This window comes from Eupeodes corollae, chromosome 1, assembly GCF_945859685.1.
Source record: "Eupeodes corollae chromosome 1, idEupCoro1.1, whole genome shotgun sequence".
In the NCBI taxonomy this organism is placed as follows: Eukaryota; Metazoa; Arthropoda; class Insecta; order Diptera; family Syrphidae; genus Eupeodes; species Eupeodes corollae.
In genome coordinates this window covers 130,278,719-130,422,897 of record NC_079147.1, presented here as the reverse complement: position 1 = coordinate 130,422,897, position 144,179 = coordinate 130,278,719, and the positions used below count along the sequence as shown (strand labels likewise).

The following is a 144,179-nucleotide window of genomic DNA, read 5'->3' as shown; positions in this document are numbered from 1 at the left end:
CACCCACCTCAGTGCGCCACCTGAGTCGCGGTCTTCCTCTACTGCGCCGTCCCTCGGGATTGGATTAGAAGACCTTCCGGACTGGAGCGTTGATGTCCATTCGCTCTACATAACCTAGTCATCTAAGCCGTGGGACTTTAATTCTGCTAACAAGTTCAGTGTCGCTGTACAGCCCGTACAGTACGTCGTTATATCTTCTTCTTCACTCTCAATCTATGCGTACGGGATCAAAAATCACCCAAAGAATTTTTCTCTCGAAGCATCCTAAGACGCTCTCATCTTTCTTTGAAAGGGTCTAGGCCTCAGCTCCATAAATGAGAACCGGGATGATGTCTTATAGATGGTGATTTTTGATGCTCGAGAGAGGACTTTACTTCTCAATTGCCTTCTAAGTCCAAAGAAGCAGCGATTTGCAAGAGTTATTCTTCGTTTGATTTCAGCGCTGGTGTCGTTGTTTGTGTTAATAGCGGTGCCTAGGTAGACAAAGTCCTTAACTATCTCAAAGTTATAGCTGCCCATGGTGACGTTTTGTTCAAGACGTCGTTGTTCAGTGTCCGTTTTTGATGACAGCATATACTTGGTCTTGCCCTCATTGACCACTAAACCCATCTTCTTCGCTTCCGTCGCAATGCTCAAAAAACGCTCCACTGACATCACGCTTTGATCTTCCAATTATGTCAATATCATCTGCGTATCCGAGTAATTGGATGGCCCTTTGGAAGATGGTGCCTCTAGTGTTCACGGTTGAGTTTAGCAAAATTCTTTCCAGAACGATGTTGAAGAAGTCGCATGACAGTGCATCGCCTTGTCTAAACCCTTTTTTGACATCAAATGCATCGGTAAGATCTTTTCCGACCTTGATAATCAGCGTGCATTCTCCATCGTCATTCTGCACAAACGGATAAGTTTGACAGGGATGGCAAACTTTCTTATGTATGTATCGAGCACACTATGCTGAGATTCCACTCATCGGCATGATTTCTTCCGACCATATTTTGCAGATGAGTTGGTGCATGCTCCGTACCAAGTCATCGCCTGCTGCTTTGAATAGTTCGGCAGCGATGCCGTCAGCTCCAGCAGCTTTGTTTGACTTAAGTTTAGATATAGCTATCTTCACTTCGTCAAGGTTGGGTAGGCGCAATTGTTGATTTCCGTCGCCGAGGTTGAGTGGTTCTATCTCCCTTACAGCGGAATTCGGTTCGTCATCGCCGTTATATAATTTGGAGAAGTGATCTTTCCATATTCTCAGCATCGACTGCGGTTCTACTATGATGTTCCCCTGATTGTCTTTACAGGCACCGGTTCGTGGCTGGTACCCTTGGGAAGTTTTTTTACCTTTTGGTAAAATTTACGAACTTCATTCCTGTTGTGACATCCCTCTATCTCCTCGATCGCGCGATGTTCCTCTCTCCTCTTCTGCTCGTAGAGCTCGCGAGCAGCTCTAGTCGTTTGGTGCAGCGCCGTTTTGTCTCTTGTTTCGCTGCGTGCGCTTGCCGGCATTAGTCGTCAAACCAGGGGTTTCGCTGTGGTGGCCGTGTGAAACCTAGCACTTCAGAGACGGCATCTCTGATGACTGCAAGGCACTGGTTTTCAATGCTTAATGCAGGCAGCATAGGACTCCTTAAGAGGTTATTAGGGACTCGATCGGAAAAGGACATGGCAGTCTCTTGCGATTGTAGCCGTCTAACGTCGAATCTTCTCACAGTATTTTCTTGTTTTGGCTTGGATAGGGATATCCGTAGCCGTACCTTGGCTACAACGAGGTAGTGGTCCAAATCAATGTTGGCCTCTCGGAATGTTCAGATATCCTGTATACTGGAGAAGTGTCGTGCGTCGATCGCAATGTGGTCAAACTGGTTGACGGTTGATTAATCAGGAGATTTCCATGTCCCCTTGTGGATATTAAGATGCGTCAACTGCGTACTAGCTACCAGAACGTCTCGCCCCGCATTGAAATCGACCACCCTGAATCCGTTGTCGGAGGTGGTGTCGTGCAGGCTGTATCTCCCGATTATGCCACCAAAGATGTCTTCTCTTCCTAGCTTGGAATTAAAATCTCCTAAGACAATTTTAATGTCATAGCCAGGGCACTGCTCATATGTCTTGTCCAAGAGCTCGAAGAATATATCTTTGTTGTCTTCATTTTCCTCCTCCGTTGGGGCATGTGCGCATATTAGGCTTATGTTGGCGAATTTAGCCTTGATGCGGATTGTCGTGATGCGCTCGCTCACACTGTTGAAACTCAAGACTTTTTGCCTGAATCTAGTTCCAACAACAAATCCACGCCCAAATAGACGCTGTCTTTGATCTCGGTTGCAGTCGCCGTAGTATATATCGCAGTCTTTTAGTTTGCGTTTGCCCGGTCCATCCCATCGCACTTCTTGGATGGCGGTAATATCTGCCTTGCAGCAGTTTAGGGCTTCCGCTAATTGTTCGGCTGTACGTGGTTTGTTAAGGGACCTAACATTCCACATACATATCCGAAGTTCGTTTGCGTGGGTTGTCAACAGTGAATCCGTCCGTATCCGAGGCTTGTTGGTGCTTCGCAACTAAAGGTATTTTTTACGTGGCCAGGAAGTCACCCCGACAGCACAACCCCCAACCTGAAGGGCCAGATCCTTAGTATAACTCCAAGGAAGGGGAGCCGGATAAACCGCTCCTTACAGGCCTGGGCTTCGAATATGTCGAAGAAGCCCTATAAGGTGTTCACTAAGTAGTTCAACCTTACTGGAACTGTAGGCGCCATTCCATCGTTGATTCCATCTCGAGAATTCGTCCGCTGCCGCCTGGATAAGGAGAGCTGCCTTAGTGGAAACACCTCTCCCCCCTCTCTCGTTTGCTGCCCCTAACAACTTTCCACTGGGGTTGGAACCCAATCTCCAGTTGAGGTACTAGGCACCCGATGTTCACCACGGGCAGGTGAGAGCAGGAGTTGATAGACAGAGGTGGGTTTTGAGAAAAACCTGTGGACGCTTGTGGCCTCTTGAATGCACATGTCTACGATTTGAACAACAATATATACAAATTAAAAAAAAACGGAAACAATTGCATAGAAAAATGTCTGTATAAGATTATTTAAAAAGTCTTTACAATGGAACATCATACTAGTGTTATGTTTTAGTAGTGATGTTAAATTGAACAGGACCCTAACAATAAAAATAGTAATTTAAAATTAATATGCGAAGCATTGAGCGGACTTGTAAAAGGCTCAGCGGACCTGCTAAGCTACTCAACTGTACAAAGAAGAATGAAAGAGATTGAAAAAGGAAAATTTCACTTACTGTGCTTTGACATCGTTACTCTTTTGCATCTTTTTTTTTCCTATTTTCGCTGGACGCGTTTAAAAAACAAGGCATTAATAATATGGGAACAAAAATGAATGGAAACTGCACACGATGGGTTTAAATTCGTCCTCCATCATTCTCCTAACCAAGCTCACTGGTGCTTTTTTCGTTTACCGATGGGAACCAATGCCTTACAAGTGATTACAACGTTGCTTAAATAATATAAATACATTTTAAGTTTTCGTAATTACCTTGTTGTTATTGAAAAAAGCTCTTCTTTATTTTTTCCTCTCCTAAGTCCCATATAATACTCTTTTATTTTACTTGTAGCTTCCTCCGTTAGTAATGGATTGATATTATTACGAGCATACCCTTAAAAAATTAGCTAAGTTTAAAATTATGTCTTTATAAAACATTTATATTACAAAATCTAAATAGACATATAAATTATCATACAATATATGTATATTTCTTTTTGCAATGTTTTCTTAATCCAATCCAGTCAGAATGTCATCATTTGCATCAATTTTAATTAATTGTTAAGGTTTACAACATTTGTATGTTTAAATGTCTTTTGAATTTATTCACACCATATAAGTAATTTAATATGGAGTTAGCAGCAGTGCACTCTAGGCCGACTTTATTGCAATTGATTTCTGATAGACACTAATTATGTATTTTTAAAATAATATTAAAAGCAAAACATTCCAATCTACAATATAAATTTCGTAAATAATTATCATACTTTACCGATATATTTGTTTAATAAAACTCCGGGTAATAAATCTAGATGTTCGTTAGAATTATTTTTTTGCTGGTTATCAAAACACGATTTTTCACTATGTACATTACAATTGTTGGGTTTGAGCTCCAAGTTATATTTGGTGGGTATAGATAAAACATGTTTCATGCCTGAATGCAAAGCTTTAACATGCTCTGTCAGGGTATTATCTTGATCTTTGTCGGCTTCATCACATATTAGAAAAACCAAATGAAAAAGCGATAGAAATGATGGACTTAATTGAACATTTTCACGAAGCAGTTTTGAAGGGTCGTAGTGAACGCCAGCTGGGTTAACTGCTGCAATTATTGAAGGCTTTGCCAATATTTTAAAAGTCTTATTGTGTACTCGTGAAGATGACGATTTTGTTTGCATTGTATGTATAAGAAGTTCTTGATTACGCGATAGTTTTTCCAAATCATCAATACAACAGTGACCGGTCTGAGAAATCATTAAGGATCCAGTATCGATTGAGTTCCTTGTACTTTGACAAGTCGGCATGAAATTTGTTTTTTCGTTTACTGAAACGAACCTTCCTAAAAAAAAGATTTTTTAAATCATTTTCAAATATTTTGAAGGATACAATGAAGTATTACAAAGAGATTTAAAAAAAAGTGATTTGAATCGTTTAAACATATGTTGGAGCATACAATTAAGTTTTACAAAAATATCAATAAATAATAAAAAAGGTTTTAGCTCAGTAAGAATTCAGATTGTTGTATAATTAAAATTAATAACTCTCATAACAATGTCAAAAAGCCAAAAATAACGTAGCAAAACCAGAGCATTCAAAATCATCTCGTGGAAAAAAGAAAAATTGATTGCATCAAGCTGCGCTTTATTATCTCAAAATAGCGTGGTACGCATGTTTTAAGCTTAGGGTACTCTGCTATCTATCCAACATTATATGGCGATCCTGCAAACCTGTTAGGATTCTATATACATACTATCATGACGCGGAATGAATATATTAAGATAAGTTTGCTTGAATGTCAAACAACAGTTAAAATTTAAATGAATTGTTCGTCAGGCTAAATGAGTAATACGTCCCACACGTAGTAGACTTAGAAGCTTCAATCCATGTACCAACACTAAAGACTGCAGGACCTAAACCAATAATGATTGAGATAAAGCCAGGCAAAGGTTGAATACCCCACAGGAGAAAAAAAGAAAACATGGTGGAAAAGTTGGGAGCTCAGAGCAAGGAAGAACCGAGCTTCATAGGATAACATGAATAACCTTCGATTATGTTAATATCATTAGCATATTTTTTTTAATAGTTGACAGAAACTCAAGGGGTTTTTAATACCCTTAACATTTTTAAAGATTTAACACAATGCCAGCTTCAGGCAAATAGGGAAGGATGAAAGAGGAGATACCGATGCACATTAGTCTTAAAGTTTTTAATGTTAAAATGATATGGAAAAACAGAGTTGGATAAAGCATTCCACATTCTCGATGTGCGGTTAAAAAAAGAATCTCTATACTTGACAACCGAAACTGAGCTCAAGGGTAAGCTGAGGAGCATTCCTAGAAATACGAGTATTACGGGTAAATTGTTTGAGAGGGGGAATGCAAGTGGCTAATTCGACAGAACACTGTTTATAAAAATATCTGTAGAACAACGAAAGGCATGAAACATTGCGGCGGTGTTCGAGTGACGTAATTGATTCGGTTATAGTTCTATCGCCAGTGATCTGTGATACGCATACCGAGTGCTGAAAGATGATTAGTTTTCTGGATGTTTTAACGACAGGCTACAGCATTGAGTTTTTGAAACATTGAATTCTACACGGTTTATAATTCCCCATTGGACAATTCTGTCGAGATAAGAATTGAATGAGCTTATCATACGCTGCCGTTGAAGTTCTACATCCGAAGGACAAGGCAGTGAATCTAGAAACGAATATGAAAAGCTGAGAGTACTGTCGTCAGCAAAACAGTTTAATGGATTAGAATTGACAGACAAAAGTTCGTTTATAAAGATAAGGAAAAGAGTCGGAGAAAAAACGGAGCCCTGGGGAACACTAGCATTATTTTATGAATTTCAGACTTGAAACCATCCAATTTTACTTGTATTGAACCGTTAGAAAGGTAATTTTTAATCCAACGAAAAAGAGATCCATCCATATACCAAAAGGACGAATTTTAGATAAGAGAGCTTGGTGCCAATCTCTATCAAATGCCTCTGCACTTTCTCCTAAACGATGTAAAGATTTGTTCCACTTTATGGTGAGATAAACCATGAGATCATACAGCCAATCACTGAGAAGCTTCTGTTCTTCGAGATATTTCTTAAGCTGATAATTAATCAGCGTTTCCATGACCTTGAAAAGAAGGGATATGAGTGCTACTGGACAATTGTTAGAGGGGGAGGAGGATTCGCTTTATTTAGCGACAGGGTGTACCAATGCAATTTTCTATCCGCTCGGAAAGAGACCTGTAGAGTAGGAAAGATGGAAAAGCTAGTGGTTTTGCAACCGTTGAGGAACACCTCTTCAGAAATATAGGGGGAATACTATTAGGTACAGCGGATCTGTGTACGTCAAGGTCTTTCAGTACTCTTTAATTTGTACGAATTAACAGCGAATTATGTTGCAAGCGAATTGGCTTTATCAATCGAGCTTACATAGGGAGTGTCTTGTGGACGAGCGTTGGAACCGAGGATTACGTGGTGTTTAGTACGTTTTTTACACATGACCAGAAATTTTTACTTCCTTTAGGACATTTTATTATTTTAGCCTTAATTTCTGGTCATTTCATTTGTTTAGTCAAATATCAGCGTTACAGGGGTTTCTAGCTTGTTTCAACTTATTCCGGATTCCTCAGTGGGGTTGGCTTTATAAATCCGGAAACTTACATCTCTGAACCTAATAACTTCTTTACAGCTTGAATAAAACCATGAGTTCTCTTAAAAAATAAATAAATTGGGTGAAGCTAAAGTCCGTTGAGAACTAGGGCCTAGTAACTTACAACTCTTAACCATTTCTTTGTACGAGTACTGTTGTCAGGGATGGAGGGGACCTACAGTTTTAAGCCGATTCCGAACGGCAAATTCAAGAAAGCACTTTTCATGGCAAGAATTACTCTTGAAGGATTTGTCAATTCCTCGCAAGAGGCAGTACCCGTGAAAAAAAACTTTAGATGACATAGTCAGGGATCGAACCCAAGACCTCTGGCATGACAGTCCAACGCACTAACTATCACGCGGGTACTCTTTAGGTTTGATAAATTTTACCCTATTCGGGATACAATTTTTCATTCCACAAAGAATTAAGTTTGTAACCATATCTACGCTGGAATCCACGTCACTATAAAGGAAGCATAATAACCAGTTAAAGTTCCTGAAAAAATCATTGAGGCCGTCCCAATTGGCTTTCTCATATTGCCAAACGGTTCTCATAGGAGTTTTTTCTTTTACTGGGTTTTTTAGACATGTGAATTTTGCAGATATGATACAATGGCCTGGTGTGTCTAGGGGCGGCAATGCACTGATTGTATATTTATTAGGGTGAGAGGAAAGAAATCTAAGTCTAATATGTTGGCGGATTGACCTGCAATGCCAGGGATTCGAGTTCGCTCATCAACAAGCTGAGTTCATTGATTTAACTAAGCAACATACCTTCCATCGGGTGTTAACTGGCCAGATTAGCGAAGAAGAATTGTGTATATTGAAATGGCCCGCAATGACGATTTCGGTGTGAGGATAATGGGCAAAAATTCTTTGGATGGAGTCGGACAGAGCATCAAATTCGGTGAAAGTTGAATGTCTCTCCAGGTTTAGATTTTGATATAGATATTAAATATATATATATAATATATTTATTATTTACCGTAAATTTTAATCACATGAAGTTAAAGTTTGTGTTAGAAAACAAACCATATTCTGCCTGAAGGTTGTATGCAACATCATTTCTTATGTATACGGCTAATCCATGGTGGAAAAAGAATAATGGCACTAAGCTATACCCATTTAGATTGAATTCCAGATGGTCGAAATCTTCAACTTTCTGTTAACCGAATGTTACTAAAGTCAACTATGAATTCACTCAGCATTATAACATTCAAAGAATAATAAAACAACAAAAACACGTTCATCGGGCATGCTTTCTTTCGACCATATTTTACATATAAGTTAATGCATGCTGCTATTAAAACCTCGGTATTCAAGCCATCTGCTCCAGCTTTGTCACATCGTCTTCTATATTAAATGGATCATCTTGCCTGACAGCGGAATACGGTTCGTCGTCGCCGTTATACAGTCGGCAGAAGTGGACCTTCCATATCCTCAGCAGTCTTCGGTTCAAGATTCAATCACTTATGAATTTCGTTTCACCTGCTCTTATAACTTTCGAACTTCATTTCTGCTCAACATCTTCAACCGTAAGCTTTTAATGCTCTCTCTCTCCTTTATAACTTTTAATGAAAATCGCGTACCGGTTACTATGGCGTTTTGCCCCTCAGCAAAATCAATGAAAAAAGGCTGTTTTTTTAGATTATTCAACCGAAGATGTCTTCCCTTCCTAGTTTGGCATGCATTTTTCTCGTTTATTTCTCGTTCGTCCCAGTTGGCTTTTGTATCGGTATTTACTTTAACTGGGGTTTGTTGGCATAAGAAATTTGCAGATACGATACAATATTAGTTGGTATCACGGTAAGAAACAAGTCTAAAGTGTTTGCAGACTGATCTGCACCTTCAGGAATCGGAGTTATTTCGTCAACTAAGGCTGGTGGTTAAGCTCAGCAAAACTTTCGACATACCTTACTTCGTAAGACGTTGTATAAGAATGCTTGTTTGGCTTGTGCACTTTTTAATAGTTTATTTTAAGCATAGAATACTATTTGTGTGGTTCTTTGCTTTCGCGTGAAGTACATTTTTAGTTCTGATTTCATTTTTGCTTGCCTTACAAAATGATCTCTGTCGTAATATGTGAATATGAAAGGTCCTTACCAGTGTGGTTTTAGACTAGGAAACTTTTCATCCTGGAAAAACCCCAAGAACATCAATCGATACATACTATTTTTTCATGCGATTTCTTTGATATTCCATCTGGAAGAATTGAGCAGAGCTTCCACTTAACACTAGTAACACCTACAACACCGACCGACACGACGTCTCGGTCAAAACGTCAGCATCTACAGACGTAACTTTAAGGTACTCAAGAACTTTGCCTACCTAGACTCCGCTATGAACACAGACAAAAACACCGGCGCGGAGGTCCAATGAAGAATTACTCTTGCTAACCGCTGTTTCTTTGAGCTAAGAAAGCAATTGAGTAGCAAAGCTTTCCCTCGAGCAACCAAAGTGTCACTCTATAAGATATACATAGAAGGGGAGTGGAACGACGAGCTGTACAGGCTGTACAGCGCCGTAGACTTTTCTAGAAAGGTAAAAGTCCAACGACTAAGATGGCTGGGTCACGTAAAGCGCATGGAAAGCAATGCTCCGGAACGGAAACTCCACCAGCCATAAAAAGAGGAAATCGGTTCCAAAAGTTGTGTCCCGATCCCAGTGTTTGGTAAAGTACAAGAACTATATGGTAAATATTGGTTAGTAAACAAATTCTAACTCGAGATATTAATAAGACATTGCATTACAATAGTAAAGAAGTCGAAAAAAGTGGCTCCTACGATTCCGTCAGTTTCGCATTTTTTTTGTTTGTATTATTTGTTTTGTTTTTAAACTATATCGAGATAATTTAGTTGAAATAGATTTTTTAATTAAGTTTATATGTTGTCTAAGTAATAAATGATGGTCAAAAGTTAAAATTGTTGTATGGATAAAAAAAATCATTGAATATTTGTTTCAATTCGATATCTTCAAAATGAGTCAACATTTTTGAACGAAAATCAAATGTAAAACTTATTAAACTATTACCAAGCACTAAATAACTGAATACATAAAAACTTAACTAAAAAAATTTCTTTACGAAAGAAAATTAATGAATCAAGACAAACTTATTTAGCAGGTAAATTTTTAAATCCATAGTTAGTTTTTTTTTTAACAAATTTTTTGGTAACGGGACCACATTCGAGCGCCCCAGTCATTCATTTTGCAGCTATAATTAACTTTATTTAAGAAATATGTGATATTCCAAATCCAAAAAATTTAAAATATCTCACCAACTGAATTATCAAGTAATATCCTTCCTTCACTCATCATCTAAAATATTAGCAAAAGTAAGTAATAGAATTGCACAGTGTATAAAAAGCCAACAATTAATTAATAAGATCCAAACTAGATTTTTTATTATGTATTCTGTTGATAACATATTTGTGCTGCGATACATCGCTAGAAGTTTTATTGAATGAAAAAAGTAGTACCTGTGGCGTGATAGTTAGTGCGTACGACTATCATGGCAGCGGTCTTGGGTGCAATCCCTGCCTATGCCAGCTAATGTTATATTCACGGGTACTGCCTAGAGGAGCAACAGCAGCAAAGGTACTATATTAAACACGTTTAAGGACAAAGTCAAATTATTTAATAAATATTGAAATAATGCTGGCGCAACATTTTAAACAATTCAGTAAAATGTTAATGTTAGCCTATTTCTTAAAGCTTAAAAGATAATTTAGCTAATGTTAACTTTTAACATCCAAACAAAAAATTTGTTTCCAATTTTAGTTGGAAGAGTTGATTTGTGTTTTTTTTGTTGGTTGTGGGCTTCAATTGTTTGAAACAAAAAAAAGTTTCTCAGAAGACGAATATTTTGAACTTTTTGAAGATTCGGCTTTAAGCAAAATAGTGCGATATTTTATGTACCAAGCAAGTCCCTTCAAATTGCTGGATGAAGGAGAATTTACTCTAGGCATAGGTTTGACCAGGTTGAATACCTAAACACGTAAGACCGAATTAAAAATCTTTTTCACTGGAATTACAATTATTTTGTTTGTGGAGAAATATGATTAAGACTAATTTTTTTTAATCACACGAGATCGTACCTTTAGACAATATAATATCTTATGCAGAAGGTAAAATGATCCAGTTTACAGTTGAGAATTTAAGCTAATAGGAAGTCATCTGAATGAGGCTATTTTTAAAATCCACAAGCTTTACAAATGATAATATGTATATCAAACAAATTTGACTTCTTTTCAATTTTCACTACCGAAAAATTACTTCAATTATAAATTGAGCTGATGATCTTTTAAAATCGTTTTCATTTCTCTGACGCATCCGGTAGAAGGGATTGTATAGCAACACTGCTATACTGGAACTATCTTCTAAATAAGTATTTCAGTTTCAATGTAGACCTTATAATACATAGTTCCAAATTATTTGTTTTCAATTTTTGTTAGTTTTTCTAAATTTTGTGATTTTGTTTTCATCACCGGAAGGGAAAAAGAGTTCAGAAACATAACTGCTTGTTCCCTAATAAGAGATTTCCCCACATCTCACAAACCTATCATCGTCTTCGGCGACATCGAGTGATGGAGAGGAAGGTCGTACAATTCTTAATACTTGGCACCTTGGATCCTCGTTAGGAATATATAAACAAAAACAAAACAAAAAGTTTAGAGACATAACTAAAAAGGCTGAACAACAATGTGATTTTAGAACGTTAGTTTTAAGATTAAGTAAATGATAGCTGAAATTCTATTCTATGAACTGTGAACTACTTCTCACCGTAAAAACCACCAGAGTTTGCAATATGTAATCTCAAACTTAGAAAAAAACATATTCCAATGTGCCTAAGGAGTATAGAAAAGTCAAAGTCGTCTTTACCATGAAACAAAAGACTCAACCTTACATCATTTCTATATGAAAAAAAAAAATTGAAGGGCTAACAGATATTTTTAAAAGCAAAAAATTGAGCCGGACAATCACACCTCAAAACCAGCATGCTTATAAAAAAGCAAAAATCGTATAGACGGCATGCACTACATGGTGTCATCAGCACTATTGAGACGCTAAAAGACAAAGAGTACACTTGGCTGCCTTGCGATCCTTTAATAATATTGGAAATGAGACGATGGAAGTTGTACTTTTTAATCTTAACACAAACGACGCCATCATTAAGTGGATAATGTATATGTTAAAAAATAGACAGATCAACAAACACTGAGTTATTAGAAGTAACTGCTTTCAGAGGTACTAGAAAATGTGCGGACCTTAGTTTAGTGCAGTTTAAGTTTAGTTTCTTCGCTTCTGTGAGTGAAGAATACAGTACTCATGAGACTTAAATACAATGGTGTTGAAGTAATGCCTTCAACATTATTTTTGGTAAAACCTGGGGAACAAACCCCAAAATTATCAAATGGATATGTACAGCCATAGTTAGACCATTACTAACATATGGAAACACCAAACCACCTTGGAGTGGTTAATTAGGGGAACATGCCTAAGAAACTGGTGCGTTAACTTATCCTCACCCAATTGAATCGGACTAATCTAATGCTTGCGGAAACAACACCCAGGCGGGCTCTGTGATTTGACTCTTAAGATAGGTTTTTCATCTAGGGCATCACAATGGATCTAAATTTATCCAAGTGTGATGGTAAAAAGATCAAACGTCACCCTCCTAACCTAATATAACCTTATCCAAGGTCATTTGGAAAATTTTGTAATTACATACATATTATGTTCCTACAATTTTGAAAAAGAAATTAGTTCGAAATTTAAAAAAATAAAATAATTTTTCAAAAGTTATTCACTCAAACAATTTTTCCTTAAAATAAAATAAAAGATTTATGGCTCTTAAAAAGCTTTTCAATCTTTATTACTTGTTTTTGTAAAACTATTTAAAATAAATTTCATATATCTACATATGTTGGTATCTTAAAGAATTTATACTTTACCTCTTTCGGAAACTGAGGCAGCATTTTTAAGCAATTTGGATTTTCCCAAGCCTGGATCAGCTATAAGTAACACATTAAGCTCACCTTTATCACCAAGATGCGATCTAGATCCACCAAACAGTGATAGCAACACTGCAAGTTTAACCATTTCATAACCACATATCTCAGGAGCTAGCGATTGTACCAATAAACCTATGTAGTTATGTTCCATAGTTATTGTTTGAATAATACTGTTATCTTTCTGATTTGAACGAAGAGGCTCATTATTTACTAAACAAACAGCTTGTAAATAATAATTTTTCAATTTTGGTTTCTCTAGAGTTATAGGTTTCATCTTCAAAACTCCTACTACTGTTATTTCAAGGCCTGGAAAAAAAGTATCAACCAAATCTCTGCGGACTTCTATATCTATATAAATAGACTTGTCAAAGTTGTGCATCCCTACTTCATGGAGTCTTATCATTTCAATGTATTCAATTTTTGAGTATGAGGAAGAACGTAGCTCTTTAAAGCTTCTTTTACAATTACACTGAATACGGCAATGCAAAGGCTTAGTTGGGTATTCCTTTTGTCGAATAGCTTGCTCATGTGCACACAGTTTGCATTTATAGGCAACCCAAGTGCATTTTGTTTTCTGAACTGTAATACAACTAACCAAGCCATGGACAACATACATTTTGTCATAACATTCTGGTGTTATATTTAAAATGCTTGACAAGGCAAAAAAATCTACTGGTCTAGCGTTAATTTTTGGAATTACAATACCTTTTCCAAATTTATACTCGCCTTCGCTACAATTAATATCTCCTGCCGTTGATCTTCCAACAGTCATAGATGTTACAACACGGTGCATTCCTACTCCAAGGCAAGATAAGACATTGTAAGTATTTACATAAAGATCCTCAGTGAAATTGCACCATAATGAACAAAACTCATCGTCACGTAAAAGAATACTAGCGGAAACGTTGAACCATTTCTTTTCAAGTATTTTTGACAAATCATATACAGAAGGATATTTTTCAATGTGTTTTTCAAAAGCTTTTATTCGGGTAGCATATTGAGAATTTTCTGTGGCAAAATATAGCCTCCACCCGGGATATTGTGTGGGGTTCGTTATGGATTTAAGTTGATGTTTTCCGTCACACTTATATGCTGGGATTGTAAAAAATTCATTAGGTTGTAAGCGATCCGTTAGTCCTCCCCCATCTTCTTGAGGGAAAACAATAGGAGTTTTTGATTTGAATCGTTTTCCCGCGTTAGAACCTGTACGAAAATAATAAGGTCGCCTAGTATTAAACGATCCTCTTCCTCGACCACAAACAAAACGCGAATTTGATTTTTTTCCTTGTCCAAAAGTATTAGTATCACTCATTTTTAATAAATACGAAAATATAATTTCAATAAATATTCTCAACGGATAAAATGTTGTTTACACTTTCACTTTCCTTTACTACTTCATCCTTGGTTGAATCAATCACACTCCATATAAAGAACGAAATCATTCGTACGTATCACCCTCCATCACCCTTTTGTTAACATTGCTGATAATTCAATTTTGAAATTATGTCGATGAATAGATGTGAAGTTCAACAATTTGTTGGAGGTGTGTTAACATGTTTGGACAGATGTTGATTTATTTTTTCCTGATTTGCTGTGGTGAGAATTTTAGATTTCATTTTTGCTGCCACCGTCGGGTGGTTTTGTTTGTGTATTTACCGAATCAAATTACATTTATTATTATTAGATTATGAGTCTTTCGACCAAAATAGAGAATGTGGTGAGAATTTTAGATTTCATTTTTGCTGCCACCGTCGGGTGGTTTTGTTTGTGTATTTACCGAATCAAATTACATTTATTATTATTAGATTATGAGTCTTTCGACCAAAATAGAGAATGAGAGAAATATGTACATCATTGGCGAGCTTAGTTTAAAATCGTTGTTTTGGAATAAAAACAAACTGAGCCACGTTTAACCAAATGCACTGAATATAAAGACCAGAAACCAATCTGTCATTCTAGTTTGCAGTCAATGTTAATTTTCACGCACCTACCGCATATGAACAATTCACCACGAATAGATGAAAAAAGTATGCAAGTGTTCAAAAAGTGTTAAACTATGAAGAACGAATTGTATGTTTCCATTGAATATATATATGAATAATATTGCCATGAAGAGAAACGAACGGCATGAAGCATGCTGGTAAAAGGCTGAACGAATTTGGAAACAATGTGGAATCTATTGTGGTGGGGTATGTATGAGTGAGAATTTGAAAAATAGAAGAAAATAATTAAGAAGAGAAAAGATAGGAGAATGTGTACAAATTTAGTGATAGTTTAAGGGAGACAATGCTTTGTAGGACATGAAGATAATTAAAAAAAATCTATTACATAGACAAAATGTCATTGTTTGGTGAGCTCTTTGTATCGGAGAAGCGTTTGCACCTAACTTCTTCGAAAACAACTCTCGAATGACAGTCACTGTCAATTCGAAGCGATATGATAATATGATAACCGACTTTTTTTGCCTGCTATTAAGGAATGCGACTTGGAGTACAAAGTTGAACTTCAGTAATCAAATTGAGAGATAATTGTATTCAACATTGTTTTTATATTTTATACACTACAGGAACTTGATGATATAACCTTAAGGCCACGAATTGGTAATAAGAACAAAATTGATTTAAAATCCTTTTGCGTTTTAGGTTAAACATTTTGGCATAAAAGCATCAGTGTTTTTTTTATGGTTTATGAATGGTTTATTTGTTATAACTTTTTAAATTAATCCTTAAAAAGAACTCCAGATGTCAAAAAACCATAAAAGTAGCAAAATAAGTTTTTGCGTACTTTCGTTTTGGGACATCAACCAATCTTCCTCCTGAAATGATAGAAAAAAAAAAAACAGTTTAAAATAAATGTGAAATAAATAAAGATTTTTTCATCAATTAAAATTATTTAAAATTGAATGAAATATTACAAAACAACTATTATACAACTAAAATTTACCAACTTTGGGATTCTTCATATCTATGCGTTTTATTTACATTTCTTTCGAAACCAAAAAATTAATATCCCTGGCTTTTGAACTATTGTTTGTCTCCGAAAATATCCAGATAGTAAAAATAAAAATATATGTCATTTTTTGGTATGCATTTTGTTTTATAGGACAAAGAGGAAGTTACTTGATCTACAGGATTGTCATATTATATCTTCAATTAAAAATATCAATTCGTCTTCATATTCCTTGATGTATCTTAAAGTCTTCATATATTTTTAATTTCTTTAAAACTCTATTTACGAAAAGGATTTTTTCAAAGCAACTATTAAAATAAAGCTACTTCATTAATTGACATAGCCACGAGAAGAATTATATACCTATGTGTTTTTTTTAATAAAAACAAAATAATAACTTAAAAAAATGACATCATAGAGTAGTTTTGAAGTTGGGTCAATCCAGAAACAAACCCTTATTGACCAGTGTAATTTAAACTAAAAAGCAAAACAATATTCATTTATTTTACGTTTTAACTAAATATGACGAACAAACTTACATTGAACTTGTACAAGGGCTTCAAGGGGCAAGCTGTTTTAAGCGGTGCGAAACATAATCTCCTTGCATTTCTCTAATTATGCTAGGGAATGAAGTAAGTCATCTTCGTTCCTGGAAATCTGGACGAATTGTTTACGATGTAAGGTATCATCATAAAATTAATTTTCCACTTGGCGGATGGCTTTTCCTCCAGAAAAGTATGTTGCCGTTGACGGCTTCCTTTTCGGTAGATTCCACTCATTCTTTAAGATTTCCCTTGATTTTTTTTGTTAATATATGTTTTTATACCTTAATAGCTAATTTTTTTGCCATTACCAATTTCGTTGAGTTGTCACAACACTCACCTTATTGTTAATCTGTCAAAACTGGGTCCAATTTAAATAGGGCTACAAATGAATTGCAGTTTTAATAGTGCGCCCACATTTTCTGCATGATTTAGTCGAAAAATTTCAAAAAATCATTGAATTTATATACGAAAATCAGCAAAATATTATTTGTAGCACAGTTTTCCCTGAAAAGCTCTTTCACAACTTTTATTTTAATTCTTTGTCTATGGTTCCAATGGAGAACATCAAAGTTGGTTTTATTTTTTGGTGCAGTAGTTTATTTAAAATCTAATCAAAGATGCTAAAATATTAAGGTTCGTACTTGACTACATCCATTCAAAAACACTAATATATCAGCGCTTACTGTTGTTCTGTAATTCCAGCGGTATTATTGGGGTCTTTAAGTTGCTGGAACTTCCATATGAATGCAAATTTTCATCAGGCTAATTAACTGGCAGTTCTTTAAGAAACTTAGTTGTTAATTTGAAGCACTGCATGAACGTAGTACCAGGAAAAACAAATTTTTCACTTATTTTCAGCATTTTTTAAATTTCGTGAGTAATGTAAGGAAAATAAACAACGAGTACACGCAAATAAAATAGGAATGGACAAAAAAATGGATAAATAAAAATGTTTCCAATATTCATGCGTTGTTTTATTTTCATGATCTATGTTTACATTCTGTAACTCCCGTTTTCAATGTTCCTGCAACTTTTGCGTCGACAAAATTAAGTCGATAAACTCTGAAAATTGAAACAAGTTTTAGGTTTTTTTTTCATTTTTCAACGGTCTGAGCATAAACGCAGCTAATAATACAAAATAATAGTTGTAGTGTTTTCAGAGTTTAATGTTTCTAGGTAATAATTCTCATTGGACTGTTGCACCACCTAATTTATTTTACTTACTTAATGATTAAAATTGGCTTCAAATAACTAATTAATATTTCTCCTAATGCGTAATTTATAATTCGTTCTAAATCTTCATTGTTCTGGCACCTAACAGGAATTATTAATTTCACTGCATATTCGAATGATATTACTCCCAAACGAACACAATGAGATTACCAAAAAGTTGTTCATCCCCAATTTTGAATTTTCTTTGAACGCCTCTGAACAGCTGACTACATCCACTATTTTGGAGGGTGATACTAACGAAGGATTTATATCTTCATATATAGTGTTTTTGGCGAAAACACTTCAGAGTTATTTTGGTCAAATCAATAGTCAGTGTTGCCGATTACAAAAAAAATATATCATGAAATCCTCAAAAAAAATCATGAGATTGCTTATTCTTCATTGGGCCCTTGATAATCAATATATAATTCAATGAGATTTCATTTCATTTTTTTAAGTTTTAAAATATCATTTAGTGATATTTGAGGGTAAAAAATAAATAAATTATTTAATAATATTATTATACATGTATATTACATACTATGTGCATTATTATTGGTAAAAACTTTACTAAAATATTTGATTTTTGGTAATGTCATTGGAAAATCAAATTATTGCATTCTCTTCAAAGCCTGTTTCTGATTTTTGTTTTGAATAATGTTACTTTTGAAAATATTCTTTCAAAGTTGGCTGAAGAACGTGGCAGTGAGAATACCTCAAAAACAAATTAAGGCAGGAGTGGATATGTCAAGCTATCAGTTTGATATGTGCAACATACTTCCAAAATTCTTAAATGTCATTTTCGTTTGATTGGTCATTTGTTTTAATGTTTGAATTCACTAGATGCAATATCTATCTCTTGATAACAACCTTCGCCCACTAGATTTGGAGAATGTTTAAAAAGAGGAAAAATTGACATTTTTGTTTAGAATATTTGTTATTGTTGAAGTTGAATCTGAAATATTTTTGCTTATTACCTTCACTTAAGAAGGACAAACAATGGCATTGAAAGTGTTGAACAATTTGTTTGTCAACTTTTTCTTTTACGCCTTAATACATGTACCCATATGAAAGTTGATTTCTGGAGCTTATTTAATCTATATCTATTAAAATTTAGTTTTCAACAAATTATTGGTTTTCTTTTTCTTTTTTGAATTAAGAATTGAAAAATCATGAGATTTTCAATAAATTCATGACATGGGGATGTGAAATCATGAGATTCGGTAACACTGCTGGTATTTGCCTCGAGTAAATGAAGTTCAAAAGAGAAAGAAGAACGAAAAGATTAAACAGACATCAATCTATCTGAACAACAAAAATTTTTGACAAAAACACTCTATATGAAGATATAAATCCTCGGTAGACATCTTGGTTTGCCAAGAAGCCAAACCGTAAAGTACTATTCACATGAGCACGACCAACGACCAACGAATGAACGAATATTCGTCGATTTTGACGTTTCTTTCACATGAGAGTTTTTAATTCGTCGCGAATGAAGCCACAGCCGAACACCATTCACCACCGAAACCAAAATAAGAATGATTTTTTAGGTTAAATACGCGCGATTATTTTATTCGTTGCGAGTGTGGATTATGTGGAACGCGAATAAAGTTTGAAAGTTCGTATCAACTATAATTTTTTTCGCGACGAATAAATTTGTTTTCTTAAATTTAATCATATATTATATTGAAAAGTAAAAGTATGTATCATAAATCAAATATAAACTATATTGCTATCGTTTTGTTAAGAATTTGTGTGGAAATATGTCTTCAAACGTATATAAACTCACATTTTGTAATTCATTCGTCGTTCGTTGGTCGCGCTCATGTGAATACTACTTAAATCAGCCATATAAACTTTTTCATATTAGCGTCTCCTCTAATTTATTAAATTTCCCGAAAAAAAACTTAGTAAGTGTTTCTATGTATGCGTGCAAACACACCAATATTTCTCGTTGAATTCTTTCACATTACAAATACATAATGTAAACAAATGGGTTTTGGAGGGTGTTACGTACGAAGGATTTATATCTTTATGAGTGGGTTTTTGGGTTTTTGCTTAAATGAGTTTATGAGTCCGATTTCCGGTTGGTAAACCAATATGGCTACCGAGGATTTATATCTTTACAAGAGTGTTTTTGGGTAGAAATTTGCTTGCGTGTTTTTGAGTTTTGTCTTTATACTCTTTCTTTGTTTCTTAGATTTGCTTCATTTTATTTCGATGTTGATAAATGAATGATGAATTAAAATATTTAAATGGAGCAAGAATTTAACGACTGAGCTCATTTTGAAATGCACCCTATTCTTTATAATCCATGCCATCCGGAGTATATCAACAGGGTCAAAAAACAGGCCTTCTGATGCACTGAAGCCTTTTGATCCAAATATAGCAAAGTATTTAAAAAAAGGAAAAATTCATACATTTCGCATTCAATTCTTCAATTCTGTAGAGTTCCGTGAAACGGAAGAGTTGAAGAAGAGTGGAGCTGGTGCAGATGACTTGCATGAGTCTAAGAAGATAAAATGAAAAATTAAATTCATATTAACGCGCAATACTGAAATGCGAAAAAGGATTCGTATAATAACGAGCGCGCCACGGAATGAATTTTCAAAAGAAAATATCCAAGAGTTGTTAAACTCACGCGCCGTGTAAGTACGGTATTACACAGCGTATATGTTTAAGGCGCATTAATCTGTTATTTTGTTTTGAAAAGTCATCCGGTGATCCATAGAGGAAATATATTATAATATAATAATATATAATATATAATATATTTCCTCTATGCGGTGATGCGCGCATTATTACATGAAGACTTTTCGAATTTTTAAATCAAAGCATTATTTTCATAGACACACCATATAAAGACCGGAATCTTTCGTACGTTTTACCCTACAACACCCATTTGTTTACATTGTTGTATTAGTTATTTTGACATAACGTCCATTTTGAAATGTGAAATCCAACAACAATTCGTAGCGGTGCATTAACTTGTCTTGACAAGTTTTTTTTATTAAATTGCTGTGGTGAGAATTTTAGATTTGATTTTAGCTGTCAAATGACGCATTTGTTGTTTTGTTAATTTATTTAAAAATGCAGGATCCAAAAGAATATTCCGAATGGAAAGATGTCTTCCGTGCAAAAGGTATCCTTCCACTCATGCTCGATTATGCCATTGAGAAGCGAACTGGTGTTGAGAAGCAGAAAGATATCGAAGACATGAACATGGACGAATGTGAAGACTCTCAAGACGAAAGTGTTCGCGAGGAATATCGTCACAAACGAATGGCATAGATGCGAGCATTCGCAGACAAGGCCCTTTTCGGTTCAGTGTGGGAAATTTTTGGACAAGATTACGTCAACGAAGTGACCAAAGCTGGAGAAGGTATCTGAGTTGTGTTGCATTTGTACACAAATGGTGTGCCGCTCTGTTCGCTCATACACTACCATATGCAACAGTTCCTGCGGTCGATAGCCACCACCTGTATCCCAAATTTAATAGAGAAGCAACAGTGACAACAGTGTTTATCTATTTTGAAGGCCAAATGAGAAAGCAATTCATTGGTGCCTTGGAGCTTCATTGTTAAAAATTGACCACCGATGAACTGGAATTCATGTTCGGTCAGTGTGGTTCAATTCCAACGGAAATCAAGGAAGATTCCAAGAAAGAAACTCGTGATAAATGCTCAGCGACCTGGAATCCGTTGATTTCTATTGACTTCGCAATTAAGAAGAGATAATGTTAGATTTTTAATATTTATTTTTGTGTTCGAATGGATTTTTATATATTCAAATAGTAATAAAAAAGAAAATTGAAGCATAGGTTCTACGAACAATTAAAAGCCGAATGCAAATTTTAATAGTGTTTTATTAACTCCGAGTCAAGCGAAAAAAAAATTAATGAAAAATGCCTAAACATTTTTAATAGGAAAAAAAACATTAGAACTCCCTTGGACTTCAAGGATTCCCAGGAAGGTATAAACCATTCCTGTAGGTACACTATTGTTCCAAGGCTACGACCAAATGAATTCCAATGTTTGCATTTTTAAACATTTTCGGTAGGAAAATACGAACATTGGAATTCATTTGGACGTGTCCTTACAATTTTTTTTGACTTTTACTAAAAAAAGTGAATACAAAGTGTTGTGATTTATTGAACACTCTTTTAGCCGATTTTAATAACAATATAATATTAATATTGCTTTGGGCAATAATCAACAAAGAAAGGGAAATAAACTGTTAGTAAATTATATGAATTATGTTTTCAAAAAAACAATTTAAGCTAAATGATAAAATTTTTTAAATAAAGAAATACAAAAACGAATCTTGCTAATCGAAATATTTAAAAAATCAGAATTTTTGTTGACGTTTTCAAACTCACGTCGCCGAAATAAATAGTAATTTTATGTGTGATGTTGAGGTGTTGTCACACTTTTATCATTTTTTTCAATTGAAAAACTTAACTTATAGTGAAATTGTTAGAACTAAGTCACTGTTTTGTAGTTATAAAAATAGTTTTAGGAAATAGTCATCGTTTTTAAATTCGGGAAAAAAAGAATTATTATAAAATTCAAAAAAAGAACATTTTTGGAATGTATAATTTTACATTTAAATCTAAAAAACAACAATGTTTTACATTTTTGCTATTATATTTCAAGTTTTCTTTTCATAATACAACAAATGTCTTGTTCAGACAATTTTAGTGTTTTATTAAATTAAAAAGTCTATTATACGTACTGCACACTTTTGAATATATGTAGTAAAGTTAAAAATTAACAATTTCTGACCACTTTCAATCACAGAGTCATCTAGCCAATGTTTCTTTTGTATTCAAATAAGCAAGATTTAAGAAAAAAATAATATATGCCCGGTATATCTTTATCCATATTGGATTATTACAATCAAAAAAAGACTACGTAAATACTCAAGCAAGGAAAAAATAATTTAAATAAAATATTTTTTTGGTAATTTTCTCAAGAACTAGAAGACATAAAATCATGTTCTTTTCAGTTTTTGATAAAAAAAAATATTAGCCATGCATTCTAAAAACAATAGTAAATAAAAAAAATTTTAAAATCACACTTTAAACCTTTTTGTACCCTTTTTTGCCAAAATTTTGAGTTTATAGCAATTTTTTTTCAAAAACTATGCAATCAACACACGTCATTAGTAATTAGAAAATGTGAACAAAAATATAATAATGTCGCATTTCAATAAATTCAGATATGAACATGTTGTTTTCCTTATAAGTGATTAATGTCTAAGAAACTATAAGTTCTTTGTTTAACCATATTTGATGACAGTTTACAGCAAAAGTGTTTTTCAATGTTAGTTAGTTGGCATCTGAGATGATCTTATAAATAAATATTTTTTAAAAATATGATATCTCAACAGACTATTTTAATTTGCATAGTTTTGACTTGATTTAAAAACAAGCTAATAGACAAAAGTGTCGGCTTTAACGAAATTTATAAAACTTAGTTGAAAGTATTACAATTATTTTTTTCCATTTAGAGTTCACATATATCCTATAGTAAAAAATGCTTTGTTTTTAACTGTTCTATACAATTCCGTCATCAAACTTTGTTGCCTGAGTTATCGTACTCTTCCCAAAAAATGCAATACCTAATGTCGCCGTAGCCACTAGGTGCCGCCCCTAAAGAATTCATTATAACTATTCCTCATTTTCGTGGTGAACTTTAGAGGGTGGTGAATTGATCTTAGCAGTGGTGAATTGATGTTAGACTTAAGGGTGCGTGTAAGTAGACGTTTCAGCTTGTAGGCAAACCAGAATGACAGATTTGTTTCCGGTCCTTATATGGTGTGTCTATGGTTTTGGTCAAAAACACTCTATTAAAGATATAAATCCTTCGTACGTATCACCCTCCAAAACCCATTTGTTTACATTGTTGTATTTGTAATGTGGACGAATTCAACGAGAAAAATTGACGTGTTTTCACGCATCCATAGACACACTTACTGAGGTTTTTGGGGAAATTTTAATAAATTAGAGGAGAAATTACACGCATACTATGAAAAAGTTTATGAGGCTGATTTCCGGTTTAGCTTGTAGGCAAACCAAGATTTCTACCGGGGATTTATATCTTTATATAGAGTGTTTTTGGTTTTGGTTTTGAATTGATATTTTGCTTTGAATTCGGAAGTGTTCCGCAACATGTAAAATGTAAGGACGCGTGTTGTGAATCGCGTTGATCGCGCTAAGGGTAGTTCGCAACGCGATTGATTTTGGAAACGAACTTCGATTGTTGGTTTGTTCACAAATGCATCTCCAACACACGAACACATGGCCATATTGAATAAAAAGCCAAAAAACAAACCCACTTAATTCAATTGGCCGGATCATTTGAACGTTGCATTTAAACATGATAAACATACGCTCTCCAATGCAACTCTATTAGTACATCCAAAACCGGATGGTGAATACAGAATGAATAGCTACAGATGCTTCAAACATATAGCTGTAGGAGCGATTTTACATTAAAAAATCCATGAGATATGGGAACCACTTTAGTTTTTCTCTAAAAAATTACCTAAGGCGGAAACGAAGTACTCTGTTTCTGACCAAGAACTTTTCGCAATTAATCATTTTAGATATTTCGTGGAAGGTCGGAATTTACCTATTTCCATTAACCACAAACCGCCCACGCACGCGAAGACGGAGAGAAGTCCTCGACAAGCTAGACACCTCAACTTCATATCTCAATTCACCACAGATATTCAATACATTAAAGGAACGGAAAACATAGTGGCAGACACAGTTTCACGCTTTCACTAATCCGGTCAAAATGCAAAGCTTAGATCGTGAGCTGGCTACACTTTTAAAAGAGAAAAGGAAAAACCTTTCTAAAGTCATTCTCAATAATTTCGTTTTCTCTGATTACAAAATTATGTGGGAAACGTCAACAAAAAAGATCCGACCTTATGTACCTCAGCCACAGCCACAGCAAATTTAAGCTACACAATCTTTCACACCCCAGTTTACGGGCAAGTAGAAAGTCTCCGAACGATATTTCTGGCCTGAAATGAATAAAAATATAACACTGTGGGTTAAATCATGTGTGCTGTCAGAAGTCTAAGGTTCATAGACACATAAAGTCAGGTTTCAGAAGATTTAACACACCATCAGGCCGCTTTAAACACATCCACCTCGATTTAGTTGGTCCACTCGCTGAATCCAACGGCTATTCCTACATTTTAACATCACAAGATGGCCAGAAGCATATCTTCTAAAAGACATAACCGCAACCACAGTTGCAAAAACATTCGTTGAAAATTTTGTTTCCAGATTTGGGACTCCACTACGGATCACAACAGACCAAGGCATCCAGTTCGAATTAAAATTATTTAATGAACTTACCAGATTGTTAGGCTCGTTAAGGTTTCGCACCACACTATACCATCCACAAGCGAACGGAATGGTCGAACGAGATCATCGCCAATTAAAAGCATTCCTTAAAGCCAGAGGCAAATCTGTCAATTGGAGTACAGAGCTCCAAATAGTGCTTCTTGGGATTAGTCAGGCAATCAAAAAAGACCTGCAATGCTCACCTGCGGAGATGGTATATGGTCAAAAACTTCGTTTGCCAGGCGAGATTTTCAGAAAAAACAATTTGCAGCAGGTCAGTTCGGATACACTTATGTATATATCGACTTCGCGAAACAATGAGAAATCTGATACCAACTGACACACGTCATAATCAATGAGAAATCTCCTACCAACTGACACGCGTCATAAAAGTGAAAATATTTGTATACCAAAAAGCTTAGATAGTTGTAACGCAGTTTTCGTAAGAATCGACAAACTAAAAACTGGTTTCAGCCTTCCTTATGAAGGGCCTTTTAAGGTAATACGACGTATGAGGAAATGTTTTCTTATAGATAAAAACGGAAAAAATGTAACCATTTCGATCGATGTACCCAGTGAATCGAAAACTTGAGACCTTGAAAAAGGTTTATAAACCAATGATCATTAGGAACGCATCGTTTTACTTTGGAGTACCTTGTAAGCTTAACATATTCAATAGTTCAGTTCTAGTTAAAGCACACAAGGCATCACTCTACCATATTTCTTCATTGTACAAAACTTTATAAAATTAAATTAGATTAAGTTATTGAATTTTAATAATTGATAAAGTTAAATAATCAAAACGTCTTTTAAAGTTATTGAGAGAAAATATAATGAGAATAACAAAGGTATTAAAGGTATACCTCTCGTCCACTTGAATTCACTTCCATGTCCAATATTAAGGTATAAACTCTACTAAACACGAACACAAAGTGAAGCAAATGCGAAAAAATACGAAGAAAACGAAATACAAACGTCAAAAATATGCAAGGAAATGCTTGTACGTGCATGGTTAGACAGATTTATTTCTATTTCATTTTTTATTTATTTCTTTCTCTTTCGCACTTCATTGATGCAAGGAAAAACATGCGCTGTGTAATACCAGACTAATATAATATCGGATATATAGAGAGGCAAGAAAGTAATAAATCCTTTTTGGTAAGGACTGCACAAAATGGGAGAATGATGAACAAGATCAACTTCACTACATATAAAAACCGAAATATTTTGTACGTTTCATCCTCCAACACCTATTTGCTTACATTGTTGTATTTGTAATTTTGACATTAGGTCCATGAAAAATGAAAGTGCAACAACAATGCGATGCGGTGTATTTTTTTTTTTGTGTTAAGTTGTGTGGTGAGGATTTTAGATTTTCCTAGTTAACACACTTTTATGTGTTTGTTTTTAGTTTGGAAAACTTAAATTATAGTAAAATTGTTAAAACTTTTATACTTATGGAATTTTATAGTTTTTAAATTCAAATTTAAAAAAAGAATTATTAGAACATTCACAAAATATAATTTTTGGAACGTATAATTTTACCTGGATCACAACACAACTCTTTATATTACATTTAAAAATAAAAAAAATGTATTTTACATTTTTGCTTACATTTTTTTTAAGTTTTCTTTATATAATACAACAAATGTCTTGTTCAAACAATTATAACGCTTTATTGAATTGGAAAGTGTATTCTACTCAGTACACACTTTTAAATGTAGTGAAATTAAAAATTAACAGTTTCTTGACACTTTCAATCAAAAAAAAACTCTAGGCCACTAGTTAGAATCTCCTTAAGAATCACGGAAATAGTGCAATAAGTTTTAAATGCAAAGTTTGCACTTACTAAAGTATGGATGTTTGGTGGAACAAAGTGTTTTAGTCCCAGCAACCATTTTTGTTTCAGAAAGAAGTTTACTTGTAAGGTTATTTTACGCTTAAAAAGTATTTTTTTAAAATATACTTTTAAAAGTTAATATTATATAATTATACACTTGGAAACAGCTTAACATGATATTTTACTGACCAATTTGTTCTTATTATCATTACATTAGTTTTATTTTCAAGTTTATTACCTACAAAAAACATACATATACAAAACAATATCACAAAATAGAACACAGTTTTCAGCCCACAAAACAATTTAAAAAAAAGCTGGGATGCGAGACATTTTTATTTTTAAAGACTTTTATTAATTTTTGTTTATGTTTTTATTTTTATAAAAAACTGTCGATTTGATTTTTCTCAAATTTTTTCCAGGTGTTAAAAACGGTTTTTTTTTCGTCGCACAACATCGTTTTGAAGATGAAATTATTTTTTATTCGTAGAATTTTCGAGGTGTCAATTTTTTGTTCAGTTTTTTCGATTTATAAAAAAACCGTTAATTAGATTTTTTTCCAAAAATAAACTATAATATCACGTTACAATTTGATTTTTCTCAAAATTTTACCGGATGTAAAAACGGTTTTTTTCGTTGCACACAATCGTTTTGGAGATGAAATTATTTTTTATTCGTAGAATTTTCGAGTTGTCAATTTTTTGTTCAGTTTTTTTGATTTATAAAAAAACAGTTAATTGGATTTTTTTTTCAAAAATAAACTGGTTTGTATTACGTTACAATATATAATACTAAATTTAATTCAAGTCTCTAGCGTCATTGGTTCGTGAGATATTTAGGTTCAACCAAAATGTTCACCTTTTTTTTAAACTACTATGGTAAAAAAACAACCCACACAATTTTCTTCAGAGCCCTTTCTACATCTTTCTGCTTTATTATCTGTATAACAAAATGTATTTGAAGTCGATATCGCTTCTGGTTCTTGAGCTATTGACGACGAAAAAACGTCGTGTACGTATGGACGTGCGTACACATGCATGCACAGACATCTTTCTACAAATCTTTTATTTTGACTCTAGGGACCTTGAAACGTCGAGAAATGTCAAAATTTTTAATTTGACAAATCGGACCCATTACAATAACTTCCTATGAAAGTAAATAAAAAACGTCCTTGAAACGTCGAGAAATGTGAACATTTTCAATTTGACAAATCGGACCCATTACAATAACTTCCTATGGGAAGTTAATAAAAAAATAGTAATTTATTGAAATAAAAATGCATATATAATTTGCACTTAATTTAATCCTCAGATAAGGAAAAAACCAAGGAGAATGTTGCAACAGGAAAAGTGGACTCTCCCGAGATGGAAGCCAGCAACGAAGATGGGATCGATACTGCACAAGACTGAAAAGCTTTGCGTTGAAAACGGTCTGACATGCTTTACTTGTCAAGAGGGATATGAAGTTGAAAATGTGGCTATGAAGTTTAAGGATCGCTTTATTTTCAATAGCCATTCAAAGCCAAGTCAATTGGATCGAATAAATCTGTGCAATGCAAAGCACTTCTTTCAGCCACCGACCGACAGGATTGTAATGTATACAAGCCATTCCTCACAATTTAATCTACATCTACAATCCACCGAGAGGTGGATGTTTTACAGAATTCTGTGATGTAGATGGGAAGGATATTTGTTTAAATAATAAAATAAGAACCATCCTAAATTTGTCTCTTTTTAATTGTAGGTCTCTTGAATTTTATTTAAATGCCTTCCAATTGATGATATATTGCTGTCAGAGCCGTCAACATCTTCAATTTAAACCCGATTCGAAAATTACTATATCAATTTAGGTTCCTGGGATTATTAACTTACCATAGGAAGTTATTGTAATGGGTCCGATTTGTCAAATTGAAAATTTTGACATTTCTCGACGTTTCAAGGTCCCTAGAGTCGAAATAAAAGATTTTTCGAAAGATGTCTGTGCGTGCGTGTGTACGTACGTTCGTACGTCCGTACGTCCGTACGTTCGCGACGTTTTTTTCGTTGTCCATAGCTCAAGAACCAGAAGAGATATCGATTTCAAATAAATTTTGTTATACTAAGGCAGACAGATGCAGAAAGGGCTCTCAAGAAAATTGTGTGGGTGGTTTTTTTAATATAGCAGTTTGAAAAAAAGGTGAAAATTTTGGTTAACCCTAAATATCTTACGAACCAAAAACGCTAGAGACTTGAATTAAATTTTATATAATATATTGTAACGTGATACCAAACAAGTATATTTTTTGAAAAAAATCAATATAACGGTTTTTTTTTTATAAATCAATAAAACTGAACAAAAAAATTTGTCACCTCCAAAATTTTACGACTGAAATATGATTTCATCTCCAAAACAATTTTGTGCAACGAATAATAATGTTTTTGATATCTGATAAAATTTTGAGAAAAATCTAATTGACATTTTTTTTAATAAAAAATAAAAATCTAAAAAAAAACATTACTCAAAGTTGGTAAAAATTGAATATCGATTCAAATATCTTTTCAAAAACTTAAAATTTAGGATTCAAATTTATTTTATCTTATAAGGAATATTGTTTTCAACATTTTGAAAAATTTTGAGAAAAATCGAATTGACAGTTTTTTTACAAAAAATAAAAACCTAAAAAAAATTAATAAAAGTTGGTAAAAATTGATTTTCGACTCAAATATCTTTTCTTTATCAGTGTGGGTCGCATCCCAGCCTCTTTTTTATTTTTAATTCGAAAGCACAAATAAACATATAAGGCTTTTCGAGGCTATCTAAATTCATAAAGTAGTTTTCTTATCAAAAAAATATGTGATGATTATCCAAATCTACTATATATTTCTTCAATTTTCCGTTTGGAAATGTTTACTATATCCTATTACGAAATTGTAATTTTAAGATTATAACATCAAGTTCTTGTAATATATGTATTGAAAAAAATACTAAAATAATGTTGAAAGCGAGTATTTCTTAGTTTGACTGCATGTACCTCGCTAAAATTGGAGTTCGGATTCGTAATCAGCATCAAAAATTAAAAAAAATTGTAGAAAATCGTTTTTTACGAGGCAAATTCCAAAATCCCAATCGGACATTTTCACTACGAGAGGGTTGTTGGCTCACGACTCTTTGCGCAGCAACTCTTGGAAAATCATTAGGGCAGTTTGTAAAGGTATTCTTGTGGCGATTCCAGTTAGTTCTAAACAGAATGCACTTAGCTTTGGTGAGTTAATAGCCATTATGAGTTCATGCAATTCAGCTTCTATTTTGTCAGTCTTTAAAATTGCAGGAAATTCTATAATAGTGCATACAAAACTGATAAGAGATTATTTTGTATTCAATTTATTTATAATTTATTTTTTAAGAAGGCTTAACAATGATATCCATCTCCCGTCATTTAGGAGGTTCTATATTGTCCCAAAAAGATGCTTCCAAACTGGCATTTGATTCAGCTACCTCTTCTTTGTCGTCTGTGTCAGACTCAGCGGCAGCAGTAGCTGCTGCTTCAGCCATCCAAGTGTCCCTATAGTCCTTTAGTGGAGGCGAGAGATGGATTTAGACCTAAAAGACGAAAGTAAAGTGAGTTGATCACGATATAAATTTTTCGATTTGCACTTAGACAAGCGATCACCGCTCGCTGTTGTGTTTTGTGGAAGCAGAAGTTGTTGTTTTTGTTGCCACTGCAAGAGTTATTTTTTTCAGCGTTTTGCATTGTATTTCTTGGCCGAGCGTCTACTTGCATTATTGACTTGGTGGTGTTGCTGCAGTTTGTTGCATTAAAAGCATTTGGCATTTGGTAGAGATGGTGACTACTCCACATTCAACACCTGCGGCAGATGAGTGTGAGGTGAATTAGGGTAAGAACTTGTCCTGTACTTTCTACTCTTTTTTTTATTTCATAAGAACTTAGTTTCTGTTTGTATTTACAGCTGTGGCCAACTAATTAGAAACACAAATTGAATCTACTTTAAAAGCAGTATCTATATCTGTATCTGTATTTTCTTTTTGTGCAAAAATATTTTTTTGTCAAAATATATTTTTTAAACTTAAACAAATGTTTGCGAAACATAACATTTGTTTCATATGGCAGTTTTTGCGAAAAACACAGCGTTTATTAGTGGACAACTAATTAGAAACAAAGAGAAAAATCATATCTTATTATAAAATTTATAACTTTATAATATCATTTAGCTTATATTTATCTTTAAAAGAACATCATTGTTGGAGTTATTTTTGAGAGCAACAGCTCTATTAACATCTGCCCCAAGATTCTCTATCGGATTTAGGTCTGCACTTAATGATACCCATTCCAGAACTGTTATCGATTGGTCCCTAAAAAACTGTTTCGTAATTCCAGCAGTGTGGGGTTGTTGTCTTGCCGAAACTTCCATATCATCGTTCCTTAAGAATGTCAATGTATTTAACGGCTGTCAGCGTTCCATCGATTCGATGGATTGGGTCAACTCCACACCAAGAAAAACAACCCCAAACGTTAAGCGAGCCGTCTCCATGCTTAATTATTGGCAAAACGTATTTAGGGTGGAACGCAGTTTCTTTTGGCCTTCGGACATAACGTGCACCATCTTGGCCGATCCTATTTATTTAAGTTTCGTCACTCCACACTATGTACTTCCATTCGTTTGTTGTCCAGTTGTCGTGTAATCTTGCAAACTCTATTCTAAGATAAAGTTGCCTTGCAGTTACTAATGGTTTCTTCCGAGAAACACGATCATGCGACCCAACTTCTACCAATCTTCTTCTGATTGTGTGTGGCCCTATCGGGACATCGACTGCAACAGAGAGTTGGCGTAGTATCTCTGTGGAGCTTATTTTTGGGTCTTTTTTGGTCAGCCTACTAATTGCACGATCTATTTGGCAGCTTGTCTTACGGGCCCGTTTTTTAAGAGGTACATTTCAGCAGTACCGAAGTTTTGAAAATGCCTAATTGCATTGAAAACTTTCTTTACAGAACAGTTCATTTGAGATGCAATTGCTCTGTAGGACATTTTGGGCTTCCAAAGCTCAAGAATCGCTATTCTTGAAGGAGGATCACAGCTCTTTAATTTTCCCAATGCAATTACCTCCAAAATTTAAAAATTATTCTTTAAAAACGTTTGCAGACAATTCAGAATTGTCTACTTACCAATGCTAAATAAAAAGATTATTTTTATTTCACCCAAATAAAATGTAATTTAACTGTTTCTAATTAGTTGACCAGTTGAAACGAACACTTTTTACTCTCTAACTTTTTTTTTGTGTACTTTGCAAAGACTTATGCACAAATGATGCTTTTTCAAACAATTATCTAATAACGCTTGCATTACACCGTTTTGGACAACGCTATTCTAGTCACACTTGATAAAGTGAATATAGAAATGAGAAGCAGGTAATGTTTTTAATTAGTTGTCCACAGCTGTATGTGCTAAAAAAGAACAAAGCTGTAAATTTGATTTCTACAGTTTATTACTAAAAATTGTAGCGGCGAAGGAATGAAACCGGAAGCAGTTCTTTTTTATAGCATCGCGTCGATTGTATGGATCAAATGGTTACACATTTTGCATCTAAACGTACCAGGCAAAGGACATGCTTTTTTTGCAATATTTTTTTTGTCATGTTATTAGCCGCTTATTGCATTTGCAAAGAAGTAGAATGGCTAAACAAAAATTATTGAAGACGCACTTTACTTTCTACGCTTTCCAAATCATTGAACAATCCCGAGATTGTAGATTATGTTTGAAAGAGGAGAACCAACGCTGAAATACTCAATTTTTTGTCCAGCCTGCAAAAATCCAATTTTTCAACATTCAAAAATATTTTTTTTTTTTATTTGCTTACATAGATATAAGAACCCATAAACATGTTTTATATTAGAGTTTATTTTCCTCAAAATATTTACATTGAAAATAAAATGTAAAATGATCTTAAAGCATAATACTTGTTTTCTCAAATCTATATGTTTTAAAAATTATTTTATCTTTACAGCATTATACACTCCGCTTTACTTGAATAGAAACAAACTTTTTTTTTTACTATCAGACCGTGAAGCGCTTTGGTAAATATATAAATTCAACTTTTTGTTTTAGTTCTTATAAGATGGATGTATTGCAAATAAAACTACATAGACAGAATAATTCAGGAAAATACCATTAGCTTATTTTAACCACTTTTCTAATTATGTACTTCATTAAAAACACTGTTTTTTTTTTTGGCCCACTTGAATAGAAACATTCGCTTAAATAAGGAAACAAATTAAAAAAATGCAGTAAAGAGGGTATTTTTTTGTATTTAAAATGATATTTTAATAATGTGTGCTACCACCTTTATTTGAAATAACTTCAAAAACCCTGCTGGGAAATGAATCATACAGTTGTTTTAAGTAATTTAGTGAAATTCCACTCCATGCCTCTTTGATAGCAGCAGTGAGTGGTTTTTTTTTCATCATTCTGTCGTCCAGAGTCGTACACTCTACGAACCATCCATCCCCATACGTTTTCTATAATATTTAGGTCCGGGGAATACGGTGACCCTTGAAGTAAAGCAGCATTTTTCTCGACTATCCAACTTTAAATGATCCTTGCAATGTGGATTGGCGCGTTGTCTTGTTGAAAAGTCCATGGTATTGGTCCAAATACATTAGTTACCTTAGGAAAAGCTTCTTGCAATATTTGCTGGTAGGAGTTTGCCGTCATTTTCAACGTGGGAAACTCCAGATCAACTGTTCCAAATCAGGAAATTTCCCCCACACCATTACACCGCCTTCTCGGCTATGGTGGCGCTCCAAAAACTTTGGTTCCTTTCTTATTTCATGAAAGTAGAAATTATACCCGTCCGGGCTATCTAAATTAAATTTTTTTTCGTCAGAAAATACCACTTTTGTCCACTCTTCCTTCCACGCCATATTCCTTCTGGAAAAATCTATTCTATTTCGTCGTTGAATTGGATTTAATGGTGGTTTTTTCTTCAATTTAAGGCGCTTCAAATGTTGTGATCTACGAATGACATGTCTAAAAGTGTTAAGACTAGCTGCAATACCACTCTTCGCCTTGATTTTAGCAGTAGAGTCGCTTGAATTGGAAGCCAGCCTAATAATCTCTCTTCTGTCTGCTTCTGTTGTGGCTCTTGTTTGCGTGCCCTTCATATTTGTTCCATAGCTGTCTTTATTTCTAAGGTACGACCAAACAATTTTTACACTTCTATTCATTTTGTTGGCAATTGTGCGTAGGGGAAGCTTGTTTTTCGCGTATACTTCTATTTTGGCTTTTATGCAAGGTTTAATGGTTTTCCGCGGACCATTTTTTCTTTGATCGAACAATTAATGCTTTTAATCTAAATTTCTATTACTAAAATAAGAATTTTTGTCGTAACCGTAACCAATAGAACAAAGCTCACACTGTTTCTATTCAAGTGGCGCTAGAAAAAAAGTGTTTTTTAATGAAGCAATTAGAAAAGTGGTAAAAATGCATGCAAATCCATCTAAATTCATAGGGGCTCAGCCGTGCACAATTGTTGGTCCGATGGGTTCAGAGTAGGTGTAGTAAGACAATCATTTAAAAACCAGTAATGCCTGCCAGGGGTCAGACGGAGGGTTAAATGATTTTGTATGTTATCTTCTACGTAATTTTGTCGTCATCCAACGTAATATCGTCTTTTGTGTGATTTGTCATTACCTTAGATTTCGATTTGTTTATTTGAAGCCATTAATTTTTACACAAGGTGATTATTTCCATCAACATGTCATGAATGTGTAGCTTTTGTAGAAATAAGAACTATATCGTCGTCTAATCTTTATTTGTTAAGAACTTGTCCACATATCCTTATTGCATATTTTGTCTTCAAGTTAGTTTTTGTGTAAAATTGTCTTCTAGAACTGAACTAGATAAGGGTGTTGAAAGCGGATCTCTTTGTCAAACCCGTTTTGGGGTGCTATATTCCCTGTTTTTATTCTTGCTGTGTTATTTTTGTATGTGCTTTTAATCTTCTCTACTAAATTTGGGTATTTTTTTGATTTTTCAGCGAGGACATGCTTGTTCAATGGAGTCAAAAGCTTAACTAAAGCAATAAATAGAAAACAAACCAGTAGTCTTAAGTTCATTGCATTTTTCTATTACCTGATTCATTGTCTGGAAGTAGTGTGTTGTTAAGAATCCTTCTCTTAACTTAGCTTGTTCTTTTGGTTGCATGTTATCAAAGTCTTCTTCTATGGCTCTATAAAAGCGTTTTGGAGAAGAGATGTAAACTGTCGAAATATTACTTATGGGTCTATATTTATGGTTTATGGATATCGTCCTTCTTTCCTTTTTTTGCGTGATAATTTTGGTCTAGGTAAACAGTTTATCAAACAATTTAGTTACGTTTTCATTTTGTAATAACGGCTATGTTTTGGTCCTTGATACTTGTGACCCATTCTTGATCATTATTCAAATATGTTTTTGCTTATTTTATTGATTTTGTTTGTAAAAACGTATCCTTCATGTTTTCATTAAATTTTCAAATATGCATGTATCTTCCTATTTTTTCTTGCTTAAGTAGTTGTGGCTTTGTTTTTAAGTTTTTCTTTTGAAGTTGTTATGTTCATCATTTTTGCTGTAGTGTTTACTCGTACAATATATTCTAGGTTGTCATATTTATTTTGAAGGTCATTATTCGTGTTTGACTGTTTTAAAAGCTGATTGAAGTTGGCCTTTATATTTTCGTTATAGGTAATTATTTTTTGATTATGCACTATTTTAGGGATAACATAGATTTGTCTATTTCTTCTCATTGTTTTATTGTCAAATTTCTTCATTCATTTTTCTTCTTGACATAATAATTATATAAAAAATCCATGACGACGAAGTCCATCACTCAAAAATTTCGAAGAGTGCTTAGGTTCGCTATCTTGCTAAAAAGAAAATATAAGTGGCAAATTGTCCAAAGAATGCAGAAGCATTAGTACTTTCAAACTATCGGGTTATATTTCTTGGCCAAGAAAAGTAACCCCACTGCATTCGTGTTTAACCGTTTTTTGTTTGTATAACACCTTTCCCTAAGGATGTATAACAGTTCTTAAGCAGTAAGACCCAATTAAGTTTATTTTTGATTCATCATTCCAAAGCATGTGGCATTTGAACAATGAATAAGAACAATCAAGAAAAAAATTTAAAAGTTTTTCAATTAAGACTTCACATGAAAAAAATAGGTAAGTAATAAAGTTCTATTATTTTATTACTTACATATAACTAAAATAAATTTCGCTCGGAATCTCAGCGTCAAGCTATTTTGGTGTTGCGTGAGTCTATTCGGAGTATTGCCAGAATACTCAAATGCTCCTCTACAATGGTTTTTCAAGCGTTACAACCAAGAAAATCTATTGAAACTAGAGGTCGCCCATCAAAATTGTCAGGAAAAGACAAAAGAGCCTTGGTAAGAAAAGCTAAGGAAAATCTTTTTATGTCGTCACGTGACCTGACTCATGAGACTGCTGTGCCAATAAGTTCCAGGACAATCCGGAGAGTTTTGCTTGAGGCAAAGCTACCAGCTCAAACACCAAGAAAGGTTCCATTATTAAAACCAGTTCATATAAAGAAGCGGGTGGCGTTTGCCAAAATGTTTCACATGCCCTATGATCCACTGAAAGAGGTTAAACAGTGGAAAAATGTGTTGTGGAGTGATGAAACAAATATCAACCTCTTTGGAATGGATGGAAAACATTTTGTTCGTCGCCCAAAAGGTGAGGCGTACAATCAACGATACACCAAGCAGACTGTGAAACAAGGAGGTGGAAGTCTGATGATATGGGGTTGTTTTTCTTGGTGGGGAGTAGGTCCAGTATTTCTAATCGATGGAACAATGACCAAGGAAACTTATGTTGGGATTTTGAGAGACACAATGCTACCATGGGCAGAAGAAAAAATGCCCTCAAAGTGGCGATTCCAACAGGATAACGACCCCAAGCACTCAGCAAAATTAACAAAAAGATGGTTTGAAGAAAATGGAATTGATGTTTTGTCCTGGCCTTCGCAGTCTCCGGATTTGAATCCCATTAAAAACTTGTTGAACTACCTCAAAATTGAAGTAAGCAAGCGGTATCCATCAAACAAATCCGAATTGTGGAAGTTTGTTAAGGAAGTTTGGTATTCAATCAAACCTGAAATATACCAAAGATTGATAGGCTCTATGAGTCGTACCTCTGTCATTTTAAAAGGATATAAAACTAAGTACTAAGCAATTAAATAAAAAAAAATAAAAATTTGTTTTTAAAAAATATTAAAACGGTGTATAATTACTATTTTGTCAAAGTGTTCTTATTTTTATGGCCAGGTTTTTTATATTAAATTAATAATTTTCGGTTGAAAATAATAAATAAATTGATAATTCCCTGCAATAACTGTTGGAATTTAAAATTAACATAATAATCTATCCTCTCAAAATATAATATATTTATTCAACACAAAACAAACGTAACATCAAATAAAAGTAGCCAATCGTGTTGAGTGTTCTTATTATTTTGGCCATAGCTGTATATACATTCTCTAATATAAACACTATTACCCCATTTAGAATAACAATAAATATTGTCATTTGAGGTAATTATTTTTATTTTTAACAATGTCAATATCAGTTTTTGGTGGTCGAATTTCCGGCAGTGAGTAATACTCATAAGTCATAATGTTAAAGCTACAAAAGAACAAGAGAGATTTTATTGCAGTTTTTTCGACAAATAAAAAACATTTTAGCAACATTCATATTCATATCAAACTTATTACTCTTTTTAGTTTTATTCTTTACAAAGCAAAACATTAAATCTAAATTTTTAATCAACGCAAACACTTTTATTCATTTATAACTTGGTTATTAAAAGTGTTACCCGCGGCGCGGCGTGATGATTAGTGTGTATGACTGGTTGTTTTAGTTTTAAGCAGTATAGGTAGAATAGGTAGTTTACGTTAGTTTTAAGTTTTATTTTAGGGACCTAATTTTCAGATAGATAGATATTTTATTTTCATAGATAAAACCTAATTTTCAGTAGTTTTGAAGTATTTTAGAATTAAAAAGATATTGACATTTTTTTTTTAATTACTAATAAAATAAAAAAATAAATTAAATTGAAGTGATGTAAAATAGATTTTAGGGCCGAAAGTATATTAACTTAGTGTGTCCGTATGGGGCCAGTAAGTTATAAGGCAAGTTTTATAAAAAAATGTAATATAATTTTTAAGGCTTTAAAGTTGTTTTAAGAATAATTAACAAAATTGAAAACAAAAAGTGCGTAAGACTATCATACTAGACGTCTTGAGTATTTTTCCATCACACCTTCAGATTGAAGTCTATGCTCTTGAAATCATTATAATGAAGTTAATATTCAAAAATGTTTCTAATCAAAATTAAACTTGCAAACGGCTGATTATTAATTTGACTCAAAGAAAAATCGCAAAATATGGTTTTTAATTTTCGCATTATATTTAAGTTATATTGCTACAATTGTCCCTGCACCCAATGTATATCAAAATTGTTTTTGTAGCAATTATTTGATTGTTTTGAAATCTCAAAAATACTCTCACTGAATTCATAGCAATAATACTAATAAGACTTTGCATGATATCGTTCACTACATTTTTATCACGTCTGTTTAAGATTTTTGGTACTTTTCGATGAAAATATTTTCAGCATTGTTTTATTACACCTTAGAAAAGTGCAATTGAACAAATTTTTCAAAATTCAATAGGTCATATTTTACGGCATGATAGTGCTGGCTAATATCCATTGGTTCCCAAAAGGGGTTATTATTATATATATGTATTACTATACGGCATCAGGAACTAGTATTTTAATATGTCCCAAAAGGTTTTAATTGAAATTTAAGGCAGGCTGAGTTCGCCAATATGAATCACGCTTACCAAATTCCACTATTTTAACATGCAACTCAAATATTTTGGGTCATTATCTGCCCTGCTGGAAGACATATCTTTAAGCAATTTCATCGGTATATGATACATTGAAATTTTGTTAATAAATGTCTTGTTCCATAATATAGTCGTTTATCGATAATATCTGTCATTTTATTGAGATGTAGGTTCCCAATTTTTTTTTTAATTTGCATTAATTAATTGTGTTTGTACAAAATTAAATTGATATAAACCGCGAGGGTAAAGCCCCACGCTATTTTTGTATTAATTGGAATAACGACCAGCAAAGCGTGCCGGTTAAAGATTGCAATAAAATAAGCAATAGTTCAAAAAAGGTGTCAACCGCTGAACAGGAATAGCTATAAATTATTTTAACTGGACATTTAATCCAACATGAACAAATACAAAAAAATATTTCTGATATTAAAGGTGTACAGCCAGAAGGGTTACCAGATCTTTCAGAGCTTTAATGTTTTTTTACGAGGTAGAACAAAATCTATTAGTAATGATAACATTATTTTAAGGCAATAAGTTTAACATTGACCAAATACGGCGGACGAACTATTTTCAGAGAAAAGAAGTCTTGTTGTGACTTACATTTTTTTTTAAAGTTTTGATTCAAATTATGTATATTTGGTTACCATCTAAAACATACCGATCATTAATTAACTACAATCAAAATATTTTTAACAAATACCTTTTGCAAAAAAATATAAGAATTCTTTTTGTACACCTGTGTGTTTATAATAATAGGAATGTACCTACTACAGCAATAACAGAATGACAACCCTATTACCAACTTCTTTGATAACATTTACACTATAATGCGCAGGTTCTCCCCTGAATATGAACAGGCAAGGGGATGTACTTCAAACATATTGAAGTAATCTCATCAACATCAGTTCGAAGATGTATCTTTGAAAGCGCGATTCTCCGTTTAATTCAGAGGTTTTCAAACAAGAAACTTTTTTTTTCGAGTTCTGAAAAATAAAAGGATTTAACTGCGATAAAAAATAAGTAGTATTCTATTCACTAATGGAAGTATAATATTTTATTGTAATATTTTGTCAAACGATGAAGAAATATTTGGGCATTTTCATCATATTATGTATACATACCTAGCACCTATGTAGGTACATATCTTAAGTTGGTAAAAGTAATTTTCAAGGACACCGCTTTGCCCTTGAGCTAACCATTTACCATCAGTGTTAAATTATTATGATTAAAAGAGTTTATAACCGTAGACAAAACTGTTAAAATTATGAAAAAATAAGCTGTATTCAAGTGTTTTCTAATTAAATGTACGCAGCCCCCTACATTAAATTGATTGACATAAGTGAGTAGGATATGTAAACTTAAATTATTTTTTGTTTTATAAATATTATTAAGACTAATTGTACGTAAAAATATATTGGTATTACTTGTATACCTGTTGGAGAGTTTTCTTCATAGTATTAAAATACTAATATACTTCATTAAGGGTTTATTAAGTAAATGAACCTTCTTGTACACCATGATTTTTTTTTTGAAATCTTGTTTAATTTATTTTTAATATCAATCAAAATCCAATCTAGTTGTAAAATGCTGATAACAATAAATGCGTATACATAAATCAAATATCAATATTAATTTCAATTGATGAGAGAATGTAATAATTTATTTGAATTAAAGCATAAAATAATAATATTTGTTGTGAAAGTATAGATTTGCAATAGTAACTTAATAATATAATAGGTTTAAGCTCTAAAATAACTATTTAATGATTTGAATAACATGATTTTTTTAAACTTTTATACAAAACAAATTGAGATGATGTTCAAGGCTAACACTTCATACCAATTAAAAAAATAGAAGAAGTTTAATTCAACTCTTTAGGTAAACAATGAATTCAGTAAATTTTGGCATTACAACATTGGATATAAAAAAGTGATGAAGTGATTTTCTTTAAATATTTTTTGATTGTGGGATAAAATATGTGAGTTTGAACGGATTCTTTCAATACATTATAAAGGCGTGGATAAATTTTGAAAATTTGTTCCAATTTGGACTAGTCTCCAGCTAAACACGATATCCCAAAAAAATCACAAAATGTCCCAAAAAATATGAAGAAAAATAATTTACCCATACATTTTGTATGGATCGATGTAAAACCCTATTTTCACCAAAGATGACGTCTATGTTTACGTTCTGTTGCCACAAGTTTTTACAACAATTGCACAGGTTTATTTCGCAATAAGAATTGATATTTTACCCAACTTTTTTTTCACATCGATAAAAGTTCATCAATATGTGTAACAATTTTCTGGTTATGATGATATTCATGGTGCGGTGGAATAAAATGTCTGGAAAATTGCAGAAGAAAACAAATCGAATTAAAAAAATCGTTTTAAATTCACTTAACAAGATTTTATCATTCATTGTGTTGTATCAAATATGATCGAATTCCAATTAAATAATAAATTTAAAAGAAAGAAAGAACCAGAAGAGTGGTTGATTACTATACGGGGGATAGCTTGCACCCTGTTGAGAACCTCTTATGTATATAAGCTTTTAATATACACCCTTTTACTTGGGACAAAGGATCAGATAAGTAAAAATTAATTACATCCTAAAAAGCGTACATTTAAGTAATTTTACCATTTCAACGCAAAGAAGCGGAAGCGGACTACTTCAAGTCACTATTTCTCTCTAAATTGTTCTCTATGTATTTCTGAAGAGCTCCATCCGTTTTAATAACCCAACCCCATGTTGCTTTCTATTACAATGATGCTATCATTGCTTATCAATAACACGATTGATATTTATTTTGTTATATTTAACATTAAACTATAACCATGAGCGATAATAATACAAAGTGTATATTTTGTGGTAAAACTAATTTGCAAGAAAAATTCGTAAATATTTTCCTGAAGACTATGGTGATGATTTCTTTTTATACAGATATATGACCTGAGAGTTCCTCTGGAACCCGGTGTAAAAAGAAATTCTAACTGGTCTGGATGCGAAGGGTTTCAGAGTGATTGCCTTTGCGGATGACGTTACTATAGCGGTTTTAGTGGAGCATCTTAATAACCTTATAGAAATCTTACAAAATGCCTCAGACTTTGACAAATTAATACGTTAGGCTTATTGGTGTGGACTGGGTGTTAACCCACACAAAACCGAATTAGTAATATTTTCGAGGGAATACAAAATCCCATTTGTAATCTCTCCGTATATTAAAGGAATCCAATTAAAGTTCTCTGACGAAGCTAAGTACTTGGGTCTTATTTAAGACGAAAAATAAATTAGAAACGCAATATACAAAAAAACTAGTGTAGCACACTTTTCTTGCAAAAAAGGTATTGGTAAAAAATTGGGCTTACAACCCCGAATCACGCATTGGTTATACATACAGTAATCAGACCGATTTTAATATACAATATGTCAGTGTGGTGGACTGCTTTAGAGAAAGCTATAAACAGATAGATTCGCACGACCCCATCTGCGGAACCAGCACCCCCATCTATCTAAAACCTAGGATATAATTAGTAAACAAATAGCTGCAAGCTCTGCTTTTAGCCTCAAAGGTTCGTCTCAGTGGATTAACAACAACATTGGCCACTCCTTAATTCTTAGGTACTTAAAATCATTTCCAAAGCACACAGACTGCAGTATCTCCTAACTTTCGACTTTTCTGGGAGGATAGGGCATTCCTGGAAGACGAGCCAATCTATTTTTATACAGATGGTTCAAAAACAAGAGAAGGGGTTGGTGGAGGTTTGTACGACTGAAATTAAGTCTCTCATTTGCCTTTCTTTTCATTGAAGCGTGTTCCAGGCGGAATTTTGGCGATAAAAGAAAAAGTGATATCAACATCTGATATCCGTATCTTCTCAGATAGTCAGGCAGCTATCAAATCTCTGTCTCTACAAACTCTATAACAGTCCATAACTGTCGATCATCTCTAATGGAGATTTGGCAACAGTTTTACATTAACCTTTGCTTGGTGCTGGGCCATAGAGACATTCCAGGTAACTGTAAAGCAGATAAACTCGCCAGGAACGGTACAGTACAGCCCATTCTACCAAGTTTGGCAAATGCTGGCCAGAGTATATCTAATAATTATTAAAATTAATTAATTATTAGATATACTCTGATGCTGGCATACCAATCGGTACATGTAAACAATTGCTAATGCAAGACGCTATGAAGAAGGCAAACACCAAGCGGGACAACATCACCACGTGTCAGGTCACAAAGAACATATGGCCAACAGTAGATTTAAAACCATCATGGTGCTTGCTATCTCTAAACAGATCGCATATAAGCTAGATAATAGGCACCAAAACCGGAGACTGTCTAATAGGTAACCCACGTGACTATGCGTATTTTAAAACGATTTGCAGAAACTGTATAGATGAGGAAGAGAAGGAAATACTTCTTATACCTTCACTGTATACATTAATTGCTCTAGCTCGAAATCTAAAACTGGTTTCATTGAGCTTAGAAGAAAGCCTCAAGATTCATGTGGTACCAAAATGGGCTATTAAACTATCATAAGTGTGTCCTACTCCATCACGGACAGCCAATTTAACCTTACCTTTTCTAAGAACTGAGAATGAAAGTGCCGATGAAATCTAACCAGATGAAAATGATTCAAGGAATGAAAACAAAAAACATTAATTAGGTAATAAAAATACTCGAGGAAAGGGAAAATTTAGATCTTAATTTTTCTTTTAGTTAGTTTTATGGAAGTCAATATATAGAAAATCATATGATAGATAGATTTTTGTCGAATTATATTAACTCTGCTCGGGCGCCAATCGTTAAAATATTTAAGTTTAAAGGCTGAAGTATGCTCTATATACCTATGATCTATGAAGACAACTTTAAAGACAACTTTAGTATGAAGGTCTTTTCTTTATTATGACTCTGAGTTTAAATTAAATTTAGTAGAACTATAAATTACATTTACACATATTAATGTATTTGATTGGACATCGAGAGTCTACTATATATTGTCAAATGAAGGGTCTTTAGGTTATTGCTTCTTTGGTAGTTCTCCTTTGGCTACTAGCTCTTCCCTTCTGGTTCGGTTGCCTCAGTTGTGCATTCTTTGTTGTCAGTATTTACCAACGGCTTTTAAGCGGCTTATCAACGGCTCCTTACGGCTTTTCAACGGCTTGTAACCGACTTATCAATGGCTCTTAGACGGCTTATCAACGACTGGCTTATAAGAGACTCTTAACTGGCTTATCAACGGCTTATTAATAGCTCAGAGGTCTTCATCAATTATTCTTGCTCTATGCTTATTAATCTTTTCTTACTGGCTCATTAACGGTTCTTAACTCGCATATCAATGGCTTATATGTCTTCATTAATTACATTAATTATTCTTACACTTAATCTTTATGTTGAAACAATTTGGTAATATTCAAATATATTATTAATATCAATTTCATTTAGCGTAGTAAGTACTTTAAATTAATTTTGATTTTTGTTTTGAGCTGAAATTTGTACGGCTTTTTAATTCAAAAGTATTTTCTGCCTATGAAGTTTTGGCAAAGAAGTTAAATAAAAGTTATAACTATCTAAATTGTTTAAAAACCTTTACATTTACAAAAAGTGAATTCAAACCATATAAAAACAAGTATGGAAGAACAAATAGGGACCAATACTTATATCTCAGATCTTTAAATATAGTATTGTTCGTAAACTAAGCAACCGATTCATGGTATAAATTCAAAGGCTCATAATAGTTTTGTTTACAGAGCTTTTAAACTTCAATTATTATTTTATTATAAGTAAGGTTTATAAGGAAAATAAAAACAATTAATTTTCAATAGTACTAAAGAAAAAATATTTACAAAAAACTTAAAACTCTATATTCAGCTGTTCGTAATCTAAGCAACTTTTGTAATATTTGATGTAATATCCCTTGTTTTTTATAACTTCTCGAAAACGTTTTGGCATAGACTCAATTAACCGTTTAAGGGTAGTTTTACTAATACGGAACCATTCTTTTTTAAGGCCCAAAAGTAGTTCATTTTTATTTTTAAATCGACAGCTGCCGATCTTCCTTTTGAGTATTCCAAATAAATTCTCAATTGGGTTTAAATCTAGTTATTAAGCCGGCCACTTCATGACTTGGACCCCCTTTGTTGTAAACCACTCTTTTACAAGCTTTGAGGTGTGTTTAGGGTCGTTGTAGAGCTGAAACTACCAACGCAGCGGCATTTCCCGATCGGCGTATGGGAGAATATGGCTTTCTAAAATGTTCCGGGATACAAATTAATCCATTTTTGTATCGATCTCGATGAAGGGCCCTACTGCTGTTCCAGAAAAACAAGTCCACACCATGACATTACCTCTGCAATGCTTTACTGTACCAAGACAGTAACGGAAATGTAACCGCTTTCCTCTGGGTCTTTGGACGTTACAAATGCCATCCGAATTAAACAAGTGTCCAATTAAGACGTTGTACTGCAAATTCAAGCTTAAAATTACGGCGAAGTTTAAGAACTAGAATACAATTCAAAAATCGGTTGCTTATTTTACGAACAATACTGTATATGTATGTACATGCAATTGTTGCTTGTGACTATCATGACATCAATGTGTTTTTTGTTGTTGTTTTATAGTGGCTGATTTTGGATAAATGTATTTTAGGATGGTACACGTCAAAATGTATGAATACTAATCCGGAGGAAGCTAATAAATAGCTTGATGATGAAGAATTACTTTAATTTGAATTTTCTTTGTTTGTATTTTTAAAAAAAGGGCAAGACTGCGATAACTCAGGCGACAAGATATTATAACGCATTTTCTTAGAACAGTAGAAAACAGGCAATTTACCTATTGTTTAGGCGGGAGGGGCAGTTTAAAAAAAAATTATTACTTAAAATGGAAAGAAAAAATAGGTAATACTAACAATAAAGTATTATACATACATACGTTTTCTTAAGGGCAACATTCTGTTGTACTGGCCAGCTTTTATCCTGTATGCACCAGTGGGGTGTGTATGGGGGGCATGCTGCCCCCTGCAACCCATCTGCTTGGGCTCACTACAGGATTTGGAGTTGGTGCAAGGTAGGATAGGTGCAAAGATTTTTTTGGATTAAAAAAAATGTATTTAATTAATTAATAGTGAAGAGATACGAATGTTTGTGATCACTTAAAATACTTTTTTTTTTTTTGTAAAATGGGTATCTACTCGAACATTTCGTGAGTTCAGCATTGTGTTTCTGTTGATGTATTAGTATTTCATATAAACGGTGATTTTTTAAGAGCTTGAGAACTTTAAAAAAAAAACGCATAAAATTTGCAAAATCTCATCGATTCTTTATTTGAAACGTTAGATTGGTCCATGACATTTACTTTTTGAAGATAATTTCATTTAAATGTTGACCGCGGCTGCGTCTTAGGTGGTCCATTCGGAAAGTCCAATTTTGGGTAACTTTTTCGAGCATTTCGGCCGGAATAGCCCGAATTTCTTCGGAAATGTTGTCTTCCAAAGCTGGATTAGTTGCTGGCTTATTTGTGTAGACTTTAGACTTGACGTAGCCCCACAAAAAATAGTCTAAAGGCGTCAAATCGCATGATCTTGGTGGCCAACTTACCGGTCCATTCCTTGAGATGAATTGTTCTCCGAAGTTTTCCCTCAAAATGGCCATAGAATCGCGAGCTATGTGGCATGTAGCGCCATCTTGTTGAAACCACATGTCAACCAAGTTCAGTTCTTCCATTTTTGGCAACAAAAAGTTTGTTAGCATTGAACGATAGCGATCGCCATTCACCGTAACGTTGCGTCCAACAGCATCTTTGAAAAAATACGGTCCAATGATTCCACCAGCGTACAAACCACTCCAAACAGTGCATTTTTCGGGATGTATGGGCAGTTCTTGAACGGCTTCTGGTTGCTCTTCACTCCAAATGCGGCAATTTTGCTTATTTACGTAGCCATTCAACCAGAAATGAGCCTCATCGCTGAACAAAATTTGTCGATAAAAAAGCGGATTTTCTGCCAACTTTTCTAGGGCCCATTCACTGAAAATTCGACGTTGTGGCAGATCGTTCGGCTTCAGTTCTTGCACGAACTGTATTTTATACGGTTTTACACCAAGATCTTTGCGTAAAATCTTCCATGTGGTCGAATAACACAAACCCAATTGCTGCGAACGGCGACGAATCGACATTTCACGGTCTTCAGCAACACTCTCAGAAACAGACGCAATATTCTCTTCTGTACGCACTGTACGCATTCGTGTGGTTGGTTTAATGTCCAATAAAGTTAACTTGGTCACAATCGCATTAATTGTTTGCTCACTTGGTCGATTATGTAGACCATAAATCGGACGTAAAGCGCGAAACACATTTCGAACCGAACACTGATTTTGGTAATAAAATTCAATGATTTGCAAGCGTTGCTCGTTAGTAATTCTATTCATGATGAAATGTCAAAGCACACTGAGCATCTTTCTCTTTGACACCATGTCTGAAATCCCGCGTGATCTGTCAAATACTAATGCGTGAAAATCCTAACCTCAAAAAAATCACCCTTTATTTTGGTTATTGGCAGGTGTTTCGTATAAGTTGCAACAAGGCAAAAAATTAGCATAAGTACAAATTTGTGAATTCAATCGATTAGTAAATATATGTATGTCACAAAAATATAGTTTGAAACATTCAGTCAAATTTTGGGAAAGGTCGAATTGACAGTTTTCTTACAAAATATAAAAATATTACTAAAACTTAGTACAAATTTATTGTCAACTGATATATCTTTTGAAAAATAAATGATGTTGGTTTCCAACTAATTTCACCTTACAGAAATATAGTTTTAGACATTCAGTATATACAAATATTGGATTCTCGTGAATAAATGAAGGCACTGTCTTCAGTATTTATTTATATAATCTGTATTTATTTATATTCATCCATTTCCATTCCTGAAAACATTACTCGCACACAGGAATGGTTGAGAGTTGTAAGTCACTAGGCCCTAGATCTCAACGGACTGTTGAGCCACCCAATTTATTTATTTATTTATTTATATAAGAAATACAAACTTCAAGGAATGCTTCTTAAAATTGATAAGAATCTCGGTAACAAAAATAGATATGCAAAATATTGTTGGTAATTTTTAATTATATTTTTAAAAAAATTCAACTGACAATTTTTTTTAAGTACAAGTACAACAAAAAACTGATAAGAAATGGTTTTCCAATGAAGTATTAGTGAACAAAGAATATTGACTTTCAATTAATTATCTTACACAACATATTGTTATGAATATTTTGCAAAGTCAGTGTGAGTTGCATCCGAGCTACCAATGTTATAAACATATTGTAAACCATGCCATTGTAAATCGGCCAATCGAAAAAAGACTCTTCTTTGTTCTTAATTTCTCAAAACAATTACCTAAAAATTAATAATATGTTGCATATGATGTATTAGTTTGATTTCAAAATCTAACTATTTTTTTACCAACTTTAGTAGAAAGAGCGTATCATTTTTGGTAGATTTTATTTTTTATGAAAAAAACTGAATGTTGGATTGATATACAAAATTAACTAAATGTCGAAAACATTATTTTCTGTGAGACTTAGTATTGTTTTTTGTAGGTTTTTATTTCTTGTATCAAACTGTCAATTTGATTTTTCTCAAAATTTTATTGAATGTTGACAACGATATTTTTGATAAGATATAATTGGTTTGAAGCCAATATCTTAAATTTTTGAAAAGATATTTGATTCGTAAATCAATTTTTAAAAACTTTTAGTCATTTTTTTGTCAAAAACGTTATTCTTCCTTGCATAAATTATTTTTGAGATAAAATCATTTTTTGTTCGTAAATAGCTATTATTTTATTTTGTTTGATTATTAAAAAAAATTAATTTGATTTTTTTTACACAAATATACTTGTTGGTTAGGTTACAATAATTTAAATAATATAAAATTTAATTCAAGCCACTAGCGTTTTTGGTTCGTGAGATATTTTGGGTGTACCAAAATGTTCACCTTTTTTTAAATTGTTATGGTAAAAACCACCCACTCAATTTTTTTGGGAGTCTTATCTGTCTCGTTCTGCATTATTATCTGTAAAACAAAATTTATTTGAAGTCTTTAACTCTACTGATTCTCAAGCTATGGACGACAAAAAAATTCCCGAATGTACGGACGTACTTACGAAATGCCAACATTTTTAATTCGAAAAATCTTCGGATTACAATAGCTTCCTATGGGAAATAAGACATTTGTGATTATTGTGATACAACGGCCATGCTGAGTGTTTTTCGGGGTATTTTACCGGACGCAGTGTAATGAGGGTTCATCAGGCATCACTACTTTGGAAAAAGTTACCCCATTAGGCCTGTACTGACTTATTTTAATTGAACAGAATAGAAAACCAAATAATAAGTACACATAGAAGGCAGGGCGATATTTTAAAGGTGCGATGTACGAAATTTTAAATGGTTTTGTCTCATTAAATGTTTAGATACATTATGTACATTCTTCTTCCTATAGTACTTTGTGAATACCTACATGGAGAGTATTCAACGGGCGCAAAATTTGCAGAATCCAATTTTGGGCACTAACAGGTTGCGGTAGTAATATTTATTATTATTTTATTTCAAAGTATCTTAATTATGTTTACTTACATGTAGATTTGTAGATACATACAGTTGTATGCATTAATACTTCAATTCTTACATGACTTTTTAGAAAAGTTTAAATTAATTTAAAATTTATATTATCTCTAATTTAGAACCATTTTATTAGATATTTTTGATTTAAATATTCAATTTGAATTCACGATACGTCTTCTTAATAGCAATTAATCATTTTATGATAGAAAAGGTCTTGCAAACTATTTAGCTATTTACCTTTTTGATGAACAGTCTTGTGTTGGCTAGATTTAGATAAAGTTTGTTTTTTGTTTTTAGACGTATTTACTTTCTGTACTTTTGTTTTGTGGACCAGTTTTTTTTTCATTAAAAATAGTCCCAACACATTAAAAGCAACGTGTTTGAAATCGTGAGAAATGAACATGAAATAAAGAAATGGGTATCGGAATCGGAGTTGCGAACAGTGAGTAAATTTTCAGTGTTGTGACAAAGTTTTCAAGTAATAGACGAGTTTATTATTTTGGCCACAGTGCAAAAATTAAAGCCACTCATACCTCCATAGATACGCTAGAAAGAGCAATGCTCATTATTTTCAAAATTAAATGGCAGCTGAAAGTTATTGTTATTTTAGTCTTAAGCTTTTGCTGTCCAGCCTATTTATCTGCGGAACATTGGGCAAAAATACGTGAAACAAAATGATCTTGAGATTGCAATTATGTGAACAATAATTTCAGTGGTGGAAATTCAGAGATATTTAATTACTCGGTAATAAATATAATTTTTATTATTTTACTAGACAAATACTATAAGATACAGCGGTAAAGTCAGAGGCTTTCTACTGTTAACGCAAAATAATTTGATTTCAATTAACAATTAAGAGCGATCATCACCTCAAATAAAGGTTAATTTAAGCAATAGTTCAGAAGCAACTAAGCACCCCAAAATGAGGGTAGGTATAAGATCTTTTTAAAATGAACTGAAAACATGCTCCATGTTGTTGTCTGCAGGATCTTCAAGAAGGATTTTAAGATGTTTTAGAAAATATTTCATACACATTTCATGTGTTTTTCATCTTTAACAAGTTGATGCTTAGGTATTTAAATCATTAATCCTCATGCGTAGGTGACAATGTAGTTGGAGTTCTTTGTTGAAAAGGTTCTTATAAGTCAGGCTTATATTTGCTATATCTTCAAATGAATGTGACGCTTGACCAATTATTTGTCCAAAATGGTGCTTGGCAACCTTTACAGCTGCATCTCAGATGCCTACGAAGTTAGGGGAGTGTAGGTTAATAAAACTCCGTCCATTCTTCAAGAAAAATCTAATTGTGCTGATCTAGCATGAACAGTGTATGTAAACCGCGATTTGTTTCTGTATAATAAGTAGCATTGTCTGAAAATATTTGTGTGCACTTACTCCGGCGCGCTATAAACCCTTTCAAGGCCAAAATAAAATCTGTTGATGAGAGGCCGTGCACCAATTACAGGTAATCCGCAGTAGCCTAGTCCTGGGAGTTTTTTATTATTTGTTTTTGATGTTTTATTTGATTTAAATCCTTAAAGTGATTCCTGTACTCTAACCAATGAAAGTGAAGATCTTTTGGGAGACTCTCTTCCTAATTGATTCTAAGGCGTTTGTATAAAGATATTTGCTTTCACGATGACAGGTTTCATCAAGCCAAGTGGTGCATAGAATTGAAAAATTTGCCTTAGTATGATTCGTATACTTTTCGACCAAAAATTTTAGTTAAATACAAAATTGTATGATTCAGTAGTAACATGAATTTAACTTATCATATCTCTGTAGACTGTCCAATGTAAACTTATAAAGAAATCTCAATGGGTATAGGGGGCACAGCTGTTTTTTTTATTTTCTTTTATAATAAGTGCAAACTCAAGAGAATAATACTGCCCTTATTATGTTAAAGAGGACGAGACAAGACACATTTCAAGCGACGTATGAAAATGTACTTATGATAGTAATATCACTAATCAATCTAAATGCTCTACATTCAATTCTGACCATGAGGCTTAAATAAGTTGCAGGAGCACCAGCCCAGATATTGTAGTTATACTCAAGCTTTGGACTTATATAAGTCTTGCAGATAACAGCCAGATCAAAGGAGGAAACCCAAAAATCTTGCGGCATTTTTGGCGACATCGCGTATGTGATCATTCTACAACAGGTGGTTGGTGATGCACATATCGAGATGTTCAGTCTCCTCGATGCAAGTACCATCTGTGGATAATGGCAAAGGGGGAATATCTCGCTTTAACGATACAAGAGTCTTCGAAGCATTAAATTTCATTCGGGTTTTTATTCCCCATTGTACAATGCTATTTAGGTCGGAATTTAGTAAACTTATCATATTTTGTCGTTGCAGTTCCACATCCGAAGAAGAGGGACGTGGATCTGAAAACGAATATGAAAAGTTAAGAGTACTATCATCAGCGAAACAATGTATTGGATTAGATGTTGCAGACATAAGATCATTAAAAAAAATGAGAAAGAGTGTTGGAGATGGAACAGAGCCCTGGGGCACACCAGCATTCATTTTGTGGTTTTCTGAATTGAATTCATCTAATACAACAATTCAATGAAGGAGAGATTCATGAAAACACGCATTTTTGATAAGAGAACCTGATGCCAAACCCTATCAAATGCTTTTGAAATATCAAGTGCAGTAATCTGTCTCCAAAGCAATATAAAGATTTGCTTAACTGTTCGGTAAGATGAACCATGGGGTCATCAGTAGACCTATTTCTATGAAAACCGTACTGTCGGTCATTAAGAAGCTTTCGATCTTTGGAAAGAAGAAGCATTTAAGACATTGCAGTATTTTTTGCTTTAATTTTTGGTCATGTAAAATTTGTTCCGTTGAATATGGGAGTTGCAGGCCTTCCTAGTTTGCTTTTACTTATTCCTGGTTTCCTCCGTTGGATTGGATTTAAAACAACGGAAACTTACCTTCTTGGCCCTAATAACCTCTTTACAGCTCGCATCGAAACATCATTTTCCTTAGGTCTGATGCTTTCAACCATATTCGGAATAAAAGTTCTCATTTCCAGGAGAATCAAGCTTGTGAACATATTAGTGCTGGCGTCAACGTCACTATCGAGGATGCATAGTGACCAGTTAAAGATCCTAAAATAGTTATTGAGACCGTTTCCGTTGGCCAAGCGGTTTTCTTAGGAACTCTTTCTTTAAGTGGAGAGTTTTGACTTTTGCTGATATGACACAATTGTCAAATGCGCTTAAAGGAGATAGAACACTAATTGTGTACTTACCAGGGTCAGAGGTAAGAAACAAGTCAAGAGTGTTTTCTGTGCGACCTACCACGTCCGATATTTGAGTGTTGACTAGCTGAGTTAGCTGGTTCAACTCAGTTAAGTTTTCAGCACACTCCTTCGGAAGTAGTTGTTGTTCGAGGATAGAACGAAACAATTCCTTGGATGGAATCAGACAAAGCCACAAATTCATAAGAAGATTCTTTTAATAAAGTATCGGAGAAACTTTTCGATTGCTTCAAAAGAACAGTAACCCCAAACCTGAGCTCCACACAATAAAATCGATGCAGCTGTGGATCGGAAAAGTTTGTGTTTTGTTCGTTCCCACACAGTTGAAAATGCACGTTTTGCCTTGCTTGAGAGCTATTTCCGTGCGAAGCTCTGCCGAGTCAGACGCTCCATCCCATATGTATGCTGTATTCATTGTGTGCAAGGCTTTCAGAATGTTCATTGTTTTACTCGACAGTCCAATGGCATACAGCTTATAGAAAAGCGCTTCACGAACGATAGACTCGAATGCTGACCAAAAGTCAACAAAGAATACATATTTCTCTTTCTCCTGATATATGAATCGTCAATGTTGTACAGTTAGAATATGTCCGTTGTGGAATAGTTCTTCCTGAAACCGGCCTGATATTTAGAGAGTATACTTTTTCTCCTCACCCATTCGGACATTCTATTCTCAATAAGCCCAGCAAAGAGCTTTGCATTTGTGTTTAAGAAAGAATTACCTCTATAATTGGATGCTTCATCACCGTTTCCTTTTTTGAAAAGCGTAAAAACTATTGATTTTCTGAAACTATCGGGAACTATAGCATTTTCGAAAAGTCGGTTAAATTCTTTAGTAAGCAGCAATCAAAATTCATCAGTTGCATGCAAACGGAATACGATCATCGCCTGGCGCCTTATTCACTTTAGTTTTCTCAATAACTTCTGCGTTTAGTACCAATGGTGATATTATCGTTGCGTTCAGAAGCTTTTTGAAGTGATCGCTTATATTTTGCGCTAGTAATCCTAGAGCAATGATATTCGTGGTTCTATTTAAGGTGTTCACAGCCTTCCAGAATTCGGCAGAGTTACTGGTGCTATCGATAACCGATACTGTCTCTTGCTCAAAGGCAGATTTTTTTTACTGCACATATTATTTTGAATTCAATATTGCCTTGGAGTACTGTTTTCTAAAAACAGGCAAGTTTTGTGACCGGAATAACTTTAAAAATTTTAATGATAGATCTCTAGCTTTTAAGCATTCAGAATCAAACCATTTTTGCTTATAATTGGTTTTTATGTTTTGCTTGTTGGTTTTGTGGGCTCGCTTTTTTGATGATCTGCGTTAAAACCGATATATCTACGAGTTCGTTTAGTTCTTGAAGTTCTGTAATTTCTTTCTTCATGTTTTTTTGGAATTTGCTCTTATTTTTTTTCATTCCAGCGCATTTTCGGGATAAGATTCAATTTATTTGAGCCAGTTGGTGTTTTGTTCGCAATTTTGTAAAAGTAACTTCAAGCGGCATGGATCGGCTAAATTCTGAGTTCCTTCTCTGAAATCACTCACAATATTGTTCCACACCAGATAGCAGTCTATTATAGAGCTAGCTTGATCTCTTATAAATGTAAACTCATCCTCTGAATCTCCTGTGCAGCTATCATTCAACACATGACAGTCATATCTACCTAAAAGTGTTCGCCTTTTAAATCACATATAATATCTTTTGATTTTCGATTGATGATATACACAGGCCACTGTGTACAGAAAAAGTTGTTTTGTGACAAGCCAATCCTGCCATTAAAGTCACCAATAAGCATGAAGTTCGTAGAGTTAACATCTTGCAGATTATCGCTTACTTTCTCGAAGTCGGATTGACAGTTACTACAAGTTTAACATCCATCACGTAAGAATTAACTGCTCTTCTGAAACTCATATCTACTTCACATACATGTTCACGATAAACATAAAATACACCGCTGCCTCGAACATATCTAGCTTTTCTGATTGCGTTTACCCATCTGAACTCATAATTAGTAAATATTTTTTAAATAGCTCCTCTTCGTTTTCTAACAAATGTGTCTAAAAAAGCATACCCATATCAAATTGCTTAATATAATTAAAAAAGTTTACAAATAATAATTTATTTTCAATCCTGACACATTATAACTTAAAATCTTAACATTAACTAACAAACTATTTTCTTTCTGCTAAAGTGCAGATTTTCACTCCTCGTGTGAACACCCATTACTTGTGGTCGCACCCAAATTGAAAATTAGTTGATGCGTTGTCACCATGTGTGCTTGGCAATTAAGTTGACAACTATATTTTTCGAAGATTTTGACATATTATACGTATCGTTTTGATTTAAAAGTTCATTCATTAATAAGTTTAAAGAAGAAATGTCCCCAAAAATTGTTTTCAGAACATCGAGACCATCATTTTCACTACACTTCAGCCCCAACTTGGAGTCCCAGGTAAAAACTTTGTCCTCGATTATAATTCTGTCGTCGCGAACAGCAATTTTTCCTTTCCGATGGACCTTTTCAATTAGCATTATCTTATGCATAAGAGCTTCGCTCGCCTATGATGCACATTTGGTGGCAGATCCTTCTGGATACTTATGTTTTTCCTTTCAGGGTATTTAAGTTTCCAGGCTTTCTCACGAGACTCTATTCTCACAATTATTGTTGCTCCAAGTGTGTTGCGGTTGCGTATGATAAGCGGATTCGACCAAAGAGCTTGCATTGGTTTCATTCACATATATACATTTTTACAATAATTTTATTAAAAGTAGTATGGCTTGTGTAATGCGTAGATAATTCTCTCTGTTCCACAAGTCCAATTCAGATCAACAGTTTATATTTTTAATAAAGTCATTATTTACCCAAAGTTTAAATGAGTTTAACCGTTGTTTCTGTTTAGCCAAGTGAGTATGTTAAAAGAGCGTTTTCGTTATTCAAATTGTCGAACAACTTAAAAATTATCATTTGAGTAAGTGAACAAATAATGATTATATTTGGTAACAGATGACTACAGTGGAAACCGTGGGTTGCGTACACCGAAAGCAAGCAACGAAAGCAGAAATAAAAGGTATCTGTCAAAATAATGCACAGACTTAAACATCCGAAAAGTCTTAGTGTCAAAAACACTCTAGTAAATATATAAATCCTCGGTAGCCATAGTGTGTTGCCTACAAGTTAATCCCGAAATTGAACTCATAAACTTGTTAAAGTTCTTCCTCCTCTAATTTTATGAAATTTCCCCTAAGATATACCCAGTAGGAAATTTCAAAAAATTCATCGGTGAATCACCAACTTATTCCTTGGTGAATGGAAGCTACACCCCATGAAAACATGGTGAAAACATCAGTGAAATTAACATGGGGATTGGATTGGCGTTCACCAAGTTGTGAATTTCATGGTGACTGTTCAGTGAGGAAATCACCAAGCAAGTGTATTTGGTGTATTCCAAAGTGAATTGTAGTTGATGAAAAATACCGCGAATTCACACCGGGGAAATCACTGGGTTAGTGGAGTTGCTGATATACTTGTGTCCTTTACATTGGTGAAAAATGTGATGAATGTTCACCAAGGAATTCACTTTGCAAAATTGAACGCCTTTTTCATAAATGAATATTGACCAGTGGTTTCCTTAGGGAAGCCAATGTAACTCATTCACTAATGCAAATTGACCTGGTGAAAAATTTCGTGAATGTGCATAAATGAAGTCAATCATGTTTTTATTATCGAATTATTTTTTACTCATACCTAAATCTTTGGATACAAATATTTAAAAAAAACAGTCATGTAAATTTTTATGATTTTATTGATAAAAATGCTGCCAATGTGCAGATCCCATTTTTTAGCTGCTCCGTGGCGACACACAAACGTTTAATGTCCGCTCTCATTTCGTCTATCATATCTTGTTGATTCTATACAAAATGTAAAGCAGATATATAGAAATTTAATTTAATAAAATAATAATAGTTATAATTACCGTTTTCTTAAAAATCCGCCTTGGCTGCTTTGTGGGTGAAAATTCAATGGAGTCCATTGCCGACTGTTTAGATCCGGAAGCCTTTAAAAAAAGAGCAATAAAATAGGACTAGATAATTGTAGAAAGGGATTTGTAATTTAAATGAAATTACCTGAATATTTTTCTTGTCCATTTGAACACAAATTCTACCAATTTACCAAAATATTCACTTTTTTACAACTTTAAGCTTTACTCACTTGTTGACACTATGAACAATGAAATTCAGCTCTCGAAAAAACAACAATGCTCTCAAAAAAAAAATCACTTACCCCGAACACTGTGCGTTGTTGTTGGAAATAACTTTGTTTCTAAGCAAACCAGGCTGACGATCGCGAATCGAATTTTTTATGATATGTAAAAAACCCGAACATTGCAATCCTTCAACCATCCGTCGCCATCACCGTCGGTCGTTGTTGTTGGAAATAACTTTGTTTCTCGAAGCAAACCAGGCTGACGAACGGGAACGGCAATTTTTTATTGTATGTAAAAAACCCGAGCATTGAAATTCTAAAACTGAAGCCAATCTCCGTATTATTCAGTGGCAGGTAGAGAAGAAAAAGGCAAATATAAACAAAAACAAAACACCCATCTCGTGCTTCATATCGGGAATGAAATATTTTACAAGGAAAAAGATAGGGTGGATTGTATAATCATAGGAAAAACGCAATGCCTTCCAGTAAGGATTTCATTGCATGCTATTCCTCAGTGATTCGAGTAGCTGATTTCCTTGGCGATTTCACACAAAATTTTCATTGGTGAGCAAATTTCCTACTGGGTAAGTAGTTTATTCTATGTATGCGTGAAAACACGTCAATTTTTCTCGTTGCATTCGTTTACATTACATATACAACAATGTTAGCAAATGTGTGTTGGAGGGTGATACGTAGCAATGATTTATCTTCATATAGAGTGTTTTTGCTTCGTGTAATAATGCGCCTATCACCGAATGACACTTCAAAACAAAAAAACCGATAAATGCGCATTAAATACATTCGCTATAAAACCGTAATACCGGACTTAGCCATGCGACTGTAAGAGAAAAGAAGAAAGTGCGGGATGGTACTCACTGTGACCACCACGCGAATTGTTGCGAGCATCGATCCTGTTAAGGTAATTTTCAACAAATTTTTTTCACATATTGGGAGATATCTCAGCCATAACTTGACGAATGTTGGCTTTTAAGTGCTCATGAGTTAAAGGTAACTCATGAGCACGTAAACACAATTTTTCGCGTAACCCCACACAAAAAAAGTCCAGCGGTGTCAAATCGCATAATCTTGATGGCCAGTTTATATCGCTACGATCGAAGAGAAATTACACGACCAGGAAATGTATCTTATAAAAAAGCCATATTCACCCGAGTTGAGTAAAATATGTGGTTGAAACCACATATTCTTCAATAGCAAGCAAAAATTTCGCTTATCATATTATGACCATAACGCTCCGAATTGACAGTGACAGAAGTCCATCATCGTTTTCGAGTAAGGTCCAATCACTCCTCCGGACCAAACAGTGACATTTTGTAGATGTTATGGCCTCTCTTCGATTACTTGAGGATTCTTAGAACTCCAAATTCGACAATTTTTTCATTGGTACGAGCAAAACGATGATGCAAAAGCCTTACAATATCTGTAACCAATCTAGTCTCTTTAAATTTTTCACAATTTTTGTAGGTTTTAACAATTTTGATTCGATAGTTAAGCCATTTTCGTAAATGTCAGACTTTTAACTGAAACAAAATTCGGACAAGGTTCCGAAACGCGTCGCGTCATAAATATAATATTAACAAAAAAATTGTGAAATTTATTGTTTTAAAATAAAACAAAATAATAATAATAAAATTTAATATTAGTTTTATTTTTTTCATTTTCTAAATTAATTATACCACAACCCGAGACAACCACACCATGTACAAAAAAATGTGTTTAACAACTTAGTTTGACAGATGTTGAATTCCAGCCCTATATTTTTGAAATCGCAAAATGGATAAACCGTTACATTCAAGCTCATTTACATGAGTTCGCTTCTAAGGTAGACAAAAAACATTCGTATTTCCCAATATTTTTAGATTAATATTTAAAACTCAAGTTCGTAGATAAAAAATATTGCCGACATCAACTTTAAATTATCCACACCGCGCCACTGGAAGGTACCTAGAAATGTTCCAAGAAATACAAACAAACATATGTGTGACACATAAAAAAGCGAAATATATTGTTTATCTTTTTATCTCGAATATTATATTGGTATGCAATACATGCATGGATTCGTTTCAACTATATGTAACAAAGCGTTGTATATTATGAGTATGAAAAAAACATGTTCGTGTTTCGATAGATCTTAGTATTATTCGTGTCGTTCGATTCTTCAATAAGAATAAATGTTTAGCTATTCGTGGTTTGTTCAAATTTAACTGCATAAAGTAAGACATATTTCCAGTTCCAGGATACAATGATGTTATCAGCTTAGTAGCTACACCGAGCTGAAATTTGTAAACAAAACAAAATATGAAACAGAGTTATGGACATCAAATATGAAAAGGATATAAATATATGTACGTATCAAACATACATACAAAGCGTATTTTATATTTTAACCTATACATGTAAATTAAAAAAAGATATACGCAGATCTGACTACAATTTTGCTTTTTCGGCTTTGAATTATAGCATAGACTAACTAATAATTATTATTAACTAATAATTATTATTAGTTAGTCTATGGTTATAGTTAAAACATTATATTCTGCCGCTTATCTGAATAGGTTCATACATATTTTCACCTCACTGTTAGCCTCTTTTCATATGTATTGCAATGACACGACTTTTGTTTTATACGTAATGAAAGAGAAAAGACACTCTACGTGGATTGTATTTGTGAAAGGGCATAATAATGCGCTTGTGTCTTAAAGTTTAAAATTGCAGATTACGTTAAGTTACCTATCAATTGCAAATGAAATTTTATCAGTCAAAAAAGTCACTGGTTTTTACCTATTAACGGCAAAAATGCATCCCGGTAAATCTTTTTGCGAGGAAGAAAATTAATAGAAGTCAAAGTTTTGCAGGCAGCTTTTGCGAAATATCCAAAATTATGTAAAAAAAACATGAAAGAAGGAACTTATACGGCCACATCAGGGGATGATAGGAGTGTTATCATCAAAGCAGCTGCTTCTAATTCTCATGATTTAGCGTCAAAAATAAAAATACAAATAGATTGGGATGCGTCTAATGATGTTTTTCGTTGCAATCATTTTTTGTTCGTAAAATAATCCAGATGAAAAATTTTTCAATTTTGTTGATTTATAATATACATAATACATATATTGTAACATGATACCAACGAAGTATATTTTTGAAGAAAAATCCACCTTTTTTCAAATTGCTATGTTAAAAGAACCGCTCACTCAATTTGTTTGAGAGTCCTTTCTGCATCTTTCTGCGTTATTATCTACATATATAACAAAATTTATTTCTTGGTTCTTGAGCTATGGATGACGAAAAAACTTCCCACTCGTACGAACGTACGTACACACGCACGCACAGATATCTCTCTAAAAATTTTTTGTTCACCTTTTTAATTCGAAAAATCGGACCAATTACAATAACTTCCTAAGTTAAAAACCGGTGCAAATTGTAGGTTAGCGAAGAATTTCATTTCAATCACCATTTAACTAGTCTAGGAAAGAAATTCATCTTCAACTCTGAAAGAAGTAGGTTCATGTCGTGGAAGTGGAATACCTGAATAATTTGTATAGTTCGAAATCGAATTTACGAGACTATATTAAAAAGAGGCGGTAACACTAATTATTATTTTCTGTTAAATATTCAAACCGATACCTAAGGAAAAAATAAATCTTTAACTATTCAGATAAGAGGCAGTGTATAAGTATATTAAATAAAAAATATATGCTTTGTTTTTTATCAAAAAATTCTTTAAAATAAATATTTTTGCTGTTGGAATATCCAGAAATTTTTATCAACGTTGACAAGACAAAAGTTTAAATTTGTATTTACAAATTGACAAAAGGATATCAAAACCTTTAGTTCGTTACATGCTAAAAACAAAATCCAAGTCATTTCAAAAATTGAATATTTGAGTAACAACATAAGAACAAAAAATTAACTTACATAGGAGGGGCCTAGCTGGATGCTTCGCCCACAAGTAGCGGTTCTTCACTGGAGACAAAAATGAGTCTCTTATCAAGGGTGGCGTGTAAGACCTTGGGTAGCCACGGAAGGGAGCTAGGTCATCCATATCCCACCAAAAGGGGTCGCGGCTAAATAGAGAAATAGGAGCATTTGGATTGGGCTCAAAAAGATTCCTGAAACGGTTCCTTGGATGAAAGACTGGAAGTCCTACAAAAAAATGTATTTGATAATTATTACGAAAAAAAATGATATTCAATGTTCATATCATTGTTAGATCTTTGCCATTTCAACAGGATGTCTTGTGTTAGATTTAATAGATTTTTTGATGGCTTGCTTATGATGTTGGCGAAAAAATAAAAGTTTTTAACTTTGAAATGAAACAGAAAAATTGCAAAATTTCCGCCCTCAACATCATAATCAACTCACCAAACAATCAAAATTGCTGTATTTAACACAGGATCATAAGAACTGCATTTTTCCCGTTGTAATAAGTAACTTAATGGTAAAAATGAAAATGAACATTTGATATTTACACACAAAGTGGATAAAAATGAAAGAAGAATTTGAATCGTTTACCATTGGAGTCATACGCTACTTCAACTGGCCGTGGTCCCCAGCGACCAGGTTTTACTGGTGTAGGTGAACCAGATCGTTCAAATGCACTTGGTCTGTCAAACTTACTAAAAAAATCATCAGCTAAATATGGATCCACTGAACGGGCACGGAGAGGCGTGTGTTCACTTCGAATTGGACTAAGGGCCCTTGGTGCGATACTTGGAGACCTGTCATATGCCGGTGGAACATATGGTTCAAGTGGCGGTACACTCAAGGAACGTGGTACACTTCCAGCTCTATACAACGGCACGGATGAAGCGGGGCGACGAGCTGAAAATAATGTTCGAAACAGTTTTTACTCACGAAAACATTTATCAAGCATAAAATATTGTAAAAATATTGATCAATAAGTTATTTCCTAAAACGATTAATTTTACAAAAATATATAATTTTACGAAGTAGGTAACTTGAATTTATTATTAGTAATCTTGGCGGCTTTCTTTGTACAGTGAACTTAGTTTTTCTATATATGTATAAGCTTTAAAATATTACGGTGAGGAAACACCTTTAATCATACAAAAATGTTATCCTTTTCGGTTTAAAACATATTTTTTTTGCTCACTTTACTCTTACAATGCACACTGAATACATTTTGTTTTGTTGAAACAAAAAGCAACTACTTTAAATTTTCCTAATAATTATGAATAACTTAATGAATAAATTGAAATAAGGCCAACATGTTTTTATGGTTAGGTATGTAAGAGGGGGCATACATCCTTCCTACAACCCCTCTGCTTGGGTACACTATAGGATTTGGGGTAGGTGCGATTTTGAGTGTATGGAGTTTCTTTGCATTTATGTATAAACATACCATTGAAACTGAAATTACACCAAATTAGCCTTATTTCACTTTTTTTAAATGCAATAAAGCTAACTTGTGGAAATTCTTCAAATTCAGCCTTATTTAACATGGTTTTATTTTACAAAAATTAAAGATCCTGCCAACGATGTTTTTACGGATTAGGGCACAATTTTAAATAATTAGTGATCTAGACTTTGCATATTCAGAGTAAAGACCATATCATGTATTAGAGCAAGCGGGGAGCATATTATTACAAAATAGACATAGTTTGATAGATTATAACAACATTGTGAACAAAAATTAACTATTTCGATAAATTAAGTTACTCCAACAACATGTCAATTACTAAATTAATGTTTCATTCAAAGCAAAATACTAATAATCAGAGAAATAATTATGGACAGAGACAAAAGTATGAATATATTCGAATTCTATTTGGTCTTAAAACCCACCTGGAAAATTTCAGAGAGCTTTTTATTATTAGTGTCATTTTTAGGAAAATTCTGTCAAATATTTAAATAATGAAGAAAAACACACGAAACATTTCTATGAAGTTATAAACGTGTTAAGAGATTCGCACATGAAGATACATATCTCTAGAAAAATCAACATTTTATCAAAAAGAAATACAATTTTTAGGCTACTACGTTGCAGGAGAAAACGTAATTAAAACAGATAAAGACACACATTTAAAACTATTCAATGACGTCCAATTATACGGACTCTACTTCAATTGCTACCATTTTTAGGAATGAATGGCTATTACACGAAATATGGCTATTAAAAAATGTGTTTTAATAGCTTACAAAATATTTGCAGTCCGATTCTGAAGAAATAGCAAATATAACTTAAATAATTTTAGATAAAGAAGCAATCGTTGCAGCAAAAAAATTAAAAGCAATTTTTAATTAAAGAAATAAAATAAATCAGCCTGATTTTAGTAAGAAATTTGTACTTACTACAGACGCTTCAGATGACGCAGTAGGGCAATTTTAACACAAGTGTTGACCAGTGAAATATCACGTTTATAAGACGTTAAACAAGAATTCAAACAAAAGATAATTAAATGAAAATACAGACGATCAGTGTAGCCGATTCAAACAAAAATGTATCATGATTTTTTATCATAAGATCCTCAAAAAAATCCTGAGATTGTTTATTCTTCATTGGGCCCTTACTAATGAATATTGGCGTATAATTTACCACACAAATTTTAAATACAAAATAAATATGAGATTTCATTTCATTTTATTAAGTCTTAAAACAACATTTAGTGATATTTTAGAGAAAAAAATAAATAAATTACATATTATTATATCCACAATAATTTCATTACTATTGGTTATAAACTTTACAAAATATCTGTCGATTAATAGTTCACAATAATTTAACTACTATTGGTTATAAACTTCACAAAATATCTGGCGATTAATGATTTTTTTGACTTTGAAATGAAAACAACTTTGATTTTTAATAAGGTCATTGGAATGAAAAATGTTACTTTTTGAGTAATGTTACTTTTAAAAATATTCTTTAAGTGTTGGCTGAAGAATGTGGCAGTAAGAATACTTCAAGAACAATTTTTTGACAAGAATGGATATGCCAAGCTATCATCGGCCAGTTTGATTTGAACAACATACTTCCAAAATTATTCAATGTCGTTTTCGTTTGATTGGTCATTTGTTTTAATATTTGAATTCACTAGCATTCTCCGTTCATTGTCTAACTCTTAATTAAAAACTTCAGCCACTAGAATTGGAACATGTTTAAGAGGAAAAATTGACTGAACATTTTTGTTTACAACATTTGTTGTTGATAAAGATTCCATATCTATGAAGACACCGTTGTTGAAGTTAAATCTGGAATATATTTCCTTGGTACCTTTAACTAAGAAGGACGAACAACGGCATTGAAAACCTTGAACAATTTGTTTGCCAATCGAAAAAATTTCTAAGAAAAGGGGAAGGCATTTGTTAGAATATTTAGAATAGTTTTGCTTGACAGTAAGTTGTCACTTTTTGTTACGTTGTTAAAATATGCTTTTAAGGCATCATATTACACAAGAATACAATTACCTACTTCTAACCTCGAAAGCCACCGTGTCTGTGAATAATCTAAAATTTTATTTGGCTTCATCTCCAAAATAGCATGAAAAGCTTTAAATGCTGCTGCAACTCTTAGGACTGTTCTGAATATAATTATAAACATATCAACATAAATCTTCAATGCTTGGGGCTAAATTGGAACATGCAAATGAAGCGCAGAGATGAAAGGAGTACTTAACAAATACACTTCATTATAAATAAGTTTGGGACATCAGCTTGTAAATAAGTGCGAACAGATAAGTTCACTCACATCATCACTGCAGTTCCATCGGCACCACTACTTTTTTTGAAGGAAGATTTTAAAAATCATGAGATTTTCAATAAGTTCATGAAATCGTGAGATGGGGGTGAAAAATCATGAGAATCATGAAAAATCATGAGATTCGGCAACACTGCAAATGATCAATAATCAACTTCAAAGACAATAAATGTGCAATAACAAAAATAAAAGAGTTTATTTTACCAGGGACAGTGGGAATTAAATTATATAGAATTAGAGATTCTAAGAAATTCATAATATGTGATTTCTTAGCACATAACATACATACTTAATTAAGACGATAACATAAATTTGGTGAAGAAAAGTCATATCAATGCTCGCGTAAAAATTAAATAAATAGAAAAGGAATATTAGTGGTCAAAAATAAGAGGTATACATTTGAAGAATTTGAGACAAATTGCGAAATTTTGCAACAAAGGCAAGTACGATAGGAAGCCGCATATAGAAAACACAATTCCGAAAAAGGAAAGAGAATAAATATATACATACTATGAAGTACATATGTGCATACAGGTATTTCTTAGAAAACAATCAATATTTAACATGCATCGACGAATTCAGCAAATATGCTAGTTTAACACATATCAATGATAAAACAGAGATAAGACAACTTATATGAATTGTTAAAAATGTATATGAATGCAGCATGCGATAACGAACTTAGTTTCAAATCGGAAATATTTAGAAGTTTAATGGAAAGTAAAAGCATACAAATGTAATACGTAGAAGCAAATCGTGGTACATAGAATGGACAGATAGAGAAATTTCATTCAACATTAACAGAAATATATAGATGTATGAAAGAAGATAATGAACTTCTAGATACATGAAGCAGGGTTGTGTTGTATCAAATCAATTCATTTAATGACAAGTTACAGCCTAGTAGATATAAACTTATGCTCAAAAACAAACAGCAAACAAAGACTTAGGGCACAGAATAATTGAAAATCAAGTTTAAACAGAATTAAAAACTCTATATCAGATGAAAATAACAACGATTACAGATAAAAGGTTATCCATTTTGCGATTTCAAAAGTATAGGGCTGGAAATGGAATTCGACATCTGTTAAACTAAGTTGTTAAACAAATTCTTTCAGTTGAAAGACGGACATTTACGAAAATGGGTCGCTTAACTATTGCACAATGCATACAGTTTTTAAAACCTACTACGAAAATGGTGATTACGCCATTTATCGCGCTTTAAAACATGATTATATACTACGCAAGCAATTGCCAAAATTGTGAAGAAATTTGAAGAGACTGGATTGGTTATAGATATTGTAAGGCCTGTACATCATCTATTCCGGAGGTGTGATTGACCGTTACTTCTTCGAAAACGAACGATGTAACGAGTGTCACCGTCAATGCGGAGCATTATGGTCATTTTGATAACTGACTTTTTTTTACCTGCTATTGAAGAATACGACTTGGAGAATATGTGGTTTCAACAGTATGGCTTTATTGCAAGAGACATTTCCTGGCGGCGTAATTTCTCGTCGTGGTCATTTAAATGATGTAGTATTTCACACATAATGTGACCTTTGAAACTTTATAATAAAAATTATATGTGTTTTATTTAAGTTTACTTTTAAAACCGGAAAATGGACAGCCCTTTACATAATTTTTTTCTTAAATCTCCATTGTTATGTTGTTTTATATTCAGCACGCGTTCAAGATGATATACAATGCAATTTTTTTCATTAAATACAATGTAAGCGACTAGAAAATGGGGACAGGATTAGGAATAATGTGGTGGTAACATTTGTATGTACAATATTTTCTACTGGATAAGAATTTTACAGTTAATAGTGTAATATAATGTAATACCTAATTCAGCCATAAATTCTGTTACACGATTTTGAAAGCACATTGCTGATAACTTCCACTATCGTTAACTATTTTTTGGAACGTCTTGTGTAGCTTTTGATCGGTAGCATTAGAGTGGTGTGTACAAAATTTGAACCAAATGTATGCACTTTTAAAACCACTTCGTTTACCGCGAATGTTTGTGTATCTATAAAACGTTTTAATGAACTGTCACATGTAGAGTACAGACCAATCAGTGGTCGTTAACGTGTCACTGTAACAAGCCCACAAGTTACAAGTTCGTGAACGAATTCGTAGGAAGCAGAGAACTAGATACATTCGCCAGATCCATGTCAAGGCTGATCCTACAAAATAAAGTGCATAGTTTTCCATAACATTTGCATAGTTGAAAACAAATTTCACTTCTAATTTTTCAAACTTTAATTGGAAAGTAAAAGTGTTGTAAATTTAAAATACAACTTTGCCTATATCTTAGGCTTTTTTAATATATAAATATATTCTTGTTTTAGAAACACAAATTCGATGGTGGTTCTAGTTAGTCGAAAACTCTTTTTTCGAAAAATCATTTCCGATAACAAGGTTAATGAAATGAAATTAATGTTTACATTACAAATATGGCCGAAAATTGTATGGTTTTGGCATAATTCATCATTGCGAATCGTCAACATACAAATATAGATTATTAGTAGATAAAATGTGAAAACGTTCCTGCACTTTAAATACACAAACTTATCACCAAAAATTACTTTATGTAGTACATATTTGTATTAGCAATATCATTAAAGAAGAAAGTTGCATCTCATCCCTAAATAACGGTGCCGTAATACTCGACCTTCTAGGAATGCCCATCAATTTAACGTATAGATATTCTTTTTTTACTGCCGCTTTTGTGCATCGTTATCGATATATGTATGTGTTTTCGAAGTGTTACATTCAACGCAGTTCTTTATTCAACACCGAGAATACTGTGAACTGCCGAATTTAATGAACTTACCATATTTTGTCGTTGCAATTCCATGTTCGAAGGGAAGGGGTGTGATTTTAATATAAAAAAACTAACTTTAACTTTCGCCAATAAAGAATTGAAACTAATGCATATAGACATTAGTTAATAAAGCTATAGAAAATAACAATTTCTTCATTTAACCATAACTTTGTACCCAAAATATCCATAATCCATGAAACCTTAATATTTCTACACCTTTTTCATAAAAAGATGCAAAAAAAAACACAGATTACTCACTACTCAAATAACTCTTTTTGTGCTAACGGAACAATACTTACTTAGGGTTTGAGTCTTTCTACATTTAGCGAAAAAATACTCATCATTTGATATATAAATCATGCAGATCAGTTATGTGCTTACGAAGAAAACTTAAGTAAAACGTTTAGAAAATCATATTTTACACATACATAAGTATGTAATAAATTAATGCGCAACACATCTTATTAACCGGCTTTTGAATCTTGTTGCCAGAGAATGAAAAAATGAATCTTTCATTTGGTACCTGTTTCAATTCTGTTTAGTGATACCACATATACTGAAAAATCCATACACGTAAGGGTTTTCGGTTTGAAAACTGAACGGTAGGAAGGAAAGGGCTTTTTTTAAAGAATTTTGTAGGGAAATACTGTGCGATGACAATGACATTTTTGATCATTAAATATTATGAAGACAGTACTAAAGCTTGTGGAGACAAAAATTATTAGAAATTGGTTGATTAGTTCTTCAAAAAACTTAAAAACAAAATAACGATTCTATGGAGAGTACCCTTCGGGAGCAATACAAAAATATTTTTTTACAAATTCAAATAAAAGAACAATCGACCCAATGCTTTAGGCTGTAGGAGCCAGAAATGACCAACAGGCAGACGTAATCGGAGTATCTTGAGATCGTTCTTGCATTTTTGAGGTAGAACAGGACATGTATAGAGGAGGTGAAGAACTGTTTCCTCGTCTTCCTCATCCATACAGCATCAGCAAAATTCATTTAAGAAAACGCATAGCCGCGAGGGTAGTAGCTTTTGTATTAGACAGTGCCCGATTATGACACGACTTCGACGAAGTGAAGATAGCTATATCAAAACTGAAGTTTAGCTGACAGCACCGCTGCCAAATTATTCAAAACAGCAGGCAATAACTTGCACCAACTCATATGCAAAATATGGTCTTAAGAAGTACCCATGCAATTGATGTCAAAAAAGATTTTAGACGTTTAAGACAAAATGTAACCATGGACAGTTTTAACTTTGAGGTAGTAAAGGACTTTGTCTACCTAGGCACCTTTATTTATTCAAACAACGACACCAGCGCTGAAATCAAACGAAGAATAACTTGCAAATTGATGCTTCTTTGGACTTTGAAGGCAATTGTCTCGTTCAATCCTCTATCCAGCATCTAAAATCACCATGTATAAGACACTCATCATTCCGATTCTCATTTATGACGGTGAGGCCTGGACCGTATCAAAGAAAAATGAGAGCGTCTTAGGATGCTTCGAGAGAAAAATTCTTTGGGTGATTTTTGGTCCCGTCTGCATAGATGGAGAGTAGAGAAGAAGATATAACGACGTACTGCACGGGCTGTACAACGACATTGATTTGGTTAAAAGAATAAAAGTCCAACGACTTTTATTGGTCGCATGTAGAGCGAACAGGAATCAACAAATCAGCCCGGCAAGTCTTCGAATCCAATCCCGAGTAGAAGAAGACCGCTAAAAACTTGGCGCGTGAAACTGCAGACAGCTTGCTAGGGACCGACCTAGCTGGAGACACATGTTGGTTGAGGTCCAGGTCCGTCCCAAACTGTATCGCCACCTTAAGTCAGTAAGTAGGTACTTATTATTCGAATAGACTCATTGACAAAATATTTTAGACGGCTTAAGTAAGCACTCATTCTATCTGGTGATGTCTGGCCCGAATGGAGAAGCCACGAAGAATTTTGAACATTGAATACGCCCTTAGTAACGATTTTTGAATAGTCAGATGGACACAGAGCATACAATAAGCCATAAGTCGAAATATTGTCCAGGTTTGGACTTCTATAATTTTCAGGATACTCAGCTATCCAATTTGAGAAACAACTGTACATATTATGTGTATGTATGTGTATGCCGAGAGACACCTTTTGCTTTTCAGTTGTTGCGTCGTTTGTTAATTGTTTCCGTAGCAACAATTTGGAAATGAAAACATTAAAAATGCATATTGGTATTTTTTGAAATATTGAACTGAAGATTCGATGAAGAAATGTACAAATGCAGAATAAATTGTCTGCTGTAAGTTATAGCAGACAATTTATTCTGCATTTTGTGTAAATAAACAACAAAAACTATATTTGAAAAATCTTCAAAAATAATATATCCTCAATATAGAATTCAAATTACTGTCTAAAATATTTTGTTTCTTTGCTAGTCTATCGGTTAAGCCCTTATAAAGAGGTTTTTTCTTTGTTGGTGCTAGGGATGACATTTTTGTTGAAATTTGTTATTGCTTTTGAATGCATAGTAGCCTACATTAGCTAATGTTTAAGACATTTTATTTTTGTTCCATTGAACGTTGCGTTGATTTACAAAGTTTATTAGTAATATTTGAATTAGTAGACACGTATGGCCTTGTAGGAAATTAAAGATTTTTGAGTCTGTAGTTCTGGACTAAATGGTTTTGGTTATTTATGAAACAATTTGAAATTAAGTAGGAAAATAAGCAGGCGCCTACCTAGATATTATTATTTCAAACGTTGCACGCAACTTTATCTACTTTGAAAACTATAAAGCTTATCCACAATTTTGCTGTAGGACCTACTTAACAATTTTCTCGAAAAATTATTGATAAGGACCTAAGTACATATGTATATGTACCTACTTCTTTTAAATTGTTGGCCAAATTTATAAAAAAAATTTAAATGAACGAAAAATAAAAAACAATTACAAAACAAATAGTTACCACCACCTACCTCGTACCTATATTTATATATGTAAGTATACCTCTCTGAAATTTGTGTTCATAAGTAAATAGATATCATAAGTACCAGGGTAGGATAGGTTAACTTGGGTCTGCTTAGGTACCTTATCTTTTAATTATCATTTTTAATAAATGCAATTTTATAATGATATATGTATGTACACACATAAAGATGAATAAAATAATTGAATATTGAAATTATAGGATACCTTTTTAATTTTTGTTGGTACGGAGAAATTTTAAAATCTTCTATTCGTAGCCCACTGCATTGATTATACATATGTTTTTTGACGCATTAAAACTATTATATATTTGAATAATTTTATAAAAAACGGAATGTTTATGGATAACTCTACGAAATGCACTATTTTAACACTATATCGTTTATAAGTTAGCCTGGATAACCTATCTACCAACATAAATAGATATCCTCAAAAATATATTTTACATACCCAATGACTTTAAAGTAGAAGCAAACAAACTCGTGTGCATAGGTACATGATGTATAGACAATTCCAATTCCTTTTTCAATATACAAACATATATCGATTTCATATACGAAGATCCATGTACTTTCAAAAAGAAATTCATACGAAAAAACTGTCTATCAGTCGAATAACATATCTAAAGATATAAAAACATCCCATACACATGACAGAAAAAGTGATGCAGGAAATATTTTTCAAAATGAAAGAACCTTTATAACAGAGTTACCACAGGGCACGTAATTTAATTTAATATAATTTAATTTAACATCATATTTTTTTGCTTCGTGATTTGAGGAAATATTTTTAAATGACACATTGTTCAATAGTTAGTAAGATAGAATTTTCTAGAATTGCAATGCTTTTTTTTAAGAAGTTATTTAAATATTCGAATTTTTTGTCGCAATGACATATGTATGCATATAAAATGCAATAGAAGTAGAAAAAACCAGCTTATTAGGGACACGTCAATATAAACAGGAATAAAACAACAATTCTCATAAAACAAATGAAAAAAAAGAATAGAACAATGTAGCAACAAAAATAACAATGAGAGAAAAAGAAATGTGTGAATTTTTGTGTATGCCATATTTGAGAAAGAAAAAATTCATTACAAATTTCTTATTTTTTTAAATTTTTACTTCTAGTCTATATTCGTTTAAGCTATCATTTGTCGCACTTTATTTTTTATGTTGGAAGTTTTTTTCATCTAAAAATAAAAACAGACGAAAATCTTAGCAAAATCACATCAATTAAAACGTCTTTACACTGAAACATAAGTATTAGTATTATACCTTTAGAAGTGCCGTTACATTAATCCGAACCCTATCAAAACAGAAATTTACTATACACCTGTAATCGAATGACTCAACAGATGCAAATATTGAGAAAAATAGTTAAGAAAGCAAAATGTCACTTACTGTTCTCTAAAACTCTAACTCTCTTTTTGTCCCTTTATTCCATACTACGCACCTACTTGTTCCTTTTGTATTACTATTTGTAATGGTGCACATATTGTGCTTTAAGAGGAGATTATTGTTTACATAATCGTCCAACTACAGAAGCAACTAGCAAACTTGTGAAGAAACTTGGAGATATTGGATTGGTTACAGATATTGTAAGGCCTGTGCATCATCGTTTCGCTCGTACCACTGAAAATATCGCTGAAGAAAATGTTGCCGAAGATTCCTCTTCAATCTCAGGAATAAGGTCTGTCTTACGTTACGTTATGGCGTATTTTGCATTTGGTTCTACACCTACATCCATATAAAGTTCAGCACACACAATAACTGAAGCCAGGTGACCATTCACAACGTCACGTCGTAGATGCTTTGAATGGGTGCTTGAACAACAGGCGGTGGACGGCGATTTTTGAACAACATTCCATCCACAGAAAGCCACTGTTCTGTGCGCTCTTCGGTCCGGAGATAAAGGTAAACCGTTAACGCTTGAGCACTTAAAGATCAAGATTCGTCAGGTTATGGCTGAGATACCGCCCAATATGTGTCAAAAATAGTACGAAAATTACCCCAAAACAATCGATGCTTCCAAAAATTAGCATGGTGGTAATTTGAAAGATGTAGTTTTTCTTATAATGTCAACGTTCAAACTCTATAATAGAAAAGAAATATTATGAAGTAAAAATTAATATGTGTTTTTTTTACGTTTTACGTTTTTCTTTTGAAACCGCAAAATGGATTGCCCTGTATATTTAAAGTTAAGTGATATCAATGAAATAATTTTCCAATATCTGTAACCTGTTAAATACAAATACCCTAAACAAACCTTTTGAAGGAAAATATTGGACCAATAATTTTGATAATCTGCTAGGTTTCCTTTTCTGAGGGAATAGTTAAATTGATCAGTACCGTTAAAGTGGCTTTATTCTATGTAATATATGCTATTTGTGAAAAAGTAACTCACGCCAATGGGCGTTTACTTTATTGTAGACTTGAATTTGTTTGAAATTTAATATCATGGCTGGAATTAATTATTTAGACAAATATGTGTGTTTACAATCTATTGATGTAGGTAAATGGAGTTTCCAAAAATATCGGTATATAAAGCAATGAGTGTACTAAATATTTACAAAAAAACTTTTTTTAACATTGACAAACTTTACTAGAGTTAAAATGAAAATTAAGGCCAACAACGATGATGTTTTATAATAAAATCTGTGATAGAAAACAAAGCAAAGAAATGGTTAAAAATCTAAAAATCAAACAACCAAAGTTTTATGTTTTGTTTTAATAGTGTATTATTATATATTTTATTCCTTTTTTGTAGTAATTAAGTACATTTTTATCAAAAGAAAATAACTGTAAGTATGTTTTGATGGAATTATACACATTTATTATTGTTTTAAATAGATTACATTTTTTAGTTTAATATGATTTCGTCCATACATTTTTTAATTTTCGTTGTTTTTTAAATATTTGTTTTGTATATCTTTTTATGTTTAAACTCATAAAGTGAATTACATTTTCAATTTCTTAATTTAAATTAATTCAAACATTTGGTGCCCATTTTCGATTCATTATCTGTGGTTTTAGTTTTAGTTTTAGCGTGATATTTGTTTTATTATATTGGAGTTAGAAATGAAATCTTAACATAAAAACTTCGAAAGTGATGAAACACCGCTAGCATTTATATAAACAGTAGAATTTAGCTATTGTGTTAAGTTTATGAGAGTTCTTTAGTATTCTGTTTTCTAAATAATGTATTCAAGCTTTCGATGTTTGAACAAATTGTTCTTGCACAAAATTAGTAGGAACATTCACAACACATTGAAAGTGATGTTGATTATAAAGGGACCACAGTATAAACAAAATATTTTAAAATAAATAAATACATTGAATACAAATTAATATACATGTAGAATCGTTTAAATGAATTGAAATACATTTTATTTGGTTATATGAAAATCAGTAAAGATATATATAAAGAAAAGAATAACATAAAGCTGTTTTGTATGTATGCAATTTTATTATCACTGCAGTTTAAATTTATCGTTTCAACAATAATATGTTTTTTTTGCTTATATAACATTTACAAATAAATCGTGTTGAGTTTTTAAAAACAAACCATCATCTTCTCAGCGATGATGTTCGAGTATATCGGTCCAATGAAACAAAACTGAACAAATTTGTTGAAACAAATTTGAATCTTCATTGATAGCAATGAGTGTGAAAAAATTAACACTTTTTTTGAGAATAAAGCTATGTTAAGGCTATATATATATTTATTAAGAAACTTAATTGTATCCTAACAAATCATTTTCACTACAATGGTTTAATTTGTTTTTCTACGAGAAGCATTTTATATTGTTGTTTTTATGTTTTATTTTTGGAGTTCATATTCGTAATTTTTAGTGTTTAACTAATAATCCTTACCCTTATTAAGTTGCATGAGAAGCTTATCTTCGGGTTCATATTCCAGAGGAATAAGGGAATTTGGAGCAGTTGGCTTGTCCTTTAGGTACAGACCGTAGCGAGATGGGTATCTATTTAAATTAAAATGTTTTGTTATTAGTTTTAATAATTAAATATATATAAAATAAATATTTCTTAACAAAAAATCAATTTCCATTTTAGTGAAAACAAGTAATGAAACGTTTCTATATATTTTTGTAATAACTAAAATTGTAAAAAAGAAATGTATCCTACAGCTCTGTTTCATATTTGAGTGAATGATGAAGTGAAACTTAAAACCAAATGTCGTCACATAAATATAAACAAACATTTTTTTATTATGTGGACAGAGGTTTCTATCCCCTCGTCTAAGCAGGAGGGGCAATTTTATAAAATCGACTTAAAATCTAAAAAAAAATGTATTTGAAAACAACGACAACACTTATAGTTATAAATTATACCTTTTCCAAACGCCAAAATTCTACACTTTATGAATAATTTCAAATAAAGTTGTTTCAAGTTGTTTTCTAATAAATGACTTCAAAGTCAAATTTTATGAAAAAATCTTAAAAAATCATTTTGATCAATATTTTTTGTCATGATTATAAATAACAATAAAAATGTTATTGATGTAGTTAGCTGCTCTAATGAATTCTTTGTTAAGCACTTAAAACTACGTTTTCTTGTTTTTGAGATAATTGAATAGTAGTAAAGCTATACTATATAAACAAAAAAATGTGCATATAATTAAATTTGGACCCACCTAAAAGTTTAAAGTGAGCTCAAGGATAAAGTTGCAAGGGGGCAGCAAGCTTCTCATTACGCACTGTTTGCTTCATAAATTTGATATAAACCTCTTTGTAACCAGATTTCCTTCTCTGATTAAAGAAATGAGCAAATAAAACCCTCAGAAACTGATTGTGAAGCAATTTAAAGCTTACAAATATCAAAGAACAAACGTAAAATCACACTACTGTTGGGGCTTTTAAGTATTTAGGGAAATTCATACCGCACTTTTGGTAGAAAATTGCTACATAACATTACTTGACCCATTCAAATTTCAAGTTATTCTGAATACTTGATTATGAAACTGAAATGAAACATCTTTTGAGTATCACTGCTTATTGCATATTGCATAGTCATCTTATTGCATACGCGTCATGTACTTTAAAAAAGAGCAAACAGAATTGGGCGCAAATAGAAAAAGAAAATTGTCTATCGTTTTTCGTCAACGATTTCAATTCGTATTATATGGTCGAGGTTTTGAGATTATACTGGAGGAAGTAATCATAAGCCAGTTACATTGATACGTATCAAAGTATCCTTGAATGGATCTGACTTACATATAAACTTGGAAAGCAAATGTTGGTTGCTGATAGCCTTACGAAAGAGCAATAATGGGAGAAATCTTATCAAAGCAAAAAATGTATCGTTATTCATCGCACTAATGGTTGGGTAGCATTTAACCAGCTTAACAGTTTTTATCTAAAATTTCACGAATAAATTGTTAAAATTTGCTCTCATTCAATTCCAACAATCCTGAAATGAGCCACTGATCAATCCATTTAGTTTACATGAATGTTGCTAATTTATAATATAATTACATATACATACATTGCAATCCATTGGCCTTTTTGCTCGGGTATGACAATTGAGTTATTTGCAAAAGAAGATATATTCAAATAGGGGACATTGCTACATTCATATAGAATTTAAAAATATAATTCCGAACAAAAACAAAAATCGGCAAAATCAAAATCAAACGCTTTAGCAGATTTTTCAAAAACGAATCAAAACAAAAGAGAAAAAACCTGTCTTTAATATTATATATTATAATATGATAGTTTCAAATTTGGCATTGTAGTTGGTATCGTGAAAAATATATTAAATATTCTAAAAGATTATTTTGATAACTAATAAAGAAGAAATAGATTTATTGGTATAACGTTTAATAAATGTTTGATAAAAATGAAATAATGCTGAAAGAGCTTATGAGTTGAAAAGGTTGAAAATAATTCCGTAAACCTGAATCTGGAAGGGCATATTAAAAGTCATATTAATAATATATAAATTATACAACATCTTCATACAAGGACATAAATTCGTATGTAAATGTGGATGTAATTGAACCAATTGAGCTTATGAGTTTTAATGACTTTAATCAATTATTAAGGGAACTTGTCTATGATTTAAGTTCAAAAACATTTTTTGCCCCCTTTGGGAAGTAGGGGCAGTCTTATAAAAAATTACTTAAATTGAAAAAAAAAAAATAAAAATAAACAATGGCAACACATATAGTAAAGTAGGTACTATTAAAATTTGGTAAGCCTCAAAACCGTTCTATAATCTTTAATTTGAGTTAAATAATCTATGTCAATAGTTTTTAAAAAACTCAAAATTATGATGAGAAAAATACAAAAATTGAAGTTCAGACCCATGTTTTCTTGGAATTGTGCAGTTAAATTTTAATTTGGGTTTAATTATTTGATAGTCCCTTTAATTCTTAATACAAATCTGAAAACTTAATGCTTTTATTTTATAAAAAAATCAAAATTACTAAATTTACTTTTTCTTTAAATTTTTAATTTTTTGTGTATTTGTGTAAGCTTGTTTTCATAAATGCGGTACAAGTACCCAGAATAAAGTCAAATAAACATTAAGCTAAGTACAGGAAGGCATGATAGCTCTCTGCGACCCGTGATGAGAGAGGCTTAGTATACGTAAAGCATATTTTTTTTAAACAATCTAGATGTAAAGAAACTTGGATTTTATCCTATTTATTTAAATATATAAATATAAATATATATATATATATATAAATATCAATAGTTGTTTTCATATACGACTCCCATACTCAACTCAATGTTTAACCTGCGTGCAGTAGCACTACATGTATTTTAACAATCTAACATAAATACCCAAAAAATTTAAATTTAATTGAAAAGTAGTTTGATAATTTTGCATTCTCTTATAGACTAGACAACACAAAAATATGTTGTTTTCAGTGTTTTACTATAAATTAATAGAGCTATCAAAAATTAAAGAAAATTTAAAACTTAAATTTCAAACGGAAAACATTGTTCTAAAGCTATATTTTTAATTTTTTTTATTATCTAGCATTATAAGTTTGCATGCGAATTTTTCAAAACCTATTGACATAACGAATAACTTACATTTTGAATTGTAGAGCAGAAACCCTGGCTTTCAAAATCCGTATAGTAGTTTATTGTTTGTGTTGCCGTTGTTTTTTTAATACGTCCAAAGTGGGGGAGATATACGCCTAATTCAATAGATACAAACAAATTCTTGTTTTTGACTGACCACTCTACTAAATACCGTTATCAATTTTTGGCGCCTTAGTTATTCTTCACTTGTCGAACAACAGTAAAAAATAAACCAAAAGTGTAATTTGGACGACTTGTGGACCGCAGTTTAGAAGACATGGTATTTCATCCCGATTATTCGCTGCTAAAATCTTGTGGATATTTGTCATTAAACTAAATTCAAAAAAGATGCAACTTTTTTTCCCTTTAATTGTGAATTTGTTTTTATTTTTGTTTGTTTTATCTTTAATCATGGTGTGCAATTTGTTGTGTATTATGTTAGTCGTATCTAATCCTCCATGATATTTTCAAGAAAGTGTTCAAACAGATGATATATGTATATGATTAAATTATATTAGAAAATGTTTGTTTGTTCCTGTCTGAGAATATTCTATTCTCCATTCAAATGTTAGTAAAAGTACGATATGATATTTGTCAGTGGTGTATCTAGACCCAACTTTTGCCGTCCACGTAATTTTTTCTTACACCTTCTTTTGTCCCACGGAAGTTGCCAACTAGCACTTGCAATGCAGTTTTTTTTTATAAATTATGGACTTTATTTCTACGTGAGAGTAATTACCTGCATCGTTACACACATGTGTAAGAAAATAAACTTGGGAAAATTTCGCTTAAAAGTAGATCCAACAAAAAAAATTATGACGCAAATTGGAAATAATCCCATATGTTAAGGAAACTTTCTGATTTTCCAATCTGCGAGCGAGCACCAAGTTAACAATATTAATTCTTATCTGACGATTGATTATAATAAGTTTCTCTTTCGTATAATTGAAAAAAGATGAATAAACTTTTTATTAATTGCATCAATGAAATGGATCATTTCAATTAAAAAAATATGTACGTAGTTTCATTTTCATTAAAAATAATACTTTTATTATTTCACTTAATAAAATCAAAATCGAAGAGCACAACAAATTTTCAATAATACTAATTGTAATTGTCCATTACTTGACTCTAAAATGTGATGTTTTACGTAATAGTAGTTTTGGCAGCATCGATTTTTGGAATCGTAATACCGTGATAAAGGAATAATTCGATAGTATGATTTAAATGCATAATTGTAACACTGGGAAAATATTCCGTTTTGTAAATAATAAATATTTAAAAAAAAAAAACTCCACCGAGACGTTGTCTTTGCACTCTTACTAGTCTTCTATCGAGTGTTTGATATTATTGGTCTTTTCTCAAGTTTCTAATGGGTTCGCGTGTTTTCTATTAAGCTAGTTCAAATTGAATGTTTCCTAAAAGTTCAAATATTTGTCAAAAGAAGAAAAAACTTACCTGTGCTCGATTTCTTGCATCCGCTTCAAGTGTTCATTCCATGCTCTCTCTGCATCGTAGCTTGCTGGAACTAAAAAAATGAAGACAGATATTAATATAAATAAGAATTATTTGTTACAAATAACATAAAATATTAAACACTGACATAATAGATATATGCATATCTAAAATAAATACATAAATATTTAAGAAGACGACGCAATTTTCCGAAAAAAAAACAATCAATAATTATACATAATTTATTTAGTATGGATGCAATTCATTTGTTAGCATGAATTTTTATAATATTGTTAGTTTTGAAGTCGAAAATAAATGGTTTATTTCATTCCTATCGGTTTATATGGCTAAGGGTATAAAACAACTTGCAATGACAGTAAAACAATAAATGTGCCTATTATGCATTGGCAACACACTCCTTAGTTTTATATACGTAATAGTAATCAAATGCTCGAGCCTTTTCTTCTAAAATAACAATCCACTCAATATTTTAAAAGAATACAAGCCTTTTATTAAAATAACACTGAATAGTAATTTTTGTTTCTAAATAACATAACTTGGGGTAAAAAGGCTGCAATAGAATTCATAAAACTAACCCAAAGGATTCAAGTTATTGTATACCTTCCAGAGTTATTTTGAAATAACGGGCATGGAACCTGCTTTATGTGCTTCAGAAACTACAAATTCAATGATCTCCAATGTATGTTTTTGTTTATTTTGAGTGTTTAATGATGTAATCTAGACTAAAACTTGAACATTATTTTGCTTAATTTTCTTTAAGTTTTTTTATTTGTATTAGGTTAAAATTTGAATATTTACAAATAAAAAAAGTTGGCAGGTGTTTAAAAACTGCGCACTTAATCTGAAAAAAAAAAAATAACATACAATTCATAAAAAAAAACATTTAAATACGAATCAATACACATATATATAAAGAGGTTCTTTAAAATTCCTTATTTTTAGACAAGACAAAGAAAATATTTGTTTCTCGTTTATTTCGATAACCTTAAATTAGGTTCCAATTGAAGAAATAGTTTTTTTTAGAATATTATAAAAAAAACATAATGAATTAATTTTATTCTGTTTGGAATCACAATACAAAAATGAAACAAACACAAAGAGATCAATCAATGGCTATTTTTTTAAATGCAAGGCGCTTTATTGAAGGGTACGATAGATCTCAAGAATGGAATCCATCAATTTGGTAGTTAAGTCGATTGTCACTGTCAACAACATCAGTTCGATCAAATAATATGTATAATATAACAACAATTCTTTTTTCATTACCTTTGTTAGTTAATCTTATTTATTTTAAACTTAAAAACGACCACAGTATACAGACTAGGCGTGACTTTTTTTCAAGTTTTTTTTTTTGGCGAATCAAACATAAAACCAAAAGAAATATAAACTCTGTTTTCGCGACAATTAAAAATGTTTAATACTTTTGTACCATTAAAAAATTTTATATCTAGAGAAAATGGTTGTTTTTCTTTTTTAGCATCGGTTTAAGCAACCAGACAATTAGATACAAAAATGGTATTAAAATCGGTCAAAACATAATTTTGGTTAATTTTTACGTGCTAAACACACACATTTTGGACCTAAACAAAAAATGCAAGGAGGAGCGAAAGGCGATCACGTTTTTCAAAATAACTCGAAAACCATAATTTTTTACATGAATTGTAAGCACATTGTAGCTCTGTATTTTTGTTCGTACAGTTGATAGATTTGAAAAAAAAAAACTGAAGAAAATATTGAGAAGTGCGTTTTTAGTAAAACAAATATTAATAAAATCATATTTTCGCAAGTAAGATTTGTTTGTTAAGTTATATAATGGAGATTGTTGTTGTTGAAGAGGTAAAGAACTTTGTTGAGTTTTCCTCATTTAAATCTTTGGATAGCCTAAATTCTTTAAAGTCGGGTTAGATTCCATCTGAAGTGAATATGCTCGTATATGTATATTTTAGAAGCCAGAAACTTTTTTACAAAACAATTTCGATTTCAAATGGTTTGTTTTGAAGTTTGCACTTTTAAGCATATCAAATAAAGTCTTAATGCTTTTAACGTGTTCTTGGAAAGAGATTGAAAAATTGTACCTATTAGTTCACTCAAGCCATGATCCATAACACGGTGAAGTGTCTTAGAAGCCGTTTTCAAGCAAAAGCCATCTTTATGAATTCGTAATGCCCCTTGTCAACAGAGCAAGCATCAAATTTGCACTTGACCTCTTTGTAATGAAAACCAGATGCACGATCAATATTGGTAGAGTAAATACATTTTCCTGGTTTGTCCACATTCTTACTTAAGTTTAGAAAAGGATATAAGAGATAGTCAACTAAAAATTGACAATTGGTGCGGTAAACATCAAAATAGCAGTAGGTAGAAAAATAAAAATTCAAACAAAATTTAAAACAAATTATAAGGAATTTAATTTAATTGCAGCGCTTTTTCGTAACTTAGAAAAAAATTAGTTTGATTCGAAATTTTAATTTTAAAAAGACTGTTGCTATTTTCTTTTTTACAAGTAGGTTTTTAAATGTGTCCGTGAGTTTGGAAAAAATGTGATGTGAATTGTGAATAATTGAAACGTTTATATTGTCATTTTATTAAAACCAAATCTAACTCGCAAAGCTTTAAAAGCGAATGAAATTGAAATTTTGCTATCCCCTTTACTCTTTGCCATCTGAAATTTGGTGTATTTGTTGTTTTGGCCTGAAAATTAAAGTGTTGGTAATGTGTGCAGTTTTGTTCTTCCTAAAAAAATTAAAAGATTTGGGCAAGATTTTTATTCGCATTGATGAAGTATGCTCAAAATAGCTACATATGTCATCTTATCTGAAGACAATATTTATTTTTTTAAAAACATATACCTAATTATACTAAAGGCTGTCGATCAAATTTAAAATAATTTAAAAAAAATACTAATACATACATACATGTATGTAATAAAATTAATTAATTTTGTTGTCATTGTTATTAGTCCCAATTTTTTTTATTTTCAGCTTAAAAGAAAAAGTTTATCAATTACTCATTAAAATTTGTGAAAAAAAATTGTTTGTAGACAGGGTGAACCGTTTATTTCTCCAATGTTCATATACACATAAACAGCAGTTACTTGAAAACCGTAAGAATGTGGTACAGGTAAATTATTAACTGTTAAGACATGTCCTGACCTTTTTCCATATTCAGTTTGGACTGTTACGTAAGGGACATTTTTTGTATGAATTTAATTCTTTAGTTCCCTAAAAACAATTCAAATTTAAAAAAATATTTGAAAAAATATAAAAATATATATAAAATATATATATATATACTCTTTAAAAATTCCATTTTATTTTAGTGAAGAAGCAAATTTTAGATGACTTAAAGGTTGACCATTTTTTTATAAATCTATCAAATTTATAAACAAATTCTTTCAAAAAATCTTTAATTGTTCAGCCATTTTAGTTAAATTTTTCCATTCCAAATATAGAGAAAGCTCTCCAAACATGATAATGTAAAGTTAATATTGTAATTATTTAATAATTTGGTTTTTAACTGTTTATTAAGTATGTATTGATTAATAAAAATATTATTAATCGGTTATATTTTGTTAGGTTATTTATCAGTCCCGTCTGTTGTAATATTGCTTTGTGTACGGGGAATTATGTTTATGTTGTTTGCAAAGTCTTTATAATTTCTTAATGAAAAACAACTACTAAAGACAAATCCTTTATTCGACATAACTATTAACAACAAAATAGGTAATACAATATAAAATATATTTTTGTAAGAATATTCTAAGAATTGCTTTTTGTAACTAAATGACACGTAACAAAAGGTGTTTTGAAATAAAAACTAATCTAAGAAGTTTTAGGTGTTGATTGAAAGTCGATACTAACCAGCAACTATAAACCCCATGGTTCATTATCTACTCGTATTTTTCTCAGGAAGAGAATTTTTTCCTAATTTCCATAAAAGTAACAGCAATTTGACTTAAACTTGCTTATAATAATAAGATCTAAGACCTATAGTTGGAGGACACATCACTAATAAAAAAATTAACGAGATTATAAGTTCTCAGGTCGATGACATTCTAATAACAATGGTCAGTTTATATTCTGGTAAAACATTTACTGAAGCGTATATTAAGATAAATGTTACGAGCAGGCTCGATATACGAGTAAGATAAACTTTCGTCCAACAAACTATTACTCTGGTTTGAAGGTCAAAGAAATTTCGTATTAATTATTCAATGTTATTTCTTAATGAATAATTTGAATATTTCTTATTACTTTAAACATTTTTACAAATACATTTCTGAATTCTATGCTAACAAAAATGTTTGGCGATGCAAAGGTTGGGGATTGTATTTCGCTTTTTTCCAATATATATTTGTTTGCACTTATACACTTTAAGATTGTTTTAAGAAAATTATTATAAATTATGTTGGTCCCATTTTAAAACCTAGATTCTGATTTGTTTTGTAATATCTAGTCAACCGATAAATAGGTTTTCATATAAGGGTACTCCTATTAATTTATGCATTTAAGGGCATAACTAAAAAATGCACGACCAAAATATTTGGCTTAGTCATTCGCTTACTATATTGTGTACAAAAAATGTGATAGTTGACTCGTAATATAAATATTATCTATGTGTTGGAATAATAATTCTATAATAAAACATTTAATTAATATTGCATTAAATCAAATATTTGTAAAACTTTTATAATTATGTTAAATAATTGCGTCTTTTTCTCTTTTCAAACCCATTATTTATTTTATAAAATTCCATTCGAAATTTTCTTGCATTCTTTTTTCTTTTTTAAATTCCTTATAATAGGAAAGCTCAACTATTTCTATATTATAAGTATCTTTTTATTTGTTATATATGATGTTTTATAATTAGATTCATCAATATATTAACTACTCTCATGAATGCTTTTCATAAATGATAATAGAAAATTGTAAAATATTTGCAAGTTTAAAATAACTGTTGGTACATTTATCATTTGCCAAGTGTATCAAAAAATATAGTTCAAATTATTTCTAAGAATTTATGATTTTGTTTACAGTTTATAAGAACGCATTTCTAATTTTAAAATTAAAGCAAATTTATTTATGAAAAAGTCGAATAGGTACACATCGACAATTTAAAATGAAGAAGATTTTATGACGCAATTCATTGGTCTTTTTTTAGTTTGTATGTTGGCGTATTCTTCTCTTGTATAGGTTTCAAATTTTCGATAAATTTGCACAAACGATGATGAAAAAAATTTGTAGCTTTATAGAGGAATTCTTATTTAATAAATTCTTATGATAAAAATAACTTACTTGTTCTGCTGTAATGGTGATCATAAATTGCGCGTGGAGAATAACCGTATGTATCTCTAGAAACGGGTTGGTATCGGTATCCTACTGAATGAATTCTCTCAGACGGAGTTGCAGGCTCGTCGAAAATACTGCGGTAAGTTGATGGCGAGTCAACGTATGCACTGTAAGGCCTAAATGAACGTACTTTTGGTGTTTCATGGGCACGGATATCTTCAGATCCTTGAATTGAAAGAAAATTTCATATTTATAATCCAGTATTGATGAAATGTTATTAGATATTCTATGGAATCTTGGCGTTCGTTATAAATGATATGTGTGTATGTGTTGGTATCAATCACCACTATTAAAACTTAAAATATGCTTCAAAAATTAAAAATTTGTTGAACCAAAATGAAATGTAGTTTTTGAAAATATTTTTCGTGTTCTTAGGAAATAAAGTTACATATATTTTTAGCAAATGAAATGAAATGAATTTAGAGTAATACTAATTCTTTATATAATACGATTAATTTAATAAAACAAAAACACAGCGTAATTTGCTTTTATTTATCTTATAGCTGCATTAATGTATATCTATCAGAAACATTTTGATGGTTTAAATGAAATTATTTTAACAAACCTTTTAAAGATCGTATGTATGACTGCCAGAATTTTGCTTTTTTGCTTGGAGTTTCATTCCTCCCAATCATTTCCAAATGATTTTTAAACATTGTGACAGTTGTTTTTTATTTCACTTTATTATATAAACACAGCTTGTTCTTTTTTATTCGACTTCCTGTTTCGTTCACTGTAAATGTAAGAAATCGAAAGATAAAGTACGTTATTTTGTAAAGGTACCCCCTATATCCGTTTGAAACCCAAGAAAAGAAATCAATCAAAAGTTCATAATTGTGCACTCTTTCACTTCTTATGCGCACAAGTTACTTATAGTTTTTCTTCACAATGTCAAAAAACTTATGTATTTATAACATACACAGTCAGAATTATCCCCAAAAAATGTAAAGACACTTTTTGTTTCAGTCAGAGAGGTATAAAAATATCTTGTTTTATATCACTTTATGTATGCGTTTCTTAAAATTTGTATTACTTTTTGTTTAAATTTAATTTGTTTAAAATGAACACAGCTCTAATTTCTTTACCAAAAATTAATTTAATCTTACATTTAAATTCCTTAAAAATAGCGATCTATCCTCAGCGATGAATTTTTTCAAACTGCCAACATATTTAGTTTGGTTTCATGAGATTTCTTCGACAAAAATTAATAGAAGATTATAACATGTATACATACTGGCAACACATTTTTACTTTTAGAATTTGTGTTTCCTTCTGTTCTTTTTTTGTATTTTTTTCTTTGGCAGCGAGTATTTTTGATTCAATACGAAAATACAAAGATAAATTTTAATATTTTTCTTAATTTTTGCTGCTTAAAATACAAGGCTGACGTAAAAATACAAAAGAAAAAAAGCTCAACTTCAAGATCATCTGTACATATAGCCAAATGCTTCATATTATTAACAATATAATATGTAGTTACTATAAAGAAATGCATGTATATAAGTGAGTTTTTGTCCACTATTATTATGAATTTTGTATAGGTAAAAATATATAGGTACTTTAAAATGGTGACTGTTTTCATTTTCGAATTCCTTTGGTCTATTTTGAAACTCTTCCAAACCCAACCTGTTAAATAACAGTGAAATGTATGTATTTGTACACCTTGAAACATTTTTAAAGAAACTGAAATGTTTGTGTTTGTATTTAATAAAACTTTCAGCATGCATATAAAGGGTGTCCCATAATGAATGGTCCAACTAAATATGATAGAATATTGTACCGCATCATTACGGTTTTCGAGCAACGCTTGTTTAAATACAATCTGAAAAACAAATAATTATAGTCGGTTTTTGTCCCACCACCAATGGTTATTGTTTTCCGCATTTTTGACCAAAGAATGTCCATTAAAAAAATGGGCTTTGCCATTTGAAATGCGTATTGACTAAAAGCTGATAACGGTTTTCAAAAAGAATTAAATCTTAATATCAGAAACATTAATTGATTTATTTTATTTAGTCGCATACTATCTCTGTACGGTTAAAAATGGATATGAGTTTCGATGTATGCAACCTTTTGGAAAATTCATCAATTCATTTTTAAATCAACAAGCAACATTAAATAACAAAATTTGTATAACTATACTATATTAAAATTGAAGTCCAACATTGGGGCACCCTATGTACACATATCTTTTCCGATTTTTGAATTCTAAAAACAAAGAAAATTTTTAAAATCAACAACCAACATTGAGTCGCAAAAGTTGTATATCGATACTATATTAAAATTTGAAGTGCAACATTGCGACACCTTATTTACACATATCACTTCCTATTTTTGTATTTTAAAAACAAAGAAAATTTCTAAAATCAAAAACCAACATTAAGTCGCAAAAGTTTTATAACGATATACTATATTAAAAAATGAAGTGCAACACTGGGACACCCTATATACACATATCTCTTCCGATTTTTGAATCCCAATATCAATACCTTAAAGGACACAAACACTGATGTTAATTTCGGATATGATTCACAGCTTTAATTAAATAGCAAACAAGTTCATACACATAAATACATTCATATATATGTATTTAATAAGAACATCAAAAGTATTTTTGGATAAGGTACACATAGGTATAAAGCTTTCCTTACAAAAATGAATTAGTATTTTTTCATTGTTTAGAAGATAATCACATTTTATAGAATTATAAGTTTTATGAACAGTGGATATTTTAAAATTGAAGTTGTCAATGTGATTTTCTCGTATTGCAAAATACACAACAAGTAGAGCTGAATACCTGAAATACATAATCAGTTTCGGAATATTTATTACAACAAATATACGAAATTTTTATAAAATGGTGCCATTTTTTGTTAAATAAAGTTTACTTTGTTTAAAAGAAGAAAGTAATTAAAAGTACAGTTTAATGTAAACCTTAAATGTAGATGATAAAATTTAAATTAATGCAAGGAAAGTGTTTTGTCTTTATTTTGTTATAGAAACATCCTTTAGGGGCACTTTAATATTAAAACCTATAGTTTCACTCCTACAAGACAAAAATTACTAGTTGTTTTTTTTTTATAATGCCTTTCGGTTCTATGATCTATCTTTTTAACTTTATTGCATTTCTATGCATTCGTAATTGTATTTATTTTAATAGAAAATAAAAAAAATAATTTCAACACTCTTTTTTATTAACTGCTTAAAGTTAGGTCCTTAAAATAAATCTTAAAACTTTTCTTATTTGTTTTGTTCCTTTTAATTCTTACATTTATTGTATCTCAATTGTTTTTCTTATTTTTGTTTGTTCCACCGTGTCTTTCTTACTTAAAACTAAAACCTTAAAAAGACTTATAAATTATTATTTGAACATTGTATAAACAAATGTTTTTTTTTTTAATAAAATATATAAGGCAGTTATACCTTAATTTTTAAATCATCTTTATATCATTTCGACTTTGATTTTAACTCTAAAGTTCGATTATCACCGAATAGTTTTCTTCATAGCATGTAAGACTAAGGCGGAAGACTGAACAACTTTTTATTACATCATTCCTGAAAACTTTTATTTTCATTACAGCCAAATGTCGGATATATCAAAGTGGAACTTGCGGCTAACTGACTTGCAAACAAATAAGCTTTCTTAATACAGCTTACAAATGGAACGTCATTGACAACGAGTTAAGAGACCGAGGAAAAAGAAGAATTCGTTGTGATTTTGTACTAATGGTCAAAAATTCTGTATTTTTTGCCGTAATTTTTCGTCATGCAGAAAAAATGGTCCTTCAAATATTTGCGTTGCAAGCCTTCCAGGCTTGATTACACGTTTTCCTGTTATCCTTAGTTGGGTTGGATATTAAAGCTCAGAAGTTCTTGACGAACTATTTCCAGCTCAAATCGAACCATGACTTAACTTTGGGTTTAACACTTTTATCCATATTTGATTTTCAAAATAATCACGCTGGTAATCACACCTGCACTAAAGTCTATATCGCTACTGACTAAGCGTAGTGACCAGTTATAATGCTCCCGAAACATCCTCCTAGCCTTGGCACTCTTTCTATAACTGGATATGTTTGACACGAGAAACAAGCAGATGTGGCATCGATCTTATATTTGTCGGGTTAGTGGAAGCTTTAAATGGAGGAAGAGGGAATTATTGTGTAAAACCTGTTTTAAGTACATACGAGTATAATGCAAGAGAGAATTTAAAAATATAGTTTGTGATTCGTCATGCAGGCACATTCTATGCAAAGGGAAAACTTTTTTGTGAAACCAGTATCTAGTAAAACTGTTTGTGAAACCAATTGTAATACTTTTTTTTAAACACTTTACCACATGATCATTTATTATAAGATTATGTATATAGTAGTAAAATATAATTGTTTTCATACAAATTTTTGCTAGATATTAACAATTTAATGAAAAAAAATTGAAATGTTCAAAATTAGGTACCTAAAAATGAAAGATATAACGTCCATGAAAAGCTTTTCAGAGCTCACGTAACGTGAAAACTTCACATCATGTACTATCCTACGTCAAATTTAAGGTTTACATTCATGTGAAAATCATGGGTTGCAGACAGAAGCTCGAAAACCGTACCTAATAACAAAAAGCCAAAATCCCAAAAAATCAAAATCCCGAAAATCAAAAATACTGAAAATCCAAAATTCCGTAATTCTAAAACCCCAACAAAATCCCGAAACATAGAATAAAATGAAAAATATACGCAAATCAAAATAGTAAATTAAATAACTCTTTTAGTAAAAATGATTTAAAAAAAGTGTACTAGAGAATATAAATACTTTTTTAAGCACAGACCTATATTTTTTTAATCACATTTTTACATTCACTTTACCATCATTAACCAGTGTGCAATTCAATTTCAATACAGACGCATTTCAATTTAAAAAGTGAAATTTAACATACTGTCTATTTTTGGTCAAATTTTCGAAAAAGCTTTTTGTTTTCCGCAAAATTAGCTAAAGGCATCAGCAATATATTTACATGAATTTTGCTTGTTGTATGAGTTATGAGAACATTTTGTTAGATTATTTTGTTTGTTTGTTAGGAATATTACATGGGAGTATTTATAATTATAAGAATATACGTTGTAATTTATATAAGTAGGTATGTTGAGAAATGTAGTGCTAATGGCGTGATGTGTTTGTGGGACTATCATGCCAGAGGTCTTGGGTTCAATCCCTGTTTGTGCCACTTAAATCTTTTCTTTTCAAGGTTACTGTCTTTTGCGATGTATCGAAAAGAAAAGTGGTTTCATTCAAAACAAAAATAATAAATTTCATTTTTTAGATGTTGGCCTTTCGGGAATTTGTGTTTCCGGGAATGTGAGGTTTCGGGATTCTGAATTTTCAAGATTTTACATTTTCGATATATTGGATTTTTTTAATTTTCAGAAAATTATAATGGTTATTTATATCAAAACTAAAGTAAACATTTCAATATTTGCGTAAATTACACTCAAAGAAAAGTCAAATAAAAATGCTGTTTTAACTAACGTAAAAAGAAAAACTTTGACATAATTGAACTTAACTTATTTCTTCTCAAAAAGTATCAATAAAATTAAAACACCATTTAAAGTCATGTAAAAGTTCAACTGTTGGTTTTATCTAATTACGTTTTTATCATCATACTAAATAAACGGAGTTTTTGTATGAGTTGTTATAAAGTGTGTAAGATACTTGATTTACTTGAATAACAAAATGTATTTTGTGAAAATACATTTTGTTATTCAAGTAAATTAAACGATAGTTTAGTAGAGTGTTAAAATCATTAACATTTTTATTACGAAGGACGTTAAAGTTTATCATTTTTTTTCTTCTGATTTATCTTAATTCGTATATCTGTGATATTTCCCAATTTTTAGGCGCCTTGAACCAACAATTTAGATTTTTTACGTTTTGTGATAAAAATAACTTTTAAATTCCCGTGTTGCATATTTTTTTCATTTGCGTACATTATGACAACTATAGAGTGGTTTGAATAAAGTTTGGTATATATTTTCGAACGAAGATTTTTAAATAAAAATTCATTTAGTTTAAATTTTTTGATTGAATGAAATTCTGTCATGCGACTCCTGCAACATCGTTCTGGAAAGAATTGTGCAAAACTCAACCGTCAACACTAGAGGCACAATCTTCCAAAGGTCCATCCAATTACTCGGATACGCAGATGATATTGACATAATTGGAAGATCAAAGCGTGATGTCAGTGGAGCGTTTTTGAGCATTGCGACGAAATCGAAGAAGATGGGTTTAGTGGTCAATGAGGGCAAGACCAAGTATATGCTGTCATCAAAAAAGCAAACTGAACGATGACGTCTTGGACAAAACGTCACCATGGACAGCTATAACTTTGAGGTAGTTAAGGACTTTGTCTACCTAGGCACCGCTATTAATGCAGACAACGACACCAGCGATGAAATCAAACGAAGAATAACTCTTGCAAATCGCTGCTTCTTTGGACTTAGAAGGCAATTGAGAAGTAAAGTCCTCTCTCGAGCATGTAAAATCACCATCTATAAGACACTCATCATCCCGGTTCTCATCTATGGCGCTGAGGCCTGGACCCTGTCAAAGAAAGATGAGAGCGTCTTAGGATGCTTCGAGAGAAAAATTTTTTCGGGTGATTTTTGGTCCCGTACGCAGAGATGGAGAATGGAGGAGAAGATATAACGACGAACTGTACGGGCTGTACAGCGACACTGACCAAGTTAGCAGAATTAAAGTCCAACGGCTTAGATGGCTAGGTCATGTAGAGCGGATGGACATCAACGCTCCAGCCCGGAAGGTCTTCGAATCCAATCCCGAGGGACGGCGCAGTAGAGGAACACCGCGACTCAGGTGGCGCACCCGGGTGGGAGAGGACCTCAACCAACTTGGCGTGCGAAACTGGAGACAGCTAGCTAGGGACCGAGCTGGCTGGAGACGCATGTTGGTTGAGGCCCAGGTCCGCCCCGGACTGTAGCGCCACCTTAAGTAAGAAAGTCTTAAAAACCAATTAAAAAAATAATATATCTATATTTATTTTTTAATGACTCATAGAATTAAATACAAACTGCGTAGACCAGTACAGGTCGCCTAGTTTTATTAACATCCCATAGGAAGTTATTGTAATGGGTCCGATTTGTCAAATTGAAAATTTTGACATTTCTCGACGTTTTAAGGTCCATAGAGTCGAAATAAAAGATTTTTAGAAACATGTCGGTGAGTGCGTGTAGCTCTAGAATCAGAAGAGATATCGAAGGCTGAAAGATGCAGAAAGGGCTCTCAAAAAAATGGCGTGGGTGTTTTTTTTACCATAGGAGTTTGAAAAAAAAGTGAAAATTTTGGTTATCCCTAAATATCTTATGAACCAAAAACGCTAAAGACTTGAATTAAATTTTATATAATATATTGTAACGTTATATCAAAGAAGTATTTAAAACAAAAAAATCAATTTAACGGGTTTTTTATAAATCACAAAAACTGAAAAAAAAATTTGTCACCTCCAACATTTTACGACCAAAATAAGATTTCATCTCCAAAAAAATTTTGTGCAAAGAAAAATAATTTTTTTTGACATCTGATACAATTTTGAGAAAAATCAAATTGACAGTTTTTTTTTATAAAAAATAAAAATCTAAAAAAAACATTACTCAAAGTTGGTAAAAATTCAAAAACTTAAAATTTAGGCTTCGAACTTATTTTATCTTATAAGAAATATTGTTTTCAACATTCTGCAAAATGTTGAGAAAAATTGAATTGAGAGTTCTTTTACAAAAAATAAAAACCTAAAAAAAAATTAATAAAAGTTGGTAAAAATTGATTTTCGACTCAAATATCTTTTCAAAACTTTGAGATATTGGCTTTAATTTATTTTAATCGTTCAAAAAATGTTGTTGTTAACATTCAGTAAAGTTTTGAAAAAAATCGAATTGACAGTTTTTGTACAAAAAATTAAAAACCTAAAACAAATTTAACAAATGTTGGTAAAAATTGATTTCCGACTCAAATATCTCTTCAAAAATTTGAAATATTGGCTTCAAACTAATTTTATCTTATAAGAAATATTGTTTTCAACATTCAACTCTAAGAAAAAAACAATATTTAAACTTGGTAAAAATTTATTTTCGACTCAAATAGCTTTTCAAAAATTAAAAATATTTCACAGAAAATATTGTTTTCGATATTCAGAAATTTTTATATAAAAATCCAACAGTCCGTTTTTTCATAAAAAATAAAATCTACAAAAACTAGTATGCAAATTTAATAAAAATTGATACGAGTACAATAGTACATATAGACAAACTTTTAAGCAAGACAAATCAACAGACAGGATGGGAAGTTATCAGTGTGGGTCGTATCCCAGCCTCTTTTTTCTGTTTTAAATTGCTATCTAGTCATCGAAGACCAATTTATGTCAAGCACGGACATTTTATGCTCACGGCTCAATGAGCGAATAACATTTTCATGTCAAATTGTCAAAGACATTAAAGTAAGATCTATCTGTCTGTCGAAATTGGGTGAAGAAATAACTCAAGAAGCAAATGGTGGAATTCTCGGATTACTTAATATTTTTTATCACCTCCCAAGTTTTCCACAAGGCGAATAGACCTACGGAAAAAGATTTACTTCTAGAATTTGTCTTTAAGTCTTCAGCATGCTTTAATTTCTTGTTGAGCTCGGCATTTACCTTATAGCTGCCATCGTTAAGCACGTTTTACCGATACAACACATTAGTTTGCCTAAAAATCAAAAAACTGCTTTCCGGCAAGTACAGTCGATGGACAAAAAATTAGTCATACAATCAAAAGATTGATTAACCATTCACCAAGATAGAAAGTCAAAGTTTTCTTACTCCACATGTTCAAAAGTGTTTGAACTATTTTGCTCAAACATATAATCTCAATCGTAGATGATGTTGTTGATTGGCACAAATTGGAACGGAACGGAAAAGAAAATTTCAGTCTCAACATTAAGAGGATGAATGACTTCTTTGACAATCTCAAAACGGGACAACTCTATTCTATTCTATATTCTAAAATCGATAACTCAATGTCATTATGCATTTAAAGTCCTAGAAAAATGCATTCAACCTATCAACTCGCTGGAAGTGGGACTATGTCCTACTAGTAAAAATTCTTGAGTTATGTACCTACCCTTTAAAGGAAGTTTTTGCAATCGGCCCGATTTGCCGAACTGAAATTTTAAAATTTCTGAAAGTTTCTAGGTCCCTAGAACATAAATTAAAGAATTTTAGATGTCTATTTGTGCGTGCGTGTGTGCATACGTTCGGGATATCATTTTTCATCGTCTATTTCTGAAGAACCAATAAAGGTATCGACTTCAAATAAATGTTGGTATAAAGATAATAACATAGAAATATGCTGAAAGGACTTTCAAAAATTGATTTGTTTGTTTTTATACTTTTAATTCAGTAAGTTTTATACAAAAAAATATTTAAAAAATACACAAAGTTGGTAAGCATTGATGTTCGATTCTCGATATCTCGTGATTAAATGAAGATACTGATTTCAAAATGATGTCATTCTATGCTAAATTTTGTTGTCAACGTAAGATAAATCTCCAAATCAAATCTGTATCTCTTTTTTTGTAATATATAAGAATATAAAAAAAGTTTCCGAAATTGGTAAAAAATGATTTTCCACTTGAAAAGAAAAACAGATATTTATCCAAAACTTATAATATCATATGCAAAATATTGTTGCTAAAATTAAGTTAGTTTTTTACAAAGCACAAAGACCTTAAAAATCAACAACAACTGATAAGAAATTGTTTTCGACACAAGTGTTATAGGAGAACAAGGAAAGATTAGACAGACCAACACACCGGATGGGGAGTTATAAGTGTGGGAAGTATCTTAGCCTCTTCTTACCATTTGTTTTGGTAGGTACATTTTTCAAACTGAATTGCAAAAACCACATACCAATTTATCTGCTTATCCATACAATGCATTTATTCATTCATGACCATATCCAGCCACTACCTACCCACTTATATAACAATATTGCATATTGCACACAATTAAACATGCATAATGTTTGCATATACAGTCCCTGGCCATATTATTAGACGCACTGCAGAATTTTTATAATTATTAGATTATTCACAATATTTTAAACGTTCAAGAATGGATGTATGGTTACATTTGTATGCAACATGGAGCTCCATGCCGTACAGTCCGGTCCATTAAAACTTTTTTGAGGGAAGAAGACATCCCTCTGTTGGACGAGTAATTCACTTGTGGAATCACCACGCATAAATGCAGGAAGCAGTCAAATCATGCACTGACAGCATGCCGCGAAGAATTGAGGCTCTTTTTAAAGCAAAAGGAGGTTCAACAAAATATTGAAAAAAAATATTGAAAAAAAACAATAAATTACAACAAAAACACTGAAAATATTAATTTAAAAAAAAATTCTTTAAATCTGTTGCTTTATTTCTAGGAAGTAGATTAAATTCTGCATACAAAATAATTTAAATGCATTACAATATTCGAAAACCTGATTAAAATAGCTAGAAATTAAGATTTTGCATAAAATCTAAAGTGCGCCTAATAATAGGCCCAGGGACTTTATGTGTACTCTTTCCATTTATAAGGAGACACACAAAATTAGACAGTTTATGTAAAATTTGTGTATCTCCTTTTCATATTAAAACAACTGACATTCTTAAATTACTGACACTTTAGCCATTTATGTTTGCGCTAAAGTGGTTCCCTCGTCGAACCATGAATGTATTTTACGAAAGAAGTAAGGAACAAGTCAATTCGGCCATTAACGTCAGGTTTCAAAGTAGATGCGTTGAAATGCTAAGTGAAGAGGTGAAACTCAGCTAATTTCTTAACACACTTCGGGTGATTTTTTAATTTTTGACATGATATAAGTAATATCATTAGATGGAAAAAAACCAAACGTTTTGCATTTATAACAAAAAAGAATTATATTTTCGAAAGATAGCAAGAAGGAAATCTCCACAAAAAGGAGTTCTTAGAATTGAAAAATAAAATCAAACTCGAGAATGCTTTTGAAAGGCCCAAACAAATATAATGCTTAAAACGTTGCAAATGTTATTCTTAAGTCCTTGGCTTTTATTGCAGAACATAATCTACAGATTTCACTAAAGGATATGGATTTTCTGAAGAGATAAAGGAATTGCAATGAAACTAAGACAAACCAAGTCTTCTCTCAGACAAAGTAGATAAATCTTCAGTTGTTTCTATGACAAAATGTGTACCTTTTGTGGTGACATTTTATGAAAAATCAATTCAAAATTTTGGACATCTTTTTATGTATTGTGGAAATAAAAGATTCTTCCTCAAAAGGCATTTTTACTATAATTAAAGAAAATTAGATAAAGTGATCGTTCATTATACAAATTTAATCGGGTTTTGCTCGGATAGACCAAAAGTAAAGCAAGGTGAATGCCAACAAAACTAAAAACACTTAATAGCTGTCTGTATTCAATTGTATGAAATTTGCACAATATTAGATTTTTTAAAGTATTAGGAGACGAACTAAAACTGTTTCAAGAATATTTGTATTTCAAAATAAAAAAAGAGGCTGGGATGCGACCCACACTGATAACTTCCCATCCCGTCTGTCGATTTGTCTTGCTTAAAAGTTTGTCTATATGTACTCGTATCATTTTTTGCCAAATTTGCGTACTATTTTTTGTAGATTTTATTTTTTATGAAAAGGTGGACTGTTGGATTTTTATATAAAAATTACTGAATATTGAAAACAATATTTTCTGTGAAATAAAATAAGTTTGAAGCCAATATTTTTAATTTTTGAAAATATATTTGAGTCGAAAATCAATTTTTACCAAGTTTTAGTATTGTTTTTTTTTAGAGTTTTATTTTTTGTAAAAAAAAAACTGTCAATTCGGATTTTTTACAAAATTTACCAAATGTTGAAAACAATATTTCTTATAGGATAAAATTAGTTGAAAGCCAATATTTAAAATTTTTGAAGAGATATTTGAGTTGAAAATCAATTTTTACCAACTTTTACACATTTTTTTTAGCTTTTTATTTTTTGTAAAAAATTTGTCAATTCTATTTTTTTTGAAAGATAAAAGTAAATTAAATCCAATATCTCAAAGTTTTGAATTTTTGATATATTTGAGTCGAAAATCAATTTTTACCAACTTTTATACATTTTTGTTTAGGTTTTTATTTTTTGTAAAAAAAACTGTCAATTCGATTTTTCTCAACGTTTTTCAAAATGTTGAAAACAATATTTCTTATAAGATGAAATAAGTTTGAAGCCTAAATTTAAAGTTTTTGAAAAGATATTTGAATCGATATTCAATTTTTACCAACTTTGAGTAATGTTTTTTTTAGGTTTTTATTTTTTATAAAAAAAACTGTCAAATCGATTTTTTTCAAAATGTTATCAGATGTCGAAAACATTATTTTTCTTTGCACAAAATTGTTTTAGAGATGAAATCATATTTTGGTCATAAAATTTCGGAGGTGACAATTTTTTTTTTAGTTTTATTGATTTATAAAAAAAACGTTATATTGATTTTTTTCAAAAAATATATCTGTTTGGTATCACGTTACAATATATTATATAAAATTTAATTCAAGTCTCTAGCGGTTTTGGTTCGTTAGATATTTAGGGTTACCCAAAATTTTCACCTTTTTTTCAAACTGCTATGGTAAAAAAACCACCCACGCAATTTTCTTGAGAGCCCTTTCTGCATCTTTCTGCCTTATTATCTGTATAACAAAATCTATTTGAAGTCGATATCTCTTCTGGTTCTTGAGCTATGGAGCACGAAAAAAACGTCGCGAACGTACGGACGTACAAACGTACGTACACACGCACACACAGACATCTTTCCAAAAATCTTTTATTTCGACTCTAGGGACCTTGAAACGTCGAGAAATGTCAAAATTTTCAATTTGACAAATCGGACCCATTACAATAACTTCCTATGGGAAGTTAATAAGTAGTTACAAATGGGTTACCTTCTTATGGGATGGTAAATTGTTTCATAAGCAACCGTGAAGCTCTTAAACTTTACTTTGTATCTAGGTGTTAATTATTTGAAGTAAAAAAGTGAACATTTTAGTTAATTTTTGATCATTTGACAACTCTGTGAATATAATTATTCTGTTGCCCTGAAAATATAATAGCTATAAGAAATAAGAAATGTGGGTGGTTTTTATACCTAATTTGTAATTGTACATACTTATCACGCCCCAATCACAATAATAACAATTGGAGCAAAAAGTCAATCTGTAATTTGATGTAGAAATAATTTTTGTTATTATATTAATTTTAGTTATAGTTTAGATAGTTCTGATTGTTAGTTCAATTAAAATTGATAAAAAAGGTTTCCATTTCCAAAATATAGTGATATTACATACATGCGTATATAGTTTTGTAGACCTTTTATTTTCTACAAACTTGTTATTGACTGTATCTTTTTGGTTGTATGTATTTATAATATACATAATATGTACGCTATTTAATAATAAATGCATAGGTATATACGATTTTAAACAAACGCTAAGACTAGTTGTGTTTAAATCTCAAAAAAAAAAACATACATTCAATTGTTGTTCATAAGATAATGGTTGAGGTAAAAATGTAAAGGTAAAAAATATTTTCAAACAAAAGTTGAATTTTAATTTTTAATTAATTATAGTTTATTTTAATAATGAAACTATCGTAACAAAAAACATCTTTGTACAAATGATTTCGTCAAATCTGATCTCCCGTACTAAACTTTACAAAAAAAATTGCATTGAGAATCATAAAGATGTTTGAGAAAAGACCAGATTTTAAAAATTCTGCAGAAATATTGCAACAAATGAATTGCTTTCGAAATTTCATTGTTAATCCTGGAATACATTTTTTACTAGCAATCTACGGTGATTCAAAATCCGAATTTTTGATAAACAACTACTGACAATCCAAATGTGAAATTTTCATTACTTCCACCTACTTTTTCATTCTTCTGAAGATGATGAAGGAATTTTCCAGTATTCCTTATTTCCTTTTTAACAAAAAAAAAACTCTTATTAGCAGAGGTCGGATTTCGATGCAAATGCATAATTTACTTTGGAATGGCATTGAATCGTTGGCGCATATTTTTGCACATACAAATATATTATTGTCAGCACTAAAATTCAATTTAACAATTTCGGCTGTTCAATGTCATTTTTTGCTTATACATTTCAAAATTCAAACTTAAACGGGTAGCTATTTAAGGCAGATCGAATTACAATAAAATTGTGTTTATGTCAACAGGTAAGGATTTTCAATTAAAGAAAAAAAAATAAAACGTTTATTTAATTGCGAAAATATGTGTCGGAAAATTCAGAGGTGTTCAAAACAGACAGCAGCATTTTGTTTTGAAAAATATGCTACCAAGGAATTGCATTCCACAAACAATTTCTAGTGGATCAGCACATCAAAAGTAAAAAAAACACGTCGAACTTTATGGACGAATATCTAAAACTTCACTTCAACAACTCTTTTTATTACCCAGCAAAGGTATAGTAAATTATTCTTCGGTTTATGTGAATCGTTCGTTGCTGACGACATCCCTTTAGAAAAACTTAACAACACATATTTAAAAGATTTTGTTTTTAAAGTACACAAAAGAAATTATACCCGATGTATCTACAATAAAAAAAACTATTTTGACAAAGTGTTTACTCGTGTTTTCGAGTTTCCATTGATGAAACCATTCATATAGAGGGTCGATTATAGCAAATGGAGTTGTAGGTTTCTTAAATCAAGATGAGGATATTAGCAAAAAAAATTGGCCATTGTTATTAAGCTACAAAAAACATACCACGCTGCAATCGCTCGAGCTTCAAACGAATCTATTAACCTTTTTGGAGAACATATTGACAAAAAATAAAAGCCTTCTGTTTTAAGCAGATGCAGCTAACTATATGGTGAAAACAGCACACACACGGAAAATATTGTATCCAAAAATAATTCATGTCACCTGCCAGGTTCGTGGACTTCACAGAGTTGCAAAAGAAATAAGATCTAATTTCAAAGATCAATACCTTTATGACAATTGTATCAAATGAGAACATTTTTTAAAAAAGCTCCGTCACGAGTAGAAGCGATTAAAGAACAATATCCGGAAACTGCTCTTCCACCTCAGCCCTTTATAACAAGATGGGGAACATGGTTAAATGCAGTGCTGTATTATGGAAAGTATTTTGAACAGTGTCAGAGTCAGTGAATTTGATGATATAAATAAGCTTTTATTATATTTCGTGCATATTTCGTATTTTTTAGAGCATGAGAATCCGGGTGCTACTTAATAGATATTTTTACGGGAGAAACCATGTAAGAAAAACGCGTCATAATATAGTAGATTTAGAAAAATGCAAAAGCAATTTTTTCTGGAAAGATTTCACTATAAACAGTTTGTATCATAACCTCTGAGCAATTTATCGCGAAATACTTGCCAAAAACTGATTTTCTTGGTCTGTTGGACTTTATACCTTATTTAGTCGGCACGATATCAATGTCGATTTTTGACATTCCATAACAACGTTTGAAAAAAGGTGAATACAAAAATCCAGCGGAACAAATTTGTAGCCTGCATTAAAGGTGGTTAAAAGTAAATAAATGAGTAAATTTCTTTCAAAACCACAAGAGGTAACAATTTAACTAAAACTGTATTTTAGGGGAAAGGAATATTATTGTAATAATCATAGTGCACCTGGCCCTAATTCATATAAAAGAGAGTGTAGGTCTAGTCAATAAGGATATCGTCCGTACTAGTATTGTCGAGTTCGTCGGGTTCCTCGTTGGTGGTTCGTTGTTGAACCAATAAACAATCTTTCAACTTCGATGAACTGGCGGGCACTGTCGGTACAAATGCGACTGGTGTTGGGGCTTACGTATGCTTGTTATTTAATTTGCTTGCTTATTAATTTTTAAATAAAAACCCCGCAAAAATAACAATCAGAAATAGGCTGCGATGCGACCCACACTGATAACTTCCCATCCCGTCTGTTGTTTTGTCTTGCTTAAAAGTTATTCTGTTAAGAAAGGTATTGCATTATGATGAAATAGTTTGATTTCAAAATCTATTTTAGATTTTTAATCGAAAACCAATTTTAAATAATTTTAGTAGCATTTCCTTTAAGTTTTTTTTTCTTATATAAACAAATACAAATTAGAAAAATTAAATTCATTTGAAGTCAATATATTCTATTATACACGATATATCTAGAACCAAACATACATTTTTACTAATTTTGCGTACCATTTTTTTGTAGATTTTAATTTTTTATGACAAAACTGGCTGTTGGATTGCCGAAAACAATATTTTCTATGAGATAAAAATAGTTTGAAGCCAATTTTTCTTAACTTTGAAAAGAATGTTGAAAATAATCTTTCTTATAAGATAGAATTGGTTTTAAGGCATAATCTGTAATTTTTGAACATATATTTTAGTCGAAAATTACTTCATCTTCACTCTATACCAACTCTTATTAACGTTTTGTTTAAGATTTTTTTAAAAACGTCAACTTATAATTGAATGATATATTGAACAATATTTTTTTTAAGATATGTACATATGTTTTAAGTTTTTCAAAAGATGTTATAGGTAGTCGAAACATTTATTTGTAGTCGATATCTGCGCTTGTTCTTAAGCTATGGATAAAGAAAAAAGATTCCCGAACGTACGCACACACCCATGCACATGTATCTCTCTAAATACCTTTTATTTCGACTCTTGAAACGTCGATAAATGTCAAAATTTTCAATTAAACAAATTGGACCAATTACAATAACTTCCTATGGGAAGTTAATATGTCCCTAATTTTAAGATGTTATTAATTTACCTTCAATAACGTATTCACAGGTATTTTTATTACAAACGAAATAATAATAGCTGGCACTTCGCGAATTTCATGTCGACAGTGAGTCCCGTGGCAAAATGTGGCGAAAGATGGTATTTTCTTTGTTATAACAATGTATGTTACCTTTTTTTAAGAACTTTTTTTTGCACACAGCAACAAACTCTCCAATTTTATAAAAATATTGCAGTGGGGAGTTTGGAAGTTGAAAAAGGAATACTTTTTTTCATTGGTCGGTACTTATTCATCGAAAGAAGAAAAAATTGAAAAATTTTTCAATTTAGGATGGAGTTGAGGTTGCTTAACCGTCAAGGGCGAACGCATGTAGGGGTTTTGGGGTTGTACTAGTTTTTGAAACGATCTCACGGCCACTTATGACACATTTAAATATCAAAACATCGAAAAATTGTTCGGTTTAATTATATTACTTTTAACTGTAAATTAAAAAAAAAAAAACTTAAAACTTAACTTTTTTCACCACTTGAATTGTGACACAAGAATATATCAAATCAAAAACCGCAACCCTATTTGCCTTTGTCGCGTTTTTTCCATATTTTTCAAGAACAAGAATCAAATTAATAATAAAAGTTACGTGATGTCTCCTAAATTCAATATTTTTAAACATTTTAACCCCGTCTCAATTTGAACTGGAGTCTAAATGAACAATTAAGTTAGACAAACCTGCTACTCATAAAGAATTTGCCAGTTCTGTTTAGTTAAAAACAAGTTTAAGGCATATTCTATTACAATTTTGAAAAATTTCACTTAAACCTATACAAAATGGCTTGTAGAGGGTAACAAAATAAATTGCGTAAGCTTTAGATCTAAAATCTCTGGAACCCTTTAAACTATTTTGTTTGCTGTAGAACAATTTTATGAAGGCGGTGGTTTTAAAACTTGGAGAGATATTACCAAACATTTCATTGAATTTCGATCTATGTATAATATTTCGAAGGTCAATCATAAACTTGACATTTTTTTTTTCTCGAATGGATACCTTTCATACAAATCGTACTCATCTACTCGTATTTCAAAGGAGTCCAATAGGGTGAAGTAGAGCTTTCCTTTGTTGTTAGTTGGTAGCATTCCAACATCCAGCAAAATATCGAAAGTCGTTTGACATTCAAATTTTTGATTTTAAATTTTCAAATACGAGTAAAATGTCTCGTAACTTAATTTACTCAATCAGTTTTTTATTTTTGACGTAGAAACAGCTTGAACATAGTTTTCGTCGTGTTTATTTTTAGACTCCAGATTATCATTTTGAAATGGGTTTAAATTGTCTATGAAATACATTAACTGAAGTTAAATTTAGCAAGATAAAATCAGAACTTATCGAGGAGCATGACCCTATGTCTTCGGTCTAAAGGTTAGGAACTCATTCAAAATCATTATTTTTAGTATTTTCAATTCAATTTTGACAGTTTCAAAAGTCAATTCAGCAATCTACGGTAAATTTGAATATGCGAAAACAAACAAAAGAGAACTGTGAAAATAGAAAAAAGAAAAATCTCACCTCATCTCTTTGTTTCTGTAACTCACATGTTCATGTGTATATTCATGTACAGTAAGTTCTCGAAAGAAAGCAAAATGTGCCAATTTCCAGAGAGGTCCTAAAAACAAAGGCGTGCTCATTGGATTAAAAAACTAAAGAAAGGCCCGGATCTTTTAATGCGAGCAATGGTTGGATGATAAATTTTAAGAAAAGACGCGGAATTGGCCTGTTGAAAATTTTTGGAGAAAAACTTTCAAACAAACCGCAGCTTGTAGATCTATTCTTGATTAAATTTGAGGAAAAGGTCACAGATCTCGATTGACTCCAAATCAAATTTATAACGCCAATGAGTCTGGGTTATTCTACCGACTTATTTCTAACGGAACCCTTGTAGCTTTTAAGAAATCGACAGCTCCTGGCCGAAAGACAAGCAAAGAAAGAATCACGTTTCTCGTCTTCATAAACGCTTGGAAGTTTTTTTTTCAAAAGAAAATTCGAATCGTCTGAAAAACAAACCGATATATGTATATTTAAAGTTTTATTTATTTTTTTTTTTCTTAACTTGGCCTCTTTTCACAAAATACAAATATTTTTGTATTGCTCCAAAAGAATACTCCAATAAAAAAGTTATTTCATTTCCTTTTTAAGTTTTCTCAAAAACCAACGAACCTATTCAAAAATACTTTTTTTCATTACGCAAGTTAAAATAATTAAAAAGCGCTCTGAATCACACTGCAAAGCAATATCAGTTCCGAAATGGAGATTCCAGGTATTTCAATTTTTTGGGAAGAGTTCTTTCTTAAATTATGAGATGTCTTATGATGCGTGCTGTATTGATTTTAAGTGAAATTGCTAGATATATAAAAATGTAATTTATTTAATTAGTTAAAAATGCACTACAATGAAGTTTTTATTTTCGGTTTTGGTCTAAAGTAATTAAATTACTACTTTTTCTTTTAAAGTTTAACCAAATAACCCTTTTTATTATTAATTTCTTTTGTTTTTATACTTTCAGGAAGCAAATAACGTAATGCAACGTATGTTTTTGAATAAGCAACTCTTCAGTCATACTTGCATCCCAGTCTTCGTTTCGAACAAACAAAATTGGTGAAAACTTAATGGTCGAAAGTTGTTGTTAAGCTAAGTACTCTTCATTAATCTTTGTAAACAGCGTAGCCTTAAAATTTGCAAGTTGGATTGAAATCAGTAGGTGGTTGAGAGCTGGACAAGGAATATGAGGAATAAGGTATGTTGTTAAAATTATAAATAGAACACTATGGAACATATTGCCTTCAAAATAAATGAGTTCACCTAAAAACGTAAAAATCCGATAATGATAATGAGTTGTCCTCATACAATTTTATTTACAAGCTATTCCTTATTCTTGATTATATCTTGATTTTGGCACCCCGTGGCGGCCTATTTGTTTTGGTGGGATCTGTCAAATCTTTTGTTTATTATTCAGTTGGTTATGTCAAATCCTCATGGCAAGTTACATGATTGAACAGCACGTTTAAATGATAAAGCTTTTTTATCAAAATGAGTGTTCGTTAACGCAAACGTTGCTATTTTACAGTAGACGTGGTGGCCCTTCACAGTCGTTTCTTTTATGTTTGGTGGCCAAATTTGAGACGACCGGTTCAGTAAACAATCAAACAATCGGCACTTGAGCCTACATTCCTACAAGATCCAACTGACCCAGGAGCTCAAAGTTCATGACCATAGACAAAGCCGTTTGTTCGCTGACTGAGCTTCAAATCGTATGGAAGAGGAACCCAATTTTAGGCGAAAAATCATCTTCATTGACGAGGCGCATTTTTAGATCAATGACTGTGTTAACAAGCAAAATTGCAGTATATGGGACGACACCAACCCACGCGAAGCTAACCAGGTGATAATGCAATCTCAAAAAGATGCTGGGATGCGACCCACACTGATAACTTCCCATCCTGTCTGTCGATTTGCCTTGCTTAAAAGTACATATAGTACTATTGTACTCGTATCAATTTTTACCAAATTTGCGTACTATTTATTGTAGATTTTATTTTCTATGAAAAAACGGACTATTAGATTTTTAAATAAAAATTACTGAATATCGAAAACAATATTTTCTGTGAAATAAAATAATTTTGCAGCAAATATTTTAAATTTTTTAAAAGCTATTTGAGTCGAAAGTAAATTTTTACCAAGTTTTAGTATTGTTTTTTTTTAGAGTTTTATTTTTTTGAAAAAAATTGAAAAAAAAAAACTGTCAATTCGATTTTTTTCAAAATTTTATCGAATGTTGAAAACAATATTTCTTATAAGATGAAATTAGTTTAAGGCTAATATTTAAAATTTTTGAAAAGATATTAGAGTCGAAAATCAATTTTTACCAACTTTTGTTAATTTTTTTAGGTTTTTAATTTTTTGTATAAAAACTGTCAGTTCAATTTTTTAAAAGTAGTTTAAAGCCAATATCTACAATTTTTGAAAAGATATTTGAATCGATACAAATTTTTACCAACTTTGAGTAATGTTTTTTTTAGATTTTATTTTTTTACAAAAAAATTTTTCTCAAAATTTTATCAGATTTCAAAAACATTATTCTTCGTTGCACAAAATTGTTTTGGAGATGAAATCATATTTTGCTCGTAAAATTTTGGAGGTGACAAATTTTTGTTTCAGTGTTTTTGATTTATAAAAAAAAAACGTTAAATGGATTTTTTTTAAATATACTTCTTTGATATCACATTACAATATATTATATAAAATTTAATTCAAGTCTCTAGCGTTTTTGGTTCGTAAGATATTTAGGGTTAACCAAAATTTTCACCTTTTTTTCAAACTCCTAAGGTAAAAAAGCCACCCTAGCATTTTGCTTGAGAGCTCTTTCTGCCTTATTATCTGTATAACAAAATTTATTTGAAATCGATATCTCTTCCGGTTCTTGAGTTATGGACGACGAAAAAAATGTCGCGAACGTACGGACGTACGAACGAACATACACACTCACGCACAGACATCTTTCCAAAAATCTTTTATTTCGACTCTAGTGATCTTGAAACGTCGAGAAAAGTAAAAATTTTCAATTTGACAAATCGGAGCCATAAAAATAACTTCCTATGGGAAATTAAAAAGTTACCGTTTGGTGTGGATTTTGGGCTGGGGCGGCGGTGTAAGTGGTTCGTCCTTTTTTGAAGACGACGTTAATGAGGCGGTCACCGTCAACATCGAGCGCTTCATAACGATGATAACTAATTTCTAATGGGCCAAATTGAACTATATAGACCTAGACATGTTCCAGTAAGACGGCCGGTGGCGCGGCGGCGCTAAGTGCCACACAGCAAACGCTCTTATCGAAAAACCCTATATTTACAATATATGTACATTTAAAATACATTTTATTAGCTAAACATAATAAATGATAAGACTCATTTTGACTTGGATATAGCTTCCTAAATCAACTTGCCTTAGTTTTTCATAAAGGATATCTCCCTCTTGAAAAAAAAGGTTGGAATTTTTCGTGCTCAACATTTTGTGATTATTTTATTACTTTAATGTTACATTCAATATTGAACTTCATAGAGCCGAGATTAATGATATTTTATGTCTGCAATTAAGGCTAAAAAACGGGCGGTGGGGGTACTACAGACCCTGGCCATATTATTAGCCGCACTTTAGATATTATGCAAAATCTTAATTTCCATCTATTTTAATTAGGTTTTCGAATATTGTAATATATTCAAATTATATGGTATGCAGAATATAAACTTCTTCCTAGAAATAAAGCAACAGATTTAAAGAATTTTTTTTAAATTAATATTTTTAGTTTTTTTGTTGTTATTTTTGTAATTTTTTTCAATACTTTGTTGAACCTCCTTTTGCTTCAATAAGAGCCTCAATACTTTACAGCATACTGCCAATACACTTGTGGGTGGTGATTCCACATGTGAATTAGTCTTTCAATAAGTTCCCGCAAGTTTAGCTACATCCCTCTTCATCAGCTCCCACACGTTTTCAATTGGGTTCATATCAGGGCTGTTTCCCGGCTAGTCCAACAGAGGGATGTTTTCTTTCCTTATACGTTTTTATAGACCGAACTGTGTGGCATGGAGCTCCATCTTGCACAAAAATGTAACTATACATCCATTCTTGAACGTTAAAAATATTGCGTATAATCTAATAATTACAAAAATTCTGCAGTGCGTTTAATATTATGGCCAGGGACTGTAGATGCCATATAGCGAATGACGCAATTAATTTAATGGCGCGCCACAATTGTTGCATAAAGTGGTCGAAATTCGAAAATTGGTTTCCACGTCTAGAATGTTATTTGAGCCAGCTGCGGCGGCCAGTAGTACCCATGGCATGACGATAAGTGAGTTGGACTGTCATGCCAGAGATCATGGGTTCGATCCCTGCCAGTGCCATCCAAAGTTTTTTTCACGGGTACTGCCTCTTACGAGGAATTAACAAATCCTCCAAGAGTCTTTGCTTCTCAAATAAGCTGTTCTTATTCGGCTCAAAACTGTAGGTCCAATCCATACCTGACAACTGTACTCGCACACAGGAATGGTTGAGAGTTGTAAATCACTAGGCCCTAGTTCTCAACGGACTGTTGCGCCACCTTATTTATTAATTATAGCTGCGACGGCTTATGTATTCCCGTAATCATTTTCAAAATAAAGTAACTAACCCTTATCTAAATTGTTCACCACAACATTAATAAAAGGGTTTTTTTTCTCAACACGTAGACACATAACAAGGAATGACGAAACCAAACTTATCTTTTTTCAAAATCAATATGTGCAGTTATTCAAGCTTTGCCTCGTTAAATCAAGAAATTATTTTTTTTAAGTTTTCAAAGTAAAAACAAGTATATTTAATATTTCATATATCCTCAATGTTGCCGAATATATTTAACAATGCAATTCATTATAACAAATGTGTTACCTTTTTTAGATAACTACAGTGGAAAAGATTTCTTCTTATTTTTGTTAAATATTTTTTTTATAATGTTTAAAAAACTAAAGTGGTTTTAAACGAATAGAGACAAAGTGTAGAAAACGACAAAATGAAAAACTTTTCAATGAATTTCTCCTAGCAATTTTTAATGTTTTTATTTTCGTATCTTGATTGTAATCACTTTTCAATTTCACGTGAAATGAAATTGCATGTTCTTCAATTCGATCGACTTTCGGAATTGCTTCGAATTTTTAGAACTCATCTATTTGTATTTTGTTTCTGAAGTAAAATGTTTGCTGTTTTGGAGATGGATGCAATATTTTTGGCAATTTTTAGTGATAAAAAGTAAGCTGAATTCAAGAGAAAAAATTAGAAGACGAATTTTGCGAGAAAAATCAAATATATTGGATTAACCTGACACAATGTAAGTGTGTCAAAATTATGTAGAATTGTTTTGATAAATAAAGTAATTTTATATTAAGCAAAGAAGAAAGGAAGAAGGAGAAGCAACGCATCGCATTTTTTCTACAGATTTCATAAATTCAATGAAGATGTTTACATCGAGGAACTTAATTCATTACTAAACATTAATAATGCAAAGCACTTGTTCATTCTTGGCGATATAAATATTGGTTTAATATCTAATACGTTTGTAGTAGATAATTACTGCTCATGGTTTAATATCGTGCATTAATGTTGCAACTAGAATAACTTCTACATCTAAAACATGTATCGATCACATTTTAGCTAGAATTGATCTTAAAAGTAATTTAACTCTTATTAGTTCAGTTGCTGCCCTTAAGATTTCTGATCATCATATGACGTCCTTATTTTTTAATTATAATGAACATGAACTATTGGAACTTAGGAAACAGAATTTGAATTGGTGAAGCTGAATTCTATTCTTCTTATGTAAAATTGGTCAAGAGTAGCTACTATTTCTGATCCTAGTCTTGCTTTTGATAATTTTTTTTTTTTTAGTTATAGTTTAAAACTAGCTAAGATTACTCCAATTTTTAAAAAAGGGTATAAAAAAAGTATTTCTAATTATAGACCTATTTCTGTTTTACCAGTTTTTCAATTTTTTTTAAAGAAGTTGTGAAATCAAGAGTGATGAGCTTTTTAGAGAGTATTTCGTTTTTCAATGATAAGCAGTTTGGGTTTAGAGCTGGAAAATCGACGGAAGATGCGCTTTAAGCCCCACTTTAGTCTAATTTATGGAAGTTTGAACCAAAACAAATTAACGTGTTATATATCGCCATAAAAAAAGTTTTCGATACAGTCGACCTTGAAATATTATAAAAAAAGTTAGAGAAAGCTGGATTCCGAGGCTTTATGCTAAAATGGTTTTGTTCTTACCTTAAAAATAGAAAACAGATTGTCAAAATAGGTGGCAACTTTAGTGAAGTAAAAAATATTAACATAGGAGTCATGTTCTGTATTAGGTCTAATATTTTTCTTATTTATATTAATAGTATATTTACCCTTAATTTGAAAGGTAATGTAGTTGGCTTTGCTGATAATATAGCGTGTGTTTATTCTAGTCCCACTTTGCTTAATTTGTTTTCAGACATTAATCATGACTTAGATTTATTAAGACATTGGTTTGGCATACATAAACTAGTTATTAGTGATAAAACAAGAATTTTCCTCTTCTTGTTCAGCATAGTTATGACTGCAAAAAGATCTAAGTAGTATCTTTTGTTTTACCTCCGCAGATATACAAGCTAATTCGTTGCTAAATAATTGCTCTTCAAACTGTTTTGTTATTGAACCAGTTACTGGTTATAAATATCTTGGAATAAACATTGACAGTAAAATGGACTGGAAAATTCACACTCAAGCATAAAACCTACTTTCAACCACTTATATCTTGTTTCATTTGGATAAACTATGTTGTAGAAAATATATGGAAACTATTTACTATATTGGTAAGTACAATCGAAACTTCAATACGGTGTAATCTGTTGGGGTGGTTGTTACAAAAATCTTTGGCAACCTCTTTTGGTAACGCAAAAAATTTAATTAGAACCATTGAAAGAAAAGAAAATATGAGCATAGCTTTCCATTGTTTGTAAACTCTGGTATTCTTCCTCTCCAACACCATTATTTTTATAAAGTTTTAAAAATATTTTTTGTGAGAAGTGGTTATCTTTTAAGTCACAATATACCAGCTAACGCCTTACGCAGTAATGATAGAAACCTTACCATTATTCCAACGCTTAATACTAATCAATTTTTTAATTTCTTTTCCTCAATAGCACCTAGACTTTTTAACTTACTGCCTTTTGAATTACGAATGCTTAACAAAAACATTAAAAAATGGCTTTTTAGCTTTGATTTATATGAAATCAATAACATTATCAGGATTCTTATCTTGTGTTTAGTTTACTTTTTTTTTCCTTCATTAATTTAAACATGTTTTTGTATATATATTTCTTCAAGTGTTCACCTCTCAACACTTCTAATGTCAAATTATGTCATATCCTTTTAAATCTTGAATTTCATTCGGTACTTTCGATTCTTGCCTTTGGCAACAGATTGCACCTTCTTATTTACCAAATGGAAAACATTTTAATATGATAATTTAATATTTGTTAAATAAATTATATTATAAATCATGTTAAGTTTATTTTGTTATGTTTAAATTTGAAATGTATTATATATTTTTTTATTCTACTTTGGTAATACGAAGAAAATAAAATAAATAAATAAAAAATAAATGTTATAATGTTCTAAAGGAAGCTATCAAGATCAATTCACAGAAAGAAAAAATGTGATTTGAATGCGTTCAAAAAATGGAACAAACCGAAATACAGAACATCCATTTGCATGTTCGAAAATCCAATTCACGATAACGAATTGTTGGACACCCAAATTCACTTTCGCAAAGTGCATTCACTATAAGTGAAATGGAGAACATGGGCATTAGAATCAAAAGTAAGGCAATACAAATTATTGCAGTTCTAGAATATTTACCTACTATGTTCTTCATAGGTATTCGCGTTCGGGATATAATTTTGTTCCTCTGAAAACTCTTGTAAAGATGTATTTTTATTTTGAAGACTATTTTTACTACGTAGAAAAAATTATTTTTCATCTCTTTTTCTCTTGTAGTTAGTTTTGTTTGTTCCGTAGTAGATGCGTATTGTAAGAAGGAATTGGAATTTTCTGGTTGGGAATTTAGCAAGTTTTTTTTTTAATTTTAAAGCGGGTACTTCTCAATAAATAATACGTGGGAAGATTCATGTACACTGAAGTTTGTTTGATTAAATTGGATTTGTCATTTTCTTTCAAAAGATACTTTCTACATTTGATTCATTCAAAAGGACTTCGAAATATTTTGGTTTGTAGTATTTATAATAATAAATTGTTTCATAAAATAAATTTGTGGGGGGGTCGGGCGGGTTTTTCCACACACTAAACATATAGATGAGGTTTCATCTGTTGCCTAACCTTTCATTTCACATTTCAAGGGCTGAAGTGACAACTTTAGTTGTAAAATTGTATCAAAGTATGGTCTAACTTTTTAATTTGTACGACTCACTACATATGAAAGCATTCCAAGATTCCAACAGTTTTCTAAACATGCCATATTCAAAAACTAAAACACAATAGTTAAGAGGGTATTTGGGTCATTTCACTCAAAAATGTAAGATATTGTTTTGAAACGTAGCTTTTTTCAAAAACAATATTTACTTTTCTTTTTTTCCATTTTCAATATTGCGAAGAACGCTACAAAAACTTAGAAACCCAGAAAATGAGAGAGGATCTGATATGAAGAATTGTCTTGATTTTTTGACGTAATTTTTTCGAATTAAATTTTCGGGAGTCTATTATTACAATCGCTATTTGTCTGCTTACTCGTAGATGAAAGAACATATTTTAATCTTAAAGGAGTCAACAAAACTTAAAAATTGTAGAGAAAAAAATGTTTGGTTCTTGAATTTAAGGATATACATAGGTGCATTTAAGTACGTAGCACTCTCAAATTACTCGTTTCAGAATCTCTTTTCACTTCAAATTCCAAGAGATTTGGAGCTTTTATATCAATAGATATGAAACGTTTATTATGTTTTTCAAATAGCCATCAGTTTAACAAAAATGTCACTTTTGCTGTCGGACATTTATATTATTGAAATTCGTGTTTAAATCTCAGTTCTCGAGCATTCAAAAGTTTTTGTATGCAATACAAAATCAATTTTGAAAAAAATAAAATGCACGACTGGGTCGCTAGAACTTACTAATGTCTTGGTAAAAGTCCGTTTAAAAATATTTATTATATTTTAAGATTTAAAAATATGTCTGCAAAATAAGTTTTTCTCAAAAATTTAAATACCATTTTATTTCTCGAAAAAACTAGATTAATTCTTTTTTTTGGAAAATATAAAGATCGGGATAAATTTTCTGTGTAGTTGTTAAGTTGCTTATAAATTTACATTTTACATGGCGATCCTCTCTGAGATATTGAGTCTTGTTAACAAAAATCTATATTTTTTTTAAATAAAAAAAATATAATAAAAATCTTGGAAACTTAAACAAAATAACGGTTTTATGAAGGGTACTCTTCTGGATCAATACCGAAATATGTCAAATTAAAAAAAAATATGGAAAGTTTCGAATTTTTGTATTAAAAAAATGAAAAAAAAAACCCTTTTTCGACTTTTATAACATCGTAATGTCATGTTGTATTAAAATCTCGACATCAAGTTTTTCACGAGTTACGAATTCTTAAGACGTAATTGAAGGCGATCAGGATTTAAAGAAAACTTATTATCAATTTGACGATCTCTTATTCAAGGTTCCTTTTTAAGAACCAGAATATTTGCTCCTTCTATTAGAAAATAATAAGCATTACTTAAGTTTTTTAGTTATTTTTGTTAGCAAACCACTTTTTAGAACATTTCGTCAAATTACTAACCAAACTTTAGATAAAATCTTTATTTATACAATTTAACTGCATAAACTTTTTGGCTCATATGAAACTGCCCCCCCCCCCCTGGATCGTCCATTGGTCAAAAGTTGATGACTTTCTGCTGCGTTATTGGAAAAGGGCTGAATTTACGATTCATATTATGTTCTTGGTCCAGTCCTCTGTTAAAAGTAGTACAATATATTTTGTTTTCATATATAAAAAATAAATAATTGAAAATATAATGATAATTCGTATCCATTAACGCAATACGTCAGTTTTCAATTCAAGGGAGTTCTTAGAAATTTAAATAAAAAAACATCTGAATATCTTATATATACATACACATGTAACATCACTTTTCTTTTGTAGAAATTGAATGCAGATCTAATAAAGTAAAGTGTAAGAACCTCTCTGGTTCTAAGATTTTTTTAATCAGAAATGCTTTCAATGAATGGTTTCTTGGTGCATTAGCTCTTTATTTATATTATTTCCTTTGGGGCCAAGTTTTCAGGAAATTGTTTGTTTTTGATATTTCCACCAAATATGCAGCATTGGAACGAACAAAATCATATCAAAAGAAAAGCACCCCATGTAAAATGTTTACATTTTTGGCACTTTGAATCATTTAAATATGACCTTAAATATTTGTTACTCAGTCTCATTTATAATAATTAAATATACATACATGCATATACGCATAGTAAATAAAATCTACATATGCATATGTATACATTTTTCAATTTTCCTCGTGAAAAATTACTGCTGTAATATTTAATATATATACATACAGAAAAGGCACAGTATTATTTTTGTCACGTTTTTGTTTATTTGTTAATGAAATGGAACGTGATGACGTACATATATATTTGGTTTGGCACTAGCATCACCTATGAAGTAATTTTGGATAACAAATTTAGAGGAACATATTCTGAGCAGCTAACCAAAACTTAATTATAATTAGTTTCAAAATTCAAATGGTTGAAAAAGGAATTTTAAACGTTTTTTAAATCAGTATTATATTAAAAGAATCCGACATTTACTATTTAACATTCATTCAAGTACTCATAACACAAAATAACTTGCCTTGAAGTGCATAACTACATTTTTAATATTTTTTTATGCAAGGAATAATATAATAATTGTTAATTTAAAATATGTAAGTGAATGAGTACAGCATATAAAACGTTCAAAAATTAAAAACAAAATAAGTTGTTTCTCTACACTGCGAGGATGTTTTATAAATATATAATAATTCCTTCTATTTCCGTATTTAAATGATTAATGTTAATTACATCCACCAACTATCAACTATTATTCCACAATACAATTAATTTTTACTCAATGCTTAATTTTAGTTTGAGCAGCATATTAATTAAGTGAACTTCCAGTGTTATTCATTGAAATAGAAACAATTAAAATTAGTTTCTACTATTTAGTACAGTTTTAAATATAAACATGTTTAAAATTTTGTTTTACTATTTTCCACTTTTTATTTCGATTTTTTTTTTTAGTTTTTCAAACTATGATGGTAAGGGCGTAGGGTGACATGCGCAGGTCTGGGGTTGAAACACTGCCTCTACAACTTAATTTTTGTTAACTCGTAGGTACTGCCTCTTGAATTGACAAATTTGCCAGGAGTATTTTTTTTCATGAGTGGCGATAATGTTACGAGGAACATTGGTAGCCTTGTCTGAACTTCACCGTAGTAAAGGCTTGATCCCGATATACTCCAGACCGTCACTTTCTAATTGGCGAAGTTCAGTTACGAGAGCCTCCGGTTCAATGCAGGAACTTATGCTTTTTAGCAGAACCTTATTTATTTATTCACTTCGGGGTGTGAAATTAAAGAACTCAGCCATGGCCTCTCTCGACAAAACCTCAACATGATGGCATTGACTTCTTCTTTGTCCTTAACTTTCCCTTCTTGTTATGCCTTCCAAACAAGCAAGGATGGTCAGGAAGAGAAGCATTTTGGTATCTTACAGCATATCTTCTGGCTGCTAATCTACCGTTTTCTCTACATTCTCCATAAATGTAATGCAGTGTAGCTTATTCTCTTTGCTTTTTAAATTATTACGTTCCGCAGCGGAATTACTTTCGACACTCTTATAATACTTACCAGCCACACTACTTCCGGTAAGATCTTCTTCATAAAGTTAAGCCTGCTTTTCACTTACATATATAATTATAACGAAGTAAGAAATATTTGTTGTCTTTTGCTAAATATTTTGAACTTTAATTGAATTATCCTTTATTTAAATTAACATAACAAAAATTGAAATTGGACTACACAACATGTCGTGTAACATAAGCATATCTATATGACATTTTAATAAAGTTAACCCATCGAAAATACTGTGTTTCGAATCAATTTAAGAGGTTTTTTATTTGTTTGTCTCTCTTATTAGGTAACAAAATAGACACTATCATCTTCCAGGATGTATGGGCTACTCTTAGAAAATTTATCGGAATATATAAAGTCCGTTTATGGAGAGGAAAAATGGGAAGACATTCGTCGACAAGCTGGCATTGATTCCCCGTCATTTAGTGTACATCAAGTTTATCCAGAAAATTTACTAAATAAATTGGCGAAAAAAGCCCAGCAAGTTCTAGGGGTATCAGAACGTGAATTCATGGACCAAATGGGAGTTTATTTCGTCGGTTTTGTCGGGCAGTATGGATACGATCGAGTATTATCCGTTCTTGGTCGACATATGAGAGATTTTCTTAATGGCTTGGATAACCTTCATGAGTACCTTAAATTCTCCTATCCGAGAATGAGAGCACCGTCGTTTATATGCGAGAACGAAACAAAACAAGGCTTAACTTTGCATTACCGTTCAAAAAGACGGGGTTTTGTGTATTATACAATGGGTCAAATAAGAGAGGTATACAACTTACGATTTAAACTAAATAAATAAACTATCTTCCACAAATATTTAAATTAGGTGGCTCGACATTTCTACCATAAAGAAATGCATATCGAATTAGTGCGAGAAGAAATTCTTTTTGATACTGTTCATGTTACATTTCAACTTACCTTTGACAATAGGGCGTTTACGCTAGCATCATTAGCAATGACAAGGGAAGAAAAACACCTTCCAATAAGTGCTCATGTGTTATTTGAAATTTTTCCTTTCTGCATAGTATTTGGGTTTGTAAATTAATTTAATATTAATAAATTTAAGTACTTGAACATTTGCTTTACTTTTAAGTTCGGACATGGTAATAAGAAGTATAGGAAATTCCCTAATGGTTATTTTACCGGAGCTGATAGGAAACAAAATTACAAATTGGTTTGATTTGGTTCGACCGCTAATTGCCTTTAAATTCCAAACTGTAAGTCAATGTATTAAAATAAAAGTAAAAAATAGTTTTATAATCATTTATTTATTTTAAGATTTTGAATAGAACAAACAATATTTTTGAGTTAGTAACCGTGGAGCCGGTGCCTGAACGAGTTGATGTACAGAAAAAAAAAGAATTATTATTCAACGATGATGGTAGTGATTTGGAAAAAACGCTCCGACTAAAAGGTAAGAAATATAATAAATGTTTTGATCAATTAATAAGAAATCAAAGAAAAATTCATAAGAATTTTCTTATGGTTAACAATTTATTTATTATCATTTAAGAAAAAAGTATGTGGCTCTATTTGTCTACTGTAAACAACCGTTAAGGATGTTAACCGTTAAGCTGCACATTTCTTTATACCATCCTACCTTATAACTTTTCTAATCCAAAACCGTCTCTTTTTTCTATCACAATAATGGCTAGAGCATGATTTAGAGTCTCTAAAATGGGGTTGGGTGGTTTACAATAATGCCTTGGGCCAATGAAAAAAACTGTTAATATCAACCTATTGTTGTTATTTATTTTTTAATAATCATTGGCTTATATGCATATAAAAAAATATTATTAACGGGTTGTATGAAATAAAAAACAAAGGATTAAATTAATATGGCAGATGAAAGGTAACTATGTTTTTAGTGAGGTTTACTCACATTAAAATCAAATAAAAGCGTAACCTCATGGGGGTAGGCTTTATCTACCTTTCCTTTGAACGTTTGACATCAACTGTAAAACTAGCATAATTAACTTATAACTAACGCCATCGTATATCTGTAAATTTCGACAAAACCGATTTCGTGAACCTGGCATCAGTGAGTGGTTTAATGGGTATTAATTATTTGAGTTGCTATAAGTTCTTAAATTTTGCAGCTTCAATAAATCTTCGTCCAGGTTAAAGCGACTCCAGTTCCACACCTACGCATTTGCTGCAGATCCTCTTTAAAATGTCAACCTTTTGAAAAAACTCATTATCGTTTGAATATTTGTATTGAATAATAAATAATTTCACATTTCCTTATTAAATCTCTTTCCCTTTTCAATGAGACCAAAATATTGGTCGCATGCTAGTAATAAGTGGGCAGATACCAAAAATGCTTGGTCTATCTGTTCCACTTGGAATGTAGAATTATTGAATATGTATGTATGTACAAATAGTGCTCATCCTTATTTTCCAGTTTTGGCCACCACATTGATTACTATACATTATTAATTTCTTGCTTTTGACATTCGCTTTCACATAATGCTTAATGTAAAACCCTAATTCCTGTGGGCCACGTGAATCTATTCAATCATTTAAGGTATATAAATTAAAACTTCTTTTATTAGTTTTAGTTTTTAAAAAAATATTTTTGAGGCGAGAACCTCTTTATTCAACAGATAAAAATAATTAACTAATCTTAAATCTAAAAATTACAATTTAGTTTAACCCTACCTCCAGGGCATTTGTCGCGATGTTCCCACAGGTGGTTTTAGCTTACACCCGCTTCTACGTTATGGAATGCGGGTTTGTTCTAGGTGTTGACGATTGCTAGACTAGCTGAAAGTGTGAGAAATGTTGACGATAATTCTTCACACATAATCCGGTGTTAACACCTCTGACCTTTAAAATCGAAGGCCCACCTTCGATGCTGTAGCTCTAATGTGTTGAGGAATGTCTTCTATCTTGGGATAGGGTTTTCTTGTGCCAATTCTTCTGCATTTGGAAGGTCAATCATTTCTGTTGGATTTGTTGTTGTTGTTGTTTTTGTTGATATAAGTTTATTTTTCCGCTTTAAAAGATATTTATTTATTTATTGAAGTAACTTACAAACTAAATTTATAAATTACTTATTTAATTTACTATTCAATTTACTATGGCTTAAGGAAAAAATTATATACATTTTAAATTATTTACATTTTACATTATTTATTATTGAAAAGATAGCATTTATAGCAACTTAACTAATTAAATTTCATCAAACTTCTGGTGAGTAGATATGGCAGCTTTTAATTCGACAGATAGCTTTGACATTTGATGGTTCTAAGATTTTTGCCAGAGTCTCAATTACGCCGTCAGTTTCAGTATGTGTTTGTCGAGAAACAGGACACTCTACAAAAATATACCAGACTGAAAGAAGTGTTTCACATTTTGAGCATTCCTCTGGGCCTTCACGAGTGTAGAAGTGTTTGCTTTTAAACAGTGGTTTTCCTATTCTAACTCTTAATACTTTTATACATTCTTCTCTGGTAAATGACTGGTTATATTGGACACGTGTGTTGCAGGGTTTATGTTTTTGAAGAAAGGTTTGTTTTCAAAAGGTGGTGTAGTGTAGGGTAGCGAATAGCGTGTTTTGCTGCAAGGTCAGCTGCATCATTACCTTCTATTCCGCAGTGTCCGGGTATCGAAGCTAAAGTGATATTTGTGTTGTAGTAAAAGCAGTTTCTTAAGATTCGGAGAGATGGACATTTGTTATTAACGTTGCCCCTTGAGTATACCAAGATTGTCGGTGAGGATTAAGAATTTAAAGAACGTTCAGAATTTATTTGAGGTACAGAAATCGCCTTGTAAATTACAAGTAGCTCGGCTATGTAACTGCTCGCATATTCTGAAAGTAGAGCCTGGTGAAGAGTGGAGAATTGTGTTGGAACTCTACAACAGCGTAGGAGCACCAATGATTTTCTTTTTGCTAACCGTCGGTGTAAATGATTCTGTCCCCTCCTATGTTTGCGATAAGTTCTTCACGCAGCATTTTCTATATAGCGTCGTGTTTGCTTTTTTGTGTTTAACCAGACTGATGTTTATTCGTAGAGAGTTTAGTTTCCACGGTGGAGCGTTGTGAGACACTGTTAACACATCATGTTCTAGAGCGATTCGGGGGAATACAGATAAAGTTACCAAGTTAGTTAAAGCAGATACTGAGTTACTTTTCCTGTTTGTGTTTGAAAAAATAGCTTTTTCGACAGTTTCGAACAATGGGTGTGTTAGACTAACTATTGCTTTACTTAAAAGATTTGTTGCCCTTTTTTCAGCGAGATATTTAAAGGATACATAACCTCCTTCAACTCTTAGTGCTTCAACGTTTGACGATCTAAGGGCAACTGTTGCCGTTCTAAAGCATTCGTTTATAGCTGCATCGATTTTCGAGATGTTCTTTTGTGTAGTATACATAAAAAGGGTTAAGCTGTGTTGTAGTGTCCCTTCCACCAGAGCCTTAGCAATTCAAAGAGCTGTTTCTATATGTGGTCCTTTTTTTTGAACAGATCATTTTTAATGCGTTGTTCCTTGATTTTAAGCCGCTTATCACCTTGTTGACATGTTTATCCCATTTCAAGTTCTTTGTAAACATAACTCCAAGAATTTTTGCTTCTTTTTTTAATGTAATTGGAGTGCTACGTAAGGAGAGTGGAATACAAGTGCATTTTCTTTTTCTGCAGAGATGAAGTGTCTCAATTTTTGAGGGTGGTATAATTGCACCCGTTTTCTCGGACCATCTTGACATTGATAAGTCTGCTTGTTGAAGAATATCTTGAACCTGGTTTGAGATGCTGGACATTCTGTTAAAAGGTATTATCTGCGCTGTATGATGCCCATTTTTCTGCAAATATGTTGGCTATTTTACATGGATCTACTTCGAGTTCTTCATTGACTTTCATTTAGAGGAATTTCCTGTCTAAGCCTGTCATGCGTATAGCTTTGAAGCGACTCCATAGAGTTCTCGTATCAAGTGTAGGATTCATAGTAAATATTAATGAAATTGTGCCATGAAGCTTTTTTACATTTAATTGATTCAAGTTTTACTTTGGCAAAGCATATTCTGTAGGCAGCGCAATTTTCGGTACTAGGGAACCTACGAGCCTTTCGCCAAGCTTTTCTCTTTTCTCTTACCAATAAAGCTAGGTCTTTGGTAAACCATATTGGGTTTTTCCTTGCAGGTTTAGGCTGAGTTATAGGTATGGATTTTGATGCTGCGCTTCTGATGATTTATTTAATCTTTGATGCTTCTTGGTTGATATTGAGTGACGGGACGATTTGGGCGCTTAGTTTTTTTTCTGTCAGTTATAACTTCCAACTAGCCATTTCTTCTTTATATCGTGGAGAAAATTTAGGTTTGAATCTTTGTTTTGGGGTGCGAATCACGATGAGCATATGGTCCCTGCTTACAGCATCAGGTAGCACATTCCATTGTAGGAAAAGAACTAGATCCTGAGTTGCCAAAGAGACGTCGATGGTAGAAAAAGTGTTTCGAGTACTGAAAAATGTGGGCCAACCATCATTCATTTGAATTTGGCAATTAAGTTTTCTGGTGCATGTTCGTTGTTGAGAAATCCTTGCATGTTTCATTGGAGGATTACAAAATCCATAGCGAACGAAGCCATTATTGTGGTTGGGGTTTTATGGTTGAGATAGGTGTTATTGGTTGTGTAATAATTTTATGATCATAAATTTTTAAATAGTTTGTTGTTTTGTTTAAAGAGTTGGATTAGAGAAGCTGAGTCTGGTCTTCAGTACTGTTGTCCCTTTCAATATCATCAGATATATTGTCAAGATCATCAGGTTTCATATTTGTAACCTGTTCTTTTTTTAAAGGATTTGTTTGGTTTTCGTTTTATTTGTTTATTAGTTGATGTAGATGCTGATGTTTTAAAAGATAAAATATGTTTAATGCAACCAAGAGAATTGAGATGGCAAAGACGGCTATGGTGTTGTACTTATTTGTAGTTTCTAGGAGATAAATGTACTCTGAATTTTTGGCATTTAATTTTTTTATCATTTGAAGTGATAATAATTCTTCTGAATATTTTGCTTTAGAAACAGGTTGTAGGACAGCTGGCAGTGGTTTGTAAGCAGATATTTCGATTGACTTATAAACTTCATTTTGGATTCTAATTGATGTGTTGTGTGAATGAATGATGTACGTTCCGTCTAGTGGCACTGTCTCTTCATTTACTTCTATAGGCATATTGGTTTAAGAACAAAGTACCTGGTGTAACTTCTGCAAATTATATGTGTTGATTATTTATTTCAGTGCAGTTTGAAGCTCTGATATTCAGTAGGTGGGGAATGCACGTGAAGTTGGTGATATCTACTATATTATTTCTAGGACATACAGCTAGTTTATGAAATGATAAACATGGGGATATAATTCCATACATTTTGTTCTTACACTCTAAGACATTCTCGTAAGGAATCTTAATAATAGTCTATAATTTCAAAATCATGTCCGTCAGGACTTCCTGTAATGAATTTCCAGGCACTGCCCAGAAGCGGTTAGTTTTTGCTGTAGACATAAGTCTATCAAATTAAATTAAATCAAATTGGGTTGCGCAACAGTCCGTTGTGAACCAGGGCCTAGTGACTTACAACTCTCAACCATTCCTGTGTGCGAGTACTTCTGTCAGGAATGGAAGGGACCTACAATTTAAGGCCGAATCCGAACGGCTACTTTGAGAAAACACTTTTTCATGACAAGAATTACTCTTGAATTATTTTTCAATTCCTCGCAAGAGGCAGTACCCGCGAAAATTATTTTAAGGTGGTACAGGCAGGGATTGAACCCAAGACCCCTTGCATGACAGTCCAACGCACTTTTTTTTTTTTTAATTCATTTTTATTAATTCATTCTTAAACCTATCTAAAAGCTAGACAAGAATTCATAAAACTAGCCTAATTATCCATAACTTACAACTAACTTAATGGTCCCATACGGACACTCTAAGTTAAACTATGACACTAACTACTAATGCCTTTCGGCAATTCGGCCCTAAGATCTATTTTTTACTTCGATTTAAATTGTATTTATTTTGTATTTAATATAAAACTTAAAGCTAACTTAAACTACCTATTCTACCTATAAACTACTTAAAACTAGAACAACCAAAGCAGCAAATCTAGCATTTTTTGTTTTTATATTTTATTGTCTTTTTTATGTTTTTTTTTTAATTTTTTTTTTATATTCCATGTTATTTTTGTGTTTTTTTTTTAAATTTAAATTTTGTTTTGTATTTTTTTGTGTCACCATGCCTATTCTACTTAAAACTAAGCCCTAAAACTATAAAACAAGTATGTAAGCCGGCCAAGGCTTTAAACCCCATCCCGACTATCCAATATCAAGTGCCGATTGAAGCCACAAAACTGGTTCTCCTGCTTCACCCTATCATTTCGGTCCCGTTTGGACACAGCCCTACTGAACCGAAGGAGCTCTGCTCCGCCTTGTGCCATGACGTCCCGATTGTGTGGGAGTCGCCTATCAACGGTTCTTCGTCTGATGTGGTAGATTAACGAAACTGCCAATCTATCCTGTATCAGACCGCATTTGTCTAAAAAGAGGAAAGCCTCTGGTGGAATGAAGCCGCTCAAGCGTGCACTTTCAAAATACTCGTCAATGGGATAGAACGCCCCGAAAATTAAATTGTTAGTCGAAACCAACGCACTAACCATCATGCCACGGGTACATAAGTCTATCAAGGTGGGTTTTTATTTGAAAGATTTCGTTGCTTAAAAAGGGAAGGATGGGATTGTATTGATTGATGTATTCCGCTAGCAAAGTCTCCAGTTCTTTATTATCTTTTGGTATTGTTTGAGGTTGGAAGAGTGTAGAATATTAAAAGTTCCTGTTTGAACCTTTGCCTTTCCCTTGTCTTTTCTTTGGACGAACGATGAAGAACTTCATTCTTCAAACATCTCACAGTGTTCAATAAAACCTTTCAATTTGGCCGTTGATACTGCTGCAATTTGTTGGAGTAATAAACTTTTTGCTCGTCTTCAATCATAAAAGTTATAGTGAATGAATTAAAAAGATTTTCCATAATCGACGACTATTGTTTCGGGTAAACCAAATACAAAAAGTTGTTGTATCTTGAACAGCTTTGGATTTGAGGATCTTTACTTGCGTGTGCTTTTATGATAATTCTTAATATGTATATTCGACTTGAAGTTGCGTGAATGCGTGAAATTCGATCATTTTTTAAATGAATGGGATAAATTTGTTGTATCAATCCCATTATTCTCTCTCCTGTTTTAATGCAGTTTATAACGGATGGATTTAGGACTCTTTTTTGAAATAGAGACAAGATTATCAATGTTAAAGTGAGGTTCTGTAATAATATAGCGATGAAACCGTAAAAAACCACAAAAGGCTTGAGTACATGAATCACCAATGCTAGGAAATATTTGTGTTTTAAAAATAAATTTCCAGGCACTGCCTAGAAGTTAGAAAGTCTAGTGAGCGTTCAGTTTTTGCTGTAGACATAAGTCAAAGTCGGTACTTCGACGCTTTTTTTAAGTTCGTGACCAGAACTTTCGTCACTATGTTGGGTCGTGGATAATTTTATTAACTTGGAATAACTGTGGAGTTCTAGATAAAGCATCGGCAACGAAGTTTATTCTTTAATTCGTGATTATATTCTTCTAGTATGGCCTTCCACCTTTTCATTTCAGAACTATTATTTTTGTTGTTCCACGCAAAGTGAGAGGTTGATGATCGGTAAAAATTTTGAACTTTAGCCTGACGGTAAAGGTAATTTCTCAGTGAGCCTAGTGCCGAAACGATGGATAATATCTCTTTTTCGTTAGCGGCAAAGCTTTCCTCTGACTTACTTAGCATCCTGCTTATAAAAGCTATGAGTCTGCTTTCTTGTTCGAGTACTGCTCCAATAGCAAAATTTGAAGCATCTGTTATAAAGTCGAATGATTTTTCGTAATCAGGATAGGATAATATTACGTCTTCCGATATAAGAGAGTTTTTTATTTTTTGAGCGTCTTGGTGTATGTTTATAAGCTTTTTTTCAGATTGCGTCTTGGACAAACGTCCTTCCTCCCCTCTCAAGAGCATTGGCAGTGGTTTTGCCAGTTGAGCATACCCTTTTATGAAGCTACGGTACTAACCTGACAATGCGGGAAAGGATCTGAGCTCTTTTAAGGTTTTAGGAGTAGCAATGTCTAAGATAGATCTGACCTTTTTGGGATTTGAAACTCTACTTGTGATCTGCAAAATTTGCATTTGTCGAGTTGAGAGTTGAATTTCATGTTTGCTCTACTAAGTGTGCTGAAGACTTTGCTCGATATGTTTAGCGTATACTTTTTTGGGTTTCGAATATTAAATGGCGTTTCTGAGTCGGATAAGTGTGGAGAGTACACCTTCGTAGGCCAGCAAGGTAGTTCAGTGCATGACTACTGTCTAATAAAGGGAAATTGGATTTCTATAATTTCATATTTCATGGTCAAAAGTGTCCCGTTTTCCGATCATTTGCCATATACAACAATACAATATACAGACAATATAACGGTTTTAAAGCTGCCATCAAAATTAAATTGGAAAGAAGGCAGAGCGCACGAGTATTGATGCAACCTAGAACGGAATTGTCCAACGGTGCCTCAAATTTCAATAGGTGACATTGACCAAATTATAAAACTTTCATGCCCGGAATCAAGGAAATACCAGGGAATAAATCTTAAACTGCAAATTCCTTAAAAAAAATGTTTATAGTAGCAAACGCAGGAAAAAAAAAACAAAATTTTATGAAACCGAGGTTCCTAAACTTACAAACTGCAAGGATTTCAAGGAATTCTGGATGGCCATTAGCCAATTAAATCGAGCAAAAATCAGTTTGAAGCTAAATATCGATTTATTACATAATCTCTTTAAGTTACTTTTGAACCCAGAGAGTCTTACGCTTTCTATCCAATACGCTAAACCTTTGTACGAACGATATTTTGGATAGTGTCGTACTCGTAATTATATATTAGTCAAATTGAAGAACTACTATTGGATTTCTTTAAATATGGAACAAAAAGGCTAACTTTAAATTTAACATCAGCTGTCAATACAATTTTGGATACTGGGGAATTTCAGGCAGGTTTTAAAAGTGGCTACTCGACTATTGACAGTATAATTGTAAAGCATAGCGGCAACCTCTATTTAACAAAAAAAGAAGCTCTACTTATTTTTTGTCGATTTCAAGGTAGCTTATGAAACCGTTGAACGTCGATCACTATTCATCAAGCTTTACAATTATAGGATGTCAGACAAATTTGGGCAGGTGCTAGCATCCATGACAAAAATAAGGCAGCGGTATGGAATGGGGCCGAAAAGTCGGTGAGTTTCGAAACGAAGATGCTAGTCAAGCAAGGATGTAATTTTAGCCCAAATTTTTTTGCTTTGTTCATAGAAGACCTGATTGATTTCCTTCCTGGTGGAATTGAAATATCAAGGAAACTCATCAAATCCTTGCTTTTTTGCAAATGACGTCATACTGTTTGTTTACTTGCCCGCAACCCTACAGTTGATGATTAACCGACTTAATGAATCTGAAAGTCAATTTGAAATCCAAGGTGATGATATTCTGGGATGGTTTTGGTAAAAAAAGCCAGGAATGAGCAATGACACTATGACAGAGAACCAATCGTGATTGTTAGAGCCTACAAATATCTAGGATTTAACATAACCAGCAATATTAAAATGGAACCTTAAAGAAAAGCTGATTAAATCTAAAAGTGCAAAAACCGCAACATGGAAGAAATGCCTCTCAGTCAATATCACAAAGTGTTAAATATGAGGTCTTTGTTACAGTGGGGAAGGGGAGAAGTTTGAAACGGTCGAAAAACTTCAGAAGTTCTTCATTAAAAGATGCTTTCGTTTGCCGAAAAACATCTCAAACTATATGAGCTCAATTGAGACAGGACTATCACCGCTCTTCATCAAAACTATTATATGTCATGTTGATTAAATCAAAAAAGTTGTTAATATGGAAGATGAAAGACTCAAAAAAATTCTGGCATTGAAAATAATTGAGAAGAAAAACCTGTGGTATAAGATGCTAGAAGACCATGCTGCCTACTGTAGAACAGATTTTTGAATAGTTAATGAAAATGGTAAATACTGCGATGACGACATCATCAATATTATTGCAAATTAAGATGAAAAACTGGGAATCGACGCAATTAATGGAGCTACATCCTCGATGCACAGATCAACGTACAACCATCTAAATCACAATTTGTGCGAACGTAACTACTTTCGAAACGAGAGCAAACATCAGCTCATATTGGCAATTTTCAAAATGAGAGGAGAAATAATAAGTCTTAATTATACACTACATCAGGAGGATCTGCCTATCTACTGGAGCCTTTGTAACTTAAAAGTAAGGGAAGATGTAATTCATTTCATAGAGAAGTGTCCAATTTTATGGAAAATACGCAGAAATTTGCTCGGCAGCAATGTGAAGTCACCTGACAAAATTATCAACCTCCTCAACCATGAAGGAAATATAAATAAACTATGTATGTACTTAGTTATTTTCGAACTGCAATGTCTTACCGCAATCAAATTATAATCGAATCCTTTTAAAGCAGTAATTTATTTAATTTATATTCTAAATGCTAATTCAAACAAGAAAAACTTCAATTAAATAAACATTGTTAATTTTCAAACAGAAGTCAATCGGCAGGTGGCATAGCCAAGCTTTAACGATTTTACTAAATTTTTGTTGTATGTAAACGAATGTTAGTAAATCGAATTATTTATCTATCTATCTATTATAGTATGCAAATGATGTAATCCATAGTCCCCTCATAGTGTTCATCCAAAAGTCACCCTACCCTACCCATTTGCAATATCTAGAAAATTGTGAACAATGTGTCAGAAATCTTTCATGGAGACCTAAATAATAACAAAATATTTATTCAGTTGTATTTCGTTAATATTTCATTTAAATTTTTAGGTCAAATGGTGTATATGGATAACTGGAGGATGATTATGTTCTTAGGAACACCAGTAATGCCAGACTTAACCTCACTAATAACCACTGGACTGTACATTAATGATTTGTCAATGCACGATTTCAGTAGGTGTGTATACTTTTTAGTTTTTAAATAAAATCACTTATGTAAGGAAACAACATAATTTGAAATGGTGAAAATATAAAAAACAGTCTATTTATTTAAATTAATTTTCATATTTATTCATATACAATATAAAATAACTTTCCGAGTTCATGTATAAACCCATCGTTTCACTTCTTTTATTTTATTTAATCACATTATTTGTGTCATTGAAAGTCTAACTGGTAATAACAAAAGAAGATAACATTTTTAAACTCACGTTCAGGGGAAAGCTGACACTTTAAAGGAGGCTTCTATCCTTCTGGTTCCATTTTATCGAACACATCTACGCTATGTGTATGGTATAAGGTACCTCCCAGCTAAGACCTTTATACCCTAATGTATATGAGATTTTAATGTATGAGCCAAGATATAAACATGTACTGCGCCTCAAATGGTCCATCCGCTTAGTCCAATTTTAGCATACTCTTTCCAACATTTAGGCTAGTATCTCACGAATAAATACTTCAATGTTGTCTTCCAATGCTTCTATTGGAGCGAGCTTGTCTGTATAGACATGAAGAGACATGAGACATGAAAATAATCTAAAGGCAAGTGCGTACTGTGTAGCATGTGGCACCGTCTTGTTGAAACCCTATGTCATGCAAGACAAGCTCTTGGGCAAAAAAAGTTGAATATCATCTCACGGTAGCGCTCACCATTCACAGTTACGTTACGATTCGCATCATCTTTGCTGCGAACGTTGACGAATCGATAATTGACGGTCATCATTAACACTGACCGATACATCTGCGATATTTTCTTCAGTTCTCACTAAAACTGAAGATGTTTGACAGTGAAACAAAACACGAAACGTGCGTCAGATGTTTAAACCAATGTTGCCAAAAAGATAATAGCTACAAAATCAAGCTTTATAAGCGACTGGAAAGAAATCAACGTTGAATCAACTCGCAATAGAAAACATGGCACATTACACTCATTTTGGTATGTTCTAACATTATCAACAAAATTTATATTCCATTCTTCAGCTGCTACAAAATAATAGCTAGAAGCGAATGACAGTTATAAAACCAATCGTTTCAAAGTAAAATACAGGATGCCATTTAAAGTTGATGTTGAGGATGACACAACCTTTCAAGTTTTCCTTGAACGATGGGGCCGATCCTTGTTTGCACATGAGGAAGCGAAATAAAATTAAAATCTTACTTGCTCTATACGTGGATGACGGGTAACTTGAATCACCGGTCCAACATGAACTGGAAACATAATAAAGAGCTAAGGAACAATTTTAAACAGTCCCAACGAAAGCATCGTATTCGATGGAACAATTATTATTATATAGAAATGTTTTACCAGCTGCAAAATAAAGCATATGCTGAAATTGACAATTGTCGACTGTACTATGTTTATGCCATAAAACATACGGCTTCAAAACAAGTGTGCTATTATACTTGTCGAGCAAAAACAGATAATATTCATAAAATTAAAAGCTCCTTAGACATGGCCATCATTTCCAAGGTGAATTTAAAACATTGGGTTGTTAGTTGAAAAGCTAAAACAAAGTTAATAAAATTTTTATAATGGAAATACTATCCAAGATTTTTTGCATACGCATTTGTATAACACTGAATTTTTGAATTAATTAATATTGACTTCAAACCTTATCAGAGAAATAAAAAAATCGACTTTGTCCAAAGAAATTGCAAAGATGATGGGATACTTAAGTTTGAAGTAAATTAACACAAAACCCTGTTCCTCGGTCTTTCTTTTTGACTACTAGGACCTTTGATAACACCGAAGGACTCTTGGTGTTCTCAATCAAACCGTCCTCCTTCATGGTGAAAATTAATCCCTCAACTGTACCAGTGGCAAATTTTTCGCGGGCTGATGGATGGGTCTTGCATTTGAGTCCTTCTATATTTCCAGTTCTGTCAAGCGAAAACATCGGCTCATTCAGAAGTTTTTCTGCCATTTCAACCTGATGTTGGCCTGGTTCCACCATTAAATATCAATGGTGTTTACAATCGCCTTCTAATCTTGACAAAACTATATTATAAAAAGTAGGAATAATCAAGACTACTGTGATGGTCGTCTTAAGAGTACTTGGATGGATCATACTCGTAGGTGCCTCTGTATTTCTGTTTTCTGGTATTTAAGTTCCTGGTTGCCGATATCTAAAACCACTTGACGAAGACCACTCCGATGATGCTCTCATCACACATATCTGTCACCAAAATGTTTTGTGAGAATTCTAGATCTGTAAATTGAATTACAAGTTGGACCTTACCTGCTTCTCCTGTGGCAGTTCATTGACTGTAGCTTATTGGTTTGTGAAGCCAATGCAGATACATAAGGTCTTGACGCACAAAGGATTCTGTGGCACTGGTGTTGATATTGACCACGCGTTTGTTGCCATTTAAAAGTGCTTCGACAGTAAGATTTATTGACTCGTTTATTCTGTGAAACCTGGATGGTGTTTCCAGAGCCATCGATACCAGAACCCAAATTTTGGTTTTTACCTGTTTTGAAACTGAAGTAACCGTGGTGTTATTGTTTACCTTGTTTTGAGTTGGAAACTCCGTGTTCACATTGTTGACAAGTGGTTTAATTTAAAAAACTATTTTGGCTAATGAGGTCTTTAGTCGATAACCAATTTTTACCAATTATTCACAAGATAAATACATATCTAAAATCGAATATCAGTTTTAGCAATTTTGCGTACTTTTTTAAGTAGATTTTAATTTGTATAGATTAACTGACTGTAAGGTTTTTATAAAAAATTTACTAAATGTCGAAAAAATTGTTTCTATAAGACTAAGTTAGTTTGAAGCCAATATTTTTATTTTGAAAAGAATTTATCTTGAAAAATAAACTCACACACTAATATCATTCTTCCACTGACCGATTAAGTTATGTATCTTCAATATAGAGATCTTATGTTAGCTGGGACCCAACAATCAGTGGAACTTAAATTAGCCTTAGATCAAGAACAACAAAAGTCTAAAAAACTTGAGGAATCTATGAAAAAATTAGATGAAGAAATGCGGAGAACTGATGAGCTACTTTATCAAATGATACCGAAGCAAGTAGCTGACCGTCTTAGAAGAGGAGAAAATCCAATAGATACTTGTGAAGTATGATCTAATATCTTTTTTATTTTCAAATATATTATATTTTTTTCTTTTGCTCTTAGATGTTTGATAGTGTGTCTATACTTTTTTCTGATGTTGTTACGTTTACTGAAATTTGTAGCAGAATAACTCCTATGGAAGTTGTTTCAATGCTTAATGCTATGTATTCCATATTTGACACACTCACTGAAAATAACAACGTTTACAAAGTTGAGACTATTGGTGACGCTTATATGGTGGTCTCAGGAGCACCAGAAAAAGATGCAAATCACGCAGAAAAAGTTTGTGACATGGCATTAGACATGGTGGATGCAATAACCGATCTAAAAGACCCGTCAACAGGACAACACTTAAGAATTCGAGTAGGAGTTCATTCTGGAGCTGTGGTAGCTGGTATAGTTGGCTTAAAAATGCCAAGGTATTGCCTGTTTGGTGATTCAGTAAATACTGCTTCCAGAATGGAATCTACAAGCTCCGCAATGAAAATACATATTTCGGAATCCACCAAAGATTTATTGGGACCGAGGTATAGAGTAAGTGATCGTGGTGAAATAGAAGTAAAAGGAAAAGGTACAATGAAAACATATTGGCTAGATGAAAGAGAAAATCGTAAAACCCTTCAACTAGAACCAGCTGTTCTTAATCCGATGAACAGTTTTGCAAGTAAACACCAAAATTGTACAATTGCATTATCCGATCGACGAGTAAGTCTTGGTCAAACTAGCTGTGCTCATCTTGCATCAAGTCCAATAAATAGTAATCCCACATTGGAGGAACGCCCTCATTATTCACCAGTTACATTTAAAGATGTTGAGCGAAGTATTGCCAATTCTCCCGTAAGAAGCTTATTTAGTAACGAAAAAGGAAGAGAATCGCGATCAAATTCAACAGGGCATGTTTTCATGAGATCACCTAGTGATGTATTTGGTTCTCTAATAAGTGATACAGAGGAATTCTTAGAAGATATTTGCAAGTCTTCCACACAACACCGGAACTCTTTAGTGAACAACGTTTATAATACATCATCGCCTAGTTCATCAGCATGTTTTAGTCCGATTCCGCCGTTTAGAATTGGAACTGCCCCATCCAAACCAAGATCAAGCAACCCGGATCAATTAATTGAAGGAGAACTCACCTCGATGGACCAACCAACTCCCACAACAGCTCCATCAATACAAACGAGTAGTTCATCAGCTCCATCATACAATACAAATAAATCAAGGTGAGTTTCATATTTCTTCTATATTTAATACAAGAATTATTTGTCATTCTTGCCCAAAGTGCAGACGAATCAGTTTGGTATCAAATAAGAGAAAAAATGTAGTTTATCAAAAGAAGTATAAATATTGCTGTCTAAAGGACTGTTTTCATTTTAGATGTTTTATTTCTGTTCAAAATTAATATAGTGAGTTATTTCATTAAGTACAAAGAAAACCACTAACTTTAATTATAAATAAATAAATTTACAATTTTCATATATCATGTACATCTGCTATCTATTTAATATTTTAATAAATATAATAATTAATAAAACAGAAGATCGCTGCATTCGAGAACATTTTTTTGTTTTAGGTTGCAGAGCACGAAAAATATCTATGATGTTGAAAAATTTCAAACACCGAAATACTAGGCACAAATTTTTTCAGCGCCGATGTCCGTTATTTTTTAAATTATATTCCTTTATATTTTCTTAAGAACTTTTTGAACTTTGAAAAAAAAACTTTCAAATTAATGGACTTTTAAAAAATGTTAAAAATAATACAGTGCCGACGATTCTGTACGAATTGCATTTGAAATATCAAGTGCAATAATCTTACTTACTCCAAAACGATATAAAGTGGACCTATTGCTACGGGTCATTCAGAAGCTTTCGTTCTTCAAGAAAAAAAGGACGTACATAAGTGCAATTGGACTATAGCTAGAGTATGAGGAGGATTGGCATCTCTTAGGGACACGCTGGACTATCCTCTCAGAAAGAGACCTGTAGAACAGGACATATGAACAATCTTACTAATTAGTTTTGTTTTTCAGAATCTACTGCAATTTATTTTATTTATGACTACCTGGTACGATTCTATATAAACTGTATGGCTTAAGTTTATTGCTTACTTTGTTTTTTTTTTTCGAGTACTTATGTTCTTTTTGTGAGATATCATTTCTTTTATTATTATTTATCTTGTTGATATATTTTTCCTAATCTTTGTTTATAATGATTTTGGGTTATTTTCCATTAGAAATACTACCATTTAAGTGTTCTATAGATTTTCCTTTTGACCAAGACAATCGTTTTTGAGATCGTCACGGGGTTACGACTTCCTGGAGGCTTAACGCTAACCAAGAAAGCAACCGTTGTCAGTTCTCTGCGAAACTTTGCTCTCGCACATACAAGCACGTATTCGACAAGTTGTTGGACTTGTTTCCAAAACCTGCTGAAGCGTAACGGCGATATCAGTAAATATAATGTACAAGAGAGGAAGTTAAGTGAAAAAACAGCCTTGAAAGCGACATGTTGTGCAAAATGAAAAGATTCAGGAATTTTTATAAAAAGGGGAAAAATTTGCGAAAGAGTTAAAGATTGTTTTGTGGAGACGGGCTAAAGGGATACAATTTAACTTTATCGGGATTCGGGGTAGAAAAGAACGAGGACAAAAAAAGGAACAGGAGGTTTAGTCAAATCAAATAAGTAAATTGTTCTTTAAATTGGAGTACACACATATATATTTATATATATATATATATGTACCTATACATATATTTCTACGAATCTGTTTTTTCAACATAGGGATCTTCTATCCCACGGTTTCCCAAAAATAAAACATATATTCAAATACATTTGTTTTCTTTTTTATTTTTTTTTATTTAAACGTTTTGAATTGGTTTTGGAATTTTCTAAATTTACAAAAAAAAATCCTGGAGCCCTTTGTACAAGGAAGTTTATATATTCATTTCATAAACTATTTTGATGAAAAAATATTCAATCTAATTTATTTAAAAGAATTATAAAAAAAGCTAAGCAACCGTGGTGTTAGCTTTTCTCAACAAGCTTTTACTTCGTGTCAGTCGTCGCGCAAATGCGGTTGTAATATTTTAAATTGATTAAATTGTTCGCGGTAAATAATATCGGTTAACAATTATTATGGATATAACAAAAAACAACACTGGATGGTACTTCCATCGAGTCGTAGTGGGTCGTCGGTGTAGGGTTGAGTACGGTGTACGGTAAAATTACCGTATCGTCTGAACACTCCAACCGAAAGACACCGAATCGAGAAAATATCCGATACGGTGAAAATTTAGAATCGTGTGAACAGGCTATAATATATTAGGCAAAGGGTTAAGATATTTAGCAGGGACTATGAACTATGAAAACGAACAAGAAATTAAAACAGGGGATAGTTTAAACGAATAAAATAATAAAAACATAATATACAGACTTATTAACTAGATTAAGGTAAATACAAATTTGTATGAAAATATATATTTGTTTACGAAACACTTTAATATACAGCAAAAAAATAAAGAAAAAGATTTTTTGACTACTACTTAGCGACTAGATTAAGAAAAAAAAAATAAAGTATTATACTAAGTGAACTAGGCTTGTTCGGTAATAATATATTATCACTAAAAGAAATTGAAAAATTATAATATATAACTCTTGAAAAACCTAACGACATAAAAAGTAGACCAATTTTTCTTTAGAACCAAATAATATTCATTGCATTGATTCCCAAATATGTTGACAATAAATTTCGTCTGGTATTTATTAAGCCCATCCAAAATCTAAAACACTATAAATTTTATCTACTACGCATAACTCAATAATAACTAATGGAAAACAAACTATGTAGACAAAAATCAAACAAAAATTAAGATTTAATAATCATAAATAGTTAATGTAACTAAGTGCCTTTGAAAAAAATACTACCTACATGATATTTTGGTAAAAGCCCAAATACAGAAATTAGCAATTAACAAATATTTTTTTTTAAATACAAATAAGACAGTAATAGGACACAATTGTTATAATTTTTAATTTGAAATATCAGGTAGTTATGTTATATAATTTAAAAACTGTTTTATCAAAATAAACAATGTTAAATATAAACATTTTGTTTATTAGAATAACTTTATCATGCAGAATTAAGATAAAGTAAAAATTAAAAGTACTGAACACATCATAAATCGATGAACTATAATATAATAATTAAAGACGTACGAGTATAAATGACTGCTTTAATGTTTTTCTTTTGAGTCTTTGATCGTGTTTTTTTTTCAATTTTTAGAAGAAAATTATGAATGATGAAACTTGACTGTCACTTCCCACAATTCTAATCATAACGGGTGTTCAAACAAGTAGTGTTCGATGGTTCTTAGTCTAAAATCCACTCATTAAAGCTTATTTAATTTAATTCACAGCTTTTTACAATACGGAATGAGTAATTGAGTTAAATTTAATGCTTCCAAAATCTAAAACCTCACTTTCCATTATCAATGGTTGGCACTTACATCAATGATTGCGATCACATACACGATGTCACCAAAAATTAAATTTGTTTCTATTTCTGATCCAGGCACAATTTATAAAGCCTACGACACTATTCAAAGAAGAGGGTTTGAAATAATTGGTGACGAGCTCAATTACATCCCTTGAACATCTTCCGAAATTTTCTTGCCTCACCGTTTTTGCTATTGTTTTAACGGGCAATGCTCTTGATAGGCAGGCAGGTAGAGATGACAGTCACAAGCAGCACTTGCGCGACTCAAATAGCACGTTAGACCTACATATATATTGAAAATTGAAAAGATAATATTATGACGGATTTATATTCACAAAATAGGCCATACTAGAGGCATTTCGTCGAATAAAGAATGTGAATCAGATCTCTGATTTTCATCTCGGAAAGCTCATCAAGATCTTTAAAGAATGTCCTTCCGAAACTTACATTCTAGAACTGGCCAGGGTGGAACATTTACAGAGAAAGTGAATCACAGTTAACCTTTTATGATGGTCTTCGCAGCTACGGTGAATATTGTGTGGATACCCAGCTTTGCTGCATGCTCTCATTCCCATTCATCGTAACAGTTGCACCAGCCTCATTATCGAATTAGTAAGGCCCTGAATATAACAATTCGGCTTATTGACGTAACTTTCGAGAGCCTTATCACTTAAGATGAATTTTTATTAAAAATCCGCATTTTTATTCCTTTCAAGGAACCAGATAAACTAATGATTGAACGAGTCTAGTTCTTGTGTCGACTGTCATGTAGTTTTCAAACGGTTTCCATTCTTATCAGCGCTAACTTGGCCAACAGCTTACATTTTTTGGCAGTTTTGGTTTGATTTTGTTTGATCAAAATAAACTTAAAATTTGTACGCAGGAACTTACATTTTAAGGGCTTTGTGATAATAGCTGTGTTTCTATTTTGATTGAAGTTTAATATGAAAATTGTGTATGCTTCTCTGATTTATTGTAATTCTGCTTAGAATTAACTAAAACCAGATAGCCGAAAAGATGTAGAGAAGATTCCCGACCTATATATTTAAACCATCTTTGACCCGTCAGTAAAGATAGTGATATCGAAGTCTTTCATAACCATGCCATCCTATCAATCCTTTCTAGCAGGAAATTTAGCAGGAACTATAGTCGGTGTCCGCCGAAAAAACATCCACTGCTGCACAATACTAAATATTTAAAGTATAGGTCTAGTGGTAGAAGGTGCAGAAAAGCATTAAAGGTATCTATTAAGCAGGAACGAAGGGCCCCTGTAGTGCGGTAACCAGCTGTTAATTATTATCATTAGTACAATTTTGCTCATTAACACCTACCTTCACTTCTAGTGGCCCAGCCGATAGCTTTCTTCAGAGCCTTCTCCAGGAATTCGCTAATCACGGTGACGAACTTTCCCGAAACCAGTAGATATCATCAGCATAGATACGCATTCACCCACAACTTTTAAATTTTATGAGGATTTTGTTCATGACTAAAATACATAGAAGCGGGGAAAGAACACGGCTGGGATGTTTCTCTATTCACGTGTTTGGCTGAAGTTGTGTTACCTAAAGAATCTTCAATCCTTCTGTCGCTATGCATAGAAGTTATCCATTTTTTAATAAAAACTTCTACCGTTCCGGGGTTGCAGTTGTCGCCATCAGTACTTCCAAGGACTCAGCTTAAGTGTACAATCCAGTAGGTTTCTTGAGAACAGACGGATTGCGATGTTCCTTCGTCATCGCCTTTGTCAGCCTCAGCTCTACTGAAGTATCCAATTTCATTTATCTCCATAAACACTTCAACCGTAATAATCACGCTTCAAGAAATCCTTATGAATCCTCTTTCGTTCCTAATGTAAACTAGAGATGTTCGTCCTTTAGCCATACTACAAGAAGGTGAAAAGCCTTGCCACAATCTTTCTTTTCCAGTCATTGCAATGTTCAAGAATTCTCAAACAATTTATATTGACATTTTCATTCATATACCGGTTTCTTTTCCTAATGCTCATACTGTGCCTCTGGCATATTATTAAAGGTATTGGAAGCTCTTTGAGTGTGTAATAATGTAATTGAAGAAAATTGTATTTACATAATTGTGTGATGAATACTAGAAAAAGAAATACTTTCTGCTTTGTTGATCATTACTTTTACTTCAAATAACATTTACGTAATTAAAATTAAAATGCAACTATTTGATGCTTTTCAATGAAAAGAAGTAAAAGTTAAAATGTACCAATTACATTTTGACGTAGTTGAAAATGTGTATGAAAATTTCAATTACAATTGATTGCACATATTGTTAACTAATTCGTTGGATTATTTCCATTGAACATTTATTTTTATAAATTCGTTCGTTCTGTAAGTTAAGACTTAGAAAAATTGTATTGAGTTAAAATTCTTTCATAGATAATTTTCCATTTTTGACCCGGAGTTTAGACGAAGAAATTTTGTATAACGGAAAGAAAATGCACTTTTTGCAATTGCTCATTTCATCTGACATTTGATATGAACTTTGGTCGTCTACTCTCTGGGTTGAGTATGCATGTATATTGTAATGCTCTTTTAAAAAGTTATGGCTTTAAATTTAAGTGTAATTTTAAATAATACATTTAAATTTTAAAAATAGATTTCTAAATTTCAGAAATAAAAACATATCCTACAAAAATACTAGTTGCAAAAGCAAGGAAGAAAAAAGTTCCAGCTTAAGTATAAGCAATTCGAAAGCAGCGCGGAAAGCAATGATGGCGGCCAAACAGTCCAAAGCAATTGAGAAACTTGACAAAATGGTCGAAGAAGTTTTGGAGACAGATCTTCCCCAATTTTGTCCTTTCAGTTTGCCACCTTTACCAAACTCATTATCAGAATCTGGCATATGCAGCCATGGGTAAATAACATTGAAAATAAAACTTTTACTATTATTTTAGTTCTCGAATTTTAATATTTTCAGTAGACACACACACGGCCATTCAGTGAAACCATGTCACCATGAATCAAAAATGTCTACTAGCCAAAGCTTTAGTCACTCACGAGACCACCAATGCTGTTCTGGTTTCAGCCAACATGCTAACGGGCGACACAACCGTGTTCATTCTAATGCCTGTGAAATCCTTTAATTATCAAACCATGCGAATGTCCTGACTAGCCAAAATTGCAAGGAATATGTAAAAAAGATATAAATGGTCATTATCAAAAATTTTTAGTAAATTTTACCTCTTTAAACGACAATACACATCTAATGCGAACAGAAACATTGCCTAACGAAAAATTACATAATTCAATTTGGTTTGAAATACATATGCTTAAATTCATCGCATTTAGATAGACATAATTTTAAGTTTATGTTTAGAATTAATAAGGAAATAAGATTGAAAAATACTCTGTTAGTAATCTCGGTTAAGTATTCTACTTAGGTGCTTTAATAAAATGTAGACTCCACGAAGCTTCAAAAGAAAATATAATTAATATCATCACATATGTGTGTGTTTGTCAAAATTTTATGATTTAGCTGTTTATATACCGATGAGATTCGATGCACAATAATCATAGTATATTGTCGGCTTAGAGTGACATAAGTAGTCACTCCATTTGTGATTTTTTTTTACAAAGTACTTCAACAAATTGTAATATTTAAATATATTCAATTTTATTGAAAATATTCTAAATTATACTTCCTTTTAACAAAATTCAAATAAATACATCAAATCGATTTGATAGTTTTCTATAAGCACTTTTATATAAAATATTATATGTACGTAGAATTAATTGACTTAGTCGGTTTTCAACCTAAGCCGACGATATATGGTTAGGCATAAATAATAAAAGAAACTTTTCCAATTGCAAATTCAGTTGATCTCTTTATTTTTCCTCAAAAAATAACTTTATTCAATGGGAAGTTAGCTCCTAAATCACAATTTCATATGTCTTTTATATTTCAAAAACCTTTGATTTGAATAAAGAGTGAAACGGCGACATTTCGTTGAGCAGGAACCTCGAAATCCTGCGCAACAGAACCCCATATAACACAATCCCCAAACGTTTCAACTCTTTTCTTATTCTTATCGTTTTAAAGAGTCTGAGTCAGTGAGTGAGAGTAGGTTTCTTAGTAAAGGATGTGTAGTTTCCTATGATGCCGAAGGAACATTTTAAGCATATATCGGATTTTCATATGACTTGGCAACGCTAAATTAATTTTTTAACTTACCCTTTCTAACTGTCATATGATTAACTGATTTATTAAACTCAACATCAACACCTTCAACAAAGTAAACTCCGATTTTAGACAGGGAATAGCAAGTTTAGTAAAAATATTCATTCCCCTCATCCACAACAGATGTCTTTATTACGGGCTTACTTCTCTCATGTCCGTTTGTCAATCCATCGTATTGTCCGAGTTGATTATGTTAACCGATCAAAAACACTATATAAAATATACAAATTTGATTACAACAAAAAATTACTGGCTTGTTTTCACACGTCTATAGAATTAGTTATATATCATATTATTTTTATGTTTTGCAGTGTTATTGTTTTCGTAAAATTATTTTTTTTCAGTAATTAATTTCTTCTATGTGAATTCGGTGTCATTAATCTTTTGGTAAGATTATTAGCTTTATTAAATATTGTCTGTTTGGGATGTTGCAAAACAAAATTAATTATGCTTTCAGGGGCAGTATCCAAAATTACTTTATTTTATTTTAACTTAATCTCGGATAACAACTGCGTCAATATAGGATAATCGGTTGTTTTTCTCAACGTCGTCCGAAAATTTTAGTTTCTTATGAAAACTGTTGAGGCAAGTAAAAGAACTTTCGATTTCTTCTTTTGTAAAAATGTCAAATACATACATATGTGTATCATCCACGTATTTCGTCAATATTTTTGGTTTGTGCGTCACATTTTCTAAATGATTATTTAGAAGCTCTTCAAAAATATGTCCGCTACTATAAAAGAAGCTGGGTTTCCCATTGCCATTATATCAATTTTAACATAAATTTTATTTTCATATATACACTGCCTGTCATAAGGTTGGAATCAGGCATTTTTAAAATTTTTGTATATGAGAGATTTTGCTTACGGAACTTTTATATATTGTAAATGGAGTCAAGAATATGTGAAAATTTATCGGGTCATTTGATTAGGAGCAGTGAATAAACCAACGTTATTTTGTGAAGTGCACATTTTGTTCAAAAAAACGGTATAACTTATAAATTAATTGTTCTTGATTGAGGGTTAACAGAAATGGGCAACAAAAAATGTTTGACAGTGGGGGAAAGGGCAAGAATAAATGTTTATTGCTCTAAAAGACTTAAATGCTTTGCTATAGCCCGACAAAAAAATTTTAAGTGGTCATTGTATCAGCAATTATTTAAAAAAACATCGTCTCATTCGAAAAATAAAAAAAAAAAACACTTCCTCTGCCTTAGGACTTATCCTTAATAACCTTATAATAACCTCAAATTCAGCTTTATCGGCAGCCAAAACTAGGAAGAAAGCTAATGTTAAGTCCTGCTTATCCACTGTTAAATGCAATATTCGCATTGTTAACAAAATAGTCCCTCATTTATTGTTTTTTTTTTTCTAATCCATCATGTTACGGGAGAAATATCGATTTTACTTCTCGAAAATGCCTGCTTTTAACCTTATTACCGGTGTGTAAGGTAGGTAGGTCAATTATGTAGGATCGAATTAATTCAAATAATTTTGTTTGCTTGATCAAAGTTTGTTCTTCAAACTCCTCAAAATGTTTTCTTTTTAGCTCCAGTGTCATGACCAGTGGAATGTTTGTAAAAAGAGAAATTATGTTAAATGACGTGCTTTGTTTTTTATGTATTGTGATGGATGGTAAGTTTTGTGTCGAATATATGCAGTAACAATCGGGGGCTAAGAAAGAATGTGTGTTCTGTGTACGGAACCCCAGGTTGGTGATTAGACCAATTATACGGAGTTTACCTTCATAGTTATAGCTTAGTGACGTTATTCTTTTCCCACCACGGTCTAGCCGTTTACATACGTATTGATGTTGCCTACCTGCTTCTGACACATTATGGTTAATGTGTAAATTCAAATTTGAATTACACGTTGTTCAAATTCAATGTTCAAAGTCATATCATTCACTTGATTGCTTGATAGTAGCCACGACTAAATAGCAATTCAACTTCTGAGGATGCGTTGTCCCACTCTTTGTCCAGAGAATTGGAGCCGCACTTTAAAATCGTTGTTACAGCCGATTTCAATGTTCATAATTCTTCTGGTCAGACAACCCGAAGGACGAGCAAACTCAGATTCCTGGCGTTGCAGGTCTGTCCGCCAAAACTCTGATAAATTTGTGGTTAGTATGTTATCGACTCTAGGGACATCGGACCATTGTATCATAACTGAAATTTTCTCATACCAATAAATCCCAGTTAAAGAGAATATAGGACGGTCTTAACGACTTCTTCATTAACTTTTACTGGTCACTATCTAGATAGTTACGTGGATTCCAGGGCAGATATGTGAAATTGTTTACCAAATAGGGTAAAATCTATTAAACCCAAAGAAAACTTATGCTTTAATTTGAGCTGTAAAGATGTTATTAGGATCAAAGACGTAAAGACGGATGCACAAAGCCAACGCCACTGTGGAAAACCGGAATAAGTTTAAGCAATCTAGAAAAACCTGTAACGGACCAGAAATTACGCCAACAAATTACTGCAATGTGCGAATGGCAGTAAAAATGTCTGGTCATTTGTAAAAAATGTGCGTAACACTACGTCTTCGTCGGTTCCGACGCTCGTTTCCAATGACACCCCTATGTAAGCTCGATTGATAAAGCCAATTTGCTTGAAGCAGTTTGCTGTTAATTCGATGCTGACAATGCAAAAAGTGGCATGACTCCACCTGTACTTAGCGTAAACCATTCTATGAGACGAATGTTATTTTGTACTCGTACAGTTGCTATTTTTTAAAATATCTTGACATTCAAAAATCAGCTGGCCCGGATAATATCTAATTCTACAAATCTGCGTTAGCTTTTTCTTCTTTCCTAATCTACAATTCTCTTTCCGAGTGAATGCAAAAACAGCATTTGTCCAGCCTGTCCATAAAAAAACGAATCCTCCCTAATCGTCCAAAGTCATAGAAACGCTGATAAATTTTCAGCTTAAAAAATATCTTGAAAGTTACTTAATGATTTTCGATGCAACAGAACATTGGAACAAATCTTTACATCGTTTTGGAGGAAGTAAGACTTGGTATTTCAAAGGCATTTGATAGAGTTTGGCATTACGATGTCTTATCGAAAAAGCTTGGTTTTGGTATTGACGAATCTATCCTCTTTGTGTTAGAAATTATCCTTGTAGTAGTATTGGACGGGTTCAAACGCTAGTGTGCCCAGCTAACCCAATTAACTGTTTCACTAATAAAAGTAACATCAGTTTTTAATATTCGTTTTAAGATTATCTTCCTGATAAACTCGTTAAATTCTGATCTTGAAAGCATTGTCCAATGGGGAATAAAAAATCGTGTATAATGTAAATGCTTCTAAAGCTCAATGCTGTCCTACAGTCTCAAAAGCGTAACCCTCAGCCAATACGACTATTAATTAGTCGAACTTGCATCGAGGAGACTGAACAGTTATCAGTAATACGTATGTGCATTTCAAACCACATGTTGTGGAGTGATCACATGTTTGACATCGCCAAAAATGCTAATAAGTGCTAAGGTTTTCTGCGATGGTTCAAGAAGTTTTGTACCCCTTTTAATTTGGGTATAGTTTATAAAGCCTATATTCCTTCGAAACTCGAGTAAAAGCCCACTTGAGTCTCTTGGACAGAAAAAAAAGAGAGCTTTAAAAATGATATATGACCGTTGTCTAACTGAATCTTTTGCATGTGTCGAGCAGTGTCGTAACGTTTCATGTTTCTCATTATTTTATCGCTACTTTAATAAGCAATTCTCTAATGAAATAACCAATTGCATTCCTCCCCTCAGACAATAGTAATATCCGTTGTTCTAGGGAATGCTCATCAGTTTAAATTGAGCCTAAGTTCGGACGCACTGTAAAGCACAGAGCATCTTTCTTTAGTCGCACTTCACGAATGTGGAATGCTTTGTCAGACTCAATATTTACCACTTATTACAAAAATGCAAAAATGCAAGTAGATTAGTAAATTTCCAACGTTTTTACATAAAAGAATGTTGTTAGATTACATAAAATATTGCAGTAAAAATTAAAACTAGGAGCAGAAACAAATTGTACTTGAGCTTAGAGATAGTGTGGTTAGGTAGTTCAAAATACCCACGAAGTATCTTTTTAGGTTATAGAGCGGAACTTTAATGAACGAAGTTGTTGGACATTTTCTGTGTTTTTTATTATGAAGACCATAAAACTTGCATTAATTAGTCATGATGTGTTTTTGGCGTTTGTCAATTATTTTATAGTTCTCCTAAATCGGTGAATAAATATGAAAACATCTAATAGAAAAAGCTAACACATATTATATTTTTCTCAAAAGTTTGTGCAAATCATACTTAGGGTCTCGTGCACTATTTTGCCCATTGGAACTGAACACATTTTCAATCGTAATTTTAATAATGTTTACTTTATAACTAAGAATAAATTAATAAATAGTAAAATGTTAAACTGAAATAATTATTAAAAATCTCAAAAGTATTTCCAACGATTTTGCTGTGGAAAAATTATAGAAACGAATTAAGAATTATATTGCGTTTTTGTAAAAGTTATTTTATTTTTAAAATTGTATTCAATCTGTTGATATAGTATGGTCGTTACGCCTTTATTTTTGTTAGCAGAATCCTTTCTTTCACTATGTAACTAACTACTTTGACACATGTCTTGAAAATTGTGGAATATCACAAATAGAATAGAGGTATAACAGTTATTGTTAACCATAAGATGTCCTAGTTTTTTCCATTGCTGTGTATATGGTTTTAATTTTTTTTATTAAAGATGTTAATATGTACAAAATGAATATGCATAAAACACGTTTCTTATGACCTACAGTGTTGTTTCGCTTTTATTATTTTCTTAAACCATTTTTAAATTATGAAATATGTGAGAAATACAATTAAAATTACTCAAACGTATACTTTCTGAAGACTTTATTGATCATTTCCAACAAGTTGCAATTTTTGAGGTAGATCACTTTCATTCTAAGGGTGCGTTATATTATGTATATCAAATATATACAAAGGTGAAAACTGCAGAAAAAAATTAATTTGAAATTAATCGTTTATTTCCATATTAGCTTCGTTTTCTGCATTTTAAAAGAAAATGCTGGCTTGATGTTTTTTTTTTCCGTTCACTTTTCTATATTGTTTTTTTTTTTTTTTCGGGTATGAGTTGCAGACACAGTGTTTTTTTTTGTATGTACATTTAAATTACTTGAATGATATCTATGCTCCAATTTAATTGTGGGTAAAAAACGCAGAAAAAGGGTTATAACTTTGTTCGTAACTCTAAATTAATGTTTTTAGCTTTAAACGACCTTAATTCGTTCTTCTAGCACGAAAGTGGACTTTTATGTAAAAACCGCTTGGAAAACAAAAATGGCCTCTTCAAATCTCTTTAAGAAGTGGTCTAATAATATAATATAAATTTAAGAAAAAATAATTGTATGGCTTCTTTTCAGTGTAAACTGTGCAAAAATAATTATTTTCTGCTTTTGGCATACAAATTCTGTTATTTTGATGAAAATTTTAGCTAAAGCAGAAAAAAGTATAGACGCACCCTAGAACTGCAATGCAAAAGTGGCCCAATTTAAATTGTTCCCAGTTTTGACAGAAAACAACGATGTGAGTACTTGGACGCCTTAAACTAAAACGAAAAAAATGTATTGGATATTTTTTCTTTCAAAAATATAATTGATGCATCA

At 32.1% G+C, this 144,179-nt stretch overlaps 3 protein-coding genes, 1 long non-coding RNA gene and 1 pseudogene across 10 annotated transcripts in view; 2 read left to right on the top strand and 3 right to left on the bottom strand.

Annotated features, from left to right (window-relative positions):
* LOC129942094 (DNA replication licensing factor REC) overlaps nt 1–13,929 on the bottom strand; it is a 19,255-nt gene extending 5,326 nt beyond the window's left edge. The window contains exons 1-3 of the mRNA XM_056050892.1: nt 12,865–13,929; nt 4,035–4,601; nt 3,536–3,656 (exon numbers count right to left, since the gene is read on the bottom strand). Of these exons, the coding sequence (XP_055906867.1) occupies nt 3,536–3,656; nt 4,035–4,601; nt 12,865–13,717 (1,541 nt within the window). The 5' untranslated portion in view covers nt 13,718–13,929. The remainder of the gene's footprint in view (nt 1–3,535; nt 3,657–4,034; nt 4,602–12,864) is intronic.
* Nucleotides 13,930–19,769: 5,840 nt separating this feature from the next.
* On the top strand, nt 19,770–21,434 carry LOC129941905 (viral IAP-associated factor homolog; annotated as a pseudogene).
* Nucleotides 21,435–49,636: 28,202 nt separating this feature from the next.
* LOC129941964 (soluble guanylate cyclase 88E) lies at nt 49,637–138,158 on the top strand. Of its 6 annotated transcripts, XM_056050746.1 has the most exons (12): nt 49,637–49,809; nt 103,665–103,895; nt 109,315–109,527; nt 114,920–115,399; nt 115,460–115,665; nt 115,727–115,850; nt 115,912–116,047; nt 126,561–126,687; nt 129,611–129,815; nt 129,875–131,034; nt 136,931–137,188; nt 137,252–138,157. In XM_056050746.1, the coding sequence occupies exons 4-12, from the start codon at nt 114,950–114,952 to the stop codon at nt 137,415–137,417; spliced, it is 2,832 nt and encodes a 943-aa protein (XP_055906721.1). In that variant the 5' UTR covers nt 49,637–49,809; nt 103,665–103,895; nt 109,315–109,527; nt 114,920–114,949; the 3' UTR covers nt 137,418–138,157. The 6 variants fall into 6 exon arrangements, with proteins under 6 accessions (XP_055906721.1, XP_055906723.1, XP_055906720.1 ...); XM_056050748.1 differs by lacking the exon at nt 109,315–109,527 and having other exon boundaries at nt 137,255–138,158; XM_056050745.1 differs by lacking the exon at nt 109,315–109,527.
* On the bottom strand, nt 56,194–56,837 carry LOC129941967 (uncharacterized). The gene is made up of 3 exons (XR_008780954.1): nt 56,770–56,837; nt 56,619–56,699; nt 56,194–56,553 (listed from the first exon to the last, which is right to left on the bottom strand). It is a non-coding gene; the product is annotated as an uncharacterized LOC129941967 (long non-coding RNA).
* On the bottom strand, nt 58,844–85,540 carry LOC129941965 (uncharacterized). 2 transcript variants are annotated; one of them, XM_056050751.1, is made up of 8 exons: nt 85,383–85,540; nt 84,842–85,009; nt 84,223–84,441; nt 78,911–78,980; nt 74,271–74,380; nt 61,382–61,690; nt 60,785–61,012; nt 58,844–59,139 (listed from the first exon to the last, which is right to left on the bottom strand). In XM_056050751.1, the coding sequence occupies exons 2-8, from the start codon at nt 84,930–84,932 to the stop codon at nt 59,123–59,125; spliced, it is 1,044 nt and encodes a 347-aa protein (XP_055906726.1). In that variant the 5' UTR covers nt 84,933–85,009; nt 85,383–85,540; the 3' UTR covers nt 58,844–59,122. The 2 variants fall into 2 exon arrangements, with proteins under 2 accessions (XP_055906726.1, XP_055906727.1); XM_056050752.1 differs by having other exon boundaries at nt 61,487–61,690.
* Nucleotides 138,159–144,179: the final 6,021 nt, after the last annotated feature.

What these genes read in the sequence shown, in the direction of transcription:
- LOC129941965 (XM_056050751.1), bottom strand. Translation starts at nt 84,932, where the DNA reads ATGTTTAAAAATCATTTGGAAATGATTGGGAGGAATGAAACTCCAAGC. An exon ending in TCACCATTACAGCAGAACAA is followed by an intron (nt 78,981 to 84,222) that starts GTAAGTTATTTT and finishes TCATTTTTTTAG; the next exon opens with TTCCAGCAAGCTACGATGCA. An exon ending in AGTAGCGTATGACTCCAATG is followed by an intron (nt 61,013 to 61,381) that starts GTAAACGATTCA and finishes ATTTTTTTGTAG; the next exon opens with GACTTCCAGTCTTTCATCCA.
- LOC129941964 (XM_056050745.1), top strand. Translation starts at nt 114,950, where the DNA reads ATGTATGGGCTACTCTTAGAAAATTTATCGGAATATATAAAGTCCGTT. An exon ending in AAAAACGCTCCGACTAAAAG is followed by an intron (nt 116,048 to 126,560) that starts GTAAGAAATATA and finishes TTAAATTTTTAG; the next exon opens with GTCAAATGGTGTATATGGAT. An exon ending in TCTGGCATATGCAGCCATGG is followed by an intron (nt 137,189 to 137,251) that starts GTAAATAACATT and finishes TAATATTTTCAG; the next exon opens with TAGACACACACACGGCCATT.